Consider the following 141702-nt stretch of genomic DNA (forward strand, 5'->3'; position numbering starts at 1 on the left):
TTATACTTATTGGGTATGTTTTAAATTTTTTGTATTGCTGTCACTTTCTGTCACCTTTCTGACTATTCGTCTGTCATATCATTTCTTTCTTCATATCTCCGATAACTTTATTTAATTCAACATTTTCTACTGTTGTAATCACCACATCTACTTCTGCAACATTCTATTGCTGTAAAAACGCAGGTACCGATGTTTCACATCGATTCCCTGTCGATAATCCATCTATTTCTTCACAACTTCTAAAACGTAATATAGGGATTACGTTTACAACAAATGTATTATATGGTGTTTATTATGTTATTGCTTTTGTAAATTATGTTTATATATTCTTTTATTAGTCGCGTGTTTAACAACAGCGCTTCCTATAGGTTCTTACTTCTCTGAGGTATTATCCTATAGGTACATTCTACTCGTTATGCTCTATCATGCATACAGTAAACATATACACAACAATGCAACATATAAACACAAATACTCAAAGCATATTAATCATTTATACCTAAGGGTGCCTGATGTAGAACGCTAGGTTTCTTAATAACTATTCCAGTGTGTCGACCCTTAACTCTTCTACTGGAGTTGACTCCGCCTCTATGCACGGAGTGGGGGTTAGTCCTAATACCAGAGGATCGACTATAATAGTCTGGATAGAACGCAAGTTCCAAAAAGTAGAGTCGAACAGGATTTCCATCCCACTCGCGGCCAGCCTCGATCTTACGGGCCATCATAGTGAGCGTCTCAAAGTGCTCGAGAACATACTCAGATAGCTCATCAAATTCGAGTCCCAAACCCCTAACGTATCTACGGTTAATCGTCCTATTGTCTTCATTAAGGTCTGGAACTCTTTTGTCCACGCGCAGAAAGTCAGAGGAATACAGTCCCACTGGTAGTATTCCTCTAGAAAAGGAGCGCATTTGCCTCCTAACCTGATTCAAAACCACTTGTGCCTGGCCATTTACTAGCCCTCCATCTTCTCTCAAATTGCGGTACCTCCGCACATTGGACCAGAAATGTTCACTTCGGTACTCCTCAACGTCTGACTCATCTAACAATTCTTCTTCTTCTAAGTCCTCCTCTGGATTCTCCTCACTTTCTTCACTGTATTCTATCTCTGATGAGTGAGTTCTACCTCTAACCCTAGAAGAACTGTCAATTTCTGATACTGACATGAAACCATTCTGATATATCTCAGATGATCTCCCAATATCTATGTGGAATCCATTCTGGTGGATTCCAGATGGTCCGCCTACTTTGTTATGAAATCCATTCGGATATATAGGAGGCACTTCCTCCTGTTTCTCTACAGCATGTAGCTGAGCTCCATTTTGCTCAGACATGCTGAAAAGAAACAATATCTAACGTCACCGACCATCTGAGCCCCTTTTTCCTCGCTTAACTTCAATATAAACTTATAAGGTGCTATAAATATTTAACATTCAATCAATCTGTATGTAATTCGCAAATACGTAATTACTGAATACCCCCTTGCACAAGTAATAAACACTTAGTTACCTTAGCCGCTCACATTTGCAAACATTTAACCATTTTCTATCTCTTAGCATAAGCAACAAATACTTAGTTGCCTTAGTCATCCGTATAAAGAGATACTAGTCACTTGCTAGCTTAATAGTCCTGGTTCGCGCGCGTTATTCCATATACTACTAATGCACAGATCAAATGAATGCAAACAACTAAGGTTTGACTCTCTTGCTGCAGTAGTTCCTAGGTTTACTTACTGACAGAGTTTCACAATTCAGACAGACATCCGAAACAAACTAGCAGTGGTAACTGGACCAACTGCTCTGATACCACAATTGTCACGACCCAAAATATTAAGCCGCAACCGGCGCTAGGGAACGGGAGTGGTAGCTCCGGAACCCGTAGCAAGCCTTAAATCACTATTAATTTTTCGCAAATAATAAACAAATAACATAAAGCAACAGAAGCAAGTATACATAACATGTATACACAAACATTTACACTAACTGTTCTGTTATCCTCGCGGGCTCTAGTTACCGTACCTCGTACGAACTGGCCTCGCGGTATTATATACATCAGTTAGTGTATCCAACATATCACTGGCACCTAGTGCCATGCACCACATATAAAACACGTAGCCTACAAAACATCTAAACTGGACAGCAAGTAATATGTACACTCAATGTGTACTGCTGTCTAGGCTACGACTCTGTCAACGCGGGACCACTACTGCAGCATTCACAGAAGTCAGATACTAAACATATACAACTGACTTCTGGACTTCAAAATTGGCCTCTAGCTAGGTCCACATACTAAGTACCTGAAAACATCAAAGGTGAGGGGTCAGTATTTGGGAAAATACTGAGTGAGGTTGCATTTTACTAACGGTATTAATTTAAAAACATAGCATCGCATCTCAAGAAAACAATAATATAAAACATATAAACATGTATTCGATCCGTGTGAAACTAATATCCTAGCATGCGACACATCTCTCGAATAATCATATATCATTCAACCCAATCGTAAATATCAATTGCGAGTCCAACTCGCTGGTGGCCCAGCCACTCGATACGGGGACTTCCAGGCTACACCGTAGCCGAGTTCACTCTGCGTATCGAAATCATAACCCAATCGTAAATATCATATTCATCAACAGCTCCCAGCTGTGTCAAGTCATTTCTCAATGCAAACATACTAGACTGACTCGATACTGGTGATCACACAGCCTATTGACACCCAATAGGTAGCTAGTTTCTTCGGATCGCATACTAGTTCTCGTATATACATTTGATAGAAACATATAATATTTAATCAAATCATCTAACATGTGATGCGTAAAAACAGTATACATATCAATATAAAATAACTTTATATGTATAATACACGAAAGTAAAGAGCAACTCACAGTGACCGCAATCCAATCACAAATATGGTCGATGAAATGATATGCCCTTGCTATCCCACGTCTACTGACCTCTCTGCTCTGACACGTCTGATAAATAATTAATGTTTAATGATTAGACGTGAATCTCGTATTCCCATACGTATAATACTTTTAAGTTTTAGGGTTTAGTTTCATTTCAATGAAGTTTTAAGGAGTTTTCAAGACAATGTGCATGTGCTGCCTGCACACTGACACTGTTTAGTAAAACGACGATCTCTCCCAATTGAACCGTTGGATCGAGCTGAAATTTGACAGACGCGTTCCTAAGAGGCAAATCTATAAACTGACCGTTGAGATTTTGAATCTGCCAAATTTTAGGTAGTGTGCGAACGCACACAATGAGTGTGCGAACGCACACCCTAAATTTCAAGGAGTGTGCGAACGCACACTCAATGTGTGCGAACGCACACCCTTGACAGCCCCCCGGAAAGTCGTTTTCCGGGGCTTTTCAGCTATCCCGACGTGCTATACATCCAACTATACAAAACCCGCATCTCGGTTTTCATTAAAACGCTATAATAACTTCAAAAACGTCAAATTCAATCCAAACAAAATCCTAACTCAAAACAGCCCTTTACTATCCAAATTTAACATCCAATATGAAAGAATTACCTTATAACGGAGTTTGGGATTGATAGAGGACGGGATTCTGAAGAAATCGCCGCGAAAATCACTCGAATCGGACGTCGAACGGAGAAACGGCGGCGAAACGATCGAGAACGATGATTTTCTTCTGGAGCTTTCCTTTCTCTTCTGATTTCTTCATTCAAATGGAAATCTCATATGTGTATGGTTAAAAGTATGTTTTAATCCCTCTTTTCTTTCTTTGTTACAACTTATCTTTAAAACTTTTCTTTTGTACGATTTAGTCCATAACTAAATCGTTGACTTCTCTTATTATAACTTATACGTATTATTTATATCCAATAAATAATACGAAGCTCGATATCAATACTTTCCCGTCAAAACTTATAAATTTTCATTTTTCGACACAAAGTGGCTAAATTACCACTTTGGTCCCTGTACTCTATTTTGGGCTTTTCTTGCCATTTTTCCTCTTAGAATTGAAATATGATGTTAATTTCTCCGCAATAATCCTTTCCAAAACCGACCTACTAAAACTTATTTATCGGAAAACTTTCCGATTTTGCCACTCTGGCAAATCCAAACTGGACACGTGATCCAATTAGATAATTAAATATTTTGGGGTATTACACAAACATCCCCTGATGGTGCCACTCTGATAAAGAATGGACAAGAGCATCAAATTCCAAGGAACGATAACATGGACCAGGTCGGCCATACAACACCAGAAGAAGCAAGAAAGACCCCCAAAACGAGTAGAAATTGAGGAGAACATGCACAGCTCAGGTGCAGGATACGGCCAGAAGAAAAATATAGAGCAAGAGATAATAGAAAAGAGTACAAACCGAGATGGAAAAATTCAAGAGAAGGGAACCAAAAGGCACAAGTTTCTTAAACATCGGAAATCCGTTGTCAGCAGAAATCCGAGATGAGTCGTTTCCATTGAATTACAAAACATCACAACTTGATGACTATAATGGAACGGTAGACCTCATCACTCACCTAAGTTGTTTTCAAGTGGTCATGATAGTACAAAGCCTATCTGAAGCCGCAGTGTGCAAGCTGTTCCCAACAACTCTGAAGAGTCCAGTTGCCATATGGTACCAAAGCTTAAAAGAAGGATCCATCCGAAGTTTCGACGAGCTATAAAGGGCTTTCCAAACTCACTTTGCTCTGAGCATACAGCACAAAAAGAAATCCAATGACCTCAAGCTTTGCTACCAAAAACCGGGGGAGAGTTTGCAAAGCTTCATTGCCAGATTCAATGCTAAGCAGTCGAGGTGGAAAATTTGAATGATGATACTGTAATAGACGCAATGAAAGACAACACAAAAATGACAGCCTTCTTAGACAACTTGATAACAAACCCAGTACAAACGTACTCTCAACTGATGGACCGAGTATGGAACTACATAAATTTAGATGAAGAGCAACGAAGAAAAGCTGCCCACACAGCTGTACAACCCCCCATACAAAGGCCAATGTTCAGCCAAAATAACAGGTAAGACAAGTTCAGACCAAGAGAACCACGACATCCCATACCTTCTCGGATAGAAGCACACGGACCAGTAAAATAGAAGATCAAGCTTTCATCCCTCTAAACACACTGAGATCACACATCTTGATGTGGATCCAAAACAACAACGAGACAATACGATACCCACCCATGTTGCAATACGAAAGAGACATGAAGAAATACTGCCAATTTCATGGTGGGCATGGGCATGTCACAAACGAATGTGGAAGTTTGAAAAAAGAAATCGATCGATTGGTACATGTGGGTCGTCTAAAAAATTTCATGGCACAAAGCAAAAGTTTTAACCCGAAAGGAAATAACCGGGGTGAGCAAAGTAACAAGAGGGAAGAAGGGCCATCGCCGAAGAGGCAAAACGTGGCAGGTGTAATTAATACAATAGCAGAGGGCATGGCAGAACCCGAGTACAAGCGTGGTCGGCGAAAGACAAAAAATGGTAATGAATATCGCAGAAGCAACATCTCTACCTGAGGTTAGCTTCGGCCCGGCAAATGGCGAAAGCATAGACTTTCCACATTAGGACCCATTAGTCATCTCGGGCCTAATAAAGAATTTCTGGGTAATGAGACAACTGGTGGACGAAGGGAAATCGATTAACCTTATCACAAAAGAGGCATATCTCGGGATAGGGTGCTTAGTACTGAATCTCAAATCGGTCAGAACACCCTTAGTCGGTTTGGGGGGAGCACCGGTAAGAGCAGAAGGCGTGGCTGAACATACAGTCGAGTTGGGGCAAGAGAAGGGGACACCAGATGGTGGTCTAATTGGCGTCACCAAAAAATTCAAATCATTGTTCATGGTAGTAGACATGCCACTCGCCTACAATGTCATCCTCGGTAGACCGATGCTATACAGCACTGGAGCAGTCACTTGCATCAAATACCTAACAATGAAAATCCCCACCGAGAAAGGCGTTGTGACAGTCAAAAGGAGGCAAGATATTGCCAAAATGTGTTATCTAGTGTCTATGAATGGGGTATTAGAAACACAATCCATAGAAACAATGGAAATACTAGACTCGGATGAAGGAAAACTAGAGCCTCGTGGAAAGTTAGAAAATATAGACTTGGCAGGGATAACTCCAAGATCGGTTATGATTGGGGCAGAGTTACCAAAAGCTATAAAGAACGAGATAACCAGCATGCTGGTAAAAAACGAAGTAGAATTCGTTAACACTCCATGAGAGGTAAAGGGAATGGATCCGACAATTATTTCACATAAACTAAACGTACACCCGACCTGCAAACCGGTGAAATAGAAGAAAAGAGCTTTTGTAGTTGATAAACAAATTGCAATCAGAGCCGAGGTCGACAGATTGTTAGTTGCTGGATTCATTAGAAGAGTGTACTACGCGGAATGCTATCAAAATGTTGTGCTCAGAAGAAAGACAAGTGGGAAATAAAGGTTATGCATAGACTTCACAAACTTTAATCGAGCGTGCCTTAATTAAAGACAACTACCCTCTACCAAATATTGATCAGTTAGTCAACTCAACCAGTGGCTACGAAGTCGACTCATTCATAGATGCAGCACAAGGGTACCGCCAAATACCAATGCACAAAGATGACGAAGAAAAAACAAGTTTCATAACCGATGGAGGAATATGTTGCTACAAACAAATGCCTTTCGGCCTGAAGAATGCAGGGGCCACATAACAGCGGTTAATGAATTTCATGTTCAAAGACCAGATCGGCCGAAACATGGAAGTGTACGTTGATGACATCATCGTTAAATTAAAAAAAGGTAGAAGATCATGCAAAAGACCTATAAGAGGTGTTCGAAAAGTTAAAAAAGTACAAGTTCAAGCTAAACCCGGACAAGTGTGCCTTTGGGGTACCGTGTAATATCCCTAATTTTCCAAACGTGGAATTTTTGGAAACGCGATCAGTCGGAAATTACAAGCGATGGGATATCGACCTAGAAATTAATTTTGATTGTTAATTTTGTGTGATTGCTTTATTTATGATGCTAGATTTTAATTATTTAATTTTACGTGTGCATGGTTTCGTAAATTGATTATTTGTGCATGGGTGGCAATTTGGTAATTTTCGGCCATGAGAGGATAAAATCGTTTTAAATTATTAAAACGTTAAAAAGATAAATTATAAATGTATTTATACGAGAGTTGACTTTGTAAGAGATTAAATTAATGCGAAAACGTTTTTCGAGAAAGATTTTGCGGAACCTCGAAAACCGTAAAAATAAATAATAAAAACATATTAATTAAATGCATTAAGAACAAAAAGAACATTCTTAGAGGGACACCTAACTAAACACTTGTCATTTTACATGGAAGAGGTGTCATAATACTAGAGTTAACTTATTGACTAAGGTGAATATAATCAAGTACACTCATTTAATTTTTATCTAAAAATGGAAATTTAGTTTTTGATCTTTCACTTGGATGAAAAAGATCAACTAAGAAACAAAAAGTCCCTTTCTTCCTCCTTTATTCTAGCCGAACCCAACCTAAAGAAACAAACTCCATTTTTGTTAAAATACAAGCTTTAAAGGTAAGATTAAAGGTTGCTTTAAGTGCATTTTTAATAAAATTTTTGATTTGGGGTGTTCTCTTTTGAAACTTTATGTTCGTGCGGGTAATTTCTAAACATAATTAAAAATGTGATTTTCTCACAAAATAAGAGTTTTTAGGATGATCAAATTTATGGGTGTTGATTAATTTTGGGAGTTTTCGGATTTAAAATAAAAATGTGGTTTTATGGTTCAAAACTTACATGCAGTTGTGGATTATGAGTTTAGAGGGTAAGATGAAACTTGGGTAGAAAGTGTTTTTGGAAAATTTAAAATCTTTTATGAAGTTGTGTTTTAAAATTTTTCTAAATTGAATAAATTTTTAGTAGCTAAGTAAAAAACTGAAAATGAGTATTTTTGGGTATCAAAATATGATTTTGAGAAAGATTAAGTATTTTAAATAAATGAATTAAAAGGTAAATTTTTTGGGGTTAAGCAACCGAAACAGTCAAAGAAATAATATCGGGTATACCCACATCAGCCCAAAACTTCAACAACATTCAAAACCCCGAAGTGACTTTCTTGATTAATCCATTAGACCAATGGATGGAGCACATAATAACATACATGGAGAATAGAAGCCTCCCAGAGGATAAGAATACTGTAAGAAAAGTCAAACGCCGAGCACCACACTCCTCATACCGAGATGAGATCTTATACCAAAAGTCATTCTCACACCTATGTTCTAGATGTCTAACACTATAAGAAGGAAAGTATGTATTGGCCGAAATGTATGAAGGCATGTGTGGTGGCCACATCTCTCACCTGGCACTATGCCAAAAAGCAGTGCTACAAGGATACTACTGGCCGACCTTGGCACAAGACGTAGCTGACTTAGTACAAAAGTGTGAAAAATGCAGTGCCATCAAAATGTACATCACCAACCAACTACTGAGCGGAGCCCCATAATCAGCCCATGACCATTCAGCACTTGGGAAATTGACATAGTCGGCCCATTTCCAATGGGTAGCGGGTAGGGAATGTTCTTAATAGTGGCGGTTACCCATTTTTCTAAGTGGATAGAAGCAGAAGCAGATTTATCTATAACAGAAGCCCGAGTACGAAATTTTCTATGTAGAGAAATAATATGTCACTTTGGTATACCAAGAATCATTATAATCGACAATGGAAAGTAGTTTGACAACAAGGTCTTCAGAGAATACTGTATGGAAAAAGGGATTGACCTAAGGTTCACTTCGGTAACTCATCCACAAACCAATGGGATGACCGAGGTCACCAACAGAACCATTATAAATGGGTTGAATAAGCGATTAAATGAAGCAAAAGGCCGATGGGCAGACGAGCTGCATAATGTTCTGTGGTCATACAGAACCACCCCAAAGCCGGCACAAGAAGAACTCCATATAGCTTAACCTACGGATGCGAAGCAATGGTACAAGTAGAGATAGGTATGCCTATTATCCGAGTGCAATACTTTGATGAACAACAAAATGAAGAGAACACAGAGCTCTGTCTCGACCTACTTGAAGAAAAAAGAGAACAAGCCCTGATGCACATTGAGGCGTACAAACAAAAAATGGCCACATATCATAACAAAAGGGTCAAACCCCTAACTTTTGAAGTCGGTGACCTAGTCCTTAGAAGAGCAGACATAACAAAGGGCAATTTCGGAGTATCTAATCTGGGTGCAAACTGGGAAGGCCCTTACTAAGTTAAGAAAATTGGAAAAGGAGGGGCTTATTACTTAACCTACCTATCAGGTCGAGACCTACCGAGGACTTGGAATACCAGGGTCCTCAAAAGGTTTTATCAGTGAAAAATTCAGGTGATCGAGTTTGTTAGGGGTTTTTCACTTGCATTCGAGTCAAAGCCGGTTATAGACGAGAATACAAGTTTTTCCCATATCAATAAAAGAAAAATGAAACAAAACCCGTCATAGCATATGAATCAAAGCAATTGCTTTAACCGATCTAAGCCATAACTTACAGCGAATCAAAACAATTGCTTTAACCGATATAACCAATAGCTTACAGCGAATCAAAGCAATTGCTTTAACCATCTAAGCCATAGCTTATAACGAATCAAAGCAATTGATTTAACCGATCTAAGCCATAGCTTACAATGAATCAAAGTAATTGCTTTAACCGATCTAAGCCATAACTTACAACGAATCAAAGCAATTACTTTAACCGACCTAAGCCATTATCAGAGCAATTGCTTTAACCGACCTAAGCCATCGCTTATCATTAGGGGTGTGCTCGGTTCGGTTCGGTGTGCACACCCCTAAAACCAAATCAAACCACTCTTAAAAACCACAAACCAAATTTCCTTTGTTTGGTTTACGGTTATTTCGGTTCGGTGAACCGAAATTTCGGTTTGTCTCGGTTTGGTTCGGTCGGTGAACCGAACACTGTACTTAAAAAAATAAAAATAAAAACTAATTCTCATAAAAAAAATTAATTTCTTTAACAATTAATCTACAACTGCAAAACAAAAATTACAAGATTCAAATTTGCTTCATTCCATATTATATACAACAAAGATCTAATACATCAAATGAAAAACTCAAAACATATATATCTCTACATATTTATAAAACGAAAAAAGAAGAATAAAAAAAATTAATGGAAAGTTACTCTAAAATCTTCCATCTCTAAAGCTTTTGTCTTTATAAACATATCATTTTGCATGACCCATTTACACAGTCAGATTCAGAAACGAAAATAGGTGCGAGCGGCGACCCTGGTCGGCGGCGGTGAAGTCGAAAATAATTGGTCATTTTCGGTGATAAAATTGGAGAATAAGGTTGTAAGATGAATAAAAAAAGAGATGGTGGGCAGTAAGATGAATAGAATCAAAAGTTTAGAGCTTTGAAAGTTGGGAATGATGAGAAAATGGAGAGGATGAAATGAGAGTAGGAAAAGAGATGAAGAAGTTAGCAGCTCTGAATGGAAAATTAGGGTTTTTTGGTTTAAAAGGTGTATATATAGCATGTGCGTAAATGACCAAAATATCCTTTATCATTAATTCGGTTTTTTCGGTTCGGTTCGGTGACCGAACTCTAAAACCAAACTAAAACCGAAAACCGCAATATTTATAAAGTCTATACCAAACTGAACCATATTAACCATATATTTTTTCGGTTCGGTTTTTTCGGTTCAATTTGGTTCGGTTTTTCGATTTGGGTCGGTTTTTGCTCACCCCTACTTATCATAGCAACTGCCTTAACCGATCTAAGCCATAGTTTACAGCGAATCAAAGCAATTGTTTTCACCGATCTAAGCTATAGCTTACAACGATCGAGGCAACAATTTTCACTAATCAAAACCATGGCTGTAAACTGACCCAAGACGTAGACTGAACAAATCAAAACTATTGTATTAAAATGAGACAAAACTCTGTAAACTAATAAAGAAAACATAGACAAAATCAATAAATATACATACCAAACAAACTGATATATTACTTCAATAAAATTCACATCGTTACAACAAAATTTAGTCAAATAAACCTAGTCTATTACAGCATTACTAACCTCCTCGGCTACTGACATACCGGCCCAGAAGGAGTACCCCCTCTTTCACTTAAACCGGCTTTCTCGTAATGCCGAACATCAAGGGGAAGAGTAGGAGACCTAGCTTCACCAATAACAGTTTCAGTCACAACAACATCTTTAGGCGGGACATTATCATCCTTACGCTCCTTCCGTAGTTCGGCTTCGTAATCCTCAGCACTCTGCTCCTCCGCATAAAATAACACATGAACCCTAAAAATAGAATAAGAAAAATAAAAATCAATTGGATGATAAAAAAATTACGATTTAATCTTAAAAATAGTGGGAAAGTATAATTTGTAAAATAAGTAGTTATTTTCATTAGAATAAAGATAACATTAAATTGAATATTTATAACTTTGAATTTTAGACTAATGTGTAGCTAAAGCATTCATAATCATCACTGTCATATTTTGTAAAACATACTTTGAAAAAATATGACCATAATTAATGAAAAAAAACGTTACCTTAATTAGTGAAAGTCAGCAGTGGTTATAAGATCATATTGTGTGAATCAAAAATCAAAGAAACATAACCTTAATAAAGTTGGCTATGGCTTTGGAAAAATGGATAAACATTGACGAAAATATCAAACTCACCGACTTATAAAAGTCGACACAATGGTTATTGACGGTTAGTTCATGTTCGTCATTTGGTATCTCCATTTTAATGAAAATAGACGAATAAAATAGAAGATCTTTTAGTGGTTGATTTAATAGGAAGATGCAACATCACGACATAAATTATTCAGAACACATCATTTGATTTTGAATAGTTTAATTCAAACAATTAGCTCCAAACAAATTTAGATTTCGAGAGCAACTTTCATTAGAAGTGAATACCCTCATTAAAATAAGTGAGAAGTTCTCCAAAGTATTTTTGTTATTCCCCTCATCACATAAAATATATTTCAAACTTAGTGCATAAAATAATACAATGAGTTTACCGTTTAATAAAAAATTAGCATATAAAGCAATTTTTTTTATTTTTAATAATGAATTTCATATCAAAATCAAAATTATTTACCCACATCTAATTTATATAATTATCAACTCCACTGAAATTTGATGATAAATTCATGCAACAGTTTCAGGTTTCATTAAGGCAAATTAACAAATGCAAAACTGATGATAATTAAGCTTTAATTAAAAAAAAGTGAATTTCTAAAAGAAAAACCTGGAACAGATGTATCATTGTTGTCATTATCACAGAATCGTTCAGTCTAAAAAAGTGTTTTTTTTACTATAAATAACATTAACATTTTATTAGAATATAAATTAAAAATAAAATTATTTTAAACTTTTTTTTTCAAATAAAAAAAATATCAATTTAATTTTTAGGGTAGAGATGAAATATAAAAATTCAAAATGATATAATTGAACTTTTTCATGAGTTATAGTATAAATAAAAAAAATTACTTTAAAATAAAAAATTTCATTTATTAATAGATTAAACCATTATAGATGTATAAGATTGATCTTGGGCTGGCTAAAGAAGGCCCATTAAGGGAACCTCTATTCTCTTTCCCTAACCTATTCCAGTTTTCCTAACCCTAAACACAGCAGCGCCGCTCATCTTCATCTTCCTCTTCATCTGATTTTTGGTCTCCGATTGCTAAAAAAAGGTAAAAAGAAGCACGCCTTTTCCAAATTTTCAGGCGAGCTTAGGCGAGCGCTAAAGCGCATAAAGCGCTCACCTGACTGAAGGCGCCTCGACTGGATGGTCTAGAGGCGCCATCAGCCGCCTAGGCGCACCAGGCGAGCTCCTTTAACTACACTATTGACTATAATTTAGGTCCCTGGCAGTAGCTCACACAGATGAGTAGAGCTACTCAAGTAGACGTGGCACATTTTTTAATTTTTTTCATTTATAGCTTTTGGAATGGAATGTTTGGGATAGTGTAATAATTTAATTGCCGAAAATTCTTGCTAAATTATGCCAATTTTGATGTGATTTTATTTCTTTGAAATGTCATGTTTTAATCGAGGTCTGGCTGTAATTTCCTATCCAAATAGAACTGAATCTTATGTAATGTGTATTTGAAGTTAGAGAATTGAGTCATAGTAATTCAAAAATGTTCAAACAAGAAACTTCTTTAAATAGAAGTGAATTCAGTTCGTGCCTTCTTTGACTCTCAAACAAGTTGATATCTGTTTCATTGATTATTTTTGAAGCTAAATAGTTAATTGTGTTTTCTCCATATTTTTGGATGCAGCTGTAGAAGGTTGATTTGCTAGGTTAGTAGGCCACTAGTTTGATTAGACTATATTACACAATGGAGTTTGATGAGTATGATTACTTGGAGAAAACAGTTGAAAATCCTGAACCCCATAAGTCTAAGGAAACTGCCAATGGGAGTGATGTTGCTATGAAGTCCAGTGATAAAGATGGCAGCCGCAGTTCTAAACATAGGCGTAGCGAGAAAGATGATGGGGATGATGACCATCGTCGCTCAAAGCGCTCAAAATCTAGGGATGAATCTCGTGATCATGATCGGCATAAAGATCGGGAGTCATCTCGTCATCGATCACGATCTAGAGATGGAGAGAGGGATCGGCATCGTAGTAGCCGGGAACATAAAGATAGGGATAGAGGTAGAGGGAGGGAGAAAGATAGAGAGAGAGAGGAGAGAAATGGGAAAGAGCGAGACAGAGAACGGGAACGGAAAGAGCGTGATCGTGAAAGTGAAAGGGACAAGAGAGAGCGTGATCGTGAAAGTGAAAGAGACAAGGAGAGGGAAAGAGAGCAATCTCGCCGTAGCAGAAGCAGATCTGTTCGGCATCAAAGTGCGGATGCAAAGGAAAGAGAGAAAAGCCGGGACAGGGAGTTAAGAGAAAGAGAAAAAGAGGTGGAGCCCAGAGAACGTGACCGTGACAGCAGGTATTTATTTTTTTGGTTATCTTGTATTGTGTACATCTCTATCCTTAAATTCATGCTACACTTTTACAGGTGATATAATGCTCTATAAATGCATTATTGTTAGATTAAAACCAGAATATAGTTTTTTTTCCATTTATTTGTGTATGATCTGATTAGTGATCTGCTCTGCTTATGGTTGCCTATGCGGCTATGCATAATTCTCTTGGATAATTGTTACAACCTGTTAATTTTTCAGGAACTTTTTTAAATGAATGTTTAGCTATAATTTTATTTAGTGCCGAAACTATGGATATTTAAGCCTGCTCCTGTGCATATTCCACTATTGACTATGTAAATCTGGACTTTTATGTGAGTGCTTGAATTCTACATTTCAAGCTTGATTTGTATCATTTTCATAAGTTGTTCAAGTCTCTTCTCAGTCTTCTGAATCTATTATCAGTATTTTCTTTTTACATATTTGAGTCTTCTAATCAGCCTTAGCTGTGCCTAAATCCAACATAACCTACTTTCTTCTGTGCTCTTCTCACCCACTACCTCTCTCTCTGTCTATACATATGCTTATGCATGTGCTGAACTAGGTTTCAATGTAAAGTTTGGGAAGAAGTGGTGGGGGAAGGAAATCATATATACCTGAGTTGAAAAGTTTGTTTAAGTCACTATAAAATGGCGAGAAAGATGAGTTAAAAAAAAGATCTTCAAACTCCTTAATTCTAATGTCAAAAGAGTTTAATTATTTTTATAATTTCAAAAGCATATCATTTGTTATTTTTGTGCTCTTAGATGCCTGATTAATTTGCAGGACAGTGTTCTTATTAATTTTCCTTGAAGTAGAGTTCTTCATTCTTAATTTCGGGATTCAGTGTGTTCAACACATTTTTGCTAGCTTTGATGCTGGATAGGACGTGATTGGTTTCTCTCAATGTAGATAAATTGCATTTTGTTCCAAATATCTGAGTTCTAACTTGATGATGACAAGTTTAAGCTTTTCAATTTTAGACCAATTTCACATTTGTTTGGTGATTTATGAAGAATTTACTTGTACTATCTCGTTGCTTTTGTGTCCAGCTCTTTTGTCTTGTGGCTTTATATTGAATATTTAAAATTGGTTGATGAGTTTTAACCTTTGTCTTTGTCATAAAATTCCCTTTTGTCCTTCTCTTTCCTTGAGTATAATTATCTAACTCGAGGATTAAAAAGATCAGTTATGTGGAAATTTTCACTAGTAGCCTTTAGTTACATACAGTTTCTTCTATCATTGATGTCTTCAAACTTTTGAATATTGAACATTAGATTGTGGGAATCGCAGATGTGCTAGAGCAATCTTCAGATGGTCTTTCTGGCAATTGGGCCAGGCACAGGAACTCAGTTCACGGGTTTAAATGTTCCTTCATAGACTTTATGGGATCATATGCAAGATTGGGATTCAGTATTGAGGTTTTGGCTAGGGTGGTGATGCCTTGCTATGATTTCCATTATCCTCAACCATTGAACTTAGTTGCTTAATCGTATTTATTCTGTTGCAGAAATGCTGGTGAGAGTGATGGGCTTTGCTTAAGAGAAGTTCTTCATCTTCTGATGCATGTGGCATAATCAGTGTTCAGTGGGCTAAGATTGGTGTCTTTCTTTTTATTTTTTTATTTTATTTTCTTTTTACAGGCTAAAATGTTTTGTTGATATTTTCATGATTGCGTCTCTGAGCCATTTAGGATTTAGGGGAATAGCCCAGCCCAGTCCCCCCTCTTCTTTTTGGAGGGCCTCGGGTACTAACTTCTTTTTCAAATTTTACAGAGTCAAGTTCTCCAGCTGTTTTGATGGTCATTCTCAAATAAAGGACTTTCTGGACTTAATTTACAAAAATAGTACTTGTATCAAACAATAAGATCTTCTTTGTGGTGCATTCTTTTTGCGCTCAAATAATTAGATAGCTCCTTTAAGTATCTCCTTAGCTCAACTTATATCCAAATTCAGCTGGCAGATTTTTATTGGTTTTATCTTATTTTTTAATTTCTGCCCTCTTCCCATTCCCGTCATGGGGTTATTTCCCATTTTGGTTAATTACCCACACCATTTCTTACGGTTTTGAGTAGCATGACTGGTGGCATATTGCATTTATATTTATTCCGTGACACTATTGTGATTTGTCTAAAGTATTCATTAAGTATGCAGTTTTGTAAGTAATGTTATGACCCTAAATTTTAATAATAGGTCCTGCTGTTTTTTCATATGCTGTGACTTCCTTCTTGATGAAAAATTTGTGGTTGGTAAAATGCTATTATATAGTGATGACCTTGCATTTGTTTCTTTTATCTTTTGGGGTACTCTACTGTAACTGGAATTATAGTTGTTAACAGGTTTTAAACTATTGCAAATAGGTACTTTGGTATTGCTCTCGATACAACTTGATGATGCTGTTTCGATTTAAGATTATGTTTGTACAGAAGGTACAAATTTATAAATCTATTACTTGAACTTGAATATAAAACTGACTAGGTCTTGTCTCAGTTTTTCATTTCCTCTTAGATCCATCACTGTTCTCAAGGTTGGTTCTTATTATAATTAAATATGAAACCCTTAATTTTTTAGCATATCTAGTCCAATCATTTTAACTTTGTGCAGTTCTCTGCAGGACCTGTTACAAGAATTCGGCGTTTTTACTCATATTGAAGGAAATTTGATGTCATTTTGGGATTTATTTTTGTATTTTGCTTATCATGAAGCATTTCCCCCTTTATGAAAAAAATTTATTGTTCTTTCATCAAAGAGAACCAATCACTTCATGTCTTGAATTAAATTGCCTTGTGAATCCTGGTTCCTGGCATGTTTCTCAGCTGTAGTACTGTTTTCTTGTCGCTTCTGGTCATATTATGATGCAATTTTATTGTTATTATCCTGCAGAAGATATAGGGAGAAAAAGGAAGACGCTGTTGAGCCAGAAGCTGATCCTGAACGGGATCAGAGAACTGTATTCGCCTACCAGGTAAATGCAGGTTCATTAGAAATTGAAGTTGAATAATATAATCATGCCTTTGATATCTAGATACCATATCTTCTGTGACATCGACTCATGAATGGGTTCGCTTTCTGTACAGATATGTTTAAAGGCAGATGAGAGAGATGTCTACGAATTTTTCTCTAGGGCCGGCAAGGTTGGTATCTTTGTATTGTTACCAAATTCTTTTCATTTTTTGGCCTATGTTTTTGGTAATGTACATAATCTGTAGGTACATCTTCCCTGGGGTTTTAAAATTCCAACTGTATAAAATGAGATATAATGGTTTGTAATGTTTGCAAAATGGTGACAGGAGTAATCTAAAACGCAGGTCGAATTTCAAAGTGTTCATGAGAATTACTTTGTCTGGATTATGTGCATGCAAATTGATTTTTCAGTTGGTCTTCTTGATTAGTTTCTTTCATCTACTGGTTTAATGGCCTTATCACCATTTTCCAGGTGCGAGATGTCCGGCTCATAATGGATCGTAATTCAAGACGGTCAAAAGGAGTAGGGTAAGTTAAATTCAAACACTTGCCTGCGCTAAGTTTCTTCTAAATGTTTAATCCGTTATTATTTGCTATATCATGTCTTCTTTTTGTGAAGTTGACTTGATTGATCTTGTTTAATTGCAATGAAATCAATATTTTTGTTAGTATCCTATATATTACGACTCTTTTTCTGAGATTTGAGCTGTTTGATCTTGTTTAAACTCAACGAAACCTAAATTTATGCTGTTTTTGTTTTCTTATTTGTGTAGTTAATGAGTGAATAAAAATTTCTCAGTATTAGTTCTTTTTTTTATAGGCTTTAGGAATAGTGTCAAATTTTATGCTGCTGTATGGGTTGTTTTAAAATAGGACGTCACAAATTGAGTGCTTGAGAGCTTATGAATTGTATAATGGAATTTTGTGATGATCAACTTTTTGACGATCTTTTTTGGGTGGAATTGATTGTCTGAAACTATTGTAAAGACATGCAACCAAGTACCTTTTAGATGTTTATTATCAGAAATTTCCGGGATTAATTAGATTAATGTAAATTTTGCTGTTACATCTATAGGGTTGAGGCATTTTAATCTGAAGAAATCGTGTCCTCAAATTACACCTGCATGCCTTTCTCTCTTTTCCCAACCTCAAGTCTCTTTCTATTGATTTGGATTCCAGGTCATCTCATATGTTTTCGAACGTTCTTTATTTATTATTTTGAGAGAAGTGTTTTGTTCCCGCTTCATTCTTTTTGTAAACTTTTCTTTATTTAATACATATCCATGTCTCTGTTCGCGAGATAAGTAAATAAAAATTGTTTACTTTATTTATCAATTCAATAACTTTCTGTTGCACTAGAGGTGAAAAAGATCTTGGTTGCAAGCTTTTATTCAGTTTAGTCAGTCCTTTAGGAAATTAACAATAAAGGAACTTAAATCAAACTTGAAAAAAAAAACTAAGCTTCAATTGCTGTTATCACTTTCGAAATCAATGAGATGATTATGATCTTTGCCTGCTTGCTGTACTGAGTTAGTTAAGTCTGGTGTTGGTATGTTGATGCATGTGTTGCAGCATGTATATTAATACGTATTGCCTGTGAGAAACTTAGTAGTGGTTTTGATGTTATGAAATTATTGCTTATAGTAATTGTATTTTTTTTCTTTCACACTCTGATATCATTCGTCTTTCAGGTATATAGAGTTTTATGATGTTATGTCAGTGCCTATGGCCATCGCTCTTTCCGGGCAACCTCTTCTTAGCCAACCTGTAATGGTGAAACCCTCGGAAGCCGAAAAAAATCTTGTTCAGTCTACTACCACTGTGAATACCGGGGCTGGTCCGTACTCTGGAGGAGCCAGAAGGTTGTATGTTGGCAATCTGCATTTCAACATAACTGAAGATCAACTTCGTCAGGTAAGATGCTTCTCTCTGTCGATGGATAAAGCATGCATGTTTCTTTGACAACTTGATCTAGACTAGAAAAGAAGGATATGCAGATCTGGAGATAACTCATGATCAATTTGTGGTTGATTTGCTATCTGTTATTTTTAATCATTAAGTGACCGACCTATTGTTAGCTGTTAAATCTCATCTTATAGTTGTGCTGAATTTCAGGTTTTTGAACCATTTGGTATTGTGGAGTTAGTGCAATTGCCTCTTGATGAAACTGGGCACTGCAAAGGCTTCGGGTTTGTTCAGGTGAATTTAATGAAGTATATATTTTGTTTGCATTTGTAGCATTTTAGGGAACTCTAGATAATAAGTTTGATTTGATATCTTGTATTTATAACCCCCCTTTTCTCAACACCATAGAAGAAAATTGCTTTCATTGTCGAACTGTGTGGGTTTTGATTTGTGGTGGAAATATTGTTTAGTAAGAGTTACATGGAAAACATTTTCTAAGAAATTACTTTACATAATTATTAAAGTCGAAAGAAGCACCGAGGCGTGAAGGGGACCTAGCACCCTAGGTGAGAGGGGTAAGTTGAGGTGTGAACCTTTTAAGTAAGGCGCAAGAATTGCAAGATAAAATAAAAAACATCAACAGAAAAATATCAGATAATTATAACTATGATATTATTGTGGATTGTGATTTGTGATTTGTATTAGAGTAGCTAATTATGTCTTAGCAACAAAACATACGACAATACATACACAGAAACTGCAGTCCCATTAAATTAAAACATTAGCAACCAAAGACAAAAACAACAATAACCAAACAGGAGAATGACAGAGGAATAGGCAGTATGCATGCAAGATGAGAAGAAAAAAGGTTAGAAAATCAGAGGAAAAAAATAGAAATAAATCAGCTGTTGGTCTTGTAGAGAAAAATAAAGCCAGACCACTATTGATAAAGAAAGTCACCAACTCACTGATAGTATTTTTGAGTCAACTAAAGGCCAGAAATGGAAGGACTATCCACCAGCAACCCGAAAAAGGCATTTGTTTATTTCTGCCAACACAAGACTCCGCTGACAAGAAAAATTCTCTTGCAAGTTCGGGTTAAAAAATACCTTGTATTTATATATCAGGAAGTTGTGAATGCGTGTTGGCTGTGGTTCTATATCATTTCGCCGAATTTTCTTCTTCTTGAGAAACAGTAATTTTAAGGGAAAAAAAATCACAAAGGCGTGGCGTAAATGCGCCTTGATTGATGATCGTGGTGTATATGCCTTTGTAATATTGCCTCTCTTGGTTTATTAGGCATAAGGACACTTGCACCTTGTGTCTGTGCTACTTTATTTAGTGGACAATTAAAATTTAATTAAGTGGCGCTTGTAGTATTAGAAAATCTTATTTTTCTATCCAGAATGACTCTTAAGAAGAGTGCTTTGAACGGTTAGGCCTGTAAAGGAAAGCTCTCATAAGGCTTATATCTCCTTCTGATGACTGCTAGAGCCCATCTACATATTTTCTATGAACATTGTAGTATTACATGCGGAACTGTATGAATGGCGGTTATCAGTTTATTCATGACCTCACTGGTGGTTACTTTAGATTGATTAGTAAAAGTTAGTTGCTGTCGTAATTTGCTTATATAGTTTTTATGTACAATTGTAATAGAATTTATCAAAGCTAATAGTAATTTTTTCAATTGTAGTTTGCGCGTCTTGAAGATGCTAAGAATGCCTTAAATTTGAACGGCCAAGTGGAGATTGCAGGCCGGCCAATAAAGGTAAACATGCCTCTCTGTGTGTCCACTGTTTAACTAGTGGATTTAATAGAAGTACCTATATTCTTTCTACAAAACATTCTCATACTTTATGTCTCTTGTTCTGTTCTTTTAATTTTTAGGTGTCCACAGTGACAGATCAAGCGGGAATGCTAGAGGGTGGGGCGAATGCTGGTGATTTTGATGATGATGATGGTGGTGGCTTGGTTAGTAACACTTTTCTAATTGTTTCCTGATGTTTAAAGATTGTATTTGATGTTTATACAGAATTATGTTGAGTGGCATGTTGTTTGTGCTACTTCTTAAAGTCTTAAAAGGCTGTGTTGGCTGATGGGCCATAATGAAAAACAGAAATAAGAACTTTAGCAGCATCACCATTAAAAGCATACCCCTGGCTAAAGGCTCAAGAGTCGAGCGCTGGCACATTAATTATTTCATGGCTGTCTGCCTTAATGTTGCATATGTTTCTATATATATCTTGTAGGTTTGGATATAAGATATTTTATAGGGCATTTCTTTAATTTCTAAATCGTTGGAATAGTATATTATAGGTCTCTTATTATATTTAAGTTCTTAGTTAGGAGTTTTAATTAGTTTTGAATTTTCCTAGATATCATTGGTTTATCTTTTCCTAGTTTAGGATTACTTGTTTTAGTAGCATCAGGTTTCTATTTAATTTTTAAAAATCCATTCACAAAATATTCTACTTAATTTCACAAAACCTAAAATGTGACTACTGAAACCCTTTGAGGTGTGATTCTTAGAAGATTTCATTTTCCTTATTTTTCTTTACTATTTAGAAGTGAAATCTCTTATTTTATCATTATTTAACCTATCGAAACCCTCAGCGTTTACTTATATACCCATAGGATAGTTACTCCTAGGCTAGCTGTTCTTCATCAGGCACATGCCTGCATCCTGCTTCAGGACTCTTATTTCCCTTCAGTGCACCTTGAGTTTTTATTAGCAATACTCATTAGTATCGTAATTTGCTTATTTGCTATTATTATTTGCTTATTTGCTATTTTTGCACATCTAATATATTGTATTCGTTATGCATACTTCTGTGACCCAACTGAATCTAATCCAATTTTATTGTATATGTCAGTCTCTTAATGCACGTTCTCGAGCACTTTTGATGCAGAAGTTGGATCGCAGTGGCACCGCCTCAAGGTTCATGTCCAATAATTGTTGCATTTGTTTTTTCATTATTACGTGGCTGTTCTGACTTGTGCCGATTTTGATTGTAGCTTTACTGCTTCATTGGGAACATCTATTGCCAGTACAGGCCATGCAGGATCAGTAGCACCAATCCTTGGTGCTGCATCTGTTTTACCCCCTGTTGCTGCTCCACTTATGCCAGGCGTTGTTCCTGGTCTACCTGGACTTCCAGGTACTGTGCAGCTTGGTGGCGCTATTCCTTCTGTGGAGACAGTTGGTGTTCCAAGTGAATGTTTATTGCTGAAGAATATGTTTGATCCGACTGCAGAGGTTGGTTGACAATAATTTACATTCTTATGGTGTTGTCTTAGTTCTGCAATATTTTTTTTCTTATACCATATAATATCTTGGCAGACGGAACCGGACTTTGATTTGGATATTAAAGAAGATGTTCAAGATGAATGCTCCAAATTCGGGCGTCTGAAGCATATTTTTGTAGACAAGTAAGTTAAACAACTTCTCTCTGAGAAATGTTTGCCAGAAAAAAATGTTCATAATGATTTATGGAGATAGATGTATAATACAAAAGATTAATTGCCCAATAGTTACTCAAATTTTTAGATATGGTTATCCACATATCTTTTTCCTTTCCTAGTCAAATCTTAGATTTATTATTTTGTACGTACAAAAAGAAAATAATAGTGGCGATTTGACTGAATTCATGCAACAGGAATACTGCTGGATTTGTGTATCTGCAATTTGAGGATACACAATCTGCTATGAATGCGCAACGTGCCCTACATGGTCGATGGTTTGCTGGCAAGATGATTACTGCAACATACATGGTAATGTTAACTTTTGTCGGGTTCTTTAAATACATTAGTATTCCCTGCATTTGTTGGACTAAGTCCAGTGGCTTTAATTTTGTTTGGACAAATTCTACTAAAATGTTCAAAAAAATGGTTATCAAATAATATAGTAATTCATATGTTCAAAAAACTTATTTGTTATGAAAATATGATTTTTTGAAGAGAGAAATCTAATAATTTCAGATCTTCTAATATGCTTACCTCAAGCATAATTTCAACTTTTGCACATTAGGCATCTATTATGATTCTCTTTTTTTTTTCCTGAACTAAGGATACTGTTTTATATATTTTTATTTGATCACGTGGTAAAAATGTGTGTATTCAGGTGCCCGAAATGTACGAAGCTCAATTCCCAGAAAGCAGATAGATGCAGAGTTTGAATGTCGAATATGATGCAATTCTGGTTTCATTGAATTGCAGTGGATGTTTTCAATTTTCAATACTCAAGATATATATGAAAAAGTTGTAGCTAAAGCCTCTGTGGTTTTAGCTTGTATTTTTTTTTAAATGTAACTACTTCGCAATGTTAGTATCCCTGCTTGAAATTGTTATAAATTTCGTGTGGTCAACTTCAGAGTAGTGTCTTAATTACTTGATTGAGCTCTGTATTATATTAGTAATTTCTTGCTTTAGATCTCCTTCTATTGTTCCGAGTGTTGAGCAGATTTCTTAACTCCATTTTGAAATTCACGTGTTTGAGCATATTTTATCTCTACTCATACAAAATGCCTCTTTTGTGCCTGCAAAAACAACATATACAAGTTTGTTATTTGGAACGGCCTTCCATTAGAATTTTTTTGCTCATACCTAAATCTTGTTTTCCTCTTTTCTGTTCAATTTACTCTTCATTTCACTCAAAATGGATAAATTGAAATGATGATAATCACAATGTAAAAAGCTTATATTTTAGTAATTTTAATTTATTTTTGTTTCAAAAAATTCATTCGATACATATGGAGCAAACTAAATTTGTAGGGACTTTCACGAAATTGAAGTGCAAGTTAATAATTTTACTTACTAGTTTTGTTTAATTATTTTTGATTCATTTTGGCATATGTCCTTCAGGGACTGCATGTGTCCATTAGAATACACTATAATCCAATTCAGTGAAAATATTCAAAGTTCAGTATAAATTATTTTAGCACAAAACAAATAATTTTTCAAATCCTTTTCTACTTCATTATAAAACGCAATAGACAAAATGCACAAACTTGCCGACTTCTACTAACATTATTAGCCCTTTATTACAAATTTTATAATAAAATTACAATTTCGGATTAGCAAAAAATTATTGATAACCGTATAATTATACAAATCTTGCTTATTGTCCTAACCAAAATATCAAAAAATTTCAAATTTCTCTAAAACCATTTTTTGTTCATATCAGTTTGATCGCATTCCATCTCCATTCATATCCAACCTGAGGCAAAAAGCACACAAACAAAAGATTTAAGTTTAGCTTGGCATAATTCAAGCACAAATTTATTGTGGATGTGAGTAAAAAATTATTACTTATTTACCTATTGTCATCGGTGACTTGTTTTTTGATAGAAGAGAGTTGAGTAACAACATCACCAATATTCAAGCGTTCTTGTGGTGATTTAGAAGAACATAATATTCCAATATCGAGTACTGAAATCAAGCACTCAATAAGTCTATTTTTTCTCATGATGTTCCTGGAATAATGAAAATGACTCAATGGTTCTTCCTCCATTTGAAGAAAAGTGGGATCTGTAATGTCTGTCACTTGCTCAGGCAAAGAACTTCTGACAAAGTCATGGAGGCTTAGTCCCTCTTTAAACGTGTCATCAGTTGGTCTCTTTCCGGTGAACATCTCCAACAAGAGTATACCAAAACTAAATATGTCACCTGATGTAGAAGCAACATTTCCCATGCCATACTCTATAATAATACATCACCAATTGGTTATTTGCATTTGTTTCAATAAGCATAAAATCTAATTCTTGCACTAAATTATCCAACGAAAACTAGAATCACAGGTGTGAAAAGTTTGAGTGGTACTATTCTTTTCTTTCATATTTTATTCGGTAGTATCAAGTAGTATCAAATTAATGTTTTTGACAAACAATAATACCTTGCATTTTATATTCTAATTAGCTTACCGAATAGAATATATTTTTAAAAATATAACATCACATGACCATCTGGCCTGATGCCTTAAATTGCAATAGAATTTTATAATAAAGTGTCACAAATTACCAGTAGATTAGTTTTGATTAGAAAAATTAAGTACTTTGACTTGAAAGAAAAACTATATTTTTGATACTATTTTAACATGGATTGAAGTTTTACTACCAAATTAAAAAATAAAATAAAATTATGGTACCATTCACTCTTTTAACCCGATAATTTGAATTTAGTAAAGACAAAGATAATGGTTTAAAAAAATGAGGGCGTAGTTACCTGGGGGGCAGTAACCAATAGTTCCTACATCTGCAAGAGAGGTGGACTGATTTGGAGTAGAATTAATCATCTCCTTATGAAGGAACTTGACTAACCCAAAGTCACTTACATGTGCGGTCATTTCTTTATCAAGAAGAACATTGCTTGGCTTTAGATCACTATGAACAATCGGCAATATCCCTGCATGACAATGGAGATACTCCAAAGCGGAACTTACATCAATCGCAATATTCAACCTTTGAACAATGGTTAAATTCCTCGGATGATGTGTTGGATGCAGCCAATCGTCTAAGCTCCCGTTATCCATGAACTCATAAACCAAAGCTTTGAAATCGTTGCCGGCATAATCAACACTAGAACAAGCAGTGATTACTTTGACAAGATTTCTATGTCTGACATTCCTTAACACTTCGCATTCAGCTAAGAAACTCTTTGAAGCTCCTCGACGCATAAGATTAAGCACTTTCACTGCAATTACAAGTCCGTCTTGCTCAAGAATTCCTTTATATACAGACCCAAATCCACCCGAACCAATTAAATTATCCAAAGAAAATTCATTCGTCGCTTTAAGGAGATTTTGATAAGAAAGTCTCAATAAATTAGCATTCTCAGAATCGCACGACGATGAATCTTTTCTCCTCTTTCTTGAAAACCACAGAAATAAGCAACCAAGTATTGATGCTAATATTCCTGTAAACGCTGAAACTGTAATTATTACAGTTCGTCGTCGTTTTCTTTTCGGTTTCTGATCAGATTTGCATGAAGGAAGGCGAAATTCACTTATGCCACCACATAATCTCTTGTTTCCGACTATTGATGTTGCACTTGCATTATTAAAAATTCCTTCTATTGGCACCATACCTTCAAAATCATTATGCGAAATATCCAATGCTAATAAACTAAAGTTCACTAAGAAACTTGGAATCTGTCCCGAAACATTGTTGTAGGAAAGATTCAAGAACTGAAGGCCTCTCAATGCGCTTAAAGAAGAAGGAATAGACCCTTGGAAGAAGTTGTGACTGATTGATAATGCCTCTAGACTCATGCAACCACCAAGATCACTAGGAACATGTCCTGATAGCATGTTGTTATCAAGATATAATATTCCCAGTTGTTTCAAGTTTCCTACTTGGTTAGGAAGGGAACCATGCAAACGATTGGTAGATAAATCAATTCCCATTGATAATGAAGAAATTTCAAATATTTGTGGAGGTATGAGACCTGTAAGATTGTTATTGGAAAGATGTAACGCTAGTAACTGTTTGCAATTCCCTAAACTTGAAGGGATATTACCTTGAAGTTGATTGTCATGTAAATAAATTTGAATCAAATTTGTCAAATTTCCTAAAGACGATGGAATATTTCCAGTTAAATCATTACTGAACAAATAAAGTTTTGCTAAATTCTTGAGTTTTCCAACACCAGAAGGGATAGTACCTGAGATATTGTTGTTTGATGCAATGAATAGATTCAAGTTTATAAGGGAGTCTATACCAGTTGGGATATTTCCATGTATTTGATTGTTGTGGATGTAGATACTCTCGAGTTCCCGAGAAAAGTTAGCAATTTGTTTAGGCAGCATCCCTCCAAAATTGTTAACTCCCAACTCTAGTTGTCTTAAACGAGTGGCATTAGTTAGACCATGTAGAAACTTCAAGTCATCATCTTTTCCATTTCCAAAAAGGTTTTGACCAAGCGAAAGCACTGAGAGTTTATTCAACTTTCCAAAAGCAGGTACAACTCCAGTAAGCTTATTAACGGTTACTTGAAAGGATTCCAAATTTGATGCATTAGAAATTGAAGATGGAATGGATCCACTGAATTGGTTTAAAACAATTGAAAAGAATTGGAGATACGGAAGAGACACACCTAAGCTTAACGGAAGAGTCCCCTCTAAATAATTGTTACCCACGTCAAAAGCCTCAATCAAAGAGAGATTAAAGATTGAAGAATGGATGGTTCCTGAAAATTGATTATTGAAAAGAGCTAAAGTGCTCAAATTCTTTAGTTGACCTATGAATTCAGGTATAACTCCATGCAAATTGTTTCCACCCAGGAAGAGATACTCAAGAGATGTTAGATTTGCAATAGACAGAGGGATAGTTCCTGTTAAGTTGTTTTTGCCCAAAGATAAATCTTTCAGCCTCGTCAACAAGGTAAGCTCTCTAGGGATTTCACCTATTAGCTGGTTGCCATTTAAATTCAAGATATTAAGATTAGAACAAGAAGATAAGTTTGAAGGAATTTTGCCGCCAAGTGAGTTATTTGAAAGATACAATACTTGCAGTCTGCGCAAATGGCCAATTTCAGGAGGAATCTCATAGCTGAAGCTGTTATTATAGAGATATAATTTTCTTAGAAAGCTTAAATTGCCAATATGTGGTGATATAGAACCTGAAAGTTTCAGAGAGTGTAGACGTAACACTGCAACTCTTTGGCGATGTTGGCGTCCGCATACGACGCCGTACCATTGGCAAAAATGATGTGAGCTATTCCATGAAGTCATGACACCAAGAGGGTCAGTAATTTTAGCCTTGAATTCGAGCAAAGCTAGTCGATCCGTCTCATTGGTTGCAGCATGAAGTAAGGTAAATATTGAAAAGAGATGAATAGTAATAACAACAAGGCTCCTGCCAAAAATCCCCATTTTATTTGAAAGAGAGAAAATGGGACAAGTTATTTATTTGAGAGGATGGGTTTGTGTTGTTCATCACTGAGTAAGCAGTATTTATAGAGAGTAACAATATAGTAGTAGAAACCAATTTTGATGGAATTTAGACTTGTTTTGGTCGTATTGGTAGACTTGCAGAAATAATTGTAAAGATCATTTAGAAACTTCAACTTTGCACAATGTGCCAACTAAGTCCTTTCTTACCTTTACAATTCAATAGACCCACACCTTATTGTTTTTAGATTAATCTGGTCTTTCCTTGAAACATCTGTTTCAAATTTCAATTGCCATGTAAGAAAAATCAGTTTACTGCTCAATTTACGTCATGTATTTAATTATGTTATTACAATGAGCTCGCAATCTAATATTAACGGAGTACTATATATTTAAACAGATACTAGTTTTTTTTTGGTGTCTTAAGTATACTTAACATTGCTCTTTGAATATTCTAATTATAAAATTTAGTAACTTTTTCTACAATCAAACCCATAACTTGGTCATGACTTGATTTTATAGTTAATGTGGAGTTTGAATATTCTAAGCATCAGATTGTTATGTGGTTGTGCTTCAAGTCATTGCCCCTATTCCACTCTGATATTGATATACTTCATTGAGTACCATTTATAGAAATGAATACCAATTTAGATACTTGAACTTTGCACCTAAGTTGCACGGAAACGGAAATGGAAACGGCGAAACGGATTTTTTCAAAATATAGGAAACGGAAACGTGAGGAAAACGTGTAAATAGTAAAAAATATAGGGGTATATTTATAAATATTAAAAGTTATAAAATTATGTAATATATATATCTATATCTATACTTCTATACTATATATAAAAGCACGGATGGGGGGGGGGGGGACAGGCAAATTTACTGAATAATCCTTTCCAGTTTACTACTAAATAAAGGTTTTATAGTCATTGACTAATTAATTATTTAATTAATCACTATTGTAGTTAAAGTCCTAATTAGAATAGGTAGCTAAATTATCTCCAATTTAATTTATAGTATGTCAAAATAACTAAATTGTCTCCAAATTAGTAGAAATACCTATCTTTTAGTTTGATTGAACTACAAAATTAAAATACTGTATTTGGTCAATATATTATTATTTAAATTTCTATCTTATTATTTGTAAAAATATTATTATTAAAATTAAGTTAATTATTTAATTATGGTTATTATAAAATCAAAAGAAGAATAAATTTAGTATGGAAAAAAATTTAATAACCGAGTATATTATATTTATTTTTACAAAAAGTCTTAATTAATTTAATATTAATTATAAATAAAAAAATTGATATAATTATAATAAATTTACTAATATATTCATTGAGAAGTTACGTTACGAGCCACGTGCATAGCACGTAATGCGAAACTAGTATATATATATATATATATAATTTATTTCCATGTAAATAAATTATTATAACAATTGATAAGATAAATTAGTAGAATATATAACAAATATAACATATCATTAAATTCCATAATAAAAAAGTCTATGATTTGAATATATAACAAATACTCCTATAACATATCAATATTCCATATTTATAAAGTCTATGGATGATTGATTAGATACTTAACCTTTTTTAGGGTTTTCTTTAATTATTTAAGCATTTTTTTTATATAGGAAACGGGTTTGTTTTTAGAAAACGAGTTTCCAACTTTTAGTATTTACAGAAACGAGCCCGAAACATTTCTGAGAGTTTCGGAAACGGAAACGTTTCGGAAACGGAAAAACTCACCCTACATAAAGTTTCCGTGCATCCTCCTGCTAAGTCCCTTTTAACATTTACGATTACAAATAGTGTTATTTTGGTCTCTTTACTTTGCTTTTCATCTGAAAACTAAAAATTGTCATTTGTTCATGTATCAGTAGAGCATTTTGTTGTTGCATTTACTTTAGATAATTGAATTGTTTGGTCGGAGAATGGTTTGGTTAGGCTGAAATCATTCCGTACTCTCACATTCAGCCTCCTTAAGAAAAGTACCTTTGAGATGTTTATTATTAGAAATTTCCTAGATTATGTAAATTTTGCTGTTACAACTTACATCTATAGGTTTGAGGCATTTTAATCGGAAGAAATCGTGTCCTCGGATTGCACATACATGCCTTTCTCTCTTTTTCCGACCTCAAGGCATTTTAATCGATCATCTCGTATGCTTTTGAACGTTCTTTATTTATTATTAGAAAAACCCATTCCAGATCCTTAAACTGTACCGCTTTTGATTATCTGGTCTTTAAATTAATTTTGGTCTTTTACTAGTCCCTAAACTATACGGGTTCGTGACTTCAGGTCCCTAAATGGAAGTCTGTTAAAAGTGTTTATTCACACTCTTTTTTTCTTGAGTAAACCCAAATTACTAATCCACGTAGCTAGGAAGCCACATGGACATAGAACAAATCTGACTGGAAAAGATTGAAAAGATTCGTTTTGTGTAAATAAAATCAAAACATTTTCTTTTTTCAGACACGACATCATTTCACTTCATCTGAAATCAAAAATGTATTTTAAATGTTATGGGTATTTTTTTTCTATTTTCACGTCAGCAAGTTAACGGTCGTTAGTTAAAGTCATAGACAAAAAGACTTTTTTTGTTATGTGTTGTGCTTCAAGTCATTGCCCCTATTCCACTCAGATACTGATAGATTTGTTTTGTCATTATTGGTAGACTTCATTCAGTACCATTTACAGAAATGAATATCAATTTAGATACTTGAACTTTGCACAATAGGCCTGCTAGGTCCCTTTTAACATTTACGATTACAAATAGTGTTATTTACTTTGCTTTTCATCTGAAAACTAAAACTTGTCATTTGTTTCATGCATCAGTAGAGCATTTTGTTCTTGCATTTACTTTGGATAATTGAATTGTTTGGTCGGAGAATGGTTTGGTTAGGGGCGGATGGAAGACAATTGTGGGAAGAGACTTTTTTAATTTGGCCTTATTGGTATTCATTCAGTACTCTCACAAGATACGTATTCGGTTTAAATGAATTTTCACAATTTAAATTTGCAATTACATTCGAAATACAATATTCAATTTATTTTATTTTATATAAAATTAATTTTATGTTTAAAATTTCGAAAAACCCTATACAAAAATTCCTTTTCAGATGATTTTTAAATAGAATTCATTTAGAAATCAAATGAATTTTGCACTAGAATTGATCCAAACAGGCTCTTAATTTCACTCCTCCTTTGGATTTTAAACATTGCATATTTTGAGCCTGATCTAAGTTCTTCAAATCCGGCTTTTGGTAAAGCTTTTATCAAAATATCTGGTAACTGGTCAACATCTCCACAATGAACAATTGAAACCTCCGTTTTCCTGCTTAGCTTCCAAAGCAAAGTCATATTTAGTTTTAAAATACTTTGTTTGGCCATGAAAAACTGGATTTGTTATCGCAATTCCAAACCTTAGCATATGTATAGGATATCCTACTTGGTTATGAGTATTTAATTTATAAAATATATTTATTTTTATTAAATTATTTCATTTAAAAATACTTATTTAAAATTAATTTAAATTAAAAATATTAAAATAATAAGTAATCAATTGTATATATATAAATTTCTTAATTTTAAATCAGAGTTTAAAGAAGAATTAAAAAAAATTAAGAAATATAGAAATTTTGCGCTACCGGAATATACAACTAAAAAATTCACTTGTGTCTGCAAATTGTGGAATTCTATTATCAGAACTCCTGATTTCATCTCAAACCACATTCACACTACTTTCTCATCAAACAATCATCACCATTACATCCTTATGCTTCACTCTAATAGATCTATCTACCCATATTCAGTTTCAAAATTACAGTGCCAATACTCTATGCATTTCGACAACAAAGATTTCGATCAGCTCCTATCTGTCCGACCACTCTTCAACGAAGCCGAAGTCTATACTAATGAAGTGGTCGGCTCGAGTAATGGTCTTGTCTGCCTCTTTTGTGTCTATGAAAACAATAACCAGTTTATAAGTGTTATCAAATACAGCCAGTACATAGACAAGTTGGTTATTTGGAACCCTTTCATTAGAAAATCTTTTATGATACCTGAACGTCCTTGCTGTTCTCCTCCTTTAGGTTCGTCTGATTCAAAATTAATCGGGTTTGGCTTTGATTCAAGATTGAATGATTACAAATTATTAGTGGCTCATTATTTGATTAGCTCTATTAAGGGCGTGGTTCTCTATTCACTCAATTCTAATTCTTGGAAGAAAATCACTAATGCTACTCCCAGCTGTAGATATTACATAGATTTTTTTTATTCCTCAGCTTTTGTCGTCGATGGTAGATTCTACTGGCCAATGCTTAATAAGAATTTGAGGAAGATGTTACTAGTCTTTGACTTAAGAGATGAGATGTTTGGAGAGATATCATTGCCTGCATATTTAGAAAATGACCGCAGTACAAATTTGACAATTAAAACGTTTGGAGAATCATCCATTGCAGTTATTGTTCGAAATGGTTTCTATGAGTATGATATATGGGTGATGAAAGAGTACGAGACTCGCGAATGGATGAAGTTGGCAAGAGTCGGAAAACGCTGGAGAGAATTTTCAAATCTACTTGAGTTTAGAGATAATGGTGAAATGTTGATTTATTTTTTTAAAAGGCAACGTTTAGCCTCGTATTCTTTAAATGGACACATGAAGAATCTATTGGCTTGGCGCGGTGAGAAAGATGGAAGATGGCCTTCTTTTGCTTATAGGTGTGTGGAGAGCCTAGCATTACTTGACAAAGGTAATGATTCATGAGAGATTGCGGTGTACTGTCATCAAGGCGGTTCTCACGGACGATTCTTGTTTTTCAGGCTAGGTGGCTCAGTTTTACTCGACAAATCAGATGGTAGTAACTAGTTATTTACTTTGATATCGCGTGTTCTTATTTATAAATTTATTGCAATAAAAACTCCTGATTTTGTTGAACGCTTTTCTGAGCCATTCTGTGACATTCTACGTAGCATTCTACATTACTTGCAGTAGCCTGCTTGTATATTGAATTTTCTTTACTTTTCTGTTTGGTTTAATGATAAAAACTTCTATAGTTGAGTTTTTTCATAAGTAAAATTGCCAGGTTATTAGTTGGATATTGACTGAGTTATTTTGTAGTAGCTAGTATTTAGATATAAAGGTTTTGTTGTCTATGTGTAATTACTGCAATTTTCGGCAACCAACCTCAATTAACCTCTCTATTATACCTAAAAATTAAATAGGCTTTCTTTGTTCGGCCAGTGCGACGTACCGGTGGATCACAAGGCCGTTTCAAAACCGCTATTACCAATTCAGGGGTACTTTTTTTTTAACTGAATAATGTCATTTAGTCAGTTTTCTAATCAAAGGATTAGCCATCTGCTTATTTTTAATTTTTTTTAAGTCAAACGACTATATATTATATTTCTTTAAATTGACTGTAAAATAATTTTTTTAAGTCAGTCTTCTCCAATTATTTGCAAACTCACAGCATCTGATTCAATCACCATTTGATAACTCCACAAAGAAAGGACAAAATAAATAATTCATAAAAAACACAAAAAATAAAAAAATAATAAAATTAATATAACTCATAAACGATTCCATTTTAAATACCCGGTTATGGATAGTAATTGTAAACTCACAATCAATGCTACTCGAGCTTGTCGAGATAAGGACCGATCCCGCATCCATACGATCCTTACAAACAATCAACGGGTGAAGAGACACAACTGATCCCACTTTTTCACTAATAAAGTTGAAGAGTTTTGTTAGCTAAAACAGCGAATTAACAAAGAAACAGTAGCTCGAGGCGTGAGAATTTTTCACTGGCCTAAAAGTATATTTCGCCGTTAAGCTTATACCCCAGGATACATCGAGTTCTTCAACTTATATGAAGTTGGAACAGAAGTAGCAGTGAACAAAATATTTGATACGATTTTCGTATCCCACTAATCCAGCCATGATCTGATTTGTATTTTAAATTTTAATTAACAAGTAAAATGAATGTAGACATAAAAGAGGTTAAGTTAAATAAAACCGAAAATGTTAGTGGAGGTTCCTTAATCAAAACGTGGTTAATTAAATGAAAACGTTTTAATTAAACTCAGATAATAAAACTTAGTCAAAGTTTGTTCCGGATTTTTAGGCTTCAACCCAAAATAATTTTACATATGCTAAAATAGGCCCTTCTCATATAAGGCTTTTATTATTATTAAATAAATAATAAAACCGGGTTGCAAAAAGTTTAGTCAAGCCCACTTGACTTTCATCCCGAACCCCAACCCACAAGCCTACTCTTAAGAGGGGGGGGGGGGGGGGGGGGGGGGGGGCGCGCGAGCCCATTGCTTCCCCTTCAACACAATTATTAGCCTATAATGCCTTAACCATTATAAACACAAAAGAAAGGCTCTACACTTCCCATGTGGGATTTGTGTAGTTTTGAAATAACACAAAAAGCCAAAATAAGAATAAGACAAGCAAAAACAATTTTTACAACAATCCCCCACTTATTTCAAAACATAAAAATACTAGCTGGATTAGTTTCTTTAATAAATATAAATGCATCAGTTTCGGTGTCTTTTGGACTATGAACCAAAACCTGAATAGAAGAGGTATAACTCACGGTAAGCTTGGTGAAGTTTTAAACTTCTATGAACCAAGAATTCCATTTGTAAGCTATAATTCTCAACCATCACATCATACTTTCCACAAACTGCTACTCAACGCGGTTTTGCGCTATTTAGGCCGTGCGCGTGCCTGGATATTCATGAGTGCTCTAACGACTTAGCCACGAGTCATATAGGAGCGGCCCCACTCCACACTCATATAGGTGATTTCATCAAGTTTATATAGCAACTAAATATAAACTATCCTTAAGGACTATGAAATCATTAAGAGTTACAAACTCAACCTCACAATAGTTGCTTCTAGTACAACACACACCATAGGAATGAACTAAATCAAAATTTAGTACTAGCAGGACTAACACATGACTTGTTATTACCCGTATGAACCAAATTCATGGGATCTCCAATCACAGAGGTCGGGTTACCATCACGGTTAATACTCAAATTGGCACAAGTCCCATTCCCCTCGATGTTTCAAGGATCATTTTCCTTCCCAAAGGTTTAGTCAGAGGATCGGCCAAATTCAGCTCTGACTTCACATAATCAATGGACATAATTCCATCCTTTTGCAATTGCTTTACCACATCATGTCTTAGACGTAAATGTCTATTCTTTCCATTGTAAGCTTTATTCTTAGCAATGGCTATTGCCGCTTGGCAATCACAATGCATAGACACTGAAGGAGTTGGTTTTATTCCCAAAGGAATACTGACTAAGAAGTTTTTCAACCACTCAGCCTCATTGCCAGCTAATTCCAGAGCTATAAACTCGGACTCCATAGTAGATTTGGCAATTAACGTTTGCTTAGATGATCTCCAAGCAATCGCACCTCCTCCAAGTGTAAACACATAACCACTAGTGGATTTTGTCTCATCTGAATCAGAGATCCAGTTAGCATCACTGTACCCTTCTAGTACAGCGGGAAATCCACTGTATAGGATACCATAATTCATGGTTCCTCTCAAATATTTCATTAGTCTGACAATGCCATTCCAATGATCACGGTTGGGATTATGAGTATATCTACTCAATCTGCACACAGCATAAGCTATGTCAGGTCGAGAGAAATTCATTAGATGCATCAGACTCCCAATAACCTGAGCATACTCAGTTTGAGCTACAGGATCTCCTCTATTTTTCATTAATTGAGTGTTAGCATCATAAGGAGTACTCACAGGTGTGACATCAAAATGTCCAAACTTCTTAAGAAGTTTCTCAACATAATGTTCTTGTGATAGTATAATACTATCACCACTCCTTATGATTTTAACACCCAAAATCACATTTGCTTCACCCATATCTTTCATATCAAATTGAGAAGCAAGAAACGACTTTGTCTCATGTATTATACCAAGGCATGTACCAAAGATAAGCATATCATCCACATACAAACAAATGATGACAGACTCACTTTCAATCACTTTAGTATAAACACATTTATCAACATCAGTAGAGGAAAACCCATCACTAATCAAAACTTGGTCAAATTTCTCATGCCATTGTTTAGGAGCTTGTTTCAAACCATATAATGATTTCAATAGTTTACAAACTTTGTTCTTTTGTTTTGAAACAACACAACCCTCGGGTTGAGTCATATAAATTTCTTCTTCTAGTTCACCATTTAAAAATGCAGTTTTAACATCCATTTGATGAATAAAAAGTTTATGAATCGAAGCTAAGGCAATTAAAACTCTAATTGAAGCAATTCTAGTTACAGGGGCAAAAGTGTCAAAATAATCAATATTTGGTTTTTGAGAAAATCCTTTTGCAACCAATCTAGCCTTATATTTTTCAATTGAACCATCAGGATTCATTTTTCTTTTGAAAATCCATTTACAGCCAATGGGTTTTGCGCCAGGAGGCAAATCAACTAAAACCCAAGTATTATTTTGATTAATTGAATCAATTTCAGTTTTAATAGCTTCTTTCCAGAAAACAGACTCAGAAGAAGAAACAGCTTCATTAAAATTCAAAGGTTCGTCATCAACCAAATACGTATAAAAATCATTTCCAAAAGAATTTTCAATTCTTTGTCTTTTGCTCCGTCTCAACTCCTCAGTAGAGTTCACTGTTATATTTTCAGTTTCATTTTCATTAACAGTGGGCATATGAGAAATTGACTCAGTTTTTAGTGGATACACATTCTCAAAAAATTCAGCATTTTTAGTTTCAACAATTGTATTGCAATCAAGTACATCACTTTTCAATACAAGGAACCTATATGCAGCGCTATGTTCAGCATACCCTATAAACATGCAATCAGAGGTCTTAGAACCTATTTTTCTTTTCTTAGGGTCAGGCAACATTACTTTAGCTAAACACCCCCACACTTTTAAATATTTCAGGTTAGGTCTATAACCTTTCCACAGTTCATAAGGTGTTTTTCCAGTTTTCTTATAAGGTATTCTATTCTGTAAATGACATGCAGACAGTATAGCTTCACCCCATAAGTTATCACTAGCAGAGGAACTAACTAATAAAGCATTCATCATTTCTTTTAAGGTTCTGTTTTTCCTTTCTGCTACGCCGTTAGATTCAGGTGAATATGGAGGAGTTATTTCATGTATTATTCCTTCTTTTTCACAATATTCATTAAATGCTATATATTCACCACCTCTATCTGATCTAATTCTTTTAATCTTTCTATTAAGTTGATTTTCTACTTCAGCCTTATAAATTAAGAACATATCAAATGCTTCATCCTTATTTCTTAATAAATAAACTCTGGCATATCTAGAGCAATCATCTATAAATGTCACATAATATTTTTTACCACCTCTAGTCATGGTTTGTTTTAGGTCTCCTAAATCTGTATGAATTAAACTAAGTAATTCAGATTCTCTAACTACAGAATGGCACGTTTTCTTAGTCGATTTAGTTTCAGCACATATTTGACATTTATCTATGTTCGTTTTATTTAGTCCAGTTATTATACCAAGTGTTTGCATTTTCTTAATATAGCTAGCATTCACATGTCCTAATCTAGCATGCCATAAATCAATAGAGTCTATCAAGTAAGCAGAAGTAGATGCATTTTTCATTATTTCAGCAACATTCAATACAAACAGACCCTGATTACAATAACCCCTGCCTACAAAGACATTATTCTTTGTCATTACAATCTGATCTGATTCAAATGACACCTTAACTCCACCCTTACCCATTAGTGCAACAGACAACAAATTAGCCCTAATATTTGGTACATGAAGTACTTCATTCAGAGCCAGTGTCTTTCCTGATGTGAGCTTGAGAAGAACCTTTCCTTTTCCAAGAACAGGAGCTGTTCGGGAATCACCAAGGAACACACATTCTTCTCCATCCCCTACTGGTGTGTAGGAGGTAAAAGCATCTCTGCTTGCACAGATATGCCTGGTAGCACCAGAGTCTACCACCCAGTTTCTCGCATCAGCAACCAAATTCACTTCAGAAATGACAGCAGCAATAATATCATCTCCTTCGACCAAATTCGCATTTGGCTTAGGAGGATTGCCATTTCTGATTCTCTTTCTGCACTGAGATGCAAAGTGACCTGGTTTTCCACACACAAAACAGGTACTCTTTTTCTTGAAAGCAGTGGAGTTAGTTACCTTGGGTTTGTAATCAGTATTAACAATTACAGAGGGTTTCTGATCATACCTCTTGAAGTTCCCTTTGTTTTGTACCAGATTCGCCCTTGCATTCAGCGCCTTGTTTCGGGCAGCCTTGATTTCCTTTCGGTTCGTTTCCTCAATTATTATGTGTGTGATCAGTTCCTGCAATGTCAATTGTTTATGTTTGTGTTTAAGATTCTGTTTGTAGTCATTCCATGATTGAGGCAGTTTCTCAATCAGGATTCCAGCAACAAATTCCTCCGGCAGTGTAATTGATTCGCCCTTAAGATCTTCGAGCAGTTTGTGGTACTCGTTAATCTGAGCGATCATGTCCTTGTCCTCAGCCATCTCCCATTTGTAAAATTTACCAATCACGAACTTCTGTTTTCCAGCATCCTCGGCAGTGTACTTACTGGTCATCGAATCCCATATCTGTTTTGCTTCCTTGTACGCACAATAAACGTCAAAAAGTTCATTAGATAAAGTACTAATTATTGTGTGTCGGCAAACCTTATTGGCATAAAGCCATGTTTCGGATTCCTTGACAGCAGCTGGAAGAGGCTTCGGATCAGTAAGGGCAGAAGCCACACCGTGCATATCAAGAACAGTAAAGATTCGTTCCTGCCAGCGCCTGAAGTTTTCACCATCAAAGACTTGAATCTTTGAGATGTCTGGGAACGGCTTCGCATAAGGAACAGTAGTTAGCATGGACGGCGTAGCAACGCCTGCGGCAACAGCCACAGTAGGTGGAGCATCGTTTTTGCCACCATCAGCACTCTCAGTAGTAGACATAGTTAAATATACTTTTAGATTGTTAGCTAAAACAGCGAATTAACAAAGAAACAGTAGCTCGAGGCGTGAGAATTTTTCACTGGCCTAAAAGTATATTTCGCCGTTAAGCTTATACCCCAGGATACATCGAGTTCTTCAACTTATGAAGTTGGAACAGAAGTAGCAGTGAACAAAATATTTGATACGATTTTCGTATCCCACTAATCCAGCCATGATCTGATTTGTATTTTAAATTTTAATTAACAAGTAAAATGAATGTAGACATAAAAGAGGTTAAGTTAAATAAAACCGAAAATGTTAGTGGAGGTTCCTTAATCAAAACGTGGTTAATTAAATGAAAACGTTTTAATTAAACTCAGATAATAAAACTTAGTCAAAGTTTGTTCCGGATTTTTAGGCTTCAACCCAAAATAATTTTACATATGCTAAAATAGGCCCTTCTCATATAAGGCTTTTATTATTATTAAATAAATAATAAAACCGGGTTGCAAAAAGTTTAGTCAAGCCCACTTGACTTTCATCCCGAACCCCAACCCACAAGCCTACTCCGAAGAGGGGGGGGGGGGGGGGGGGGCGCGAGCCCATTGCTTCCCCTTCAACACAATTATTAGCCTATAATGCCTTAACCATTATAAACACAAAAGAAAGGCTCTACACTTCCCATGTGGGATTTGTGTAGTTTTGAAATAACACAAAAAGCCAAAATAAGAATAAGACAAGCAAAAACAATTTTTACAACAAGTTTATCTTCCCACGCGATCAACGGCACACTAGAAATATTGGTTCAAGAAATTCTCTCTCCTGAGACGAAGGAACCGTCCCAAGGTAAAAGAGTATCAAAGAAGTCCAATAACGTGTGGAATAATTTTACAAATTAAACATTGTCATCTTAATTTGAAAAATTCAGCAATATATATTTCCCACCAAGTAGAGTGAATGAGTTATAATAGATGCCATGATTCAGCAAATAGGAAGCCATATTAAGCATATCTAGTAGCTCATTGACATTAACAATCGATGAGCTAAGGCGTGAAGAAGATGACGACGGAGTGTAAATAACAGGACGTTTATTAACCACTTGGGCATATGATCGAGAATCTCTCAAGGAAGTCATGAAGTCATGTTGTTTAGGTTGAATCCTGGGCTGATTAATAACTACTTTGTTTGAACGTTGCAAGTTATTAGGGGTTTGATATTTCGAAACATAATCCCTAATTCTCTTAGATCCAATGAAGACATCATTCAACCTATAAAGAGAGTCATCCACATCCTGTTCTAGGTCTAGATGGAGGAATCCAAACCGTTTGTTTGATCAATTATTTTTACGTGCAACAGTAATTCCATGAATACGATATTTTCCAAAAGCCCTCTGTAAATCCGAGTAGGACCACTGATCAGGGCCGGCCTTAGATATATGTGTGTGTGTGTGTGTATTATTTTATAAATTAGTATTTTAAAAAATGTTTCAAATTTATAATATATATTTAACATTGATTGAAAAATATTTTTGTAATTTTATGCACACGCGGGCGCGCACACACATAAAAGTATAAGTACTAAAGTTTAAAAATTATAATATGAGATGTTTATTAAAAAATACTAATCATATGTAAATTTGAAAATATATTTATATTTGTACTAAAATATTTCTAAATTTAAATTTAAATATAATTATCATAATATATATTAACATATTAGTCATATGTAAATTTAGTATTATATAATATATTTTTTTATAATTGAGGGAGGAGGAACGTTTGTGAGAGGAATTGAATCCACGATCTTGACAGTTTTGTTTTATAAGGTTTAATATTTTATAGGGTTATATTTGTCCGTTTTAAAAAGTATGATGGTTTTTTTGTACCTCGTACTTATAAATTTAACGGAGTTAAGATTTTGTTAACTGCAGTGGGTTATTTGTACCAAAAAATTGAGTTCAGGTGGTTATATGTACTCTTTTTAGTACAATGGGGTATTTGTACCAACTGAAAAAACTCGATGATTTTTTTGTACCTTCTGCCTTAAAAAAATATAATTTGTAGGAAAAAAAAGGACAGAATTGTAAGTATTTAATTTACTGATATAAATATTAAAAAAATAATTATTCTTAACCAAAAATAATAAATAACAACAAATTAATTCATCAACTACATAATTATTAAAATTTAATAATAACTATCATAAACACATATTTAATTATTAAAGTTTTATTTAATTCATTATTTATCATTGCTAAAATTTATTATAAATAATTTATCATATAAACTAAATTAATTTATATACAAAATAAAAAAATCATTCAAGATAAAGACTACAGTAACATGACAAGTCACCAAATTGTTTACAATCTACTTTTCATTTTGTTCTTTAATCAAAACGACACTGTTTTGATCAAAGAGAACAAAACAAAAGGAACGACTCGTCTTCTCCGGCTTACAACCTAACGGACCCAAATTTATAAACTAAAATCCCTAAACCACGCTGACGGAGGAAGGGCGGACGCCAGCTCCGCCGCCGGACCAATTTGCTTCATAAAAGCAGGTTTGTTAATCTCAATGACAATCTAGAGTTCTTGAAAGGTATTATACTTTTTTTTTCTATTTATATCTTCTGAATTAAGTCGAGGGAGCCAAAATAATATGCTAATGAAAAGAACTGAGATGTCAGAATATTTACCTGAAGAAGTTATATTTCAAATATTGCTCAGATTGCCTGTCAAGTCCCTTTTGAAATTCACCTGTGTCTGCAAATTGTGGAATTCCATCATCAGAACTCCTCATTTCATCTCTAACCAAATTCACACTACTTTCTCATCAAACAAACATCACCGTTTCATTTTTCTGCTTCACTCTTATAAATTTAAGTACGAATTCTCTATGCATTTCGACAATAAAGATTTCGATCAATACCTACCCGTCCAGCCACTCTTCAACCAAGCCGACGCTTGTGATGTGGTTGGCTCCAGTAATGGTCTTGTCTGCCTCTTTTATGTCTACAAAATGAATATCAACTTTAACGGCGGCATATGTAAATTTGTTATTTGGAACCCTTCCATTAGAAAATATTTGCTCCTACCTGAAACTAGTTTTCCCCTTCTAGCCTCAAATTACATTTCGAATCAATCAAAATTATTGGGGTTTGGCTTTGATTCACGATTTAATGATTACAAATTGTTTGTGGCTCAGTATTCTACCTCTACTATAGATGTGGTTCTCTATTCACTCAATTCTAACACTTGGAAGAAAATCGCTAATGTTCCTCCCACCAGCTATAGAAATCACATATGTTGTACATGCCGTTCAACTTTTGTTAATGGTAAATTTTATTGGCATCCTTATGAGACAAGTAAGAAGTTGGTTTTGGTGTTTGATTTAAGAGATGAGATGTTTGGAGAAATAATATTGCCCGCTCAATGTTTGGAAAATCACCGCTGGAATTTTCAAATCAAAGCATTTGGAGAATCATCCGTCGCAATCATTATTCGAAATAATCTTTATGAGAATGATATATGGGTGATGAAAGAGTATGACAGTGGTGAATGGATGAAGTTAGCTAGAGTTGGAAAACGCTGGAGAGGATTTTCAAATGTGCTCGAGTTTAGAGATAATGGTGAAATATTAGCTCATTTTTGTAGAGGGCAACGCTTAGCCTCGTATAATTTAAATGGACGGATAAAGAATCTACTGGCTTTGAGCGAAGAAAAGTATGGAAGGCCTCCTTTTGCTTATAGGCATGTGGAGAGCCTAGCATTACTTGACAAAGGTAATGATATTTCTAACGAGCTATCAATTTCATTTTAGGGTTATGAGTCTCATAAGCAAATTTGGTGTAGCGTGGTCATGGAGTTTCTCATGGACAATTCTTATTTCTGTGGCTATTTGGAGAGGTTAGTTTTACTTGACAAAGCGGATGGTACTAACTAGTTCTTTTAGGTTTTAGTCGATTGATTTTGATTTTGTTTTAGTTTTAAATCGGTTGATTTTCATTTTGTTTTAGGTTTTAATTTCAATTCTTTTTAGCGATCTGGTGCAATCCTTGGGCATATTGTGTTATTGAGTTTGTCTCTCCTGCTGCTGCATTTTCTCATCGTCCTTGCTACAAATTACCACTGCTTACAACTGATGGTTCTGTAAGTACTTGATAATTAATGAACTTTCCTTCATTGATTTTTCCTTTGGTTGCTTGAAGACTTATGACTCGATAGTCAGTTCCTTTTGAGATGAACGAATTGGGAAGTGCAGTTCTAGTGACAATTAATGCTGGTTTAGCATTTGAAATTAATGAATTCTGGTTTACTATGTAGGCCGACCTACTGATTATATTTGGATTTGGGAGTATCTTTGTATTTATGGGACTTGTAAGAGTGTGAAGGAGGTTCCTCCCAATTCTTTAATAAAAATTGTTTGATTCTAGCTTTATAAATATATCCAAAATTATTTGTTATTTTTTTGACCTATGCGGGTCTTGTAGGCATAGCATTGCTCTGTTTTAGAACGTAATATATGGATTGTCTCGGTTTGATTCAAGAATAAGATAGAGCTGTAAGAAATTGACCGTAACAATGTTTAGCATTTTGAGCAAATTGTGCTAGTTGCACTTAGCTTCATTGTATAATTGAGCCATTTGTGTCTGATCTTTGATCATACTTGTATATTGTCACCTTTTCTCTTGTTAATCCTTATCATTTGAAATGATGAATATTTACGTTATTTGTACAATGGAATATAAGTACTCTTTATTTAATTGGTCTTAGACTTTCAAGTTAAACAACTTGTCTCCGAGAAATGTTTGCCAGAGAAAAATGTTCACAATGATTTATGGAGATAGATGTATAATTCAAAAGATTAATTGCAATCTTGCTTTGTATCTTCTCATCAACTCCATTTTAAAAGTTATGGTAATCTATCATTAGAACTCCAAATACAAAATGCTTTCTCATCAAACAAACATCACCATTACATCCCTATTCGTTTGGGCAACAAAAACAACATATATAAGTTTGTCATTTGGAACGGCCTTCCATTAGAAATTTTTTTCTCATACCTATACCTAATTTTCCTCTTCATTTTACGCAAAATGGATAAAATGAAATGATGATAATCACAATGTAAAAAAGCTTATATTTTAGTAATTATAATTCTTTTATTTCATTAAAATGTCAAAAATTCATTCGATTCATACGGAACGAACTAAATTTGTGGGAATTTATACCGAATTGAATTGAAAGTTCATAATTTTACTTTTTAGTTTGGTTTAATTATTTTCGATTCATTTTGGCATATGCCCTTCAGGGACTGCATGTGTCCATTAGAACACACTACAGTTCAGAAAAAATATTTCAAGTTTCAGCATAAAACAACTAATTTTTCAAATCCTTTTCTACTTCATTATAAACACAATAGACAAAATGCACAAACTTGTCGACTTCAACTAACATTATTAGCCCTTTATTACAAATTTTATAATAAGATTACAATTTCGGATTAACAAAAAATTATTGATAACCATACAATTGTACAAATCTTGCTTATTGTCCTAACCAATTATCAAAAAATTCCAAATTTCTCTAAAAACATTTTATGCTTCATATCAATTTGATCGCATTCCATATCCATTCATATTCAACCTGAGGCAAAAAGCACAAAAGAATATTTAAGTTTAGCTTGGTATAATTCAAGGATAAATTTATTGTGAATATGGTCAAAAAATGACATTTTTTATTTACCTATTGTCACCGGTAACTTGTTTTTGATAGAAGAGAGTTGAGTAACAACATCACCAATATTCAAACGTTCTTGTGGTGATTCCGAAGAACATAAGATTCCAATATCGAGTACTGAAATCAAGCACTCAATAAGTCTATTTTTTCTCATGATGTTCCTGGAATAATGAAAATGACTCAACGGTTCTTCCTCCATTTGAAGAAAAGTGGGATCTGTAATGTCTGTCACTTGCTCGGGCAAAGAACTTTTGACAAAGTCATGGAGGCTTAGTCCCTCTTTGAACGCGTCATCAGTTGGTCTCTTTCCGGTGAACATCTCCAATAAGAGTATACCAAAACTAAATATGTCACCCGATGTTGAAGCAACATTTCCCATGCCATACTCTATAATAATACATCACCAATTGGTTATTTGCATTTGTTTCAATAAGCATAAATCTAATTCTTGCACTAAATTATCCAACGAAAACTAGAATCATAGGTGTGAAAAGTTTGGGTGGTACTAAACTTTTCCTTTATATTTTATTCGGTAGTATCAAGTAGTATCAAATTAATGTTTTTGACAAACAATAATACCTTGCATTTTATATTCTAATTAGCGTACCGAATAGAATATATTTTTAAAAATATAACATCACATGACCATCTGGCCTGATGCCTTAAATTGCAATATAGTGTCACAAATTACCAATAGATTAGTTTTGTTTAGAAAAAATAAGTACTTTGACTTGAAAGAAAAACTATATTTTGATACTATTTTTACATGGATTGAAATTTTACTACCAAATTTAAAAATCAGACAAAATTATGGTACCATTCACTCTTTTAACACGATAATTGAATTTAGTAAAGACAAAGATAATGGTTTTAAAAAATGAGAGTAATTACCTGGGGGGCAGTAACCAATAGTTCCTACATCTGCAAGAGAGGTGGACTGATTTGGAGTAGGATGAATAATCTCCTCATGAAAGAACTTGACTAACCCAAAATCACCCACATGTGCAGTCATTTCTTTATCAAGAAGAACATTGCTTGGCTTTAGATCACTATGAACAATCGGCAATATCCCTGCATGACAATGGAGATACTCCAAAGCGGAACTTACATCAATCGCAATATTCAACCTTTGAACAATGTTTAAATTCCTCGGCTGATGTGTTGGATGCAGCCAATCGTCTAAGCTCCCGTTATCCATGAACTCATAAACCAAAGCTTTGAAATCGTTGCCGGCATAATCAACACTAGAACAAGCAGTGATTACTTTGACAAGATTTCTATGTCTAACATTCCTTAACACTTCACATTCAGCTAGGAAACTTTTTGAAGCTCCTCGACGCATAAGATTAAGCACTTTCACTGCAATTACAAGTCCGTCTTGCTCAAGAACTCCTTTATAGACAGACCCAAATCCACCTGAACCAATTAAATTATCCAAAGAAAATTCATTCGTCGCTTTAAGGAGATTTTGATAAGACAGTCTCAATAAATTAGCATTCTCAAAATCGCACGGCGCTGAATCTTTTCTCCTCTTTCTTGAAAACCAAAGAAATAAGCAACCAAGTATTAATGCTAATATTCCTGTAAACCCTGCAACTATAAATATTACAGTTCGTCGTCGTTTTCTTTTCGGTTCTTGATCATATTTGCATGTAGGAAGGCCAAAATCACTTATACCACCACATAATCTCTTGTTTCCGACAATTGATACTGCACTTGAATTCTTGAAAATTCCTTCAATTGGCACCATACCTTCAAAATCATTATGCGAAATATCCAATGCTAATAAACTAAAGTTCACTAAGAAACTTGGAATCTGTCCCGAAACATTGTTGTAGGAAAGGATCAAGAACTGAAGGCCTCTCAATGCGCTTAAAGAAGAAGGGATCGACCCTTGGAAGAAGTTGTGACTGATTGATAATGCCTCTAGACTCACGCAACCAGCAAGATCACTAGGAATGTGACCTGATAACATGTTGTTATGAAGATATAGTTCTCCCAGTTGTTTCAAGTTTCCTACTTGGTTAGGAATGGGACCATTCAAACGATTGGTAGATAGATAAAGTCCTATTGATAATGAAGAAATTTCAAAAATCTGTGGAGGTATGAGACCAGTAAGATTGTTTTGGGAAAGATCTAACAATAGTAACCGTTTGCAATTCCCTAAATTTGGAGGGATATTACCATGAAGTTGATTGTCATATAAGTAAATTTGAATCAAATTTGTCAAATTTCCTAAAGATGATGGAATATTTCCAGTTAAATCATTACTAGACAAAGAAAGTATTGCTAAATTCTTGAGTTTTCCAATGCCAGAAGGGATGGTACCTGAGAGATTGTTGTTTGATGCAACGAATATATTCAAGCTTATAAGGGAGTCTATACCAGTTGGGATATTTCCATGTATTTGATTGTTGTTGATGTAGATACGCTCGAGTTCCCGTGAAAAGTTAGCAATCTGTTTAGGCAGCGCCCCTCCAAAATTGTTAAATCCCAAATCTAGTATTCTTAAACGAGTTGCATTAGTTAGGCCATGTAGAAACTTCAAGTCATCATCTTTTCCATTCCCAAAATGGTTTCGACCAAGCGAAAGTGTTGAGAGTTTATTCAACTTTTGAAAAGAAGGTACAACTCCAGTAAGCTTATTACCGGTTACTTGAAAGGATTCCAAATTTGATGCATTAGAAATTGAAGATGGAATGGATCCACTGAATTGGTTAAAACCAATTGAAAAGAATTGGAGATACGGAAGAGACACACCTAAGCTTACCGGAAGAGTCCCCTCTAAATAATTGTTACCCACGTCAAAAGCCTCAATCAAAGAGAGATTAAAGATTGAAGAATGGATGGTTCCTGAAAATTGATTATTGAAAAGAGCTAAAGTGCTCAAATTCTTTAATTGACCAATGTATTGAGGTACAACTCCATGCAAAATGTTGACACTCAGGTAGAGATACTCAAGAGATGTTAGATTTGCAATAGACAGAGGGATAGTTCCTGTTAAATCATTTTGACCCAATGATAAACGTTGCAGCCTGCTCAAGAAGGTAAGCTCTAAAGGAATTTCACCTATCAAGTGGTTGCCATTTAAATTCAAGAATTTAAGATTAGAACAAGAAGATAAGTTTGAAGGAATTTTGCCGCCAAGTGAGTTATTGTAAAGAAACAATCCTTGCAGTCTGCGCAAATGGCCAATTTCAGGAGGAATCTCATAGCTGAAGCTGTTATTATAGAGATATAATTTTCTTAGAAAGCTTAAATTGCCAATATGTGGTGATATAGAACCTGAAAGTTTCAGAGAGTGTAGACGTAACACTGCAACTCTTTGGCGATGTCTACGCCCACATACGACGCCGTACCATTGGCAAAAATGATGTGAGCTATTCCATGAAGTCATGACACCAAGAGGGTCAGTAATTTTAGCCTTGAATTCGAGCAAAGCTAGTCGATCCGTCTCATTGGTTGCAGCATGAAGTAAGGTAAATATTGAAAAGAGATGAATAGTAATAACAACAAGGCTCCTGCCATAAATCCCCATTTTATTTGAGGCAGTTGGTTTTGAAAGAGAGAAAATGGGACAAGTTATTTATTTGAGAGGATGGGTTTGTGTTGTTCATCACTGAGTAAGCAGTATTTATAGAGAGTAACAATATAGTAGTAGAAACCAATTTTGATGGAATTTAGACTTGTTTTGGTCGTATTGGTAGACTTGCAGAAATAATTGTAAAGATCATTTAGAAACTTCAACTTTGCACAATGTGCCAACTAAGTCCTTTCTGACCTTTACAATTCAATAGACCCACACCTTATTGTTTTTAGATTAATCTGGTCTTTCCTTGAAACATCTGTTTCAAATTTCAATTGCCATGTAAGAAAAATCAGTTTACTGCTCAATTTACGTCATGTATTTAATTATGTTATTACAATGAGCTCGCAATCTAATATTAACGGAGTACTATATATTTAAACAGATACTAGTTTTTTTTTCGTGTCTTAAGTATACTTAACATTGCTCTTTGAATATTCTAATTATAAAATCGAATGACCTTGACTTTGATTAATGAAGTGTATTAACTCAAGCTAAATATTTATTCACAAAAATCAACATTATCCATAACTTAATATCAAACACAAAACTCAACTCTATCATTACCAATTAGTACCTAAGAGTTAAAAAGCATCATAAGAACTTTTAAATTTCCAACCACACTCAAACTTTAAAACAAACCTTTTTTCTCACAAGATTTCTCTCAATACGCTCATGTATTTGGGGTATGAATTCACTCCTCGCTATCATGATATAAATTGAACCATAGGCTTGCAATTCAAACAAAATTCTACCACTTGAAAATAAATGACAACATGAATCAATGGGTCTTTAATTTTGGTTGTAATGGGGCTAAGGTTCAAGGTAGGATTTAAGGCTTAAATGAGGTTAAATGAGTTAAAAATTCAAACAATATTTCTTTATCAATCTCAAAACAATAACAATCACTAATTTTTCTCATGAAGCTCAAAACAAGAATTCAATTGCTAATTTTTTTTCAAACCAATTTTTTTTTCTTTTTCTATGCTCTATATTTTTTTTTCTTTTTAGAAGTTTTTTTTTCTTTTTTTTTCTTTTTGGTTCTTTTCTCTTTTCGCTCATCTTTGAATTTCTTGTCAACTATGCTTAGTGAAATATATGTCTTTTTCTTTCAATTCTTGGTCAAAATTTTAACTCATTGGGCTATCAAAAGAGGGAAATAAAAGAAGGATAAAAGGTGTAAACATGGGTATAATAACAAGAAAAGGCTAGGCTCAAATTTGGTTAATCCTAATGGGAAATTGGTAGTCTTTTTAAGTGGGAAAAAGAAAGGTTATCTAAATGCCCAAATCACACTCATATCATCACCTATTTCATATGGCCTCAAATCGATTTACAATTGCAAGTTCTAGCAAATAAATACCAAGTAACACACTCAAGAGAAAAAAAATATTGATACTTTAGGCTCAAAAATCTCACATTCTTAAGTGTAGTTTGTAAAAAGCATCATGTGGTTAGTCCTTCAAAATTCTCAAGAAACTTAATTAAAACCCAAGCAAAATTAACTTTAATAAGAGTTGAAATTTTGGCTATCTTTAAATCACAAGTAATATAGAATTTTGTGCTTAAATGTTATGCTCAAAAATTAATAAAAATTATTAACACAAAACCAAGCTCATGATTTCAATCAAACACTCTCAACAAACTTAAAGATATCATAATTTCAACTTGACACGGGGATATCTAAACATGCTTCTCAAGTTCCATTCGATTAATTAATGAACTATCCTACTTTTGGACAATAAAAAAAAACTAAGTTCAAAATTTAAAATTTTCTCAAAATTAAATATTCTACTAAAACAGAAAATAAAATTGAAAAACAAAATCTTAATGTCTAATAAATAATACCCCCACACTTAAATATCACATTGTCCTCAATGTATAAATATAAGAAATCAAATACGAGAAAACAAGTATACTTACCTAGTGTGCACCCTAGTTGATGTAACTTCTAAATTTGATAATTTTGATCTTCTTTGTTACATTAGTCGTCATTGATTTCCATCTTTAATGACCTACAAAATAGACATAAAAAATTTTATGATAATAATGTGAAGGGAAAATCTAAAAAGAAAAAAAAACTAAATAAAGGATATGTCTTGGGGTGCCTCCCAAGTAGCGCTTTAGTTAGAGTCCATAGCTAGACTCTTCGCATATATTCATTAAGAATACATTCGAACGTGAGGGAGTGTTCTTGGCAACATCTTTTCCCTCTTTTCTCTTGTCGGTCCCCTTTTAACTTGGTAGTAGAGAGCATATTCCACTTGAATCACCTTAGGATCAATAATAAATTTAAGAATATAAGGTTCTTCTTGTGGATTCTCGGAAAATATGCTCTCTTTCACATTCTCTTTATAAGACAAATTATCCTCATATGCAACATTTATAGTTGGTTGTTCATACTCTAAATCTTTCCTACTCTCACTTGAAGATATAGGATGAACTTCCAAATAACACGATTCCTCCATATATTTTTTAAATTGTTCAATATGTTCACTATGGAGTGGTTGTGTTTTCCCTTCAATTTCAATTTCACCTATAAAACATGAGTTAGAATCACAAGAAAGAGATGATGGGTTAGACTCGATCTCATCATCAATCGATAAGCAATCATCATCTTTTGAAAGTTGTGCAAACACATGTTTTCTAATTAAAGTTATGTGCTCATTGATTCTTGAATTCCAAGTAGCCGGATCGTCTTCTTCTAAGCACGGATGACTAAGATGTTCAAGATTGTTGTTACGAGCCCACTCTAAAGCTTGCCCATATATTGATTTATCCTTTTGATCATCAACCACAACCTGAATATTAGTATCACCAAAACTAGAAAACGAGTTAAAAGAATCATTAACACAATAAGAATAATCGGGTGAAGGTAGTGTTGGTGAATAATATGGACAATATGCCCAATCATGATTTCCTTGACACCATTCACAAACTTGAAATTGATTATATTGCATATTATAATTCATCATATTAGAGTATTGTACATTAAAGCTCTCATATGGATAAGTTGATTCACCAAAATTCATGATGAAAACTTATAAACAACAAAAATAAAAAAAACAGAAAATAAAAGGTGTTCAAAGCAATAATTAATTAAGTTGTATTGATATAAATATCAATTCCCCGGCAACGGCGCCAAAAACTTGATACACAAAATCGCAAGTGTACGATGTCGATAAATCAAGTAATATAATGATAAGTAAAAGTCGAAGCCACGAGGAATTGAATTTAGTACCAAAATAGTTAATTAAGAATTATTTGAACTAACAAAGATGAGGTTTGTGTGATTTTAATTAAACTAATAAAAACAGAAAATAATAATCTAAGGAATAAACAATAACGACAAATAACTCAGAATATTGCTTTCGTATGGATTATCGATGCCTTACAAATCTAACTTATATCAATCAATTTTAATCGTTACATGCAATGGAGGATAGATCGAAGATACTAGCTCAATATTCCTATATTATTGCTAGCCTATTGGTTATAACCCGTTATCCCGAATCACCCTTACTGTCACGGCTTACAGAACGATAGAAGATAAACGGCAATTTATAAACAACGCATTATCGATTAGTTATCCACATAGACCACATAACGCAAACATGGTGGTCGGACTCATGTTTTGTAATTATGCCTTGGTTACCCTTTTCCAATTAAATTGCTTAAGTCCCCTCCTCACAATTTATTCTAAATTCATGCAATTGTTAGCTACTCAATCACAAGCATTACTCTCAATAACGAAGGATTGCATTAACAAAGAAAGATATAAAAATTAGTTTTCAGAATTTAAATCTAGCATCCATACTACTCACAATATTCCAAGTCAAGAAATTTAGCTAGAAATAATTGAATTAACTAAGCAATTAATAATAATGAACATAATTAAAACAATAGATTGAAAATAAAAATACTTGAATAAAAACCTGCAATAATTCGGAACACAAGTCTTCGAATCAAAGTTTTGAAGATTTAAGTCTTGAAATAAAATTAAGGACTAAAAGAAAATTAACCTAAGACAAATTATTTGTAGAATAGAAATAATAAAAAACTCGATATAATACATGATCTTGAGATGTCTTTATATAGTGGAAGAGTCCTTGATGTGTTGCAAGAGTTGTAGTTGAAATCGGATCCAAATCCGCGTTGAAAAAGGATTTTCACGTTTTAAGTTCGCAGGTACATCCGGGCCAGTTCCTCAATAGTGTCTGGAGGCACTTTTGAGGAATTGGCCACAAAGGATTCGCAGATTGTAATCCGGGCCAGTTCCTCAATAGTGTCTGGAGGCACTTTTGAGGAACTAGGCACTTTTTCCAGCTTTTCTCCAATTTGCTCCAAATTGATTCGCGTCACTCCATACGCATAAACCTACAAAATAAACACCTTTCCAAGCATAATATCCTCAAAATATGCAATAATACTATATCAAATACTTGGAAAAATCCTATATAAAATATGCGTATCATCTATGGATGATTGATTAGATACTTAACCTTTTTTAGGGTTTTCTTTAATTATTTAAGCATTTTTTTTATATAGGAAACGGGTTTGTTTTTAGAAAACGAGTTTCCAACTTTTAGTATTTACAGAAACGAGCCCGAAACATTTCTGAGAGTTTCGGAAACGGAAACGTTTCCGAAACGGAAAAACTCACCCTACATAAAGTTTCCGTGCATCCTCCTGCTAAGTCCCTTTTAACATTTACGATTACAAATAGTGTTATTTTGGTCTCTTTACTTTGCTTTTCATCTGAAAACTAAAAATTGTCATTTGTTCATGTATCAGTAGAGCATTTTGTTGTTGCATTTACTTTAGATAATTGAATTGTTTGGTCGGAGAATGGTTTGGTTAGGCTGAAATCATTCCGTACTCTCACATTCAGCCTCCTTAAGAAAAGTACCTTTGAGATGTTTATTATTAGAAATTTCCTAGATTATGTAAATTTTGCTGTTACAACTTACATCTATAGGTTTGAGGCATTTTAATCGGAAGAAATCGTGTCCTCGGATTGCACATACATGCCTTTCTCCCTTTTTCCGACCTCAAGGCATTTTAATCGATCATCTCGTATGCTTTTGAACGTTCTTTATTTATTATTAGAAAAACTCATTCCAAATCCTTAAACTGTACCGCTTTTGATTATCTGATCTTTAAATTAATTTTTATCTTTTACTAGTCCCTAAACTATACGGGTTCGTGACTTCAGGTCCCTAAATGGAAATCTGTTAAAAGTGTTTATTCACACTCTTTTTTTCTTGAGTAAACCCAAATTACTAATACACGTAGCTAGGAAGCCACAGGGACATAGAACAAATCTGACTGGAAAAGATTGAAAAGATTCGTTTTGTGTAAATAAAATCAAAACATTTTCTTTTTTCAGACACGACATCATTTCACTTCATCTGAAATCAAAAATGTATTTTAAATGTTATGGGTATTTTTTTTCTATTTTCACGTCAGCAAGTTAACGGTCGTTAGTTAAAGTCATGGACAAAAAGACTTTTTTTGTTATGTGTTGTGCTTCAAGTCATTGCCCCTATTCCACTCAGATACTGATAGATTTGTTTTGTCATTATTGGTAGACTTCATTCAGTACCATTTACAGAAATGAATACCAATTTAGATACTTGAACTTTGCACAATAGGCCTGCTAGGTCCCTTTTAACATTTACGATTACAAATAGTGTTATTTACTTTGCTTTTCATCTGAAAACTAAAACTTGTCATTTGTTTCATGCATCAGTAGAGCATTTTGTTCTTGCATTTACTTTGGATAATTGAATTGTTTGGTCGGAGAATGGTTTGGTTAGGGGCGGATGGAAGACAATTGTGGGAAGAGACTTTTTTAATTTGGCCTTATTGGTATTCATTCAGTACTTTCACAAGATACGTATTCGGTTTAAATGAATTTTCACAATTTAAATTTGCAATTACATTCGAAATACAATATTCAATTTATTTTATTTTATATAAAATTAATTTTATATTTAAATTTTCGAAAAACCCTATACAAAAATTCCTTTTTAGATGATTTTTAAATAGAATTCATTTAGAAATCAAATGAAATTTGCACTAGAATTGATCCAAACAGGCTCTTAATCTCACTCCTCCTTTGGATTTTAAACATTGCATATTTTGAGCCTGATCTAAGTTCTTCAAATCCGGCTTTTGGTAAAGCTTTTATCAAAATATCTGGTAACTGGTCAACATCTCCACAATGAACAATTGAAACCTCCGTTTTCCTGCTTAGCTTCCAAAGCAAAGTCATATTTAGTTTTAAAATACTTTGTTTGGCCATGAAAAACTGGATTTGTTATCGCAATTCCAAACCTTAGCATATGTATAGGATATCCTACTTGGTTATGAGTATTTAATTTATAAAATATATTTATTTTTATTAAATTATTTCATTTAAAAATACTTATTTAAAATTAATTTAAATTAAAAATATTAAAATAATAAGTAATCAATTGTATATATATAAATTTCTTAATTTTAAATCAGAGTTTAAAGAAGAATTAAAAAAAATTAAGAAATATAGAAATTTTGCGCTACCGGAATATACAACTAAAAAATTCACTTGTGTCTGCAAATTGTGGAATTCTATTATCAGAACTCCTGATTTCATCTCAAACCACATTCACACTACTTTCTCATCAAACCATTACATCCTTATGCTTCACTCTAATAGATCTATCTACCCATATTCAGTTTCAAAATTACAGTGCCAATACTCTATGCATTTCGACAACAAAGATTTCGATCAGCTCCTATCTGTCCGACCACTCTTCAACCAAGCCGAAGTCTATACTAATGAAGTGGTCGGCTCGAGTAATGGTCTTGTCTGCCTCTTTTGTGTCTACGAAAACAATAACCAGTTTAAAAGTGTTATCAAATACAGCCAGTACATAGACAAGTTGGTTATTTGGAACCCTTTCATTAGAAAATCTTTTATGATACCTGAACGTCCTTGCTGTTCTCCTCCTTTAGGTTCGTCTGATTCAAAATTAATCGGGTTTGGCTTTGATTCAAGATTGAATGATTACAAATTATTAGTGGCTCATTATTTGATTAGCTCTATTAAGGGCGTGGTTCTCTATTCACTCAATTCTAATTCTTGGAAGAAAATCACTAATGCTACTCCCAGCTGTAGATATTACATAGATTTTTTTTATTCCTCAGCTTTTGTCGTCGATGGTAGATTCTACTGGCCAATGCTTAATAAGAATTTGAGGAAGATGTTACTAGTCTTTGACTTAAGAGATGAGATGTTTGGAGAGATATCATTGCCTGCATATTTAGAAAATGACCGCAGTACAAATTTGACAATTAAAACGTTTGGAGAATCATCCATTGCAGTTATTGTTCGAAATGGTTTCTATGAGTATGATATATGGGTGATGAAAGAGTACGAGACTCGCGAATGGATGAAGTTGGCAAGAGTCGGAAAACGCTGGAGAGAATTTTCAAATCTACTTGAGTTTAGAGATAATGGTTAAATGTTGATTCATTTTTTTAAAAGGCAACGTTTAGCCTCGTATTCTTTAAATGGACACATGAAGAATCTATTGGCTTGGCGCGGTGAGAAAGATGGAAGATGGCCTTCTTTTGCTTATAGGTGTGTGGAGAGCCTAGCATTACTTGACAAAGGTAATGATTCATGAGAGATTGCGGTGTACTGTCATCAAGGCGGTTCTCACGGACGATTCTTGTTTTTCAGGCTAGGTGGCTCAGTTTTACTCGACAAATCAGATGGTAGTAACTAGTTATTTACTTTGATATCGCGTGTTCTTATTTATAAATTTATTGCAATAAAAACTCCTGATTTTGTTGAACGCTTTTCTGAGCCATTCTGTGACATTCTACGTAGCATTCTACATTACTTGCAGTAGCCTGCTTGTATATTGAATTTTCTTTACTTTTCTGTTTGGTTTAATGATAAAAACTTCTATAGTTGAGTTTTTCCATAAGTAAAATTGCCAGGTTATTAGTTGGATATTGACTGAGTTATTTTGTAGTAGCTAGTATTTAGATATAAAGGTTTTGTTGTCTATGTGTAATTACTGCAATTTTCGGCAACCAACCTCAATTAACCTCTCTATTATACCTAAAAATTAAATAGGCTTCCTTTGTTCGGCCAGTGCGACGTACCGGTGGATCACAAGGCCGTTTCAAAACCGCTATTACCAATTCAGGGGTACTTTTTTTTAACTGAATAATGTCATTTAGTCAGTTTTCTAATCAAAGGATTAGCCATCTGATTATTTTTAATTTTTTTTAAGTCAAACGACTATATATTATATTTCTTTAAATTGACTGTAAAATAATTTTTTTAAGTCAATCTTCTCCAATTATTTGCAAACTCACAGCATCTGATTCAATCACCATTTGATAACTCCACAAAGAAAGGACAAAATAAATAATTCATAAAAAACACAAAAAATAAAAAAATAATAAAATTAATATAACTCATAAACGATTCCATTTTAAATACCCGGTTATGGATAGTAATTGTAAACTCACAATCAATGCTACTCGAGCTTGTCGAGATAAGGACCGATCCCGCATCCATACGATCCTTACAAACAATCAACGGGTGAAGAGACACAACTGATCCCACTTTTTCACTAATAAAGTTGAAGAATTTATCTTCCCACGCGATCAACGGCACACTAGAAATATTGGTTCAAGAAATTCTCTCTCCTGAGACGAAGGAACCGTCCCAAGGTAAAAGAGTATCAAAGAAGTCCAATAACGTGTGGAATAATTTTACAAATTAAACATTGTCATCTTAATTTGAAAAATTCAGCAATATATATTTCCCACCAAGTAGAGTGAATGAGTTATAATAGATGCCATGATTCAGCAAATAGGAAGCCATATTAAGCATATCTAGTAGCTCATTGACATTAACAATCGATGAGCTAAGGCGTGAAGAAGATGACGACGGAGTGTAAATAACAGGACGTTTATTAACCACTTGGGCATATGATCGAGAATCTCTCAAGGAAGTCATGAAGTCATGTTGTTTAGGTTGAATCCTGGGCTGATTAATAACTACTTTGTTTGAACGTTGCAAGTTATTAGGGGTTTGATATTTCGAAACATAATCCCTAATTCTCTTAGATCCAATGAAGACATCATTCAACCTATAAAGAGAGTCATCCACATCCTGTTCTAGGTCTAGATGGAGGAATCCAAACCGTTTGTTTGATCAATTATTTTTACGTGCAACAGTAATTCCATGAATACGATATTTTCCAAAAGCCCTCTGTAAATCCGAGTAGGACCACTGATCAGGGCCGGCCTTAGATATATGTGTGTGTGTGTATTATTTTATAAATTAGTATTTTAAAAAATGTTTCAAATTTATAATTTATATTTAACATTGATTGAAAAATATTTTTGTAATTTTATGCACACGCGGGCGCGCACACGCATAAAAGTATAAGTACTAAAGTTTAAAAATTATAATATGAGATGTTTATTAAATACTAATCATATGTAAATTTGAAAATATATTTATATTTGTACTAAAATATTTCTAAATTTAAATTTAAATATAATTATCATAATATATATTAACATATTAGTCATATGTAAATTTAGTATTATATAATATTTTTTTTATAATTGAGGGAGGAGGAACGTTTGTGAGAGGAATTGAATCCACGATCTTGACAGTTTTGTTTTATAAGGTTTAATATTTTATGGGGTTATATTTGTCCGTTTTAAAAAGTATGATGGTTTTTTTGTACCTCATACTTATAAATTTAACGGAGTTAAGATTTTGTTAACGGCAGTGGGTTATTTGTACCAAAAAATTGAGTTCAGGTGGTTATATGTACTCTTTTTAGTACAATGGAGTATTTGTACCAACTGAAAAAACTCGATGATTTTTTTGTACCTTCTGCCTTAAAAAAATGTAATTTGTAGGAAAAAAAATGGACAGAATTGTAAGTATTTAATTTACTGATATAAATATTAAAAAAATAATTATTCTTAACCAAAAATAATAAATAACAACAAATTAATTCATCAACTACATAATTATTAAAATTTAATAATAACTATCATAAACACATATTTAATTATTAAAGTTTTATTTAATTCATTATTTATCATTGCTAAAATTTATTATAAATAATTTATCATATAAACTAAATTAATTTATATACAAAATAAAAAAATCATTCAAGATAAAGACTACAGTAACATGACAAGTCACCAAATTGTTTACAATCTACTTTTCATTTTGTTCTTTAATCAAAACGACACTGTTTTGATCAAAGAGAACAAAACAAAAGGAACGACTCGTCTTCTCCGGCTTACAACCTAACGGACCCAAATTTATAAACTAAAATCCCTAAACCACGCTGACGGAGGAAGGGCGGACGCCAGCTCCGCCGCCGGACCAATTTGCTTCATAAAAGCAGGTTTGTTAATCTCAATGACAATCTAGAGTTCTTGAAAGGTATTATACTTTTTTTTTCTATTTATATCTTCTGAATTAAGTCGAGGGAGCCAAAATAATATGCTAATGAAAAGAACTGAGATGTCAGAATATTTACCTGAAGAAGTTATATTTCAAATATTGCTCAGATTGCCTGTCAAGTCCCTTTTGAAATTCACCTGTGTCTGCAAATTGTGGAATTCCATCATCAGAACTCCTCATTTCATCTCTAACCAAATTCACACTACTTTCTCATCAAACAAACATCACCGTTTCATTTTTCTGCTTCACTCTTATAAATTTAAGTACGAATTCTCTATGCATTTCGACAATAAAGATTTCGATCAATACCTACCCGTCCAGCCACTCTTCAACCAAGCCGACGCTTGCGACGTGGTTGGCTCCAGTAATGGTCTTGTCTGCCTCTTTTATGTCTACAAAATGAATATCAACTTTAACGGCGGCATATGTAAATTTGTTATTTGGAACCCTTCCATTAGAAAATATTTGCTCCTACCTGAAACTAGTTTTCCCCTTCTAGCCTCAAATTACTTTTCGAATCAATCAAAATTATTGGGGTTTGGCTTTGATTCACGATTTAATGATTACAAATTGTTTGTGGCTCAGTATTCTACCTCTACTATAGATGTGGTTCTCTATTCACTCAATTCCAACACTTGGAAGAAAATCGCTAATGTTCCTCCCACCAGCTATAGAAATCACATATGTTCTACATGCCGTTCAACTTTTGTTAATGGTAAATTTTATTGGCATCCTTATGAGACAAGTAAGAAGTTGGTTTTGGTGTTTGATTTAAGAGATGAGATGTTTGGAGAAATAATATTGCCCACTCAATGTTTGGAAAATCACCGCTGGAATTTTCAAATCAAAGCATTTGGAGAATCATCCGTCGCAATCATTATTCGAAATAATCTTTATGAGAATGATATATGGGTGATGAAAGAGTATGACAGTGGTGAATGGATGAAGTTAGCTAGAGTTGGAAAACGCTGGAGAGGATTTTCAAATGTGCTCGAGTTTAGAGATAATGGTGAAATATTAGCTCATTTTTGTAGAGGGCAACGCTTAGCCTCGTATAATTTAAATGGACGGATAAAGAATCTACTGGCTTTGAGCGAAGAAAAGTATGGAAGGCCTCCTTTTGCTTATAGGCATGTGGAGAGCCTAGCATTATTTGACAAAGGTAATGATATTTCTAACGAGCTATCAATTTCATTTTAGGGTTATGAGTCTCATAAGCAAATTTGGTGTAGCGTGGTCATGGAGTTTCTCATGGACAATTCTTATTTCTGTGGCTATTTGGAGAGGTTAGTTTTACTTGACAAAGCGGATGGTACTAACTAGTTCTTTTAGGTTTTAGTCGATTGATTTTGATTTTGTTTTAGTTTTAAATCGGTTGATTTTCATTTTGTTTTAGGTTTTAATTTCAATTCTTTTTAGCGATCTGGTGCAATCCTTGGGCATATTGTGTTATTGAGTTTGTCTCTCCTGCTGCTGCATTTTCTCATCGTCCTTGCTACAAATTACCACTGCTTACAACTGATGGTTCTGTAAGTACTTGATAATTAATGAACTTTCCTTCATTGATTTTTCCTTTGGTTGCTTGAAGACTTATGACTCGATAGTCAGTTCCTTTTGAGATGAACGAATTGGGAAGTGCAGTTCTAGTGACAATTAATGCTGGTTTAGCATTTGAAATTAATGAATTCTGGTTTACAATGTAGGCCAACCTACTGATTATATTTGGATTTGGGAGTATCTTTGTATTTATGGGACTTGTAAGAGTGTGAAGGAGGTTCCTCCCAATTCCTTAATAAAAATTGTTTGATTCTAGCTTTATAAATATATCCAAAATTGTTTGTTATTTTTTTGACCTGTGCGGGTCTTGTAGGTATAGCATTGTTCTGTTTTAGAACGTAATATGTGGATTGTCTCGGTTTGATTCAAGAATAAGATAGAGCTGTAAGAATTTGACCATAACAATGCACTTAGCTTCATTGTATAATTGAGCCATTTGTGTCTGATCTTTGATCATACTTGTATATTGTCACCTTTTCTCTTGTTAATCCTTATCATTTGAAATGATGAATATTTACGTTATTTGTGCAATGGAATATAAGTACTCTTTATTTAATTGGTCTTAGACTTTCAAGTTAAACAACTTGTCTCCGAGAAATGTTTGCCAGAAAAAAATGTTCACAATGATTTATGGAGATAGATGTATAATTCAAAAGATTAATTGCAATCTTTCTTTGGATCTTCTCATCAACTCCATTTTGAAAGTTATGGTAATCTATCATTAGAACTCCAAATACAAAATGCTTTCTCATCAAACAAACATAACCATTACATCTCTATTCGTTTGGGCAACAAAAACAACATATATAAGTTTGTTATTTGGAACGGCCTTCCATTAGAAATTTTTTTAGTAATTATAATTCTTTTATTTCATTAAAATGTCAAAAATTCATTCAATTCATACGGAACAAACTAAATTTGTGGGAATTTATACCGAATTGAATTGAAAGTTCATAATTTTACTTTTTAGTTTGGTTTAATTATTTTCGATTCATTTTGGCATATGCCCTTCAGGGACTGCATGTGTCCATTAGAATACACTACAGTTCAGAGAAAATATTCCAAGTTTCAGCATAAAACAAATAATTTTCCAAATCCTTTTCTACTTCATTATAAACACAATAGACAAAATGCACAAACTTGTCGACTTCTACTAACATTATCAGCCCTTTTATTACAAATTTTATAATAAGATTACAATTTCGGATTAACAAAAAATTATTGATAACCGTACAATTGTACAAATCTTGCTTATTGTCTTAACCAAATTATCAAAAATTCCCAAATTTCTCTAATAACATTTGATGCTTCATATCAATTTGATTGCATTCCATCTCCATTCATATTCAACCTGAGGCAAAAACCACAAAAGATTTAAGTTTAGCTTGGCATAATTCTAAGGATAAATTTATTGTGAATGTGAGCAAAAAATGACATTATTTATTTACCTATCGTCACTGGTAACTTGTTTTTGATAGAAGAGAGTTGAGTAACAACATCACCAATATTCAAGCGTTCTTGTGGCGATTCAGAAGAACATAAGATTCCAATATCGAGTACTGAAATCAAGCACTCAATAAGTCTATTTTTTCTCATGATGTTCCTGGAATAATGAAAATGACTCAATGGTTCTTCCTCCATTTGAAGAAAAGTGGGATCTGCAATGTCTGTCACTTGCTCAGGCAAAGAACTTTTGACAAATTCATGGAGGCTTAGTCCCTCATCGGTTGGTCTCTTTCCAGTGAACATCTCCAACAAGAGTATACCAAAACTAAATATGTCACCCGATGTTGAAGCAACATTTCCCATGCCATACTCTATAATAATACATCACCAATTGGTTATTTGCATCGGTTTCAAAAAGCTTAAAATCTAATTCTTGCACTAAATTATCAAACGAAAACTAGAATCATAGGTGTGAAAAGTTTGAGTGGTACTAACTTTTCCTATATATTCTATTCGGTACCAACACTTCCATTGGTATCAAGTAGTATCAAATTAATGCTTTTGACAGACAATAATATCTTGCATTTTCTAATCTACTAAGCTTACCGAATTTTTTTTTTTTAAATATAACATCACATGACCATTTGGCTTGATGCCTTAAATTACAATAGAATTTTAGAATATAGTGTCACCAATTACAAGTAGATTAGCTTTGATTAGAAAAATTAAGTACTTTGACTTGAAAGAAAAACTATATTTTTGATACTATTTTAATATGGATTGAAGTTTCACTACCAAATTAAAAAATTAGACAAAATTATGGCACCATTCACTCTTTTAACACGACTAGTTTCGCATTACGTGCTATGCACGTGGCTCGTAACATAACTCGTCAATGGACATATTAGTAAATTTATTATAATTATATCAATTTTTTATTTATAATTAATATTAAATTAGCTAAGAATTTTTGTAAAAGTAAATATAATATTTTCGGTTATTAAATTTTTGTCATACTGAATTTATTCTTCTTTTGATTTTATAATAAACATAGTTAAATAATTAAATTAATTTTATTAATAATATCTTTAAAAATAATAAGATAGAAATTTAAATAATATTATATTGACCAAATACAATATTTTAATTTTGTAATTCAATTAAACTAAAAGATAGGTATTCCTACTAATTTGTAGACAATTTAGTTATTTTTTACATACTAAAAACTGAATTGGAGATAATTTAGCTACCTATTCTAATTAGGACTTTAATTACAATAGTGATTAATTAAATAACTAATTAGTTAATGACTATAAAACCTTTATTTGATAGTAAACTGAAAAGGATTATTCAGTAAATTTGCATGTCCCCCCCCATCCGTGCTTTTATATATAGTACTAGCGTTTCGCCACGTGCTACGCACGTGAGCGACATTTACATGACCCGTTATATTTATTAAATATCAACTAAATTAATTAAATTGTAGCATGTGAGTGATTTTATATAACCTGTTATACATGTTAAATATAATATTTAGTTTTCAATAAATTATCGTGAATATTTATATATATATGTATGTATTAAATATAATTTTTTTTAATTTTTAATTATAGCATGTGAATAATGTTATATGGCCCGTTATATATATATATATATATATATATATATATATATATATATATATATATATATATATATTATATTATATATTTTGACTTTATATTTTTATTTTGATATTTTTTTGAACTATAGGTGGCCGGGCTCCGCTTTCGTCACCAAAAAAAACATTTTTTTTACTAAAAATTTGATTTAAGCCATATGTTTGTAAGATTGCTATGTACAGTTGTGCACATTTGAGCTAATGAACCGGACATGATTAGAGATAAACTTAAATATAAATTGCCTTTTGTTTATTAATAATTATATAACGTGAGCGACATTTGTTTCTTCGAATAAAAAAACTATCCTAATTCAAATATAAAATACTATCATTGCGGTCAATTTTTATTTTAATATTAAAATTAATTTTTTATTAGAATTAAACTTATACGTAATTACTATTATCTTAATAAATTCTATTATCGTAATTTTGCCTGTCCACGTGCTATGCCCGTGAGCGATCACGTGAGTGATATTTATATAACTCGTTATATATTAAATATTAATAAAATATTAAATACAACATTTTAATTATCAATAAATTATTATTAATTAATTTTACCAATATAGAAACATGTAAGATAGATCAAAGAAAAACATCAATTGGTGTTTCTGCGAGGAATGGAAACTATTGCAATAAAATAGCAATTGTTTATTCTTTTGATATATTATTATATGAATCACACCCTTATCTACTATTATATGAATCACACCCTTATCTGCGATAATAGGTTTTATTGTTAAAAAAAATAAAATTTGAAAACTACTTTTTTTCCTTATCTACGAACTTGCAAGCGGCATTTACATGACCCGTTTTTTATTTTAAATATTAATTAAATGTTAAATATAATAATTTTTAACTATACATAAATTATTTTAAGTTTATTTTTTCAAATTTAACTTTTTTTTGAATTACACTTTTAACTAATTTGTATCTCCTATTAATGTTATCGTAATTACACGACCCGTTATACTTATTATAATTTTCTATTTTAATTTAAAATTACAGTATGTAATTGATATTTAGATGACCCGAGATAACAAATATTAACTAAAATTGCTTAGAAGTAGGATTAAAGATAATTATTAAGTTAATAAAAGTTAAACTAAAATAATAAAAAGATATTGCAGTAGATTATTATTAAATGTATACATGACTTTGTAGCTGTTATATAGTTATCCGCCACCTGGTTAACAACCATAATAATGAATTCTATTGAAATACGACTTTTTGCTTAAATAGTGTAAGTAGATAATTAAGCTTTTTTCACATATAACTTTTATTTTTATTCTTTTATTAGAGTTAGATTCCGATTTAACTTCTATTTGTAAATTTATTAACTTTTAATTTATATTATTTTATTAGTATTAGACTTATACTTAACTTTGTAAATTTTTTAATTAGTAAAGACTATTATCGTAATTTTGCATGTCCCATCCTTCTCACATATAAGATAGTTATAGATAGATATAAATAGATAATAGAATTTAATGAAGACAAAGATAACGGTTTTCAAAATTTTAAGAGAGTAATTACCTGGGGGGCAGTAACCAATAGTTCCTACATCTGCAAGAGAGGTGGACTGATTTGGAGTAGGATGAATAATCTCCTCATGAAAGAACTTGACTAACCCAAAATCACCCACATGTGCAGTCATTTCGTTATCAAGAAGAACATTGCTTGGCTTTATATCACAATGAACAATCGGCAATATCCCTGCATGACAATGGAGATACTCCAAAGCGGAACTTACATCAATCGCAATATTCAACCGTTGAACAATGGTTAAATTCCTCGGATGATGTGTTGGATGCAGCCAATCGTCTAAGCTCCCATTATCCATGAACTGATAAACCAAAGCTTTGAAATCGTTGCCGGCATAATCAACACTAGAACAAGCAGTGATTACTTTGACAAGATTTCTATGTCTGACATTCTTTAACACTTCACATTCAGCTAAGAAACTTTTAGAAGCTCCTCGACGCATAAGATTAAGCACTTTCACTGCAATTACAAGTCCGTCTTGCTCAAGAACTCCTTTATAGACAGACCCAAATCCACCTGAACCAATTAAATTATCCAAAGAAAATTCATTCGTCGCTTTAAGGAGATTTTGATAAGACAGTCTCAATAAATTAGCATTCTCAAAATCGCACGGCGCTGAATCTTTTCTCCTCTTTCTTGAAAACCAAAGAAATAAGCAACCAAGTATTAATGCTAATATTCCTATAAACCCTGCAACTATAAATATTACAGTTCGTCGTCGTTTTCTTTTCGGTTCTTGATCATATTTGCATGTAGGAAGGCCAAAATCACTTATACCACCACATAATCTCTTGTTTCCGACAATTGATACTGCACTTGAATTCTTGAAAATTCCTTCAATTGGCACCATACCTTCAAAATCATTATGCGAAATATCCAATGCTAATAAACTAAAGTTCACTAAGAAACTTGGAATCTGTCCCGAAACATTGTTGTAGGAAAGGATCAAGAACTGAAGGCCTCTCAATGCGCTTAAAGAAGAAGGGATCGACCCTTGGAAGAAGTTGTGACTGATTGATAATGCCTCTAGACTCACGCAACCAGCAAGATCACTAGGAATGTGTCCTGATAACATGTTGTTATCAAGATATAGTTCTCCCAGTTGTTTCAAGTTTCCTACTTGGTTAGGAATGGGACCATTCAAACGATTGGTAGATAGATAAAGTCCTATTGATAATGAAGAAATTTCAAAAATCTGTGGAGGTATGAGACCAGTAAGATTGTTTTGGGAAAGAATTAACAATAGCAACTGTTTGCAATTCCCTAAACTTGAAGGGATATTACCTTGAAGTTGATTGTCATTTAAATAAATTTGAATCAAATTTGTCAAATTTCCTAAAGACGATGGAATATTTCCAGTTAAATCATTACTAGACAAAGAAAGTAATGCTAAATTCTTGAGTTTTCCAATGCCAGAAGGGATGGTACCTGAGAGATTGTTGTTTGATGCACTAAATATATTCAAGCTTATAAGGGAGTCTATACCAGTTGGGATATTTCCATGTATTTGATTGTTGTTGATGTAGATACTCTGGAGTTCTCGAGAAAAGTTAGTAATTTGTTTAGGCAGCATCCCTCCAAAATTGTTAATTCCCAAATCTAGTATTGTTAAACGAGTGGCATTAGTTAGGCCATGTAGAAACTTCAAGTCATCATCTTTTTCATTCCCAAAATGGTTTCGACCAAGCGAAAGCACTGAGAGTTTATTCAACTTTTCAAAAGAAGGTATAACTCCAGTAAGCTTATTTTCGGTTACTTGAAAAGTTTCTAAATTTGAAGCATTAGAAATTGAAGATGGAATGGATCCACTGAATTGGTTTTTACTAATTGAAAAGAATTGGAGATATGGAAGAGACACGCCAAAGCTCACCGGAAGAGTTCCTTCTAAATAATTGCTACTCGCGTCAAAAGCCTCAATCAAAGAGAGATTATAGATTGAAGAATGGATGGTGCCTGAAAATTGATTAATGTAAAGAGCTAAAGTGCTCAAATTCTTTAATTGACCGATGAATTCAGGTATAACTCCATGCAAATTGTTTTCACTCAAGAAGAGATACTCAAGAGATGTTAGATTTGCAATAGACGGAGGGATAGTTCCTGTTAAGTTGTTTTTGCCCAAAGATAAATATTTCAGGCTCGTCAACAAGGTAAGCTCTCTAGGGATTTCACCTATCAACTGGTTGCCATATAAATCCAAGATATTAAGATTAGAACAAGAAGATAAGTTTGAAGGAATTTTTCCGCCAAGTGAGTTATTCAAAAGATACAATACTTGCAGTCTGCGCAAATGGCCAATTTCAGGAGGAATCTCATACCTGAAGCTGTTATTGTAGAGATGCAGTTCTCTTAGAAAACTTAAATTGCCAATATGTGGTGATATCGAACCCGAAAGTTGAAGGCTGTATAGATACAACACTGTAACTCTTTGGCGATGTTGGCGTCCGCATACGACGCCGTACCATTGGCAAAAGTGATGTGAGCTATTCCATGAAGTCATGACACCAAGAGGGTCAGTAATTTTAGCCTTGAATTCGAGCAAAGCTAGTCGATCCGTCTCATTGGTTGCAGCATGAAGTAAGGTAAATATTGAAAAGAGATGAATAATAATAACAACAAGGCTCCTGCCAAAAATCCCCATTTTATTTGAAAGAGAGAAAATGGGACAAGTTATTTATTTGAGAGGATGGGTTTGTGTTGTTCATCACTGAGTAAGCAGTATTTATAGAGAGTAACAATATAGTAGTAGAAACCAATTTTGATGGAATTTAGACTTGTTTTGGTCGTATTGGTAGACTTGCAGAAATAATTGTAAAGATCATTTAGAAACTTCAACTTTGCACAATGTGCCAACTAAGTCCTTTCTTACCTTTACAATTCAATAGACCCACACCTTATTGTTTTTAGATTAATCTGGTCTTTCCTTGAAACATCTGTTTCAAATTTCAATTGCCATGTAAGAAAAATCAGTTTACTGCTCAATTTACGTCATGTATTTAATTATGTTATTACAATGAGCTCGCAATCTAATATTAACGGAGTACTATTTAAACAGATACTAGTTTTTTTTCGTGTCTTAAGTATACTTAACATTGCTCTTTGAATATTCTAATTATAAAATTTAGTAACTTTTTCTACAATCAAACCCATAACTTGGTCATGACTTGATTTTATAGTTAGTGTGGAGTTTGAATATTCTAAGCATCAGATTGTTATGTGGTTGTGCTTCAAGTCATTGCCCCTATTCCACTCTGATATTGATATACTTCATTGAGTACCATTTATAGAAATGAATACCAATTTAGATACTTGAACTTTGCACCTAAGTTGCACGGAAACGGAAATGGAAACGGCGAAACGGATTTTTTCAAAATATAGGAAACGGAAACGTGAGGGAAACGTGTAAATAGTAAAAAATATAGGGGTATATTTATAAATATTAAAAGTTATAAAATTATGTAATATATCCGTTTTTCAAAATATAGGAAACGGAAACGTAAGGGAAACGTGTAAATAGTAAAAAATATAGGGGTATATTTATAAAGATTAAAAGTTATAAAATTATGTAATATATATATATATATATATATATATATATATAATTTATTTCCATGTAAATAAATTATTATAACAATTGATAAGATAAATTAGTAGAATATATAACAAATATAACATATTATTAAATTCCATAATAAAAAAGTCTATGATTTGAATATATAACAAATACTCCTATAACATATCAATATTCCATATTTATAAAGTCTATGGATGATTGATCAGATATTTAACCTTTTTTAGGGTTTTCTTTAATTATTTAAGCATTTTTTTTATATAGGAAACGGGTTTGTTTTTAGAAAACGAGTTTCCAACTTTTAGTATTTACAGAAACGAGCCCGAAACATTTCCGAAGAGTTTCTGAGAGTTTCGGAAACGGAAACGTTTCCGAAACGGAAAAACTCACCCTACATAAAGTTTCCGTGCATCCTCCTGCTAAGTCCCTTTTAACATTTACGATTACAAATAGTGTTATTTTGGTCTCTTTACTTTGCTTTTTATCTGAAAACTAAAAATTGTCATTTGTTCATGTATCAGTAGAGCATTTTGTTGTTGCATTTACTTTGGATAATTGAATTGTTTGGTCGGAGAATGGTTTGGTTAGGCTGAATTCATTCCGTACTCTCACATTCAGCCTCCTTAAGAAAAGTACCTTTGAGATGTTTATTATTAGAAATTTCCAAGATTATGTAAATTTTGCTGTTACAACTTAGGCCATGTTTGGTTCATGTAATAGATGCGGAATGGAATAGCTATTCCGTATAGAATGACAATTCTTAACTTTGGTTCATGGAATAGGTATTCCAAAGAATTGCTATTTCATGATTTTGTGGAATAAACACTCCTCTCAAAAATTAAAGAATGGCTATTCCATTCTTTATGGAATAACTATTCTATTCCATGCTATTCAATTCCATGAACCAAACATGGCCTTATACATCTATAGGTTTGAGGCATTTTAATCGGAAGAAATCGTGTCCTCGGATTACACATACATGCCTTTCTCTCTTTTTCCGACCTCAAGGCATTTTAATCGATCATCTCGTATGCTTTTGAACGTTCTTTATTTATTATTAGAAAAATCCATGTCTAGATCCTTAAACTGTACCGCTTTTGATTATCTGGTCTTTAAACTAATTTTTGTCTTTTACTGGTCCCTAAACTATCGGGTTCGTGACTTCAGGTCCCTAAATGGAAGTCTGTTAAAAGTGTTTATTCACGCTCTTTTTTTCTTGAGTAAACCCAAATTACTAATCCACGTAGCTAGGAAGCCACGGGGACACAGAACAAATCTGACTGGAAAAGATTAAAAAGATTCGTTTTGTGTAAATAAAATCAAAACATTTTCTTTTTTCAGACACGACATCATTTCACTTCATCTGAAATCAAAAATGTATTTTAAATGTTATGGGTATTTTTTTTCTATTTTCACGTCAGCAAGTTAACGGTCGTTAGTTAAAGTCATGGACAAAAAGACTTTTTTTGTTATGTGTTGTGCTTCAAGTCATTGCCCCTATTCCACTCAGATACTGATAGATTTGTTTTGTCATTATTGGTAGACTTCATTCAGTACCATTTACAGAAATGAATACCAATTTAGATACTTGAACTTTGCACGATAGGCCTGCTAGGTCCCTTTTAACATTTACGATTACAAATAGTGTTATTTACTTTGCTTTTCATCTGAAAACTAAAACTTGTCATTTGTTTCATGCATCAGTAGAGCATTTTGTTCTTGCATTTACTTTGGATAATTGAATTGTTTGGTCGGAGAATGGTTTGGTTAGGGGCGGATGGAAGACAATTGTGGGAAGAGACTTTTTTAATTTGGCCTTATTGGTATTCATTCAGTACTCTCACAAGATACGTATTCGGTTTAAATGAATTTTCACAATTTAAATTTGCAATTACATTCGAAATACAATATTCAATTTATTTTATTTTATATAAAATTAATTTTATGTTTAAAATTTCGAAAAACCCTATACAAAAATTCCTTTTCAGATGATTTTTAAATAGAATTCATTTAGAAATCAAATGAATTTTGCACTAGAATTGATCTAAACAGGCTCTTAATTTCACTCCTCCTTTGGATTTTAAACATTGCATATTTTGAGCCTGATCTAAGTTCTTCAAAATCCGGCTTTTGGTAAAGCTTTTATCAAAATATCTGGTAACTGGTCAACATCTCCACAATGAACAATTGAAACCACATTCACACTACTTTCTCATCAAACAATCATCACCATTACATCCTTATGCTTCACTCTAATAGATCTATCTACCCATATTCAGTTTCAAAATTACAGTGCCAATACTCTATGCATTTCGACAACAAAGATTTCGATCAGCTCCTATCTGTCCGACCACTCTTCAACCAAGCCGAAGTCTATACTAATGAAGTGGTCGGCTCGAGTAATGGTCTTGTCTGCCTCTTTTGTGTCTACGAAAACAATAACCAGTTTAAAAGTGTTATCAAATACAGCCAGTACATAGACAAGTTGGTTATTTGGAACCCTTTCATTAGAAAATCTTTTATGATACCTGAACGTCCTTGCTGTTCTCCTCCTTTAGGTTCGTCTGATTCAAAATTAATCGGGTTTGGCTTTGATTCAAGATTGAATGATTACAAATTATTAGTGGCTCATTATTTGATTAGCTCTATTAAGGGCGTGGTTCTCTATTCACTCAATTCTAATTCTTGGAAGAAAATCACTAATGCTACTCCCAGCTGTAGATATTACATAGATTTTTTTTATTCCTCAGCTTTTGTCGTCGATGGTAGATTCTACTGGCCAATGCTTAATAAGAATTTGAGGAAGATGTTACTAGTCTTTGACTTAAGAGATGAGATGTTTGGAGAGATATCATTGCCTGCATATTTAGAAAATGACCGCAGTACAAATTTGACAATTAAAACGTTTGGAGAATCATCCATTGCAGTTATTGTTCGAAATGGTTTCTATGAGTATGATATATGGGTGATGAAAGAGTACGAGACTCGCGAATGGATGAAGTTGGCAAGAGTCGGAAAACGCTGGAGAGAATTTTCAAATCTACTTGAGTTTAGAGATAATGGTTAAATGTTGATTTATTTTTTTAAAAGGCAACGTTTAGCCTCGTATTCTTTAAATGGACACATGAAGAATCTATTGGCTTGGCGCGGTGAGAAAGATGGAAGATGGCCTTCTTTTGCTTATAGGTGTGTGGAGAGCCTAGCATTACTTGACAAAGGTAATGATTCATGAGAGATTGCGGTGTACTGTCATCAAGGCGGTTCTCACGGACGATTCTTGTTTTTCAGGCTAGGTGGCTCAGTTTTACTCGACAAATCAGATGGTAGTAACTAGTTATTTACTTTGATATCGCGTGTTCTTATTTATAAATTTATTGCAATAAAAACTCCTGATTTTGTTGAAAGCTTTTCTGAGCCATTCTGTGACATTCTACGTAGCATTCTACACTACTTGCAGTAGCCTGCTTGTATATTGAATTTTCTTTACTTTTCTGTTTGGTTTAATGATAAAAACTTCTATAGTTGAGTTTTTCCATAAGTAAAATTGCCAGGTTATTAGTTGGATATTGACTGAGTTATTTTGTAGTAGCTAGTATTTAGATATAAAGGTTTTGTTGTCTATGTGTAATTACTGCAATTTTCGGCAACCAACCTCAATTAACCTCTCTATTATACCTAAAAATTAAATAGGCTTCCTTTGTTCGGCCAGTGCGACGTACCGGTGGATCACAAGGCCGTTTCAAAACCGCTATTACCAATTCAGGGGTACTTTTTTTTAACTGAATAATGTCATTTAGTCAGTTTTCTAATCAAAGGATTAGCCATCTGATTATTTTTATTTTTTTTTAAGTCAAACGACTATATATTATATTTCTTTAAATTGACTGTAAAATAATTTTTTTAAGTCAAACTTCTCCAATTATTTGCAAACTCACAGCATCTGATTCAATCACCATTTGATAACTCCACAAAGAAAAGAAAGGACAAAATAAATAATTCATAAAAAACACAAAAAACAAAAAAATAATAAAATTAATATAACTCATAAACGATTCCATTTTAAATACCCGGTTATGGATAGTAATTGTAAACTCACAATCAATGCTACTCGAGCTTGTCGAGATAAGGACCGATCCCGCATCCATACGATCCTTACAAACAATCAACGGGTGAAGAGACACAACTGATCCCACTTTTTCACTAATAAAGTTGAAGAATTTATCTTCCCACGCGATCAACGGCACACTAGAAATATTGGTTCAAGAAATTCTCTCTCCTGAGACGAAGGAACCGTCCCAAGGTAAAAGAGTATCAAAGAAGTCCAATAACGTGTGGAATAATTTTACAAATTAAACATTGTCATCTTAATTTGAAAAATTCAGCAATATATATTTCCCACCAAGTAGAGTGAATGAGTTATAATAGATGCCATGATTCAGCAAATAGGAAGCCATATTAAGCATATCTAGTAGCTCATTGACATTAACAATCGATGAGCTAAGGCGTGAAGAAGATGACGACGGAGTGTAAATAACAGGACGTTTATTAACCACTTGGGCATATGATCGAGAATCTCTCAAGGAAGTCATGAAGTCATGTTGTTTAGGTTGAATCCTGGGCTGATTAATAACTACTTTGTTTGAACGTTGCAAGTTATTAGGGGTTTGATATTTCGAAACATAATCCCTAATTCTCTTAGATCCAATGAAGACATCATTCAACCTATAAAGAGAGTCATCCACATCCTGTTCTAGGTCTAGATGGAGGAATCCAAACCGTTTGTTTGATCAATTATTTTTACGTGCAATAGTAATTCCATGAATACGATATTTTCCAAAAGCCCTCTGTAAATCCGAGTAGGACCACTGATCAGGGCCGGCCTTAGATACATGTGTGTGTGTGTGTATTATTTTATAAATTAGTATTTTAAAAAATGTTTCAAATTTATAATTTATATTTAACATTGATTGAAAAATATTTTTGTAATTTTATGCACACGCGGGCGCGCACACACATAAAAGTATAAGTACTAAAGTTTAAAAATTATAATATGAGATGTTTATTAAAAAATACTAATCATATGTAAATTTGAAAATATATTTATATTTGTACTAAAATATTTCTAAATTTAAATATAATTATCATAATATATATTAACATATTAGTCATATGTAAATTTAGTATTATATAATATATTTTTTTATAATTGAGGAAGGAGGAACGTTTGTGAGAGGAATTGAATCCACGATCTTGACAGTTTTGTTTTATAAGGTTTAATATTTTATAGGGTTATATTTGTCCGTTTTAAAAAGTATGATGGTTTTTTTGTACCTCGTACTTATAAATTTAACGGAGTTAAGATTTTGTTAACGGCAGTGGGTTATTTGTACCAAAAAATTGAGTTCAGGTGGTTATATGTACTCTTTTTAGTACAATGGGGTATTTGTACCAACTGAAAAAACTCGATGATTTTTTTGTACCTTCTGCCTTAAAAAAATGTAATTTGTAGGAAAAAAAAGGACAGAATTGTAAGTATTTAATTTACTGATATAAATATTAAAAAAATAATTATTCTTAACCAAAAATAATAAATAACAACAAATTAATTCATCAACTACATAATTATTAAAATTTAATAATAACTATCATAAACACATATTTAATTATTAAAGTTTTATTTAATTCATTATTTATCATTGCTAAAATTTATTATAAATAATTTATCATATAAACTAAATTAATTTATATACAAAATAAAAAAATCATTCAAGATAAAGACTACAGTAACATGACAAGTCACCAAATTGTTTACAATCTACTTTTCATTTTGTTCTTTAATCAAAACGACACTGTTTTGATCAAAGAGAACAAAACAAAAGGAACGACTCGTCTTCTCCGGCTTACAACCTAACGGACCCAAATTTATAAACTAAAATCCCTAAACCACGCTGACGGAGGAAGGGCGGACGCCAGCTCCGCCGCCGGACCAATTTGCTTCATAAAAGCAGGTTTGTTAATCTCAATGACAATCTAGAGTTCTTGAAAGGTATTATACTTTTTTTTTCTATTTATATCTTCTGAATTAAGTCGAGGGAGCCAAAATAATATGCTAATGAAAAGAACTGAGATGTCAGAATATTTACCTGAAGAAGTTATATTTCAAATATTGCTCAGATTGCCTGTCAAGTCCCTTTTGAAATTCACCTGTGTCTGCAAATTGTGGAATTCCATCATCAGAACTCCTCATTTCATCTCTAACCAAATTCACACTACTTTCTCATCAAACAAACATCACCGTTTCATTTTTCTGCTTCACTCTTATAAATCTAATTACGAATTCTCTATGCATTTCGACAATAAAGATTTCGATCAATACCTACCCGTCCAGCCACTCTTCAACCAAGCCGACGCTTGCGACGTGGTTGGCTCCAGTAATGGTCTTGTCTGCCTCTTTTATGTCTACAAAATGAATATCAACTTTAACGGCGGCATATGTAAATTTGTTATTTGGAACCCTTCCATTAGAAAATATTTGCTCCTACCTGAAACTAGTTTTCCCCTTCTAGCCTCAAATTACTTTTCGAATCAATCAAAATTATTGGGGTTTGGCTTTGATTCACGATTTAATGATTACAAATTGTTTGTGGCTCAGTATTCTACCTCTACTATAGATGTGGTTCTCTATTCACTCAATTCCAACACTTGGAAGAAAATCGCTAATGTTCCTCCCACCAGCTATAGAAATCACATATGTTCTACATGCCGTTCAACTTTTGTTAATGGTAAATTTTATTGGCATCCTTATGAGACAAGTAAGAAGTTGGTTTTGGTGTTTGATTTAAGAGATGAGATGTTTGGAGAAATAATATTGCCCACTCAATGTTTGGAAAATCACCGCTGGAATTTTCAAATCAAAGCATTTGGAGAATCATCCGTCGCAATCATTATTCGAAATAATCTTTATGAGAATGATATATGGGTGATGAAAGAGTATGACAGTGGTGAATGGATGAAGTTAGCTAGAGTTGGAAAACGCTGGAGAGGATTTTCAAATGTGCTCGAGTTTAGAGATAATGGTGAAATATTAGCTCATTTTTGTAGAGGGCAACGCTTAGCCTCGTATAATTTAAATGGACGGATAAAGAATCTACTGGCTTTGAGCGAAGAAAAGTATGGAAGGCCTCCTTTTGCTTATAGGCATGTGGAGAGCCTAGCATTATTTGACAAAGGTAATGATATTTCTAACGAGCTATCAATTTCATTTTAGGGTTATGAGTCTCATAAGCAAATTTGGTGTAGCGTGGTCATGGAGTTTCTCATGGACAATTCTTATTTCTGTGGCTATTTGGAGAGGTTAGTTTTACTTGACAAAGCGGATGGTACTAACTAGTTCTTTTAGGTTTTAGTCGATTGATTTTGATTTTGTTTTAGTTTTAAATCGGTTGATTTTCATTTTGTTTTAGGTTTTAATTTCAATTCTTTTTAGCGATCTGGTGCAATCCTTGGGCATATTGTGTTATTGAGTTTGTCTCTCCTGCTGCTGCATTTTCTCATCGTCCTTGCTACAAATTACCACTGCTTACAACTGATGGTTCTGTAAGTACTTGATAATTAATGAACTTTCCTTCATTGATTTTTCCTTTGGTTGCTTGAAGACTTATGACTCGATAGTCAGTTCCTTTTGAGATGAACGAATTGGGAAGTGCAGTTCTAGTGACAATTAATGCTGGTTTAGCATTTGAAATTAATGAATTCTGGTTTACAATGTAGGCCAACCTACTGATTATATTTGGATTTGGGAGTATCTTTGTATTTATGGGACTTGTAAGAGTGTGAAGGAGGTTCCTCCCAATTCCTTAATAAAAATTGTTTGATTCTAGCTTTATAAATATATCCAAAATTGTTTGTTATTTTTTTGACCTGTGCGGGTCTTGTAGGTATAGCATTGTTCTGTTTTAGAACGTAATATGTGGATTGTCTCGGTTTGATTCAAGAATAAGATAGAGCTGTAAGAATTTGACCATAACAATGCACTTAGCTTCATTGTATAATTGAGCCATTTGTGTCTGATCTTTGATCATACTTGTATATTGTCACCTTTTCTCTTGTTAATCCTTATCATTTGAAATGATGAATATTTACGTTATTTGTGCAATGGAATATAAGTACTCTTTATTTAATTGGTCTTAGACTTTCAAGTTAAACAACTTGTCTCCGAGAAATGTTTGCCAGAAAAAAATGTTCACAATGATTTATGGAGATAGATGTATAATTCAAAAGATTAATTGCAATCTTTCTTTGGATCTTCTCATCAACTCCATTTTGAAAGTTATGGTAATCTATCATTAGAACTCCAAATACAAAATGCTTTCTCATCAAACAAACATAACCATTACATCTCTATTCGTTTGGGCAACAAAAACAACATATATAAGTTTGTTATTTGGAACGGCCTTCCATTAGAAATTTTTTTAGTAATTATAATTCTTTTATTTCATTAAAATGTCAAAAATTCATTCAATTCATACGGAACAAACTAAATTTGTGGGAATTTATACCGAATTGAATTGAAAGTTCATAATTTTACTTTTTAGTTTGGTTTAATTATTTTCGATTCATTTTGGCATATGCCCTTCAGGGACTGCATGTGTCCATTAGAATACACTACAGTTCAGAGAAAATATTCCAAGTTTCAGCATAAAACAAATAATTTTCCAAATCCTTTTCTACTTCATTATAAACACAATAGACAAAATGCACAAACTTGTCGACTTCTACTAACATTATCAGCCCTTTTATTACAAATTTTATAATAAGATTACAATTTCGGATTAACAAAAAATTATTGATAACCGTACAATTGTACAAATCTTGCTTATTGTCTTAACCAAATTATCAAAAATTCCCAAATTTCTCTAATAACATTTGATGCTTCATATCAATTTGATTGCATTCCATCTCCATTCATATTCAACCTGAGGCAAAAACCACAAAAGATTTAAGTTTAGCTTGGCATAATTCTAAGGATAAATTTATTGTGAATGTGAGCAAAAAATGACATTATTTATTTACCTATCGTCACTGGTAACTTGTTTTTGATAGAAGAGAGTTGAGTAACAACATCACCAATATTCAAGCGTTCTTGTGGCGATTCAGAAGAACATAAGATTCCAATATCGAGTACTGAAATCAAGCACTCAATAAGTCTATTTTTTCTCATGATGTTCCTGGAATAATGAAAATGACTCAATGGTTCTTCCTCCATTTGAAGAAAAGTGGGATCTGCAATGTCTGTCACTTGCTCAGGCAAAGAACTTTTGACAAATTCATGGAGGCTTAGTCCCTCTTTAAACGTGTCATCGGTTGGTCTCTTTCCGGTGAACATCTCCAATAAAAGTATACCAAAACTAAATATGTCACCCGATGCTGAAGCAACATTTCCCATGCCATACTCTATAATAATACATCACCAATTGATTAATGCATTTGTTTCATAAAGCATAAAATCTAATTCTTGCACTAAATTATCAAACGAAAACTAGAATCATAGGTGTGAAAAGTTTGAGTGGTACTAACTTTTTCTGTCTATTTTATTAGGTACCAACACTTTCATTGGTATCAAGTAGTATCAAATTAATGTTTTTGACAAAATAATACCTTGCATTTTCTAATCTAATAAGCTCACCGAATAAAATATATTTTTAAAAATATACCATCACATGACCATCTGGCCTGATGCCTTAAATTGCAAAGGAATTTTAGAATATAGTGTCACAAATTACCAATAGATTAGTTTTGATTAGAAAAATTAAGTACTTTGACTTGAAAGAAAAACTATATTTTGATACTATTTTTATATGGATTGAAATTTTACTACCAAATTTAAAAATCAGACAAAATTATGGTACCATTCACTCTTTTAACACGATAATTGAATTTAATAAAGACAAAGATAACGGTTTTCAAAATTTTAAGAGAGTAATTACCTGGGGGGCAGTAACCAATAGTTCCTACATCTGCAAGAGAGGTGGACTGATTTGGAGTAGGATGAATAATCTCCTCATGAAAGAACTTGACTAACCCAAAATCACCCACATGTGCAGTCATTTCTTTATCAAGAAGAACATTACTTGGTTTTATATCACAATGAACAATCGGCAATATCCCTGCATGACAATGGAGATACTCCAAAGCGGAACTTACATCAATCGCAATATTCAACCTTTGAACAATGGTTAAATTCCTCGGATGATGTGTTGGATGCAGCCAATCGTCTAAGCTCCCGTTATCCATGAACTCATAAACCAAAGCTTTGAAATCGTTGCCGGCATAATCAACACTAGAACAAGCAGTGATTACTTTGACAAGATTTCTATGTCTGACATTTTTTAACACTTCACATTCAGCTAAGAAACTTTTAGAAGCTCCTCGACGCATAAGATTAAGCACTTTCACTGCAATTACAAGTCCGTCTTGCTCAAGAATTCCTTTATATACAGACCCAAATCCACCCGAACCAATTAAATTATCCAAAGAAAATTCATTCGTCGCTTTAAGGAGATTTTGATAAGACAGTCTCAATAAATTAACATTCTCAGAATCGCTTGAGGATGAATCTTTTCTCCTCTTTCTTGGAAACCACAGAAATAAGCAACCAAGTATTGATGCTAATATTCCTGTAAACGCTGAAACTGTAATTATTACAGTTCGTCGTCGTTTTCTTTTCGGTTTCTGATCAGATTTGCATGAAGGAAGGCGAAATTCACTTATGCCACCACATAATCTCTTGTTTCCGACTATTGATGTTGCACTTGCATTATTAAAAATTCCTTCTATTGGCACCATACCTTCAAAATCATTATGCGAAATATCCAATGCTAATAAACTAAAGTTCACTAAGAAACTTGGAATCTGTCCCGAAACATTGTTGTAGGAAAGATTCAAGAACTGAAGGCCTCTCAATGCGCTTAAAGAAGAAGGAATCGACCCTTGGAAGAAGTTGTGACTGATTGATAATGCCTCTAGACTCACGCAACCACCAAGATCACTAGGAACATGTCCTGATAGCATGTTGTTATCAAGATATAATATTCCCAGTTGTTTCAAGTTTCCTACTTGGTTAGGAAGGGAACCATGCAAACGATTGGTAGATAAATCAATTCCCATTGATAATGAAGAAATTTCAAATATTTGTGGAGGTATGAGACCAGTAAGATTGTTTCTGAAAAGGCTTAATGCTAGTAACTGTTTGCAATTCCCTAAATTTGGAGGGATATTACCATGAAGTTGATTGTCATATAAGTAAATTTGAATCAAATTTGTCAAATTTCCTAAAGACGATGGAATATTTCCAGTTAAATCATTACTAGACAAAGAAAGTATTGCTAAATTCTTGAGTTTTCCAATGCCAGAAGGGATGGTACCTGAGAGATTGTTGTTTGATGCAACGAATATATTCAAGCTTATAAGGGAGTCTATACCAGTTGGGATATTTCCATGTATTTGATTGTTGTTGATGTAGATACTCTCGAGTTCTCGAGAAAAGTTAGTAATTTGTTTAGGCAGCATCCCTCCAAAATTGTTAACTCCCAAATCTAGTTTTCTTAAACGAGTGGCATTAGTTAGGCCATGTAGAAACTTCAAGTCATCATCTTTTCCATTTCCAAAATGGTTGCCAAAAAGAAAAAGCTCTAAAAGTTTATTCAACTTTCCAAAAGAAGGTACAACTCCAGTAAGCTTATTATCACCTACTTCAAATATTTCCATATTTGATGCATTAGAAATTGAAGATGGAATGGATCCACTGAATTGATTTTCATCAATTGAAAAGAATTGGAGATAAGGAAATGACACACCTAAACTCACCGGAAGAGTTCCCTGTAAAGAATTGCCACCCACGTCTATAACTTGAATCAAAGAGAGATTAAAGATTGAAGAATGGAGGGTGCCTGACAATTGATTAAAACCAAGTGCTAATACTCGCAAATTCTTTAGTTGACCTATGAATTCAGGTATAACTCCATGCAAATTGTTTCGGGTCAGGTAGAGAAACTCAAGAGATGTTAGATTTGCAATAGACGGAGGGATAGTTCCTGTTATGTTGTTTTTGCCCAGATACAATTCTTTCAGCCTCGTCAACAAGGTAAGCTCTATAGGAATTTCACCTATCAACTGGTTGCCATATAAATCCAAGATATTAAGATTAGAACAAGAAGATAAGTTTGAAGGAATTTTTCCGCCAAGTGAGTTATTCAAAAGATACAATACTTGCAGTCTGCGCAAATGGCCAATTTGAGGAGGAATCTCATACCTGAAGCTGTTATTGTAGAGATGCAGTTCTCTTAGAAAACTTAAATTGCCAATATGTGGTGATATCGAACCCGAAAGTTGAAGGCTGTATAGATACAACACTGTAACTCTCTGGTGATGTCTGCTCCCGCATACGACACCGTACCATTCACAGAAATGATGTGAGCTATTCCATGAAGTCATGACACCAAGAGGGTCATCAGTAATTTTAGCCTTGAATTCGAGCAAAGCTAGTCCATCTGTCCCATTGGTGGCAGCATGAATTAAGGTAAATATTAGAAAGAGATGAATAATAGTAATAACAATAAGGCTCCTGCGAAAAATTCCCATTTTTTATAGTTAATCTGAGGCAATGGGACAAGTTATTTCAGAGGTTGTTCATCAACGAGTAAGCAGTATTTATAGAGTAATAATATATTAGTACAGTGTAATTATAACAGTTTTATACTGGAATGTAGACATTATGAAAGCCTTGTTTTGGTCGCATTGGTAGACTTCATTCACCAGTACTCTCACCACTTTGCAGAAATAAAGATCATTTAGAAACTTGAATTTCTTATTACTTTCCAACTAAGTCCTTTTTAACCTTTACCATTTAATATTTTTTGTTTAATTTGGTCCTTCTCGGAACCATCTCTTTCAAATTTCAATCGCCACGTAAGAAAAATCAGTTTACCTCTCAAATTACGTCATATATCAAAGTATTTTATTACAATAAACTCGTAATGTACTATTAACGGAGTACTATTTAAACAAATATTTGTTTCTTTTTCACGTTTTAAATATGATTGATAAATGGCCAAATGTCGTAAAAAGGCCAAACCTTTCACAAAAGTCCTGACATTTTAATTTTGTCGATTTTGGCCAAAAACATATTATTTGGTTTCACAAAAGTCCTGACCTTTCAATTTTGTCGATTTTGGCCAAAAATGGATTACTTCGTTTCACAAAAGTCTTGACCTTTCAATATATGTACATGCCACGTAGGCGCCACATAGGCAAATTGAAATCAAATTGAGAGTTGGCCACAATTGAAACCAAATAATCTGTTTTTGGTCAAAATCGACAAAATTGAAATGTCATGATTTTTGTGAAACGTTTGGCTTTTTTTATGATATTTGGCCTTGATAAATATTGGCATGATAGGCCTACTAAGTCCTTTTAAACTTCTACAATTACAAATAGGACAAAATCCATGCATTTCGGTTTCTGTACTTTAGTGGGTTTTTAGTTTTAGACGCTCTATTGTTTTTTTTGGTTTCTTTACTTTGCTTATTTTGTTTTATTTTCCTTTTCATGTTTTAAAATATGATTAACCTCTTTGAATATTTAGTCATGATATTTTCATACTCCTCTCACTACACGTGTTTTTTGAACAACATCTCACACCACATAGGCGTCACATAGGCAAATTGAAATCAAATTGAGAGTTGGCCACAATTGAAACCAAATAATTTGTTTTTGGCCAAAATCGACAAAATTGAAAGTTTAGGACTTTTGTGAAACTTTTATGAAAGGTTTGGCCTTTTTACGACATTTGGCCTTTAAAATATGATTAACCTCTTTGAATATTTATTCATGACATTTTCATACTCCTCTCACTACACGTGTTTTTTGAACAACATCTCACAACACATGTTTTCCAAACAACATCTACACAAAAATAAAGAGCAATTTAGCATCAATTGCGGAAGACTTGTTTTTATTGGTATACATAAAAAGATATCAATTGTAAACGACAGAAATAATGGAAGCAAAATTCACATGCTGGACTTTTAAAATGGTAGGAAACACATTGTAATGAGATACTGAAGTTTTACATTATACTCCTCCTAACACACTTTCAGTTTCGATAAAAGTTGCACTTCAATCTTTAGGTTTTATTGTTTAAACAATTTAATTATTTTTAAAAAAATTAATTAATTATTTAAATGATGAAATCTTATTAATTTAATACTAAACTTGTTGGAATATGCTTAGAATTCTAATTCTAATTTGTATTAATATTCTAATTAGTGAAGTATTTGGTAGAAGGATAATTTTATTATTATTAACTAATTAGGAAGTATAAATCTAATTTGGATAAGTACTCCTAATACCATATAGATTAATTATTCTCTATATATAGCCTACCTTATTCACATTTTAGAGTACACCAAAAACCGAATACACAATGTAGATATAAATGTGAATAAAGGGAAAAAAAAGGGGGGCGGGGGTGTGAGGAATAAAAATTAATTCTAACCCTTTCGGGTTACTTTTTATAGAGAGCTAAACACTTTGTGGATTTTTCTTATAAGAACACATTTACTAGAGATGTTCTCTATTTGGTGATTTTCCACCAATTTTGTACTCCTTTTGATCAGTGGATGGCTCGATTCTCTCGCCTGTGGATGTACGCTTTAATGCAGAACCACGTAAATATCTTGTGTTATTTATTATTATGCTATATTATTGTTTGTATTAAATCCATAATTAAATACCTACCAGATAGTTTCAATTCCGCTGCGGATACCAATCCGGTCACGAACCGGTCAAGACAATTGGTACTAAAAATTCAACAATTAGTATCAATGTTACAACAATTGGTATTAGAGTCAATTTATTTTTCAGATTTAATATGAATTATGATTATTATGGCAAAAATATTATTTGGTGGATTTCACAATTCGAAAGTGAAATTACTTGATACAAAGAAGATGTTTTGGAGATAGAGAAACCACCAATTTTGAAGTGCCGAAAGTCGTTGATTCAGATTGAAGACAGACTTGGGTATTAAAATTTTTTAGAAGATATTTATGATGGAGATGCATATGTCATTTTAAACCAATGTTGTTACAACCGAATTGGACAGGCCGGTCGGACAGGATTAACTGGGAACCGGCCACTTATTCGGTCCGGTTTAACATGAAAGTCAAATATTTTGAAAATCAGTCAAAATCCGGATTGAACCAGTAAAATCCGGTTTTTAGTCAATCGGATAAATCTGGTTTTTAAAAATAAGAGTCAAAAAGGCATTTTTTTTGTCCAGAAAATATTAGTGTGGTCCCTCTATATATGTGTCAAACTCCCATGTGTTCACATTTTCTCTCACTTACACATTACACTATTTTTGTTTCTCTCTCAAGTACAATTACTTTTTGTCTTTTTTATACACAACATTTATTTTCTCTCTCATATAAACAACACTAACTTTAATTATTTAATATATTTTTTAAATATTAATTATTTTATTATTTTCACATAATAAATTTAATAAAATAACTTTTTTCAACTATATTACCATATTTTTTATTTATTAAATTTAACCACTTAATACAATTATTATTTATTAATATTCAAAAATAATTTCTTTTTTAGCATATAATATATTTTATATACGCTTAAATATTGATCAATTATAGTTATATTTTACATATTTAATAACTAATTTTAGGTAAATATGTCTTTAAATTTTTATTTATAAACTTTAATTGTATAGTTTAAATTTGATGATTATTATTTATTAAAATAAAAAATCATTATTTTCTCTCATACGTAGTAATTATATTATATACTCTTAAATATTAATTATTTATAAGTGTATTTTATATATTAAAATTTTAAAAAATAATTTTATTTAAAATTTTAAAGCATATTTTTGTTATTATATTTTATATATTTGATTTAAATAATTTATATTTATTAAATTAAAAAAATTTGATCGAACCCGGTTGAACCGGTTGAACCATGAACCTGCGATGAAGCCGGTTCGATCTCCGGTCTGGTTCTGAAAACATTGCTTTAAACTATAAAGAAGAAAGGTATGAATAAACACACTATTTGAGAATTTTATAGAGTCTTTGTAAAATGAATGATTGGAGTAATCTCTTTATACTCTCATAAAATTTTATTGGTGATTTGAATTTAAAAATTTCTTTTAAGAGTTTGTTGAATGAAGAATTTATTTAGGCATATTTAGATTTTGATAAAATCATGACATTGTGTTTTTTCCTCTCACATGTAAGCACCTCTCTCTTTTTAAAAGCCAGAAAAACCCCCAAACTGACAAAATAAATTTATTTGTTATATAACAAAAATTCCTTTTTTTATTAGTAATACCATGAGATATCTGAAACGGATATCAACAATAAAATAACGTTTTAAAAAATTCAAAAACTAGATATAGGATATAGCAAATTTAGTGATTATGTTTTTCTTTTAAAATCTAACAACTCAAAATCTTAAAATTATATAAATTAATTAATAGAATAACAATTATTAGATAATTAGAAAAAATAAGTGAAATTTGACACGAAAATGTTTTAAAATTTGCAATTTAGGAATAGGTTGTGATTTGACTCTCATTTAAAAGAAAATTTCTACTTAGCTGCACAAAATTATAATTTGACTCCTAAGTTTTCTAAAAAGGACCAAAATCATCTTATAAAACTATAAATTCATTACAAAACTTTGAAAACATTCAATAAAGTCCAATTTTAAATTATTTTTAAAAAATCATTTATTTTGAATCGGACGATTTCCTCGAGCTTCCATTATTGTACATCATCACATTCTTAAAATCTGCATCCAATTGCAGTGCTTACAAAAGATTTTAAAAGATATTTTCAAAAAAGAAAAAGGATAGATAAAGACAAAAAATGCACTAATAAAAAACATAATTTTTAAATATAAAAATTAATCGTACAAAAATATTAATTTTAAAAAGTAAAATACGGCAAATTTACTTAAACCCGTTTGATTTTTTTTTTTCAATAGCACCTTGACGTAGGAAAAAAACAATTGTATCTTTATTTGGATTTTCGTCTTTCGGATCTATTTCAAATTAAAAAAATTGACGGTTTAATTAATTTATTGATGAAAATATTAAAAATAACTAAATGGAAGAGTTTTGTCATGTATCTTTTTATTTGAAAAAAATACAAACAAATCCTTCAACTTAAAAAATGTTTACATAAATTTTAATAATTAAAAAAATGTTTATTTATATTTATTTAAATGATAAGTAATTCTACTCTATTTGATGAATTTTTCTTCTTTCTTTTGTGTGATTATTTTTAAAATATCTGATTTTCAAATTTATTTACATATTTTTCACCTATTTTTTATAATTTCCATCGGTTCCCATTTTACAAACATATTTATAAAAATATCTTACTGTATATAAAACGCTTACATTCATTTTAGGTCATTTGTACACACATAGCCGAACTTTCCTCTGTCTCTCTCTACTTTTTTTCCTCTTAAAATTCTCTTTTTCTTTCTTCTTCTCTTATGTTCGTCTACTTCTCTCAACTTTCTCTTTCGTTTGTCTACTTCTGTCGCACATCGTTTTCTTCCATCTTGTCGCCGCACGTCTTTCGGTGCATTTCGTCGTGTCTCTCGATATCGTGTTTTTCGATGAATTTTTCATCACCGCAATTCTTCCATTGATTTTCTCATCACCGCGTTCTTATAGATTCCTCAATATCGTTTTAGATTTTTTAGGTTTTTTGTCATAATTTAGATTTTTTTAATTATTTTGTCTTTCTGTTGTTCATATATTTGTTTGTTTATTTTGATGCTACTCATTTTGTAAACTACGAATTGATTTATGGTGTATTTGTAGTGTTCTTATGGTGTATTTACTCTATAGTGTTTTTCTGGTGTATATATAGTGTATTTGTGGTGTATCTATATTTTTCTGGTGTTTTTCTAGTGTATTTATGGTGTATTTGCAGGATTAATAAAATGGTGCACTTGCAATATTTTTATGGTATACAGTATAAAAACATTAAAAAAATACTATAGATACACTATATATACACCATAGATATACTATAAAAATATTATAGTTACACTATAAAAACACCATAGTTCTACTAAAAAACACGATAAAAAACAAAGAAAAAACTCCAGAAAAAAATCTAGGGATTATTTTCCAAATACCTGATTTGGGTAAAGTATTTACACCATTTTTGTCCATCTTTTCCTCTTATCCTATGTTACCTAATAAGCTAACTTATATACAAAAAATACCTACTATATAAAGAAGTCTTATCTCATTTTAGGTTAAACTTTTTTCATAGCCACCTTTTCTTTTCTCTCCCTTCTCTCTCTTCTCTCTCTTTTTCTCTCTTCTTTTCTTCTTCTTTTTTATTTGATTTTCAGTTTATCTCCTCCGATTATTTTTTCGTTCGTCTTTTTCGTTCGTCTTTCCGGTCGCGCTTCCGTTCGTCTACTTCCGATGGATTTCTCGTCGTTTCCGGTCGTTTTTCCGTTTGTCTTTTCCGTTCGCGCTAGTCCGTTCGTCTTTTCCGTTCACGCTATGGATTTCTCGACTCGTTTTTAGATTTGTGTAATTTTTTAGATTTTTTGTAATGATCTAAATATTTTGTAAATAAATTATTGTAGATCTGTAATTTTCTGTTTATAAAATTGTTCTATTATTCATATAATTATTTATTTTGTCTTCTCTTATTCATAAATTTTTTCATTGCTACTGATTTTGTAAAGAAAATGTTGATTTATGGTGCATTTGTAATAATTTTATAATATCTTTACGTTTTGATGTATTTTTAGTGTATTAATAGTGTATTTCTGCCGTTTTTTACTATATTTATGGTGCATTTACAGTATTTCTGGTGTATTTGCAGTGTTTATGGTGTATTTACAGTGTTTCATGGTTAAACCACAAAAACACTACAAAATGCCATAAATACACTACTTATACACTATATATACACTAATTTTACACTGTATAAACACCATAAAAACACTACTGTTACACTTTAAAAAATAAAATAAAAAATTCCAGGAAAAAAATCTATAAAAAATAAAAATTAACACTATATATACACTAATCTTACACTATATAAAAAAACTGTCGGTCGGTTCGGTCCGAAAAAACCGAAAACCGAAAAAGGTATTTATGAAATTAAAAAAAAAAGGTATTTTTCGTAAATAAAAAAAGTCAAAACTTGCAATGTAAAGTTGTAAATAAAATGTCAAAACATGTATTTTGAGAAATTACCACAAAAATCTATAGAAAAGAGTATAAATTATTAAAAATTTGATTAAAAACAATATTTTTGAAACTCAAAAAATTGATAAAAAAATACAATTTGTAAATATGTTTAAAAATAATGTAAAATTGAAAATAAAATACAAAAGAAAGAACAGGATATTAAACTCCCTGTGTCACCGAGCTTACCTATTATTGCAAAAAGGATATTAAACTTTATTTTATTACAAAAAGGTCATTAAATTATATCTTTTATTACAAAGGGGTAAACGACGTCGCTTTTGTTGATGTGGTAAGTCAAAATTACAAAAATATACATAATTTCATGACCTTTTTGTAATAGAAGGTAAATTCGGTGACCTTTTTTGTAATTAACGAGAAGTTCAGTATTTTTTCTGTAACAACATAAACCTTTTTGTAATATAAGGTATAATTTGGTGACTTTTTTGTAATAAAAAAAAGTTTAGTGCCTTATTATAATAATATATAAGTTCAGTGACCTACAGAGTCTAATATTAAAAAAAAAAACAAGTTTGAAAACCGTTAGTGAAAATTATCCCTAATCTTTGCTCCAAAACTTTTCTTCCTCTCATCAGAAGACCAAAGAGAAGAAAAATGGTTACAACAGTCTCATTCAGTGGCAGAACCATGGGAGGGTCAGGAGGGTCGGCCGACCCTCCTTGCCGGAGAAAATCGAGGGACCGGTGCTACTCCACCGGCCCTCGTCTTCCTTTCGACCCCCATGCCTGAGGCCACAAGCAGATGAAGATCTGCTGATTTGCAGGCTGCATATTACAGTACGCCGACCACCATCTTTCACGAGTTGCAGATCTGCAACTCGTGATTTTTTTTATGAATTTAAATGGCCGAACAACATGTCGTTCAACCCTTTTTTATTATATTAAAAAAAATAAACAGCAAGTCATTTGGCTCATAGCCAAATGACTTATCGTTTGGGTTTTTAAGTTTGAAACAGAAACAGATTGCTGTTTCTGTTTCTGTTTCAAACGGGGAAGAAAATCCCAATTTCATATGAAATTAGGTTTTAAAACCCTTATTTTGCCCAACTCTTTTCTTTTATTTTCCAAATTCTAGACCCTAAAATTGAATCTAATTCACTAAAATACCATTTAATTCTTAAACTCATCGTTATTTCTACTCAATAATTAAAGGTATTGTAATTTTTTTTATTTTAACTTAGTTTTTTTTATTTTTACAATAATTAATTAAATTTATTTTACTATCTAACAATAATCTTTAATTATATCTTTTTATCTCTTATATATTGGATTAGCAATGTCAAAAAGTGGTGAACTATACAAAAACTCAACAAATAATTATATAATTTTTGTTAATTTTTAATATTAATTGTTAATTTACTTTAGTGTGTTGATGATGCATTATGGATGAATTGATTTTTTTAATTGTTACATAAATGAATTGATTTGGTTGCCATTTATTTTTTAGATTGATAATATTTTTTTTATCATAATTTAATGAATTCATTTGGTGAATTAGATTGATGATGGTTATGATTTGATAAATTAGTTTGGTTGGTTATGATGAATTAAATTGATGATTGTCATAATTTGATAAATTGGTTTGGTTATCATGAATTATCTAATATCGAAAAACCGAAGAGAAAACAATAAATTTTAAAATTTATATAACCAAATTTGTGTTCTGTGATAAAAAAAATTTACAATCTTAGATGTTACAGTTTCTTCTTTTTTATTATAATTTGATGAATTAAATGAATTTTTTATTTTTTTTAAGGTAAATCAAGAAATACAACTTTCACCTCTTGTCTTTTTCAATTTTTAGTGTTTTATTAATTTTTTGTGTTATTTTTTATTATTATTAACTCAATATTTAACACTTTAATTTAATTTATATTTTCATTGAATGTAATGTTTAATTTTTGTGTGAAATTTCGACTCTTTAGAAAAAGTTTCTGGTTTCGCCACTCGTTTCATTACTGCATAACATCCAACACTTGGTCTTCTCAACAAAGCCCTCTCTTCTTAAACCCATTGCTTCACTACCTCGCATCAACATCTCATTCGCTCCTCCGAAACCCAAACCAAAGCAACAAACCCAGTTTGATTTCTCTAACCAAGAAGGTCAGTTTTTTTTTTTGCCAAAGATGGTAATCGACTCTTTGGAGTCTCAATTGTTAGTTTGTTAGTTACCGGGATGTGGTTCGAACCGACAACTTCTTGATGCACTTAGAGGCGCCTTAGACATCCAAGCTAGGCCCACATTGGCAGGTCAGCTCTTCATTCCCTGGATTGTTCGCGAAAATCTCAAGCTCCGGTCCGGCCCACCTGCCCGCTTATTTCACGCTCTCGCTGATGCCAACACCCACAACCCCAAGAAGAAGATTAAGAAGAGTGTTGGTGTATCACACTATTGATTTTACAATGAGATTTTTAGAGAGCAGCCGCATGGGCTCTGTAAGGTTCTTGCAGCTTCTGGAGGTACATTTATTTTAAGAACAAAGGGTCAACGCGCCCCCTGAACTTGTGACACGGGGTCATCTCTAGTCCAATTTATACTTTCTTGAGCAACTAATCCCAAAACTCTTCATTTTTGGGTCAAATAACCCCATAATTTATATTTTTATTTTAAAAAGCAGATTTAGGATAATTTTATCGTAACAATTAGGGAAGAATCTAATTACTTTTTTACATCTCTCACCTCCGATTTGTATTTTACGCATTTTAAAAATACAATTATGGGATTACTTGACCCGCAAATGAAAAGTTTTGGGGTTATTTGCTCAAAAAAGTATAAATTGGGTTAGATGACCCTGTGACACAAGTTTAGGGGGCGCGTTGACCCTTTGTTCTTTATTTTAAATATATTCTCGGTATTAATTTGTTAGTTTAAGGAGCTAATAATGGATTAAGCTATTTAAGCGTGCCTTAAAAGCAAATTAAAGTAAGAGATTTATTGCTTTCGGTTACTTGTTGATCCCGGAAAAGATGTCATTTATGTCGATGGAAATCGCCTCCCTAGAAAGCTGCCCCCGAAGGTGTATTTTGCACTTAATAAGCCAAAAAGGTCAGTAGCTATTACTTTGCCTTTAGCTTATGTATAAGTGAATTAATTGCTTTTGGCTTTGTTTGCTGTTCTGAGTTAATATGATCTTATTAAAATAGGTATATTTGTTCTTTTGTAAGTCTGTGATAAGCCTATTTGATAGCTATTTCAAGAGTTGGGTATACGTTAAGATTGATTGCAACTTTAGATACCCTGTGATAAATTTGTTATATAATTTGGAAAACTGTAAAGTAGGTGTTTGAGAAATTTGCATTTGAGTGTGTATGTTACAACTTTACATTACTTAATGCTATTATCGTTGTATTATTAGTCTAACTCAACAAGTGGTGACAACTGACAAGTAGTTGGCCTGGCATACAGGATAAAATAAATTCTGGACAGCCTAAACCTCTAATTTTTACTGTTTGGCGTTTTGATGTTGCGACAACTGGGTTAATTATCGTGACCAATGACGGTACCAAGTTCACAACGTCAGAACTTTTTTATGCAAGTTTTAGAAATATATTGAACTCATTTGAAGATAATGCTTTTTATTTGCAGGAGATTTTGTTCAAGCACTTGCACTTCCTTCATTTAACTTGTCAAAAGAGTAAGGCTCCCTCGTCTTTCTTATCAATTAATGGTCATTAGGCCCGACTGCCGGAAGAAAAGGATACACACATTTAAAGGTTTTCTCGTAAAGCTGTGCGAGCAGAGGGCTATGATTTACTGGGATTTGGTCCGGGTTTTGAATTACAATGATGTAAGGAGATCCTTATAATGTGTAAATCAAATGTATATATATTGCAACCATGAGGGTGTAGTAAACAAACGGCATTTAATAGCCATCAGTGAAGGAACTATTATCGAAGGTATCCACTGCACTCCAGATTCTGTGGAGCTGCCACCTTCACAGGCAGATATGTTAAGACCTTGTCTTCGCATAGTGGTACTTTTCCTATCTTTCATCTAATGCGATTACTTATTTTCCCTTATTCTAGCAGTCTTCTCTCTCTGCTGAGTCGAGTTCTGTTAAAAGTGCCGAACTGAAGTTTATTTGTTTAAACAATTGTGACAGGTTCATGAAGGGAGAAACCATGAAGTTCGAGAACTTGTGAAGAATGCTGGACTGGAGGTATTAATCTCAGCTAAATTATCTTTCTTAATAAATTTTTATATTTCCACTATCTATAATGTTAATAGTGATGGTGGCTGAATGTTTATGCAGTACTTCTATATGCTTCGGCTTTATCTTATTTTCTTTGAATTTGGTAACTAGGAAGATGTAAAAATGATGTCAATCATCTCTATCTATTCGACCTGAATCCTAAACTGCTATGTTAGTTGCAGGATTGGGAAGCATGTTGAACTAAAACAAAGTGAATTGAAGGCATTGGGTTGGATGAATTGAAAGCATTGCTGCGTTACCGCCATACTATGAGTTCTCACTTGAATCAAATGAAAACGAATTCAAGATTTCAGCCTGAATTTTGCTCATGCTCAATGATTTACAGTTGAAACGCCTCCTGGTTTATATGGTTTGAGGTATGCCACTGCCAGTAATAGTAGGCAAGCTATTAGACCAGAAGTTAATACGAGATGGGAGTTCATCTTTTAAATCTGGAAAATATTTATATTCCTAAGCATGTATATCGACAGACGCTTTGAAATGTAAATGTGTTAGTGAGAATTAGCATGCTCAAATTAACTGATTGAGTTTGGTTAAACCGATTGAATCATAGTGGCAGCATTTAGTTCATCTACTGATTCAGGTTTTAGAACACCCTCCATAACAATAGCAAAATTAGCTCAGTTTGCCATCACCTTTTTCTATTTGGTCATTAATCAGATAGTCATGTGCTCACATCTATCCATTTTGTTTGTATCTATCAAAACATTTATTTATTTATGCAGTTAAAAATCCGAGAGAGCTAAAAACTTATAGTTTTATATTGCAATTTCGATCAATAAGCTTATCACTACAAAAAAAATGGAAATTGTGACGGAATAAATATGTCACTATTTATGATGAAATTGTGACAGAATTTGAAGTTTGTGACGGAAAAAAATAATTTAATTTTCTTTTGTTTAGCTGATTTTTATGACAGAAAAGTGATGGAGTTGTGACAGATATTAGTGACGAATTTAGATTCCGTAACAAATTACTTTTTAGTAACAAAATTGTGACGGATTTGTCCGTCGCTAATATTTGTGATGAAACAGGCCGTCACAAATTAAAAATATGGTTAACCGTCACAATTCTGTCACAAATCAGTGACGGAATTGTGACGGTTCGTTTATTCCGTCAAAAATTAAGTGACAATTATTTCATTTAGGCAAATCTATCTCTTCGTCCCTACTCTTCTCATTCTAACTTTTAAGGTTTCTGTATTATATGGCCTGATCAATAAATCTCAAGTTGAAGGTAAACCCCTACTCTTATCGGTAATCATTCATGGGCTTAACAGTCCCTACTCTTCTCTCTTCCCTTTTAAATCGCATTTTCATTTTGAATTTGTTAATCATTCATGGAGCGTTTCTTGTCTGGTCTACTTCAGCAACGCCGCCATGGAGCGTTTCTCGTTTATTGTTGTCAGGCTATCAAACTTTTAATGTAAGTTCACCTAATTGATTTGATTTTGCCCTAATATTTTCAGTTTAAGTGTTAATTGATTTTTCCCTAACTTTGAATGTTGTATGCGAAATTAGTCTCAATTTAAGTTTACCTAATTGATTTTGCCCTAACTTTCAATGCTGTATGCAAAATTAGTCTCAGTTTAAGTTTACCTAATTGATTTTAGGGAAAAAGGTCACATAAGCCCTTAATGTTTATACCGAGGAACACATTGGCCCCTAAAGTCACGAAAGGTCAGGAAACAGTATTAATGATTCCAAAACGGGCCATGTAGGCCCCTCACACTAACGGGGAGTAAACCACCGTTAATGAATGGCCATGTGGCAGCTGATTTGGCTTTGTGTCTCAGGATTTGGCAAAGAAATACACAGTCAACAAATTTGAATTAAGTCAGATTAGTTAAAGGAGAAAATAAATCAGAAAGCCCTAATTTCATTCTCTCAAACGATACAAAAAAATGAATCCCTAATTTCTAACTCTGAAAAACGATTCGAACCCTAATCTCATCCTCGTTCTTCAGAATCAATCGGGTGTGTCATTGACACACAAAATACCTGCTAGTTAGACGAACTTGTTGCGAAACGAAGGTGCTGTTCATCTTCGTTAGAAGAAGTTAAAAGGTACGTTTTTTTTCTAATGGTTTTTTTTTCATGTTTTATGCTGTGTAGTTATAGGAGTGTAATATTGTATGATTTATTTAGTCTCATTTTGTTTTTGGCAGCATGAGTGATGTGGTGAATGTGAATTTTTATTTTGGGGGAAATTGGGTTGTTGATGATAAGTTGGACTATGTTGGTGGAGACAGTGATACAATGTTTGATTATGATATTGATTTTCTCAATTTGCGTAGTCTTAAAAGGTTCTATGTAGAGCAACTGAAATATGAAAATGTGAGGCATGTCTTTTTTTTTTAAAACCTGGGAAGTCTTTGATGGATGGTCTGTTTCTGATTGAGAATGATATGTCTATTTCAAATATGTTAGACTACATTAGGAGTGTATCATGGGTTAATGAAATCAACTTGTATGTTGATAATGATGATATTGAGGTTAAATATGCCTCTATTGAATTAGAACCACTAGAAAAAGAGAGTGTTGATTTGGACAGTAGTGTTGGGGCAGATAAGGGTGGAGTAATTGCTGGGGTGAGTGAAGTTGGGGTTAATGAGGTAGGTAGTGAGGCTGTGTCTGTGAGGGGTGATGTAAATGAGATAGCTGAGGGTGGGGTAAATGAAGTAGCTGAGGTAGTTGAGGCAGTTGAGGGCAGTAATGAGGAGGATGGTGATGGATTAAACATCACAGACTTGGACAGTGAGGGGGAGGGCATTAATGAAGCTGAGAGTGAAGATAGTGATGAGAGTTATCAGGAGGAAGGAGATGAAGAAGATAGTGATAGGAGTGACAATGAAGGGGTACTAATAGAAAGACAAAATTACAATGGAGAGGATGGGCTTCCTAGCTTCACAATTGGGATGACCTATAAGGATGCTAAAGAAGCCAGAGAAGCCATAGCTGCATATGGAGTTGCAAGAGGGGTTGTAGTGAAGATAAACCCTAATGAACCAGGTAGACTAAGGGCAAAATGTGTGTCTGATCAGGGGTGTCAGTTCTGTGTGTTTATATCCAAAGAGAAAGGGAATCCTGGACTTATTGTGAAGACATTGTTTGCTGAGCACAACTGTTATAGGAAGTTTGAGGTTCCTAGTGCTACTTATGCCTTCGTAGCTAAGCATTTTAGGAGGTTTATTATGGAGCATCCTGAGGCAAATGTGAAGGAACTTAGATCTATGGCTGAAATGCAACTAAGGATTAAGGTGTCTGTGTCAAAATGTAAGAGGGCTAAAAGAATGATCAAGCAGGAAATGGATGGGTCTTATGTGAAGGAGTTTTCTTATCTAGAGGCATATGCAGCTGCACTTTAAAGATCCAACCCTAGTGCTGCAGCAGAAATTCAGATGGATGGGTTGAAACTGAGAGAAGGAAAGAGAATATTCAACAGGATATTCATATGCTTTCCCTCATGTAAAGAAGGTTGGAAAACAGGCTGCAGACCTATAATAGGGATGGATTGATGCTTTCTGAAGGGTGTTTGCAAGGGGATTCTACTGTCAGCCATAGGGAAGGATGCAGATGAGCAGATGTTCCCTATAGCATGGGCAGTGATTGACACAGAGAACAAGGCCAACTGGACTTGGTTCATGAAGATGCTAGCCAGAGAGTTCGACCTTGCTGATGGGGCATCTCTCACTATAATTTCAGATATGCAGAAGGTTAGTATATTCTGTTTTATGTTTTATGTTTCAGTTATATTTAAGTGTAATTATGCAGTGTGTAATTGTGCAGTGTGTATTGTTTGAATTATATGTTGCGTGTCTTAATTTTACAGGGACTTATTAAAGCTGCAAAGAGTGTTTTGCCTAATGCAGAGCATCGTTGGTGTGCAAGGCATATCTGGGCCAACTGGTCAAAGAAGCATGGTGGAGGGGAGTTGAAAAAACAGTTCTGGATGTGTGCTTGGAGCTCCTTTGAGGAAGAATCTATTGACAACCTGAAAGAGATGGGAGAATTGAGCATTACTGCAGCAGAGGATGCAGTTGGGTACCCCCCTCAAAATTGGTGTAGGGCCTATTTTAGCAATAGGTCCAAATCTTACATGGTGGGCAACAACATTTCAGAATGTTTCAATTCTTGGATAAAAGAGGCAAGATACAAGCCTATTATTAGCATGCTAGAGGAGATAAGGCTGCAAGTGATGAAAAGGTTTGCTGAAAAGAAAAATATGAGCAGCAACTGGGTGAATGAGTGGAGTTCTACAATGACAACAAAGAAGCATCAATTGGGTGTAAGGCTGTGTTTAATGGGGACTCAGGCTTTGAGATAGGTGAAGGTGATGATAAACACACTGTGTTTATTGACAGAAGGGTTTGCACATGCAGAGTGTGGGATCTTACTGGCATCCCATGTGCACATGCCATTGCTGCAATGGACCACCGTGGCATAGACCCTATGAGACACATCTCAGGTTACTACCACAGGGCCTCATATGAAGCAAGCTACCAACTGGCCATGCAACCAGTCCCTGGTAAAATGTTCATGAGGTGTGATGAGTATGAGGCCATGGAACCACCACCAGTCATCAAACAGCCAGGAAGACCTAGGAAGAAACGAATCAGGGATGCCAATGAACCCACTCCCACATCAGGGTTAGGGAAATTATCAAAGAGAGGAAAAAAACAGACTTGTGGAATTTGTCATGAATTAGGCCACAACATTACTACTTGCAAGAAAAAGGTTGAATCAAGCCACAATTTTTTGCTGTGTTTATTTTGAACTAAGGTTAAAGCTTGAATTTCATTACTGATGTACTTCTTGTGCAGGGTCAGTCATCTCAAGGTCCACAGGCATCACAACATTCTGGAGTGCAGCAGGCTTCCTATTCAGCTCCTCAGGCTACTTCTCAAGCTTCTCAGGACTCAGTCAGGTTTTATAGGAACAAGGCACACTTGCAAAGGGCTAGTGCTAGTAGGTATAGAACACCAAGGCCCTTAGTTGGAGCAGGCTACTTTTATGATCCTACCACTGGTCAAACTACTATGCATGTAATGTTTTTGGTCCCTATCACTTACGTTGTCTGTCTTTTGTTATACTCATTGCTTGTATGCTATTGTGCAGTCTGGAATGCTTGGAGAGACAGTGGTGCCACCTAGTGGAACCAGTGACACACCTTCAGCCAATGCAAATGCATCAGAAAGTTACAATGCTAGTTAGTGTAGCAATGAAAACAACAGTCCTGACCCTAATATAAGATTTCCCATCCCAAATGAAAGAGGACTGAGAATGGGGAGAACTATAGCAACACCATCCACCAACCCAGATGCAAGGCCTATTATATTCAGAGGAGATGGGCCAGAAATTTTGTACCCAACAGACCTGCCTTTCAAAATAAGAGGGGTGCAATGGAATAGGAGTAAAGCTGTAACTGGAGTCCAGTTAGAGAGGGAAAGGGACCAGAATCTTGGCAGCAAGCAGAGGAAGGACAAAGGACCAACAGTTTAGAGGGATTGAATTTTTTTATTCAGCCTAGCTGATTATGCAAGTTCCTTAGGAACTAAACAGTTGTATTTTGCTCATAGTTCCACAGGAACTTCAGTTATCAGGTTAATGTAAATGCTGTATAGATAGATATGAACAACATTTTGTTGATGGGTGAACATCACAGGATGTAATGAACCCTTTTTTTGTCCAAGTATTGAACCTGATTTGGGCTATGATATATATAAGTTCAGTTATAACTACTATCTATTTACAGATTGCATATTCACAACAGATTGCATATTCAAAACAACAACTAACCATAACCATTACATAACATAGTTGTGCTCAAACATGTTCAAGCCATAACATTACATTTTTTCAGCTTTTCCTAACCAAAACGTAAAACATCAAACTCCATGACAAAACAACAACAAGTATAGCCAATTTCATCCAAAACCTAGCATTATTAACTTCCATCTGTCTCTTCCTCTCTGCTCTTTTCAGTTTCTTCATTTCTTGCCACAACTCATCCACAGCAACACCATCAATATCCTTGTTCTTCTAGGTGTTCTCCATCATCAGGACTTCCAGCTTTTCCCTCAATACATTGATCACGTCTTTAGCTCGATAACTCATGGCATCATCAAACCATTCAAAATATCCACATCCACCCCTCTACATGTATCAGTACAAGAAAAAATTAAAAGCCATCCAAAGAACAGTAACTGACGTTTTTTTGCCAAAAACATGGAATGTTACCTTGTAATCAATGCATCCAAAGAACCTTCTTCCAGGATTTTTCTCTGTCCATGCTGTAAATCTCGGAGCTTTTCGAAATCTTCGACCTCCAATTATGCATCTGCAGTACTTAGTGTCACCTCCATAGTTGAATTCAATGCTACTCCCAAATTCACTTCCGTCTGGCATGGAAGATGATGAATGAGTCATCACTGATCTTCACTTGATTAGGAGCTTCAATTTTTTGAATTTAGGGATAAGAAAGTTAATTGGAGAAATTAGGGTTCATGAAATGAAAATTGGGTATTTTTTAAAGGGGCAAGGTGATTTGGCAAGTCACCAACGGTTACAAAGCCAAATCAGCTGCCACATGGCCATTCACTAACGGTGGTTTACTCCCTGTTAGTGTGAGGGGCCTACATGGCCCGTTTTGGAATCATTAATACTGTTTCCTAATCTTTCGTGACTTTAGGGGCCAATGTGTTCCTCGGTATTAACATTAAGGGCTTATGTGACCCTTTTCCCTTGATTTTACCCTAACTTTCAATGTTGACAGTTTAAGTTTACCTAATTGATTTTGCTACTCTCCATTGTTGATGTGTCATAAAGATTTAATTGTTGTAGTTTAGGATGGTCAAGCTTTTATTGAATCAGCATTTAGTTAATTTTACTACCTTATATTTTCTCACTTTAAGTTTACCTAATTGATTTTTGGGTTAATTACATATAAAATCACCACCTTTACACGAAATTGCAAAAATAACTCGACCTTTAAAACGTGGCAATTCAGGGCACCACCTTTCATTTCTTTTCAAAAATAACACGGGCACATTTTTAGTGGCATTTTTGCTGACGTGGCGTGACACGTGGCACTCTTATCGGGTGTCCAAGTCAGCAAAATTTTATCAAAAAACGTGCCCATGTTATTTTTGAAAAGAAATGAAAGGTGATGCCCTGCATTGACACGTTTTAAAGGTCGTGTTATTTTTGAAAATTCGTGTAAAGGTGGTGATTTTATATGTAATTAACCCTTGATTTTTCCCTAATTTTCAATGTTGTATGTGAAATTTCTCTCAGTTTATATAATTGATTTGATTTTTTCCTAACATTTTAAATTATACTTTTTCATACTTTCAGTGTAAGTTACTTTGTTTTAAAAGATACAAAGATTCCAAAGGTACTGTCGTGTCGTTCACTCATTGAAGCTGTTGCTGTGCTTTTCTCTTGTCGCGTTTATCTTCCCTGCTGCAGCTGCCGTTGATCTTCTTGCCATTGGTGCTTTTCAGAAACAAAGTTTAGTAATGAGCTAATTTTTTTTAATCAAGCTAAAATTTGTTTGCCTTGGTTGTTATTCTGATTGTAGAAACGACGTTATACTTTTTAAGTGTTTGCATTATTGAGGTTGCTTTACCCCTAATACGTTATTACCAATTCCCCCTTCAATATGTTGTCTGAGATTTGTATGATAGTTTTTCTATATATGTGTTTGGGTCTAATGATGTGTCTAATGTTGTTTGGATTTTGATGTGAGTTATATGTCATGTTTTTGGTGGGTTATAGAATGCGAGGAGTGTTGTTAGCATAGTTGGGTAGGTGTTTTGGTAACGTTATTAGTTTGTTAAGCACGTCGTAACATACTTTCCAATGCATAAACAGAGTGAAAGTCTAAGAGAAGCCAAAATCACTAGATCACTACTGCTATTTTCTCATCTTGTTTGTATTTTTATTTCTTTCAAGTGAAAAGATACTATCTGCGAAATATAAGCTCTATGTCTTTCAAGTTAAAACTGATTTGCTCTTTCTAGTCTTTTGATTAATGCACAAAAACAAAATTGATTTAGGGATCTTTCCGTTAGAAGAAAGATAATCCTAAATCAAATCGAAAAATTTCAAAAGAAAAGAAAAAATATCTAACCTCAGAGATTAAAATTAGTTCTTACAAAATAAATTATAATGCTAAGCATCATTCAAATGATTAAAAAATATCTCAGAGATATTAAAAAGAAAGAACACGTAATTTATTATTTAAATTTTTTAAGATGTCTTTCAAAAGACTTTATGCAGTTTTTTGTCTTATTTTTATTCCTCTTTCTCGCAATTCTTGGCGTTATGTGGGTCTGCAAATTGAGGTTCAGTTTCAGCTGTTAATGAATGGTCTTATTTGAATTTTAGGGTATTTTATTTCTATTGTTATGGATTTTTGTTTGATTTTTCATTTGATTTATTTTGTAGTGGGAGGAGACTCTGGACCCGTTTGTTATTCTAGCTTAGCCTACATGTAAGGATGCCCTTGTTGTATGTGAAATTACTCTCAGTTTATGTAATTGATTTGATTTTTTCCTAACATTTTAAATTATACTTTTTCATATGTGAAGTTACTTTTTTAAAAGATATAAAGAAGCTGTCGCTGTGCTTTTCTCTTGTCGCGTTTGTCTTCCCTGCTGCAGCTGCCGTTGATCTTCTTGTCATTGGTGCTTTTCAGAAACAGAGGTTAGTAATGAGCTAATTTTTTTTTTTAATCAAGCTAAAATTTGTTTGCCTTGGTTGTTATTCTGATTGTAGAAACGACGTTATACTTTTCAAGTGTTTGCATTATTGAGGTGGAGATTTAAACTCGGGAAATTGTATGCAACCTATTTGTTGTGTAGCTCAAATTTTTTGGTACCGATAGCTTAACTTTTTTGATTTTGACAAGGGCTTATGAATTTCAGCCCAATGGATTCAATTTGACTGCTAATTCTTACAATTCCATGAATTAGTACCTATACAACGTCTGAAACATTGACTTTCTACATTTTGAAAAATGAACACCTCTCAAATTGATAGTTTTAATTTTAAATATTTTTGTATGTGTTTGTTTGAATTTTTTTAAATTTGTTAGTTGTTAAAATTTGTGCCATTTTTTCCAAAGGAACAGAACAGCTAAGAAATTCTTATTAGGGTCTAAATAAGAACATGAATCGAGAATGAATATATGTTAGATACGAAGGTGGATATCTGCATCCACGGTTTATACAAGGGGTGAAGGAATTTGTTAATTTTGCAAAAATGCATCCCGATTGCATGAATGGTGAGAAGATAAGATGTCCGTGTGATCATAAAAAATGCAGAAACAAGGGTTATCTTGAGGAGGTTATAGTGAAATGTCATCTTGCAAAGTATGGATTCATGAAAAACTATAATTGCTGGTATTGTCATGGAGAAACTTTTGTACCCAATATTATCCAAGCTACTCCCAACATAGATTTAGAACATGAATCCCATGAAACTGAAACAATTAATCATGGTGATTTCTTTCGATCAATGATGCAAGATGTCATTGGTCCTTCTCAAGTTCCTAATGTAGCGGAAGAGGACCCGAATTTGGAAGCCCAGCATTTGTATGACATGTTTCGGGCATCTGAACAAGAGTTGTGGGAAGGAAATCCGGGAGGACATTTTCAATTATCAGCTGTTGCGAGATTGATGAATTTAAAAGCGGAGTTTCATTTTTCAGAAAGGTTATATGATGAATTTTGTAAGTTTTTGGCAGAGATTTAAATCTTTTGTTGGTTACGTATGTGATAATTCAATTGAATTTTTTTTAATTATAAGATGAAGTCGAGAAATCATGGAGTTGCACCCACCAAACAACTTTTTGTTAAAAAAATTGATTATCAAAATGTATAAAATAAAATGATATAACCAAATAACTTTTTAACCCATTAAAATGTTAAAAATCTGCACATTCTGAGCTAATCTTTTTAGAATTTAAGACACAGTACATAAACTTGTCTCACATATCTTTTTTTTTTAGAAGAAACCTGTTTCACTTATCAGTAGCCTTTTATTGCATCGTTTCTAGAGAAATTTTTAGGTAGACCGAGTTTATCACGCGTCATCCGTAATCTAAACCAATCACATTATAACGTCTCACTAAAATAAGATTAACATAAGAATTTCTCCAGTTTCTAACAAGATCCGATTTTCAGATTACCATAATACTATTTAGGCTTATTCCCTTAAAAACCCCTCACCTTTTACCCCCAATTCGTTTGCACCCTCACGTTGCAAAACCATCAAATATACCCAAATTACGACCTTTCACTTTCAATTACACCCTCAAGCATTAAATTGATCTCTTTTCACTTGAAAAAATAGGTTGATTTTTGTTTTAAATAAAATATTAAGTCTTATTTTAAAATATATGCTAAAATTTAAAGTATTGATTTGAACATTTCTCAAATGAAAAGAGGTCAATTTATGCTTGAGGGTGCAATTGAAAGTAAATTGTTTCACTCAAGAAGAGATACTCAAGAGATGTTAGATTTGCAATAGACAGAGGGATAGTTCCTGTTAAGTTGTTTTTGGCCAAATATAATCCTTTCAGCCTCGTCAAGAAGGTAAGCTCTAAAGGAATTTCACCTATCAACTGGTTGCCATTTAAATTCAAGATTTTAAGATTAGAACAAGAAGATAAGTTTGAAGGAATTTTGCCGCCAAATGAGTTATTGTAAAGATACAATCCTTGCAGTCTGCGCAAATGGCCAATTTGAGGAGGAATCTCATAGCTGAAGCTGTTGTTAGCAAGAGACAATATTCTTAGAAAGCTTAAATTGCCTATATGTGGCGATATGGAACCCGAAAGTTTAAGGCTATATAGATATAACCATGTAACTCTCTGGTGATGCCGACGCCCGCATACTACGCCGTACCATTGGCAAAAATGATGTGAGCTATTCCATGAAGTCATGACACCAAGAGGGTCACCAGTAATTTTAGCCTTGAATTCGAGCAAAGCTAGTCGATCTGTCTCGTTGGTAGCAGCATGAATTAAGGTAAATACTGAAAAGAGAAGAATAATAATAACAAGGCTCCTAACAAAAGTCCCCATTTTGTGCAGTTAATTTGAGGCAATTGGACTTGAAAGAGAGAAAATGGGACAAGTTATTTATTTGAGTAAGCATTATTTATAGAACCATTAAATTTCATAGGGACCAATTTTAATAGGGATGTAGACATTATGAAAGACTGGTTTTGATCGTATTGATAGACTTCATTCACCACTTGCACAAATAAAGATCTTTTAGAAACTTCAAATTTTCACGGTAGGCTAACTAAGTCCTTTCTAACTTTTACCATTAAATAAGCCCATAAGTTATTGTTTTTAGTTTAATTTGGTCCTTCCTGGAACATCCATCTCTTTCAAATTTCAATCCCCATGTAAGAAAAATCAGTTCGTCACTCAATTTACGTCGTATGTCAAATTATTTAACTACAATAAACTCGTAACCTAATATTAACCGGCTACTATTTAAACAAATATATTTTTTTCTTTTTCATATCTTAAATATGATTAACATTACTCTTTGAATATTCTAAAATGTATTTTAATTTAATATTTTCTGACAATCAAACCCATAACTTAGGCATGACTTTACAATTGATGGTTCTTGTCATGTCTTAAATACGATTAACGTTTAGAGTTTGAATATTTTTTTTGATAATTAGGAGAAGGGAGAGCGCTTGTGAGAGGAATCAATCCCACGACCTAGCAGATTGTTGCCCAGCACTTATACCATTTCAGTTATAACTCATTGGTTGGTTAGAGTTTGAATATCTTAATAATCAGATCTTTTTTTGCCAACTAATCATCAGATTGTAATGTGGTTGTGGTTCTAGTTATTCCCCCCTGATGAATCACCAAACTAAATCCGAGCTGTAACGACCTGCACACCACAAGCAGACAGAGGTCAGAAAGAACTCCGGTGGGGGTCACCGGACGTTCACTCCGACGCTCAAGTAAGATTTGAGGTAAAGGAAGAAGAAGAAGAGAAAAGAGAGTGCTTAGAGTAGAGAAAAAGAAATTACCTAGGGTTTGTCCTTAAACCCTCTATTTATAGTTAGGGTTTAAGGCCAAACCTGCCTTGCTGGCAGGCTGTGAGCCCAGTGGTCCCAGAAATCAGTTATGCTGACGTGGTAGAATATCCCTGCGGGAGGCACGGGTTGTTAGGCGTGTCAGAGGGAACATTCCTCACGTACCTGTCAGAAGATCTTCTGTGGTCCCAGGATCTGGTACACGAGTGAGCGCTCTTGGGCAGGACCTCGGAGCCCGGATAACTTGGGAGTCAAGTTATCATGGTTCCTGTATCTGAGAGCAGCTCAGAGCTCGGGCCAGATGGTCCAGTCCTTCGGGCTCAAGAGCTCGGAGCTCGGCTTAGGCCTGAGTTTGAACATACTTCAGAGCTCGGGTAGGATTCTTGGTCCGACCTTATCAGGCATGATTGTCTCGGATGATGTTTGAATTCCCCTCGATCCGGTGACCCCCCAAGTCATGCGTTCTATGATTTCAAGAAGGTCGGACATTGTTACCAGGTCGGTGAAATGCTTGACTTAGTGATGTTCGTTCCTGGCGAGGTTGCTTCGCCCCTACTAGATGTGCTACGTTATCACTAGTCCCCCCCCAGTGTGTCATATATTTATGTCCGAGATGGTAGTGTTATCCGAGTTATTAGGTCACGTGATTCTGGGCGTACTTGCTTTGTTTTTGGGTGATCTCTGACACCGAGCCCCTTGTCAGGAAGATGGGTGAGCTGATATGTTTATGTGAAAGGACGTGACTGTCGAGATGTCTTTTCTGACAGCTGTTGTAGCCGTTGTCCTATGTGGCGGTTGCTTGTTGTCTACGCTGGGTCCACGTGTCTAGCAGTTAAGGTGTGAGCGCTTTCCCAGGAGACGTTTTGAGTGGGAAGAGAGAGAAAATTAAAGGCGTGTCCTTTCAATTTCCCTCTCTTTTCAGTTATAAATTTAATTTTTCAAATACTGAGGGACTTTTTACATTCTTTCTAAGTTCTTCGTCTTCATCTTGCTCTCTGAAAAAAAGAAAAAACTTCTGTGATCACTGGCTTTATCGTTTGGAGAGACATTTCTGGTGTTAGCTTGCTGAAGTTTTTTGCTTCTGTTTATACTGTGTTCATCGAGTGGTTTTCTTCGTTCTCAACTGTTCTTTCGAAGGATTTTCATACAAGTAAGCATTTCTGGTTCCTTGTGTTTTATTTTCTGTGTTGTAATTTCTGGCTTAGATGTATGTGTTCTTGGTGATATTCTGTTGCATGATGTTTTTGATTTCGTTTTCCTTGTGAATTTCTCTGAGTTACTGTATCTGGTTCTGGTTTAGATATTTTGGCTGTGTTTGATTTCGTTTTCTTTGTGATTTCCTCTGTTCTGTGCTTTGCGTTTTCTATTTGGGAGAGGAATTTCCAGAAATCTGGAAATTCTTCTGTGTTCTTCGTGTTTGGCATTTTTGATTTTCTAGAGTTTTGGATTAACTCTTTGTGTTTGATTTAGTGTCTGTGAGTAATGACGTTCGTTGCTAGATGCGTTGTTCTTGATTTCCAGAATTTGATTTACTTTTGTGTGTTTTGAATTTTATGTTTTTTGTTTGAGAACTGAGTTTCCAGAATTTCTGGGGATTCATTTCGATGTTCTTCACGTTCTTATGGTTTCACCCCTTAGGAATTTAGTCTTGATCTGTAATTTTGATTTTTCTACGCGTTTGTCTAGTTTTTCCATTTGGAACTCGTCTCATCCGAGCTAGTTTCTGTGTCTTTTAGGTATGTCGGGTGAAACCTTAGATCGTGAAGAGGGGATGGGGTATGACGATCAAGACATGGGCACGGACGAACCATCCCTGGAGTTCGTGGTTATCCGCCCTCTCCGAGGTAATACCCCGGATGTAGAAGAGGCCGGTCCTTCTCGACCTCCTCAACTCGGAAAAGGAAAAAGTAAAGATACCATCCCGGACGCTGGTGAGAAGGCGGGTGATCGCGATATCAAGGCCTCGCGGTGCACCGTGGGTTTCTTGCAAGCTGTACGAGGGGCTTTTGGCATCCCTGCTGAATACGAGCTCTCTCTGGTCCCGGAAGGAAAGAGGCTGAACGATGTTCCCCCGGCCAATACCATCATGCTAACACTGGAGCACTTGCAGTCCGGGATTCGGTTTCCACTGCTCGAGCATTACAAGGAGTTAAGCCGGTACTTCGAGGTGCCCTTGTCGCAGATTCACCCCAATGGGGTTCGACACTACAATTGCTTTTTGAAGCTCTGTGAGAAGACTGGGGTGGTTCCCAGCATGAGGTTATTCTGCTATTTATACCTCATGTCTCTGAAGGACCAGAACCACTTCGCGTACCTGCGGTTCCGGAGTGAAAGAAAAGCTGTTCCCGGGGGGTTGATCTCCGGAGTGATTGATTCACTCCGGGATTTCAAAGAAGATTATTTTCAAGTTTCCCATCCTTCGGCCTTTGATGGGATGGGTACCTCGTGGGTGACCAAATGCTATAAGCCGGAGAAGTGGTTCCACATCCCGGGACCTCTGGAGGATAACGACATCGCGACCCTTCGGGATGATGCCCCCCCAGGGAAAAAGCACAAGCTGATGACTTGTGCCCGAAGCTTGCTTTTGACTATTGGAAGAGTTCAGCGCCCGGTGATGGGGGTTTGTGACTTTCTCTGTAGTCTTGTTTGCTTAGTCTTGTTTTTTTTTTTTTTTTACGTGCCCAGCTTGTCTTGTTGTTTTTTACATTGAATTTTGTTACTTGTGTGAGTACTGACTTCGTTGTGTACATTTTTGTTGCAGTGAACAGCATAGATCTGAGCAAGCTAGCCGGGAAGAAAAGAAAGAGGCCGGCGAGCCGAAATGTAGCCCCGGCTCCTGTTCCGGTTCCCCGAGCTACCGAGGTGCCAAAGTCACCTGCTGCCAAGGCACCTGCTACCACGGGTGTTCCTGAAGAACCCCTGCGGGGTGTTGATGCTATCCCCCTCCGAGTTCGTTTACCGGAGGGGATCGAGGTGCCGGCGGGTGCCGAACCGGTCGGGAATATCCCGTTCGTGAACCTGGACTCCGCCGAGACGGTGGATGGTCCCATCCGGGGCCCGGCTGATCCCCAGGGGGCAACTTCTGCGCCCGCTGGGCAAAGTTCTAGGGCTCCTCCAACTCGGGTGCCTGATCTTCCAGACATCTCGTCGGGGTCGAGCACCACTGCTCCGGGTCCCCAGACCGTCACTCGTGCGAGCTTCGCCGAGTGGGTCAGCAGGCACAACGACGGTCGGCCGGCGACCCTACATGACTTGGTCATTGCGGGCGATGTTGCTCGGGTGACTACCCTCCCTGCTGACCGGGAGCATTACAAGTCCCAAAAACCCGAGAACTTGTGGGCTGTGGTCTCGTCCTTCTGTCTCCAGGTAACTGTCTTTTGAGTTTTTTCCTTTGTATTTGTTCTTTCTTTGTTTTTATTTTAACTTGTATTTTTTGTTTATCGCAGGCCTCGCAGATGGCCTACATGGCCGATCAAAACCAGAGCAAGGTGGAGATCGACCTGACACTAGCCAAGGACCTTCTTCTGACCGAGAAGAAGAGGGCCCGGGAAGCCGAGAGGCGGGCTTCCGAGGCGGAGAAGAAGGCTTCTGAGGGGGCTGCCCTGGTTGCTACGCTGGAGTCTCAACTGAAGAACTCCGAGGATCGCCGAGCTGAGGACCTCGGTGTGCTGGAGAAGCTGCGAGCTGAGGTGACTCAACTCGAGAATGACCGAGTCCTGGCCCGGGACGATTTCACCAAGCAGCTGGCCGACTTGACAACTCGGAACGATCTGGCTTCTAAGGGTCTTCGGGAGACCGTGGCCAACCAGAAGAAGCAGATTGCTGAGATCACCCAGCGGGCTGAGAAGGCGGAGGCCGAGGTGAAGGAAGTCACTGGCCGGGAAGAGAAGATCTATGACGACTTCCGCCGCATCCTCTATGTCAGCGAGGTCCAGGCAGGTGAATATGTCCGAGGTCGATTCGGAGCCGAGCTGGATGTTTCCGACTTCGTTCTGGACATCGAGGAGTTGGGTCGGCGGGCCAAGGAGCTGCCTGAAGATTATGATGTGCCTGCCGACATCGAGGACTACCTTGCTGATGATCAGGGTCCGGGCTCCGACCTCCCTAGATAGTTTTAACTTAGATAGTTTTATCTTGTAAATTTTAAACAATGTTTTATTTTTGTATTTTTGGAATATTGAGCCTCGAGCTCTCTTTTGTAAGTTTGAATATTTTCTTTCGTATACACTTGTTTTTCTTGAATGAACTTTCCTTTTGTATATATACCGTGACCTTTACTTGTCTGAGTGCCTATGTGTTTCTTATCTGAATGTTTGCTGTTAACTTTCTGAATGAAGTTTTTGCTTTTGAGAATTTTGGCTAAGTCCGTGACAACATGTTTTTCATAGCTAACTTAGCTTAGTTTCCGAGCTGGTTCCAGTAGTGTAAATTTTCTAGTTTCTATGTTGTTTTTATGTATGGGCTCTTGACTCAGACTTGGGATAAAAAATGCTAGGGTAGGTTCTTGGTTGTTCATGGATCAAGCTTGAGCAAGTTTGATCTATTGTCTCGGGGTGGATAGCCTGTTGTTTTGGGACTACCCGGGGTTGTCATAGCTCGCAGGTGGCACATAGCCCGTGGGCGGCACATGGACCGTGGGTGGCACATACCCCGTGGATGGCACATAGCCCGCTGGTGGCACATAGCCCGTAGATGGCACATAGCCCGCTGGTGGCACATAGCCCGTAGATGGCACATAGCCCGTAGATGGCACATAGCCCGTAGATGGCACATAGCCCGTTGGTGGCACATAGCCCGTAGATGGCACATAGCCCGCTGGTGGCACATAGCCCGTAGATGGCACATAGCCCGTAGATGGCACATAGCCCGCTGGTGGCACATAGCCCGTGATTTTTTACCGAGTAGAGTGCTCGGGTTTTGGAAAAGACATGAATTCTTTTTAATCTTTTTTATTCATTGAGGGGAAAAACTTATGTTTGAGTTTTACAAAAGACTAACTCAAACATAAGTGAAAAAACCCCTAGGTACCTCGAAAAATGAAAATAAGAGACTACTGATAATATTTCCGAAGAACCTGGGAGTTCCAAGTTCTCGGGAGCACTCTGCCCGACATGTGTGCTATTTTATAAGCTCCTGCTCGTCCGACCTCTGTGACTCGATAGGGGCCTTCCCAGTTGGGTTCGAGCTTTCCCACTCCAGCATTTCCCTTAGCGATGTCTGCCCGTCGTAGGACCAGATCGCCGACTTGGAAACTCAAGGGTTTAACTCTCTTGTTGTGATACTTAGCCATTCTTTGCTTGTATGCTTCGATTCTTAGCGCTGCCTGCTCTCTTCGCTCCTCCAACAGGTCTAGGCACAGTTTCTGCTCTTCCTCGTTCTTAGCCTCATCGAAGAATTGGACCCTTAGAGTTGGCATCCCGATTTCCACTGGTATCATTGCCTCACACCCATATGTCAGAGAAAACGGGGTGTCTCCTGTGCCTGCCCTTGGCGTGGTTCGGTAAGCCCATATGACCTTTGGTAGCTCTTCCAGCCACTGCCTATCGAACTCCCCTAGCCTGGCCTTGGGCCCTTTTAGGATCGTCCGGTTGGTTACCTCGGTCATCCCATTGCTTTGCGGGTGAACTACCGAAGTGAACCGCAGGTCAATGTGCAAGTCGTTGCAAAATTCTTTGAAGGCTCGGCAGTTGAATTGCTTTCCATTATCAGTTACCAACGCTCTGGGTATACCGAAACGGCACACAATTTGCCTCCAGAAGAAATCCCGGATCCGAGCTTCTGTGATGGTGCTCACTGCCTCTACCTCGAGCCACTTTGTGAAGTGATCTACTGCCACTATCAAGAACTTTTTCTGCCCCGTGGTTGGCGTGAAAGGCCCCAGAATGTCAATTCCCCACGTTGCAAATGGCCAAGGACTGGTAATAGGACACTGCTCTGTAGTGGGAGCATGTCGGATGTTCTGATGCCTCTGACAGTTTTCACATTTCTTTACTATCTCCTCTGCTTGCCTGACCATTAGGGGCCAGTAGTAGCCTTGCAACACTGCTTTCTTTGCTAACATGCGAGGAGCTATGTGTGCCCCACAAATACCTTCATGTATTTCTCTCAACACATACTCCCCTTCTTCTGCTGTCAAGCATCTCGACCACGGGTGGGTGAATGACTTTCTGTACAAGACCCCGTCGAGGAACGCGTAATTCGGAGCTTGTCGCAAGATTTTGTAGGCTTTGTCTCTGTTTTCTGGCAGATTTCCATCCATCAGGTAGTGGGCTATGCCTTGCATCCAATTTTCCAAAGGCTGAGTTAGAAAAATGGTTTCATGGTTGTCGATACTGGAATGCTTTTGAACAGAGAAATGGACCCCCGGTAGCTTTTCGTTCACTGTTGCTGCTTTGGCTAGTACATCAGCCTCTTGGTTTTCCAAACGAGGAACTTGCTCTATCACCCATTTTCCTCCGAGCTCCTGAATCTTGTTCAAGAAGAACTTGACTCTATCCACGTATCTCCTCATTTCCGAATCCCAAGCTTCAAAAGTACCCAGGGTTTGACAAACGACTAACTGAGAATCACTCCTTATTGTTACGTGCTCGGCTTTGACCACGTTTACCATTCTCAATCCGATCAACAGAGCCTCATATTCCGCGGCATTGTTGGATGCCGGGAAATCGAATTTTACCGAGCTTCAGAGTGTGATTCCGTGAGGGCCTTTCAAGACTACGCCTGCCCCGGATCCTTCCAGATTCGATGCCCCGTCGACTTCTAAGACCCACCGTAGAAGTTGTTCATCAGGTTCTTCAGGTTGGTCGCTTGCAGTGGTCTCGGCTATGAAATCTGCCAATACTTGTGCTTTCAGAGCCGGTCTTGGTTCATACCGGATTTCATATCCTCCCAGCTGGACCGACCAGCTGACCAGCCGTCCCGACATCTCTGGCCTCTGCAGCGCCTTTCTCAGAGGTTGGTTCGTACGTACTACAATGATGTGAGCCTCGAAATATCTCCTTAGTTTTTCCGCCGCCACCTTCAATGCCAAAGCAAATTTCTCAATTTTTGGGTATCTGACCTCCGGGCCTTTCAAGACCCTGCTGAGATAGTAAACTGGGGTTTGCAGACCCTTATCCTCCTTCACCAGGACTGCCGCTGCTGTCTCGTCATTCACCGAGAGATACAAGTATAAGATTTCCCCAGGCTCAGGTCTACCCAGCACCGGGGGTGTGCTGAGGTAAACCTTCAGCTCTTCAAAAGCTGTGTTACACTCCTCTGTCCACTTGAAATTCTTTGTATTCTTCAGGATTTTGAAAAATGGCAAACATCGTTTGGCCGAGCAACTCATGAATCTGCCCAACGCCGTTACTCTCCCGTTCAACTTTTGTACCTCCTTCACCGAGCTGGGTGCTTTCATGTTCATTACTGCCTCGATTTTCTCCGGGTTGGCCTCAATGCCTTTCTCCGAGATGAGGTGCCCTAGAAATTTCCCAGAGCGGACTGCGAAAACACACTTTTCTGGATTTAGCTTGAGGTTAAAACCCTTCAGCTTTTCAAAAGTTTCTGCCAAATCCTGTGCGTGATCCTCGATCCCCTTAGATTTCACTACTATGTCATCCACATAAACCTCGACATTCTTGCCCAGTTGATCTTTAAAAACATGATTCATGAGTCTTTGATAGGTTGCCCCAGCATTTTTTAAACCAAAAGGCATCTTCTTGTAGCAATAGGTCCCCAGATCCGTTGTGAAAGCTGTTTTTTCTTCGTCATCTTTACTCATCGGGATCTGGTGATATCCCTGAGAAGCATCTAAGAATGCATAGACCGCAAATCCGCACGTCGCGTCCACCAGTTGGTCAATGTTTGGCAGATGAAAACTGTCCTTTGGGCAGGCATTGTTTAGATCAGTGAAATCTATACAAAGCCTCCATCTACCGTTGGACTTCTTGATCAAGACTACATTAGCCAGCCATTCAGGGTAGTCTACTTTCCTGATGAACCCGGCTTTCAAGAGCTTCTCCACTTCATCTCGGATAGCGATCTGTTTCTCCAGGGAGAAAGTTCTTTTCTTTTGCTTGACAGGCTTGCACTTGGCATCCACGTTTAACTTGTGCGAGATTATCTTTGGGTCTACCCCCCCAATATCCTCTGGCTTGTTGGTAAACTCCTCCACGTACTGTTTTATCCGAGCTATGATAGCTTCCCGGTGCTCGTTTGGCCAATCTACCCCCAGCTTTACACACATCTCGGATCCCTCTGTGAGTTCAATTGTTTCCAGGTTTTCTCGGGGTTTCTGAGCTTTCTTCTCTCTGAGGAACAGCTCCGGTGTATCGATGTTCATCGTTTCCACCGTGCTGCCCATAGTGGCCATGTAACATTGCCTAGATAGGGTTTGGTTTCCCCTGATAGTTATAACCTCGTTTTCCACTGGGATTTTCATCATCAAGTAACGAATACTAGTCACTGCACCTGTGCTATACAACATAGGTCTACCAAGAATACCATTATATGCAAGAGGCATGTCAACTATCATGAACAGTGAACGCACCTTCCGTGTCGGTTCCGCCAGGATTCCCTCTGTTCCGTCTTCCTGAGGTGTTTCGATGCCGAGCTCCAAGTCTAGCTCGACCATGCCCTCTGGGGTGACCGGAGCTCCCCCCCAGCCCCAGGAGGGGAATGTTCACAGGTTTAAGATCAGTTTTGGATCCTCCCATTGTCAAAAAGACTGACAGAGTCAACAAGTTAACCGAGCTGCCATCGTCCACCAGCAACCGTTTTACCCATTTCGATCCAATGATGGCTGATACAATCAAAGCGTCTTCATGAGGAAAATCTACTCCTTTCGCATCCTCTGGCCCGAAAACAATGTTAGGCCATGGCGACCCAGTAGATACCGACATGACCATCTTTTGTTTTTTCTTTCTGCGTTTTCGACTGTACTCAGATTCCGAAGTTCCTCCCGAGATTGTGTTAATTACCCCCGTGACTTGTGTTTTCTTTGATGGGGATTGGGCTTCCCTGCTCCCCCCTGGCTCCGACCTGACCGAGTTGACCCTCGTATTTCCTCGGTCTTGGCCCTCCTTGGCCACAACAAAAAGTTGTAATCGCCCTTGGCAGACTAATTTGTCTATCTCGCTTCGCAAACGTCCACATTCCTCCGTTTCGTGGCCATAACCATCATGAAAATCACAGAACTTGGATCGGTCTCCATCTTTAACTAGCCTCGGTGGGTAACGAATCTCTTCGTTGTTGTGCTTGATCCAGGATAGAATTTGTTCCCTCGGAGTATTGAGTGGTACATACTGTCTCGGCACTCCTGCTCGATCCACATATCCTTCCGTTCCTCCTCCAATACTGAAACTTGGCTTAGTACCAGGCCCCGTACTCGGCGGACTGGTTTGAGCATTGAATGGCTTGTTACCCCTGTACCCTGAAGTCTCATTCAGAGGTCGGTACCGATCTTGGCTACGGTTAGATCCCTGAGTATTCTGCGTTTTACTGGGAACCGGGCTAGCCGTCCCGTAAGACTTCCTCTGCCTTTCCTCGTCGAGATTGATATAATTCCAAGCCCTGTCCATCAACTCGGTGTAAGTGTCAACCGGGTTGGTGATCAGGCTGTCTCGGAAGACTTGCATGCTGGTGTTATCTTTCATAGCATCGATGGCGGTATCATCGTTCAAATCTTCTATCATGATCGCCTCGGCATTGAACCGAGCAATGTAAGCTTTTAAACTTTCTCCCTGCTTTTGAAAGCATTTCTTCAAATCACTGGATCTTTTCTTTCGTTCGATGCTCGGGGCAAAATGAGTTTTGAAAGCCATAGCGAGCTCCCTGAAACTAGTAATAGAGCCCTCCTTGAGGTTCTGGTACCACTTTTGCGCTGCATCACTCAACGTTGAGGGGAACACTTTGCACACTGTGGCGTCCGAGACACTTTGAACTCCCATGGCAACCTGAAAGCAACTTAAATGAGTCATCGGGTCGGATTTACCGTTATATCTGTCAATGGGCGGATATTTAAACTTATCTGGAAATGGGTCATCCCATATAGCCTTTGACAAAGGGCTAGCAATGCCACAGGTAGTAAAAGGTCGAGACTCTGCCTTGTGCCCTTTGTGCCTATCTAGCTCGGCCTGGACCAGACGAGTAACCTCGTCATGCAAAGTTTTCTGATGCTGTGACGCTGCACCCGAGCTATGAACACTTTCTGCCCCGTTTCTCCTGACCGGTGGAGCTCCTGCTCTCGCGGTCCGCAGAGGATCTGCCTCCGGGTCAGGGTCTCCCCTCCCCAAACCAGCGTCTCCGCGCTGTGTCCCCGGTGGTAGATTCTCGTCTTGCACCCCCTCCCTTCGAGGAGGAGGAGGATCATTCCGACCTTCGTCTCTCGGAAAAGAGCGATCATGCCGATCTTCATCTCTCGGCAAAGGGCGATCATGCCGACCTTCGTCTCTCGGCAAATTAGTGTCACGATGATCTTCGCCTCTTGGTGCTTGATGCTCTGTGGGACCCCTAGGTCTGGGTCGTGGGTGGTCGCTCCGACCTTCTCCTCTCGGAGGACGACCATCCTGAAACTCAGCAGCTTGGGGTGGAGGGACCGCGGGTGTGGCCGAGGGATTGTAACTTGGGTAATACTGGGACATGACTGCAAAGTGCATATGCTGGGCCTGGTGCAGCTGGCGAGCCATGTATTCTAAATATTCTTGAGCTTGTAAGACCGCCGGAGGTATATCCTGCCCAGAAGTTGTTCCTGTTCCCGTAGCCACCAGTGTAGCGTCTACCGGGAAGTTGAGTTGAGTGGAAGACAAGGTATTGTGGAGGAAACTCTGAGGCACGGTGGTTCCTGGGGTTGATAAGTGGGTGTGACTTGCATCTGAAGCAAAAGGGTTCGCCCTTGGATAGTTTTCCAACCCATATAAAGGCACAAATCCAGCTCCGCTGCCGGAGGCCCGGGATCCTCCCACCTGAGCATTCGCCGGAGGAGTTAAGCCAATGATCACAGAGGTCCGACCACTAGCAGAAACTCCACCAACCAAGTTGGTGTCCGTAGCCGTAGCACCCTGAGGGTCTACCCTGTCCAAAACAGGATCATCAGCCATTGTTTCTTGTCAAGATCTGATCAGCAACGTCAAGAGAACCAGAGTAGAACAGGGGAATACAAAACGATTTCCCACAGACGGCGCCAAGTGATGAATCACCAAACTAAATCCGAGCTGTAACGACCTGCACACCACAAGCAGACAGAGGTCAGAAAGAACTCCGGTGGGGGTCACCGGAAGTTCACTCCGACGCTCAAGTAAGATTTGAGGTAAAGGAAGAAGAAGAAGAGAAAAGAGAGTGATTAGAGTAGAGAAAAAGAAATTACCTAGGGTTTGTCCTTAAACCCTCTATTTATAGTTAGAGTTTAAGGACAAACCTGCCTTGCTGGCAGGCTGTGAGCCCAGTGGTCCCAGAAATCAGTTATGCTGACGTGGTAGAATATCCCTGCGGGAGGCACGGGTTGTTAGGTGTGTTAGAGGGAACATTCCTCACGTACCTGTCAGAAGATCTTCTGTGGTCCCTGGATCTGGTACACGAGTGAGCGCTCTTGGGCAGGACCTCGGAGCCCGGATAACTTGGGAGTCAAGTTATCATGGTTCCTGTATCTGAGAGCAGCTCAGAGCTCGGGCCAGATGGTCCAGTCCTTCGGGCTCAAGAGCTCGGAGCTCGGCTTAGGCCTGAGTTTGAACATACTTCAGAGCTCGGGTAGGATTCTTGGTCCGACCTTATCAGGCATGATTGTCTCGGATGATGTTTGAATTCCCCTCGATCCGGTGACCCCCCAAGTCATGCGTTCTATGATTTCAAGAAGGTCGGACATTGTTACCAGGTCGGTGAAATGCTTGACTTAGTGATGTTCGTTCCTGGCGAGGTTGCTTCGCCCCTACTAGATGTGCTACGTTATCACCCCCTATTCCATTATTCTGAAAGACTTGTTTTGTCATTATTGGTAGACTTCATTCAGTACTGTCACCATTTACAAAAATAAAGACCAATTTAGATACTTGAACTTTGCACAGTAGGCCTATTAAGTAAAAATATAAGTTCGCTTTCCAATTTACGTCACGTAAACGAAATATTCATGATGGCATATGGTAATTATGAATGCTCTGGATAACATAGAGAAATCTGTATAAAGTGATCTATGATAATTTTACTTAACGGAGATTGAAAAGATAAATACTTGAGATATGGAGCAGAGCAAGAAAAATAAAAGTTGGAGAAAAGAAATATGAAAAAAAGGATGAATATAACTTAAGTAGGTAAAAAACTGGATGAACTAAAAACCCTAGCCGCCTTCTCTTCTCTTTTCTCTTTAACAAACCCTAGCCGCCTAGAGTTTTTATTTTATTTTTTCTTCGGCAGCCGTCAATGACTTAATTTTTCTATTGACGGTAGCCACCCCTTATATTTATGTTCTTTTAATTTCATAGAATATAGAAAATAGCTAATTCTTTTTCATTTTTCTGATGGATTGAAATTTATCACGAAGCGCAATTCAATTATCAAGAATCGACGATAGATTGAAGATCTTTCAGTAACAAAATGGATTCGTCTATGAGCTATACTAGTTTTATTTATTTTATATTGTTTGTCTTTTGTATGAATGTTTTACTTTGTACTTTTTTTATAAAAGGTTTGTTGTCCTTTCTCTGTAAAAAGGTTTGTTGTCTCCTTTTTAGAAGGAGTTGTTGTCTCTTTTTTAGAAGGAGTTATATCAAGTGTCAATTAAATCGGATGCTATGAGTTTGCGGATGTTTTGAGAAGTTTAAACGAAGAGTGATTGAAGACTGCACTTAATTCGCGAAACAGTTAGTAATTTATTTTTATTTTCGTAAGTAAGGTCTGCGAATCAGACAGCATGTTGTCAGTTCCATGTCAGGTCACCGGGTTTAGTTTTCAAATTATCCCGAATTTCTTACAAATGTAACTGTTTCATATTCAATTTAATGAGATCCGATGAATTAAAAAAAAAACCTTAAGTAGGTAAAATTGCAAAACACATACTTCAACTTTTGGAATATTACAACTAAACGCCAGTGGAATATCATATACATAATACAATTTTCAAGTCTGCAAACAAATCTTTCACTTTAGCAAATATAAGGCTTTAATAATTAGCTGTTACACATTTAATCCTTCTTATATGTTTTCCCTGAGATGTCGGGGTTAATTATTTTTGCAGAAATCTAACTATAACATTTTTATAAAATGATAATCGAATTTTAAAAAGTAATAAAATGGTCACCCAACTAATTTTTTATAAAATGATGATTTAATTATAAAAATTAATAAAATGATTACCGAATTTGTATTTTTTTATAAAATAGTTATCAATTTTTTTATTTTTTATTTTACAAAATGATTACTAAGGGCATCTCCAAGAAAAGTCACCATTTTTCCCTCACCATTTTTCAATTTGGTGAATTTTCACCAAATTCACTCCAATGGTCATCGCCAAATTCTTCACCAAAAACATACTTTTTTACTTTTTAATATTATAATCATTTTTAATTCTTAATATTTTATACACTTTTTACCAATTACACCCACAAACTTATTTATGCTCATATTCGTCCGAATTCTACATATAGTATTACTATATCGTAAAATCATCTATGTAATATTTTTATATTATTGTCTCGTAAAATTTATTATGTAATATTTTTTTAATTGTCTCGTAAAATTATTAATGTAAGATTTTTATGTTATTGTTTCGTAAAATTATTCCTGTAATATTTTTATATTATTATCTCGTTAAATTATTTAATAAGTAAGTAATTAATTAAATACAACTACAAATTATATGTATCAAAGTGTATATTAACCATGTTATTATATTTAAAAAGTGAAATAGTGAAGGAAAAATTCCTTTTCACCATTTTTGATGAAAGAGAGTGTAAGGGAGTTAACAAAATGTATTTTGGTGACTCCCTTAGAGATAGGGAGTCATTAATTTTCATTTTGATGATTTCCCTAGGAGATGGTCTAACTTGATGTCTAACTAAACATCTTTACATTGTCCATATCACCAAACTGGTGTCTAATATCAGCAAATCGGTAACTGTTTTGTAAAAAAAACTATAATTGGTAACTGCTTTACCACTTTATAATTCAGTAACCGGTTAAAAAAACCATACAATATAATAATCATTTTAAAACTCTTTATAATTTAGTATCCGTTGTGTATAATATAGTTTGGTAACTAAAAAAATATTAAACTCGATATGTTACTTTTAAGTGAAGTAGCATATGTTTAAGAGAAGGAGACACAGGAAATAAGTTAACTGGTTAATCTTTATTTGTGTAATTTATTATTAATGTATCCACAATTCTTTTGTCCTTCATATTAATAAACAACCATCACACATGATTTTAGATCGACCATCTATATAATATCACTCATTATATTACCGGCCACTGCCCACTACCATCAGTTTAATTCAGTTCTGTTATTTCTTAAAAAATTAATTCATTGTGCTTACATTCATTTTACATACAGTTGACATACAGTTTACTTTTAACTTTTACGCTATTTTTCTATAGTAAAATGAATTTTACTAACAGTTTGTTTTTTAATTTATTATAAATTTATTTTAGATATCAAATATTTTTATCAATTAATTCAGTTAGAACAAATTTACTTTAAATTTATAATAAATTTACCAAGTTTCATTCAGTATAAGTTTGGTTAAGTTAGTCTACTTTAAATTTACTTTCAATCTATTTTCGATTCATTTGATTTACAATCAATAAAACATTAGTTAGTTTAATTTTAATAATTTTTATTGATAATTTTGTTTTCAATACCATAAATTTTCGTAGATTATTTTAATTATATAAAACTTATTTTAAGTTTATAATTAGTTTACTAAGACTTCACTTTAGATTTTTTTATTTTAAATTTACATTTAATATACTTTCGATAAAACTTAGTGTTTGCTTTCAGCTTACTATAAATTTATTCTTAATATTATAAAGTTTTAATAATTTATTTTAATAATATTCAATTAATTTTAAATTTATAATTAATTTATTAAAAATTTATGTTTGGATTAGTTTGTGATGGATCCAGATTGAAGATGTGGTGATGATCGATGCAGATGGATCTTTTCCGTTGGGCTTGAGTGGCAAAGAGGTGAACTTTGATTTTTAGGCCCGATTCTGATGCTTAAGTCAGTGGAGTACTATAAGTTATGTAGTAATTAATGCATATGTAAAGGAATGAAACTGTTACCCTTTTATAGGCCTCTCCGCGTGGCCTTTCTCGTTTTGGGGATGTGGGGCTTTTGATTTTTATGATGTTCCATCAGTTTGCTTTAAGTTTATGTTCAATTCACATTGATTTTGATTTAAGTTTAGTTTATTTTAAATTTGTATTTAATTTATATTTAATTTTTTAATTTTTACATTCAGTTTACTTCAAGTAAAATCTTATATAGTTTACTTTCAGTTTGGGCAAAACCTATCATAAAATCCACGTACTTTCCATTTTTTTACTTATGTCGTAACTAAGCATTTTTGTTTCTTTACTTGGTCACTGTATTTTTGAAAACTGTTTTATAAAAGTCCTTCTATTAATAAATATGCGGAAATGTGAAGGACCGACTTGTTTTTGAAAATATAACGTCTAAGTAAAAAATAGAAGCGAAAAATCTTACGTTAAAATAACATAAAATTAAAAAAAATGACGCCTCCTTCTCCAAAATAAACTAACCCTACACCAAACACCTCAAACCACCAAACTCCGGCCACCACTCAACCTTCAGCCCATCATCAGATTCATCGAAGCAACGCTCCCTCAGTTCTGTAATTTACTTTGAAAATTTCCCTAATCATTGGTTCTTTTCGGATTTACAAAGGGCTTTTGAAAAATTTGGTGTTCCTTACACTGCTGAACGTATGCATCAAACTGGGTTTAATACTAGAACCTTGCATTTTCAAGCTTAGTTGCCTCGTATTTTTTGGGTTGAAGCTAACCAAACAACTGTTACTTTACTCAATATTTTATCCACTACTATTTTGCATAATTTTTAGAGAAAATTACACCATTTACCAATAAAAATAAAAATAATTACAAAACTACATGTTGACATTTTTTATTTACAAAAATATTAATAATATTTACAAAAGTACAAAAAAATAAAAAATAATATCAAACATACGGTGTATACTGTGAGTATAATGTCAGTATACTAATAAACTAACATTATATCAACATTATATCAATATTATACCAAAATTATACTAACATTATACATACTGAGATTTTATTAATATTAAATAAAAAAATTACATCAAATCGTATACTAAAAATTAAATCAATAATATACCAAAATTATACTAACGGTATACCAAGAGTGTACACATCAAAATATACTGAAATTTTATTATTACATCAACATTACACCACATCGCATACTAAATATTAACCTAACAGTATACTAAAAGTATACCAACAATATACAAATTCTCTAGTTCATTACCAACTATAATGAAAAATACATATAGAAAAAATATACATGTTATCAACTAGAAAATATATATAAAAATTTATAATCGATATACCGAAAATATACTGAAATTATACCAATAATAAACCAAATATTATTTTTAAATTATTTCATTTATAGTTTTAATTTTCCAAAATTATACCATAATTATACCGATAATATACAAATCGTACTTTTGTAATTAATTTTCATTTTTTAGTACTTGTAATTAATTTTAAATCAGTCCTATTTTTATAAATAAAAAAAGTTTACAGATACTTTTGTAAATATTTTTAAAATTTTAGGTAGTTTTGTCATCGTCCCTAATTTTTATTCTTATATCATTGGGTCAAAATGGATTTACTGTCTTTAGTTTGAGGGAGGGTCATTTAGTCAGAGCAATTTAGGCCATAAAGTATTTTCTGGATTATTTTGAACATTGCCTTGTTTCGTCTTGCTTGCTTGCTTCTCCGTTAATTTATGTTCATCAATGAAAGGCAACTTAGAAATACTCTACCACGCATAACTCTTTCCATTCATGTCCACTTTAAATCAGTAGGGTAAAAACAAGGCTAAATCTATTTTGAGGTCTTTAAACTATATATTTTTGGTTTATTAGGTCCCTTAACTTCTATTTAACTTCTCTGGGTCCTTAACCTTTCATTTTTTGGTTTATCAAGTCCTTCAACTTTTATTTGCCTTTCTCAAGTCCCTAACTGTTTATTTTCTGGTTCATTAATTGAACCCCTAAATGGATCTTTGTTTAAGGATCTAATGAATCAAAAAACAAAAGTTTAAGGAATAGAAAAAGTCAAATAGAAGTTGAGGGACCTGATGAACTAAAAAAAATGAAAGTTTAAGGATTTGAAAAAACCAAATAAAAATTGAGGGACTTGATGAATCAAAAAATTGAAAGTTTAAGGACCTTAAAATGAATTTAGCTTAAAAACAATGATAGGTGAATTCAGATCAGTCATCAATATTCTATATAGTTCATAGGGAGCATGGGAACTTGCACCAGGAAAAAATCTTAGGAGCTGATTGAATGGTTTAAATTGAGTACTCAATTCAAAATTAATGTTCATCCAGGGGCGGATCTAGGAAGAGCGTATGGTGGGCAACTGTCCACCTTATAATTTTGAGTTCCTTTATAAAACGTTGATATAGAATTGAAAATATGATTTTGTCACTTTAAATAATATAGTTTGCCCATCTTAAAATTTATTTGTTGTCAATTTTACTCATCTTATGAAGTTTCAATATAATTTTGACCACCTTATAAAATATTTCTGGGTCCGCCACTGTATTCATCAGACCCTGATCTTCGAGATCAGATGTTAAGGGTGCATAATGATAGGGATAAAACCACTGCCAAGAAACTCCATAATATTTGTGCATTAGCATTGTTTTATATGTATATGTGTTTGGGTGTATATTTGATGTGTTTATATGGTTCTTTATCAGCTAATTCTCATGTGCATATTCCATCTAGTGAGTTGTCATTGCCTCAAGTGCAAGACAATATAGTGAGGGAAAACAGTACAGGCGTGTTCTATTTTAAATGAATGCAAGCAGTTATTTAAATATGATAAGCAATTAAGTTGATTTTAAATTTTGATATTTTATAGGCTCAAGTGGTATAAGTAAGAAAAGGGTTAGAGGAAGAAACAAGAACAAAACTGTTGCAAGCCTGAAACAAGGAGAAAAGATGAAAGTAACATTCTACAACAATCGAACTGTTGCGGAGTATTATAAAGAATTTTCAAGGCATTTGGGTAAAATCATTCGCACGTATCAGTTCTGTCCATTGAATGTGGCTTCATGGAAAGATGTCACTGAAGAACAAAAGAAAGATATGTGGGATATTGCAGTTCTGGTATTGATAACTTACAATAAATCCTTCATTTATTAAAGTATCACATGCCTTTTCTTGCTCTTAATTTTGATATTTGATACAAGACAAATTTGAGGGGGATGAGTTGCTATATTATAAAGATGATGTTCTTGGCCACATGCGAGAGCTATGGAATAAGTGGAGGGGATGGATGCATTTCACCTATGTGAAGGATAAAACTCCTAAGGAAGCAATGAAAATAGTGAAGGATGAATGGTTAATAAAAAAACCATTTTTATACTGAAAAGTTCAAGGTATGTTTTTAACATATAATCAATATGAAAATTCATGTAAATTGAAAAATCTTAACTTGTACATTTATGTTTGTTCAGAAAGCGAGTCAACAAAACTCAAAAAATAGAGACAATTTGACAATGCCTTATCATATTGTAAGCAAGCCAATAAGGGAGATAATATTTCAAATGGTAATGCATTAGTATTTGAACATATTTTATATGTGATTTACCTTTCTTGTTTATATTTATTATATATGATTTATCTTTTTAGGGTGGGAAGATGGAAATCCACCAAATATTGGCACAATTTTTCATGAGACTAAAAAAAAATAGACATGCTTGTTGAACTTAAAACCATTGCGAAATATGTAAGTTAATAATTTAATGTTACAAGTGATTTCAGTATATAGTAATCTTGTAAATATCAAGTAAGATACTTGCAATATTATCTCATTATTTGTTCATTTTCTTCTTATTTAAGATGAATATGTGAGGTAATGCAATCAGATCCCTCTCTTTCAAATGTTGAGATAGTCCTACAATGTTTTTGAAATCAAAGCCACGATCATGTGGTTGGCTACGGTGGTGGAGTAAAGCTCAAACATTTGAAGGGTCCATCAACAAAGAAGGCTAACGTGAAGCTCAACTTCTAGAAAAAATCAATTATTGAAAAGTCGTTTAAGTACATTGGAAGACAGATTTCGGAAGTTCGAAGAAATGTTCGCTGCTAAAAAAAAAAAGTGACCTACCATCAACTTTATCTTATACAACCAATACCCAACAAAGTTAATTATATCTCAAAAATGTGAGTATTATTTTTGTTTATTCCCTTAATTTATCTAATTATTGTTCATTGCTAACTGTGTTTTACATAATTGCTAGAGCTGCCCATAGACAGTCTGATGTGAAATTGTTCTTGCTACTATTTTCTTATATTGTACTTGGTTTTGTTTATGGCTAATCTCATCTAGAGGCCCTTATACTATATCATTTTTGTTCAGAAAGCCCATGTACTACTTTTTTATTTTTCAAGTCCCTCTACTTATATAATTTTTGATTTTCAAGTCCTTTTTTAGTTTTCTCCAGTCCCTTTACTTACAATTTTTTTGTTCTTCCAGTCCTTTAAAAGGACCTGAAAATCGGAATTTTTCCAAGTACAGGGACTTGAAGAACAAAAAAATAGTACAAGAGTTTTTAAATAAAAATGATATAGTACAAGGACCTTTAGATGGGTTTAGCCTTTATTTATTGCATGATGGTACTCCATTTTTTTCTTTGTCTATTGTGATTTTTCAATACAGAATTTACTTCATATGAATGTGTTATTTTTTCTTTGAGAAACTTCATATGGATGGGTTTTATTTCTTCGTGGACCTTTCCGAACATGCAATATGCAGCTTTGCATCTAAATTGGTTGTCATTTAAATTTTCAAACTGGTTTGACAATGCAGAAAAACAAACTAGTTAAAAGAGAAAGGAATTGAAATGGTTGCATTGCAAAATCTAAAACATAGCCTTAATATAAAATTTTAATAGTGATTGGGAGGCGTAACTAGAATTGGATATTACTTGCTGGTTGTAATTTTGATGATTTCATTAATTAGAGATTCTTATTGGCTAAACCCATCTAAAGACCCTTATACTATATCATTTTTGTTCAAAAAGCCCCTGTACTATTTTTTTGTTCTTCAGGTCCCTGTACTTGGCAAAATTCTAATTTTTAGGTCCTTTTGAGGGACTGGAGGAACAAAAAAATTGTAAGTAAAGGGACTGAAAAAAACCAAAAAAGACCTAAAAATCAAAAATTATATAAGTAGAGAGACTTGAAGAACAAAAAAATAGTACAGGGGCTTTTTGCACAAAAATGATATAGTACAAGGGCCTCTAAATGGGTTTAGCCATTCTTATTTGGTTCTTGTTATTTTTTGCAGTTTTTGTTTTCTTGTGCAAGAGAGGCTTCTACTTTAAATGTGTTAATTTTCAGTCTCTGTTACCTGTGGAGAATTCACAATGACCTTATGTTCACCTTTGCTTGGAACACTAACGGCCTTTTACAATCTCAGTTTTAGTAGACTTTATAAGCTTTTGTATATGATCTCTGTTTTAGTAGACAAGTACTGAATTTATTTTAGTAGACTTTTATTATGATCTCTATTTTAGAAGACATTATGATCTTTGTTTTAAGGCTTATCCCTTTAAAAAAAACCCACCTTTTAGCCCCAATTCAATTGCACCTTCACGTTGCAAAACCACCAATTTTACCCAAATTACGACCTTTCGCTTTCAATTGCACTCTCAAATATTAAAATCACCACCTTTTGAACCCTTAAGCATCAAATTAACTTTTTGTCCAATACTTCAAATTTTAATAAATACTCTAAATAGTCCTCATAGTTACAATTAAAACAAAAAAACCATCTTTCTTAAATTTTTAAAAACTAATAATATTTTTTATTATATATAAATCAATTAAATATATTCTCAAATTTAAAACCGTTTATTTTTCTCAAGACGAACCTAAAATACCCCTAATTTTAATATAAAAAAATTAAAAAAATTAACCCAGCCCGATGACCGACCCAACCACCGCCGGAAATTTTTTCGGTCATGTCCCGGTAAATTGATCCTTTGTTCAATTTTTAATTTAGTGTATAAATTAAAATAATTAAAACCCGCTATGAAGAAGTACTATCATTGACATAAATGCCCTAAACAATATGAAGAAGTACTATCATTGACATAAATACCCTTCATTTTTTTTTGTTATGAACCATTTTATCTTATCTAGTGCATTAATTTTAAGAGAGGGAATGATTAAAGATCCGACATGTGATGTTTTAGACAGAAAAATAGTTATATATATGAATTAGGAAAAGGAAAAAGCTATCCGGATAGAATCTATCCGGATAGAGAGACCCATTTTGGTCCTTTTTCAAAATATACAGAGGCTATTTAAGTAATTGTAATTAAAAATAAAATTAAAATAGTTATATATATGAATTAGGAAAATGCTTAAGTTTAGCAATGTTCTTGGACAATGGCCCCAAACCCATTGAGCCAAGTTATACGAAAAACAGCTAAGGAAATCCGACAAATTATCAATATTTATATTTTATGTTAGTTTCGATTCTGAAACAGTGAAATTGATTTTTCTTCAAATTTTTATTATGTAAATTTGTTTTTTGCTAAAAAAATCAAGAATCTATATAAATTTTATGTTAGTTTTGATTGTGTAACAGTGAAATTGATTTTTTTTTATGTTTTTATTATAAATTATCATTTTTTGCTGAACAAATCAAGAATCCAAGATTTTTTTTTTAGCAAAAGAACAAATATATATATAATAAAAACTTGAAGAAAAATCAAGTTCAGTATTACATAATCGAAACTAACATAAAATATAAATAGATTCTTTATTTTTTTAGCAAACAAACAAATTTACATATAATAAAAATTTGAAGAAAAATCAATTTCACTGTTACAGAATCGAAACTAACATAAAATATAAATATTGATACGGGTTTGATGAACTTCCTTTAGCTGTCTTTTGTATCACTTGGCTGGCTCAATGGGTTTGGGGCCATTTTTATACGAGAACGTGTCTAAATTGTGAAAAAATCTTTATTTAATATTGAAAGAAGATCATAATTAAGATAGTATATATATTGATATTTCTACTATTTTAGTTATAAACTTTTAAAAGCCAATACTTAGCTGTTGGATTGTGATTTAATTTGAGGGGTCAAATTTAATGAATCTACACCATTCATTGTAAAATAAATGGTGTAGATAAAAAAAATGCAGTGTTAAATAAATTAATCTGCACCATTTATTTTATAATAAATGGTGTAAATTGTAAATTTAACCTCTTCAAGTTCAAATTAATTTGACAAAATTATAATCTCTAGCGGCCTAGTATGCATAATATCAATATTACATTAAAAAAATCTACACCACTGTGTCAATTTACGCGCCTGCTGCGCGGTTGAAATTAAATAATTTAATAATAAATTTTTATATATTTTAGTTATGAAATATTATTTTAATTTATCTTATAACTTTATTTAATATAGTAGTTGAATTGTTTGATATAAAATGTACTTTTATAATATTTGATCCTATTAAACAAAATTTATTTGCTGATTTAAAAATTCTTACTTTTTATGACCAATATAAAATTAAATTATTCAATTTATTGATATAACTGATCATATAGTTTGATACTATATTTTAAAATTTAAAATTTAAATTTTCACATTTAATAACTTATAAAATTATTAAAAATTAAAAATTTTTAAATCTAAAAAACATAATAAATTAATCATTTTAATAGTTCAAATTTTAAATAATTATATAAAAATATATTATTTTATAATTTATAAATATTAATAATATATCAAACTCTTTAATTTCATAATTTATAAATATTAATAAATACTCTTTAATTTTCGTAATTTTATACTCAATAAAAACTTTGCATAGGTTATGAATATTTTAAATTATATTCTATTATTTATAAACATTAATTATTAACTAAATTTTTTCAAATTTCATAACCACCCAACTTTAAAATTCAATAAATTATAACTTCTTAAAATCATAACTTATAAACATTAATAATATGAAGCTAATAGACTGAAAAGCTATTGAACTTTGATTTTTTTTTCAATAACATTTCGACATTGTAATTTTATCAATTTTGCTTTTTTCGTATTTTAACTTTTAATAGCACCCTAAATATCAAATTGAACTCTTTTCATTTAGATAAAATTCAAAATAAATTCTTCATATTTACCATATATTCTAAATAACATTTAACGATATAAATATAACAAATAAACCCTCTTATCCACAAATTAAAAAACATAAAAAAAAAAGATAATTAAAAATATTTAAAATGTATCCGCTCCATCGCCATCTCGCTCGAACTGCCGCCATCTTCCTCGGACTCGCCACCACCCACTTGTCTGCTCTCCGACCCGCCGTTGTCCTTCATGGGAGGGAGAGCAAGGTATACTCGTCCTCCCATGGAGTACGAAATCTGCTCGTTCTCCTATGAAGAACAGCAGCAGATCCGAAGGCGGACGGGTGGGTGTGGCTAGTCCGAGGAAGACGGCTGCGGTTTGAGCGAGGTGACGATGAGGTTGAATGTGTTTTAATGTTTTAAATTATTATTTTTTATTTGTGGAGAAGATGTTTTTTTTTTGAATTCTTTTTTAAGTTAAAAGACTTGTTTAAATTTGTCCAAATAGAAAAAAGTATAATATGACCCTTAAATTTAGTTGTTTTAAATATTTTCATCCTTATAATAGTAAAATCGTTCAAGGGTGCTATTGAAAGTCAACAATACGAAAAATGTAAAACAGACAAAATAATAAAGTTAGGGTGCTATTGAAAAAAGATCAAAGGTCGGTAGCTTTTTTAACCTATTAGCCATCATATAATTAAATTTTGTTTATTTTATAAATTTAAATATTAATTAATAAAAAAATGTTTAATAAAATAAAAAATCATTTAAAAGTGAAAATCAATAATTGATGTTTGATAAACCAAAAGTTCAATTCAAAGTGAAAACAATAATTGCCACTTGGCACTTCATGGTCAATACACATGTCATGATACTTATAACTCTTAATTTTGAGCTCAAACATTATAATATAAAATAGATATATATATATATATATATATATATATATATAGAGAGAGAGAGAGAGAGATATTTTACAATTGTCTTCATGAGTGATATAACTTTGTACAATTAAATAGCACTTTTTGATTAAATTTATTAATATGAAAAAAATTTTGTGACATATAATAATAATATAATATTATCAAATTTGCTACTTATATTGTGACAAAAATCATATTAAATTAACTAATAAAAAATTTTAATATTGACATTTTCAAATTTTATTACCATAAAACTTTTAAAAATCTATGGTTTAAATTTTAATTAATTAATTTTAAAATAAAATTTTTAAAATGTAAATTATTTCAAATTTATAATCATTGATAGATTTGGGAATGTGAGTAAGAGTTAAGTAGTCCGCCGGTTGAGTCTGTATGTCCCTCGTATGGGGAGAGTTTGGTCACCTCACGAGAGCATTCTCAGGTGGATCATCGAGAGATGATGTTGATCGATTTCTGCAAGAATACGGTTCACAAGTAACAAAGAGATTATTAAGTTCGGGTTATTGATCCCACGAGAAAAGCAACGTTCTAATCATTAGATTTAATCTAACTTACTGTGGATAGCAATTAAAAGGTTTGGTTTGAAGTAAACTAATAAATGATAAAAAAAAATTAACAAGATTAATAATAATTAAACTAAGCAAACACGGTTTGTAATTAATTAATTAAAGCGATTGGGATTATCATTCAATATGGTGTTTCAATCATGATAAAAACTTTATGGGTTGGTTTCATGGTTTAGGCTATTCGAAGGCGCTATGCCAAACTCTCTCGAGTTAAAAAACACAACTAAGCTCAATTACGTTAACTAACTGATATAGCGGAAGTCACAACAAAGAACATGATAATTTAAAAGTTGTTGATTATCAAATAATGCAAACAATTAACTTGTAAAATCTATTGATTCAATAAAACAATACTAGGCAGTAGGCATCAAACGTTCGTTGATTCAAAGAAAACCGAAATTTGAAAAATAGCAAATCACGTCTCAAAACATCAAAAATTGTTGTTAAACAACTCATAAGGTTGTTTAAAGACTAAAACAAAAGAAAAACCCTAAACAGGATGTAAAACGAAAGAAACTAAAGCCTTAAAAGTGGCAAAATCACAAAAATGCAATTTTGAAGGCGCGGATGATGGAATTCGGTCCAAAAGCGACGTAGAGAACTTTCAGATCGCACATTTTCAACTTCGACAAGATTATGAAACTGCCACTACGCCACTTTACGCTCCCTTTTCTCTATGAACCCAAAATATGTCCCCGCAACTACATCACTAACCAATTAGTAACTCAATCTCATGTTATCACTAAATCAATTAATCAGCTTTCTTTCACTTATTAAGCTAATCCTAAGAATAATTAACTATTAAATCATTCTCATCTAATTAATTCTTAGGGTTAATTACATAAAAAAATCACGACCTTTGTAAATAGTTTCATATTAAACACAACTTTTAAAATTTGACATTTAAAGGCATGACCTTTCTTTGTTTTCTAATCTATCACCAAAGTAAAATTTAATGTGTTTTTTCTGATTAAAAATTCCCCATTCTACATACTCTAGGCGAAAGATAATAAAATTTGGTGTCGATTTATAATTTGGATAAACTCTCTCGAGTCAATAATCTAACTAAAGCATTAAATAGGATAATTAACTTCCTTAGTAACTCACCCTAACATATAATTACTAACTAAATTAACTATCCAATTAACACTTATTAAGAAAACCCTATGAGCAACTAATCCCTAACTCATTCTCATGTTATTAGGTTTTAGTTTGTTGTTAATAAGATCAATTAAAAGATAAGCTCCCTAGAGTCATATCTAACCAGCAAAATTAAGGATAAAGTCATGAGTTTAACCCTAGCATCAGGTATAAGACAACAACATGCAAACCCTACCCAACAATCCATCAACAACAACTATTAGACATACATTATTATAACCCCAATTAAAGGAATTTCGTTATAGATTACCTTTAAAGTAAAATCCAAGCAATAATAGAAGATTAAGAACATAATGAAGCTTCAATACACAATAATATTAATACCCAAGTGTAATTAAGCATCCACAACAATCTTGTTCAACACCCAAGTATAGAGGATACATGTAATGAAATAAAAACCTTTCTAAAATAGACAAGATAAAACATCAAAACATGTTTCAAGTATAAACTTCTAAGTCGAAGAATCAAGTTCCAGATGAAGCATATAATCATAAAAACATATAACACTTACGATAATTCTCTTTTAATAGTCGTATGAATAATTTTCATTTTGAGAAAACATTCCTAAGTTCCCATTAGAAGTAACTTTAGGTATTCCTATAACTAAAGAAATAACTTTAAAGTATATAATTAATTGCTAAAACGACGAACAATAATATGCTAATCACTTCACAAAACCGATTAATATCCCTTTTATATCGTTTAAACGTCCACATACTTTTAAACTTCCGTTTAAAACATTTAGTTTTACTTTTAAAACGTCATTTTAAAACATTTTTGGATCGATAGAAACTACGCCAAACTCCTCAACAAAAGCCCCTCGGAAAGTCTGATAAATAAAAAGGCCAAAACTCCATCGACGTCGTTTTGCGGTCGCGCAACACAGGCTGTGTGGTCGCACAGCATCTTCATTATGTGTGCCTGCACAGCATGCTGTGCGCTCGCTCAGCTCGCTATACTCGCACACAGCGGGTTGTGCTCTCACACAGTCCCGGGAGTCGCCCTCCGGGCCTTCCCGACCTAATTACGATGCTCGAAACGCAACAATAACGCTAAATTTGATATCCCACAATATATATACACAATTCAAACACTTAAAACACGTATAATTCGGTCGATCAATTCGATACTTGTTAATAATCGAATATATAATCCAAATTTATCAAAATATACTTCAAATACGGGATTAATACCTTGGTTACTTGTGAAATAGTCGAAGAATCAGAGTTAGAAATAAAAATCAGACGATTCGAATCGGAAACCCTAATTTTCGTCACCTGCGCATGAAGCGGCTCAATTCTAACCTTTGAGAATTGAAGAAATGAGTTCCTGGGTTTGTTTGATTCAAATGAACTTCATATATATATATATATATATACTCTTGGTCAATTTACAAATTGATCTCTATGACCTACGCGTCACTTTAACCCAAATTCTTAATTATTCGTCCATATCCATTACGGAAACGAATTTTAAATTTTGCAAAACTTTATCCAAAAATATAATAAAATATAAAACGAATAAAAATAGTTTTTTTAATTCGCATAAGACTTATATTTTATTCTAGAAAAATCTTTAAAGATTTATAAGGTCTTACTTAGTCCCACTTGATAAAAGTTCTACATCTATAAAATTTTGACGATAGCTTTCTAAAATTATATCGCAAATATTGAGACTGAAAATTTTCACTCGGAAAATATAATTAAATTATTTTACAGAGTGTTACACTTATAATCCTTTACTACTTGAGGCGATATCGTATGTTTGTGGGTTTTCTCCAACATTTGCAATTGACTTGCTCGAGTTGTACACAATTGGAGTAATTTTGACACCTTGGGCATATGAATGAGAGTCCGTATTGGATTCCTTAAACAAACGCACAACAACTGGTTTCTGAGAATTATAAGGAGGACGTTGAATGGCATGATCTTGTTTTTGTGAGTAAATAGTTTTAGGGTAACGAGAAACATAAGCCCTAATTTTAAAATAACCAATGGAAACCTTATTTAATTGATGAAGAATCTCATCAATGTCTTACTTCTGTTCAATTTGAAGGAAAGCAAATCTCCTATTCCTTCTGTTTTTCTTCCTCGCGGGAAATTTTTGAAGTAAATTATTGAACCCTTTTTTTATTGTGCCATGGATAAATCTATGGATGGGCTAGTGGTTGAACGGTGGCCGGAGTTTGGTAGTTGCTTACTTTTTTTAAAATGCATATGTCATAATTTATATACATTTTTTTTCTATAAAACCCTTCAAATTTTATAGTTTGTATTAATTTTTTTGAAGTTTATAACCATAAATTTATTGTGTGTTTAAAAAACTATTAATTAAATCTTACAAATAAGAGTTAAAATAATTTTGAAATAGTTGTACACATGGATGAAATATATATAGACACTTGGAAATAGCTCAAGATTATAATATATAATAACAATATATATATATATATATATATTGTTATATATATATATATATATATATATATATATATATATATATATATATATATATATATATATATATATATATATATATTTAAAGCTCATATAGCTCACATAAACCAAGAGTAATTTATCATGAAGGTATTCAAATATTATTACATTTCCTACACTTTGATGACCGAACTTTAGTTCGTTTCAATTTGATTATCAAACATTAATTAATTTTAAGTTTAACAATCAAAATGGAATAAAATAAAAGTTGGGTGACCAAAATGTAATAAAGCAATAGTATAGGTACTTCTAGAATCAATTACCCATCAAATTTAAGATTTTTTTTGGTACAAAGGTCAATAAGGTTTTCTAAACGGGTATTAACTATGAGATGACACCTTTAAACTTTTCACATTTAAACTAATCCTCACTCGAGTAATGTAGATCCCTTATAGAATACAAACTCTAGCACCAAGTTTTAAAAGGCTGTATACAGTTCGAACCTGCGATCTCACTTAAAATCAGGAGAGCGACTTACCAACTCACATGCACCTTGGGGTTCAAACAGTGGAGGATCCATAAATTTTATATGGTGAGGTCCTTATATATATTTAAAATTAAAATAAAATTATTTTTTAAATATGGTAATTTCTATAATTATCATCAACAATTTTTTATTTTCTTAAATATAAGATCATTAAATTGTTACTCACATATTGAATATATCATGTTTAATTATTTAAATCACTCTTTATTAATCTTATTCATAATTTTATTTTTTTAATAAGAAATGTTCTTATGTCAGGTTAACTAATAAAAAAATTAATAATTTATCAAATTCGGCTATAAACTAATCTTATTTTTCAGAGGAAATTTCCTACGCTACACTATTTCCTATTTCATTTACAACTTTATATTGTTAGTTTTTCCTTACTTTTCCTACCTTTTTTTTTACGAAAAATACTTTTTTTTTATTTTACAAATACCTCTTTTCACTTTTTAATAATTTATTCTTTTTTTTTATAATTTTTTTCCGGTGTTTATTTTATCGTATTTTTAGTGTAACTATGGTGTATTTATAGTGTATCTATTGTGTTTTTTAGTGTAATTATGATGTTTTTATAGTATAACCATAATGTATATATTGTGTATCTATGATGTTTTTGTAGTGTTTGTATGTTGTATGCCATAAAACACTGTAAATACATCATAAACACTGCAAATACACCATAAACACTGCAAATGCACCATAAATACACTACAAAACGGCAGAAATACACCAAAAAACACGGATACACCAAAAAATACCGGAAATATATACACTCTAACGTAAACACACCATAAAAACACTGCAAATACACTATAAATCAATTAGTTTTTATAAAATGAGTAGTATAAAAATAAAAGAACAAATCTTTAAACAAGAAAAAGAAGAAATAATTATATAAATAATAGAAGAATTTTATAAACATAAAAATAATAGATCTACAACAATATCTTTACAAAAAATCTAAATTATCAGAAAAAACTTGAAAAATTATAAAAAAATCTAAAAACCACGTCGAGGAATCCATCGGAAGAAACTTGGCGACGGGAAAATCATTGGAATAATCGCAACCTTGAGAAATCCACCAAAAAAAATACGACGGTAAAAAAATACGACGGAAAATTCACTGGAAGACGTGCGACGACGATCGGAAAAAAAGAAGAGATGAGGAAAAAATTTGATAGGGAGAAAAGTGAAGAGAAATAGAGAAATTTGATAGGGAGAAATAAGTACAGAGAAAGGAATAATTTATGTGGGGAGAAATAAAAAGTGTGATGATTATGAGAATCAAATGATCTAAAATGAAAAAGCTCTCTAATATATAGTATGATATGGTATTTTTCATATTATGTTTTAAATAAGGATATAGAGGAAAATTATAAAAAGATGGGTGAAAGTTGTAAATATGTTTTAAAATGAGGTATTTTGAAAATAATCTCTATTTTTTTATTATAGTGTCTCATAGTGATTCACGAGGAACTATGTATACATGAACCAAATCAGAAATCATTCAATAAAACTCTAATAAAAAATTAAATAAACATACACTTAAATTATAATTGTAATCAACAAATTAAGTAAATTTGTTTAATTTTTAATGTATATATTTATATATATATATATATATATATATATATATATATATATATATATATATAAATATTGATAACTTTAATGATTTTCCACTAATTATTTATAATTTGTTTTTTCAATTTACCGTTGCACTCTAATTTATACGATACTTGATAGAGTCTGCCTTCTGATCCGATGATTAAACCTGCAAAATAGATTAGAAGGTCAATCAAACGGTGATTGTCTGATTAACTTTCCGATGCTAAAATTAATATTGAGCTTTGAGTAGCGTTTTTGCATTATGAAGGATATTAAACTATGTAGGTCACTAAACTTTTCTTAAATTACAGAAAGGTCCCTATAAATAAATGTTTCTTACAAAATGGTCACCAAACTAAATTTTTATTACAAAAGGGTTCGCTCATATAAAACGTACCGTTTTCACGCAAAAACGCAACAGTTTTACTTACGTGGCAAACCAAAATTACAAAAAGGAACACATTATAGTGACCTTTTTGTAATATAAAAGGTATAACCCAATGACTTTTTTTGTAATTCATGAAAAGTTTTGTGTCTTTTTGTAACAACATAAACATTTTTGTAACAAAAGATATAGTTCAGTGACCATTTTATAAGAAAAATTTGTTTAGTGACATTTCTGTAATTCGAGAAAAGTTTAATGATTTATAGAGTTGAATATCCGCATAATGAATGTAATTGTGTTTTTAGACATATCTCAACAATTTTATATAGTAGTTGAGAGAATGCCTATTTAACTTCATATAGGACAATAATTCCTATTTAGTAGTTTTGTGTTTGAATAGAAAAGTGATTCATTATTCAAAAGAAGTCTTATGCAGGAATATTTTCCTCAATAAACTTATCTTTTTAGATAGGAGTTTGTATCCGAATAGGAGAGTCATTTTGTATATTCGGTCTTCTAAATATTATGTGCCGACGTGCTTTAACCGAATCCTCTGGGAGTCGGTCTTTTTGGAGATTCGGGTAAATCTCTTTAATCTTCAAGTTTGGCGAGTGTTGTGGACTCGAATATTGCTGATGTCGTTAGGCTCTCGCCTTTGAACGAGTTCTAGGATTCTCCTAGAAAGGCAAATCATGCATGGCTCGGTTCCATTATACTCATGTTGAAATTCGATTTGCATCGATACTGATGTTGTTTTTCAGTTTAGATGTCCCTAAGATGATTTTAGCTTTTTAAAGAATTTAGATATTGTTTTCCTCAATTAATAAAATATATGTTAAAATAACTAGTGAACAAATGAGCTGGAAATAAATTTGATTATTTGTGGACTAAAGCTGATAAACATTACTCAAGTATTTTATTTGTTAAATTACGTTGGCCTATTACATATAGGTAGTAACATTTTTTAATGGAAAAAGACTGGGGTGACAGTGTGCATGCATCTGCCCCTAAGTTCAAATTTAAATATTCTTAATTCTATTCCTGAAGCATTATAAAATATAAACAACTCATATCATCCTCATATACTACTCATATCAGTTCTCTACAGTAATCTACCAAACCAGTTCAGTTTGTGATCATTATGGCTCATCATGTTCCATCATTTGCCGTTATAGCATTTGTCCCGCGGGATAGCTTAGCGCTAGGACGCTTTGCACATAATTTCGGAGAAGAGCGTCAAGTTCGAATCTCAGAAATAGATGTTTTTGATCGGACCACCAAGATGGAATTTGAGAGATCGGTAACCAATCCCAACTTTTTTCACATCCGTGCTTGTTTTCTCAACAAGTACTGGTCATTTGTCAATCAATCCACAACGGAAGTCATTATCGGCTCCGACCAAAAATGTGAAGATGCATCCCAATCTACATTGTTCGAGCCGCTTTTTGATGAACGGACAGGTACCCATTTCATCAGATCCGTTAGCAGAGGAAGGCTTCTTGTTTTAGGTGAGGACGACGGCCTTGTCAGCATAAGTGATCTAACAGATCCTCCCATCACAAACATCTCACAGGCTACTAGAAGTATTCGTTTCAGATTGATCGAGTGGGATACACTCATAAGACTGCCCAAGTATGTATCATTCAGAGGACATAATAATAAGTTCCTCAAAGCCTGGAGCCAAGGTTCAAATATATACGTCTCAGCCTCATCGGATGAAGGCGATGACCGGGAAACCTCCTTCGAGGTCATTGAGAGAGGAGATGGACATGTCCGGATACAGTCTTTACTTGGATCTGGTGTGTGGTATAACCTTGCGGCTGCGGGTGGTGGGAATTGGATAGTTCATGTCAAAAATGCAACAAGCATTTTAACTTTATTTTGGCCGATCAAAGTTGGTGGTAACGTAATTGCTCTTCGTAGCGCACAAAATAACAGTTTCTGCAGAAGCCTTACGCAGGGGAATTTAGTAGATTGCCTCAGTCCTTCCGGTACCACAATTAATTCACCAGCGCGATTGATAGTGAGCGAACTAGTTACTGGGAGGCGAATGTATGATGTTCGATATCACATGGATAATGCTCGGATATATGGTCAAAGAGCTGTCGTAGCAGGAACCGGCCATGCTACTAACAGGGGACAACAAGAATCTACTCTAACTGTCGAAATTTCTGTTACGGAACATACCTCTTACACTTTTTCAAACAGCAACTCCTTATCAACAGGTTTTTTTTTTTCCCTCTTCTATAACGGAAACCCAATTAACATAACTTTTTATAACTGAAGTGAATTAAAATTAGGGGTTACTAAATTTCGGCTTGGTTTGGTCGAGTACTAAAATTAGGGGTTACTGGATTTTATAACTGCCGAGTACTATCTTTTTCTCTCTTTTACAACGCAACCGAATTATAACTGAACCGAATTAAAATTCCAGTTTGGTTTGGTCAGTTAATCCTAAAATACCCAAATACTGCAACTCCTACATCTACTTCGGTTGAAGAAACATTAGGGGTTACTAAATTTTGTCTTAATTGTAAAGTAGTATTCGAACATTGATTTGTTTCTTTAATGTTGCCAATTTTAAATTGTTGAATATCAGTTGATATTTTAATAAAATCTGACCAAAACACTGATATGGAACCAAAATTCAAGTGTAATATGGCAAATGTGATATGTGCATTTTGTTTATTAAGAGGTTATGTATCCATTTCCAATTCCACATCGGGTTTTCTTTTATCAGATTTCATTAAAATATCTCACGATTTTAGAAAAATGATGTCAATCGTATTACGATTTAAGCTATAGCTCATCGATAAACTAAAGACCTATTGGTCTTAGGTGAGGCGCCTTCAGAGACTTGAGATAACTCATCTTGTTGTTATCAACAGGTGTTAGTACCAGTATTACTGCTGGTTTCGGATACATAGTGACGTTGGAGGTAGGTATCGAAATATCATCTGAGCAAACTGTTTCAGTGGAGGTAGGTAAAGAAGTGTCGAGAACCACCACCTCAACAACTTCATATGCAGTACCTGTCCCGCCAATGAGCACAGTAATAGTTAATTATGTGGCAACAGAAGGAAAATGCGATATTCCTTTCTCATACACCCAGCGAGATCAGGATTCTATTGATGGAAGTTTTCGTTATAGTACTCATGAGGATGGTGTTTATACTGGCGTCAATTATTTCAATTTCCACTATGACCAACCTCGCTTTAGAAGCCTGCAAGAAGAAGAGAATGTCGAATAATTAAGCAGTGGCCACGCAGTTGTTTCTACTATTGTTTATCCAATAAGGACGGTGTTTATACCGTTGTTGTGTTTTTATCTTGGAAGTGTGTTGTTTCTTTCTTATTGCAATTGTTTCATGTTCTGCTTTATTTTTTATTGTTGTTATTAGTGCCACTGTATGATGGCCTCTTTGGCGACTCTGTACGCTATTGTTTTATTTCAACCTTCTATTATTACTGCAACTGAATTTCCTAATTAGTTTTGTTTTTATCTCTACATAAGAAATGAAAATAGTGTTGAATCAACATCGTAATTGATGGAAACCTGAACTGTCGATAGTTTATCATCATCGACAAATGATGTATTAAGAAACCTTGCAACAATTGTGTACATCTTATAAACATATTTACATTTTGCCAAATCACCTAAAGTCGGTTAAACACATTTTTCTCATCTTGGTAGGCATATATATTGGCCAATCATGTTGATGCATTAATGCATTAGGAAAATACGTTTCTGTTCAATTCGATCCTCATCTACCGATACTTTAATATAATCTTGAGCTCCCAAAATAGTTTTAGCACAATTTTCCATGTGGCTTCATGTGCTTCAAACATGTGTATGATTATAGTTACAACTTTTCATTTTCTACAGAACTTTAAACATTTTATTTTACTTTTTAACTTTTCATTTTCCCTCAAAGAAACCTCATCTATTACTTCAAGAAACAGTGCAGCAATTAACACCATTTATTACTTTAAAAATATGTTACAAGAATCTAAAACCACCAAATCTACTCATTTTCCCTAATAAACAATCTTAAATAAAGACACCCCTACAATTTCATCTTCTCTTATATAAAGAGATATCAATCAGTAAGTTTCATTTCAAAAATATATATAACCATTTTCATTTGCATTCAACAGGCTCCAGTTCAAAGAAACGAATTTAGGCTTAAATAATATAATACTTATCTTGTTGGAAATACAGGTCTATTTCTAATCTTTTGTTATCTTATTATTGAAATATGTTTTATGCTTCCATTAGTTTTGATTATTCTTTTATTTGTCAAGTATACTTACACTATATTCCAATTTCCCAAATAGAAAATGATTAAATCAATTATTTCTCTTATTTCAAGTCTTGTAAGTTTGCTTTTGAATTAATCGATAAATTCTCAGGATCGGTTAAAATTATAACTGATATAATGACAGGCGAAGCATCCATCCCTGAATTTGAACAAAAGTTTCATGCTCATTCACTACGACGGATAAAGAACAATTAATATGGTCCAAATTGGTGGATAAAAACATGTCTAGCTAAATTTTAGATATATTTTTGCAATCGTCTACTTCAACATTTCAATATTCTTAAATAACCAACTCTTCTTTTATCTAATAATTTTTTTTATAACAGTTTATTTACTAATTTAACCAATCAAGGTGTAGCTAATAATGATTTATTGATTAATATGCTTTTATGAAAGTTGAAAAATTTTCTATATAAATAATTTGAATACCTTATTTATTGTATGCTCTTTGGGACTTTTTATTATTCTTTTCATTATAAATGTCGATATATTTGTGGTTGTTTGGATGATACATATTAATTCATAAAATATTTGCATTATATATATATATATATATATGTGTGTGTGTGTGTGTGGTTGTTTGGATGATACATATTAATTCATAAAATATTTGCATTATATATATATATATATATGTGTGTGTGTGTGTCTTTCACCTTCAATGGGAAAGTATTATATGTATTTGTAGTATGAAATATTTAATTAGATTGATTACTCTTATGAGAAAATATTTAGTTTATTAGTTTACATATATCTACCTATAAAGGATTAAATTTTAACTTTTATGTGAAATTTAGTATTAGTTATGTGTATAGTTTTTTTTTTTTCAGATAAACTAATTTAAGATATAATCAAATAAAATAACATAAATCAAGTTATGTCTTTTCCATAATATAATAACATGAAATCCAAGAATATTTTTGTAATTTTTTACTTCCAACAATATTTTATTCATAAATAAAATCTTATTTTATTTAACTATTTTAAATTTCTTTTATTATAAGTTACAACCGCGTCAAACTATTACACCAAAAACAAATTATATCTTATATCATATTGAATTATTTCGAGACAGTACATAAAGTTCTATCTCCAAATTAAATTAAACTATTTATACAATATAATATAAATTAATGTTATCCGCGCAACACGCAGGCATCGACCTAGTGTTTTAATAATAAATAATAATTTAAAATTATTAAATAATTTTTTATAAAATAAAAAATATTTAAAAAATAATAATTTTTTATGAATAAATAAGAAATACTTTATTTAAAAAAATTAAAATTATTTTAAAAAAAAAAATTAAAAAATATTTTTTAATTAAAAATAATAAAAATTTATAATAATAAATAATATTATTTTAGAATGGATTAAAACAATCATTCTCATTCCCATTCCTATACTAATTTATTGAATCAAACAAGATTTGAAAACAATTATTCTCATTCCCATTCCGATTCCTAACGTTGAATAAAACGGTCTGGGTTTGTGGGACAATTTTCTTTTGCTCTTTCAAGTCGGACAGTAATCGGTTGTAATGGGTGAACGATAGTGAATGAAGAAAATATAACTAAAATTATTTCTTAATATACATATATTAAATTTTAAAAATAATAAGAGATTGTCAAAAAAAAATTATAAATCACTACAGTCGACCCTCTGATAATTAATATACATGGTGGACTAAAAATTTATTAATTATTAGAATTATTAATTTATTAAATATTTTATAAGACGTAATATTCAAATTGGTTCCCTAAAATTTTATTAATTATTAGAATTATTAATTTATTGAATATTAATTATTAGAGGGTCTACTGTATCTTAAAAAATCTCAAAACTGGGATAATTAATGCTGACTATCACTATAATTTTAAAAAAATTCATTTCAATCACTATTTTTTTTTTCAATCATTAGAATCTAAATTTTTTTCACAGGGAGGTATTCTAGCCTCTTTTTGCAAATATGGTTCTCTTATCTCATCAGAACTTGCCATGCCATTTATTTTTTAACACATCAGCAAGCCATGTCAGTCTGATTTTTTTAACCACATTGTCCCACTCTATAAAGTTGAATAACAGGCAAATTTGCTCCCCAATTCTCTTCATCTTTTAAAAAATGAGAACCCTAATTTTTGAATACAGAAATCCAGATGATGAAAGATTTAATTTCAGCAAGGCTTTCCTTAATTCTTCTTTAATCTTCATAATTCTGCTTCATTTTTTGTTGTAGTCAGTAATTTCATCATCTTTCTTTACCTTCAGACTTCGGACCGTCCAAACTATGCAGCACAAAAAAAATTAATGAATGCGTACTGTAATTAAAAAAATGCATTATATTACGTGTGTATAATTTTTTTATTAGTTTGTAAAATGTCACGTCATTAATTTTTGG

At 33.8% G+C, this 141702-nt stretch overlaps 14 protein-coding genes across 25 annotated transcripts; 10 read left to right on the forward strand and 4 right to left on the reverse strand.

Moving 5' to 3' along the window:
• The first annotated feature begins 12584 nt into the window (after nucleotides 1-12584).
• On the forward strand, nucleotides 12585-23279 carry LOC126653691 (uncharacterized). 2 transcript variants are annotated; one of them, XM_050347624.2, is made up of 14 exons: nucleotides 12585-12712; nucleotides 13304-13968; nucleotides 16864-16945; nucleotides 17058-17114; nucleotides 17417-17472; nucleotides 18636-18858; nucleotides 19060-19143; nucleotides 20546-20620; nucleotides 20740-20823; nucleotides 21726-21790; nucleotides 21868-22108; nucleotides 22193-22281; nucleotides 22509-22623; nucleotides 22973-23279. In XM_050347624.2, the coding sequence occupies exons 2-14, from the start codon at nucleotides 13364-13366 to the stop codon at nucleotides 23012-23014; spliced, it is 1818 nt and encodes a 605-aa protein (XP_050203581.1). In that variant the 5' UTR covers nucleotides 12585-12712; nucleotides 13304-13363; the 3' UTR covers nucleotides 23015-23279. The 2 variants fall into 2 exon arrangements, with proteins under 2 accessions (XP_050203581.1, XP_055962222.1); XM_056106247.1 differs by lacking the exons at nucleotides 12585-12712; nucleotides 13304-13968 and adding an exon at nucleotides 15348-16507 and having other exon boundaries at nucleotides 16595-16945.
• A 587-nt stretch (nucleotides 23280-23866) lies between these two features.
• LOC130014706 (probable LRR receptor-like serine/threonine-protein kinase At3g47570) lies at nucleotides 23867-27776 on the reverse strand. The gene is made up of 3 exons (XM_050347791.2): nucleotides 25072-27776; nucleotides 24168-24549; nucleotides 23867-24067 (listed from the first exon to the last, which is right to left on the reverse strand). Exons 1-3 carry the CDS (start codon nucleotides 27716-27718, stop codon nucleotides 24031-24033), a joined length of 3066 nt encoding a protein of 1021 aa, XP_050203748.2. The 5' UTR covers nucleotides 27719-27776; the 3' UTR covers nucleotides 23867-24030.
• Nucleotides 27777-31525: 3749 nt separating this feature from the next.
• On the forward strand, nucleotides 31526-32515 carry LOC130015676 (F-box/kelch-repeat protein At3g06240-like). Its single transcript, XM_056106310.1, has one exon. The coding sequence runs from the start codon at nucleotides 31526-31528 to the stop codon at nucleotides 32513-32515; it is 990 nt and encodes a 329-aa protein (XP_055962285.1).
• Nucleotides 32516-41110: 8595 nt separating this feature from the next.
• On the forward strand, nucleotides 41111-43450 carry LOC126653842 (F-box/kelch-repeat protein At3g06240-like). 2 transcript variants are annotated; one of them, XR_008791043.1, is made up of 4 exons: nucleotides 41111-42503; nucleotides 42574-42627; nucleotides 42738-42870; nucleotides 43045-43450. XR_008791043.1 is itself a non-coding variant. In XM_050347807.2 (3 exons), the coding sequence occupies exons 1-3, from the start codon at nucleotides 41381-41383 to the stop codon at nucleotides 42758-42760; spliced, it is 1200 nt and encodes a 399-aa protein (XP_050203764.1). In that variant the 5' UTR covers nucleotides 41111-41380; the 3' UTR covers nucleotides 42761-43450. The 2 variants fall into 2 exon arrangements, 1 of the variants encoding a protein (XP_050203764.1); XM_050347807.2 differs by having other exon boundaries at nucleotides 42738-43450.
• A 699-nt stretch (nucleotides 43451-44149) lies between these two features.
• LOC126653838 (probable LRR receptor-like serine/threonine-protein kinase At3g47570) lies at nucleotides 44150-48098 on the reverse strand. Its single transcript, XM_050347799.2, has 3 exons — nucleotides 45352-48098; nucleotides 44467-44847; nucleotides 44150-44367 (listed from the first exon to the last, which is right to left on the reverse strand). Exons 1-3 carry the CDS (start codon nucleotides 47996-47998, stop codon nucleotides 44363-44365), a joined length of 3033 nt encoding a protein of 1010 aa, XP_050203756.2. The 5' UTR covers nucleotides 47999-48098; the 3' UTR covers nucleotides 44150-44362.
• Nucleotides 48099-54729: 6631 nt separating this feature from the next.
• Nucleotides 54730-55554, forward strand: LOC130015677 (F-box/kelch-repeat protein At3g06240-like). Its single transcript, XM_056106311.1, has one exon. The coding sequence runs from the start codon at nucleotides 54730-54732 to the stop codon at nucleotides 55552-55554; it is 825 nt and encodes a 274-aa protein (XP_055962286.1).
• Nucleotides 55555-58323: 2769 nt separating this feature from the next.
• Nucleotides 58324-60565, forward strand: LOC130014633 (F-box/kelch-repeat protein At3g06240-like). 2 transcript variants are annotated; one of them, XM_056106406.1, is made up of 3 exons: nucleotides 58324-59836; nucleotides 59947-60079; nucleotides 60254-60565. In XM_056106406.1, the coding sequence occupies exon 1, from the start codon at nucleotides 58590-58592 to the stop codon at nucleotides 59748-59750; it is 1161 nt and encodes a 386-aa protein (XP_055962381.1). In that variant the 5' UTR covers nucleotides 58324-58589; the 3' UTR covers nucleotides 59751-59836; nucleotides 59947-60079; nucleotides 60254-60565. The 2 variants fall into 2 exon arrangements, with proteins under 2 accessions (XP_055962381.1, XP_055962380.1); XM_056106405.1 differs by having other exon boundaries at nucleotides 59947-60565.
• Nucleotides 60566-61255: 690 nt separating this feature from the next.
• Nucleotides 61256-67476, reverse strand: LOC130014666 (probable LRR receptor-like serine/threonine-protein kinase At3g47570). The gene is made up of 3 exons (XM_050347801.2): nucleotides 64750-67476; nucleotides 61556-61924; nucleotides 61256-61458 (listed from the first exon to the last, which is right to left on the reverse strand). Exons 1-3 carry the CDS (start codon nucleotides 67394-67396, stop codon nucleotides 61454-61456), a joined length of 3021 nt encoding a protein of 1006 aa, XP_050203758.2. The 5' UTR covers nucleotides 67397-67476; the 3' UTR covers nucleotides 61256-61453.
• Nucleotides 67477-70631: 3155 nt separating this feature from the next.
• On the forward strand, nucleotides 70632-71393 carry LOC130015678 (F-box/kelch-repeat protein At3g06240-like). Its single transcript, XM_056106312.1, has one exon. It carries the CDS (start codon nucleotides 70632-70634, stop codon nucleotides 71391-71393), a length of 762 nt encoding a protein of 253 aa, XP_055962287.1.
• Nucleotides 71394-74167: 2774 nt separating this feature from the next.
• Nucleotides 74168-76408, forward strand: LOC126653843 (F-box/kelch-repeat protein At3g06240-like). 2 transcript variants are annotated; one of them, XM_056106404.1, is made up of 3 exons: nucleotides 74168-75679; nucleotides 75790-75922; nucleotides 76097-76408. In XM_056106404.1, exon 1 carries the CDS (start codon nucleotides 74433-74435, stop codon nucleotides 75591-75593), a length of 1161 nt encoding a protein of 386 aa, XP_055962379.1. In that variant the 5' UTR covers nucleotides 74168-74432; the 3' UTR covers nucleotides 75594-75679; nucleotides 75790-75922; nucleotides 76097-76408. The 2 variants fall into 2 exon arrangements, with proteins under 2 accessions (XP_055962379.1, XP_055962378.1); XM_056106403.1 differs by having other exon boundaries at nucleotides 75790-76408.
• Nucleotides 76409-77098: 690 nt separating this feature from the next.
• LOC130015733 (probable LRR receptor-like serine/threonine-protein kinase At3g47570) lies at nucleotides 77099-81013 on the reverse strand. 2 transcript variants are annotated; one of them, XM_056106443.1, is made up of 4 exons: nucleotides 80182-81013; nucleotides 78313-80073; nucleotides 77399-77779; nucleotides 77099-77301 (listed from the first exon to the last, which is right to left on the reverse strand). In XM_056106443.1, exons 1-4 carry the CDS (start codon nucleotides 80963-80965, stop codon nucleotides 77297-77299), a joined length of 2931 nt encoding a protein of 976 aa, XP_055962418.1. In that variant the 5' UTR covers nucleotides 80966-81013; the 3' UTR covers nucleotides 77099-77296. The 2 variants fall into 2 exon arrangements, with proteins under 2 accessions (XP_055962418.1, XP_055962417.1); XM_056106442.1 differs by having other exon boundaries at nucleotides 78313-81013.
• A 9923-nt stretch (nucleotides 81014-90936) lies between these two features.
• Nucleotides 90937-92446, forward strand: LOC126653849 (putative ribosomal large subunit pseudouridine synthase SVR1, chloroplastic). Of its 2 annotated transcripts, XM_056106292.1 has the most exons (4): nucleotides 90937-91158; nucleotides 91245-91632; nucleotides 91762-91818; nucleotides 92034-92446. In XM_056106292.1, exons 2-4 carry the CDS (start codon nucleotides 91477-91479, stop codon nucleotides 92049-92051), a joined length of 231 nt encoding a protein of 76 aa, XP_055962267.1. In that variant the 5' UTR covers nucleotides 90937-91158; nucleotides 91245-91476; the 3' UTR covers nucleotides 92052-92446. The 2 variants fall into 2 exon arrangements, with proteins under 2 accessions (XP_055962267.1, XP_050203788.1); XM_050347831.2 differs by having other exon boundaries at nucleotides 90937-91632.
• Nucleotides 92447-99132: 6686 nt separating this feature from the next.
• LOC126653847 (uncharacterized) lies at nucleotides 99133-101701 on the forward strand. 6 transcript variants are annotated; one of them, XM_050347823.2, is made up of 3 exons: nucleotides 99133-99383; nucleotides 100323-100368; nucleotides 100466-101701. In XM_050347823.2, exon 3 carries the CDS (start codon nucleotides 101139-101141, stop codon nucleotides 101628-101630), a length of 492 nt encoding a protein of 163 aa, XP_050203780.1. In that variant the 5' UTR covers nucleotides 99133-99383; nucleotides 100323-100368; nucleotides 100466-101138; the 3' UTR covers nucleotides 101631-101701. The 6 variants fall into 6 exon arrangements, 5 of the variants coding, with proteins under 5 accessions (XP_050203780.1, XP_050203786.1, XP_050203778.1 ...); XM_050347829.2 differs by having other exon boundaries at nucleotides 100481-101701; XR_008790907.1 differs by lacking the exon at nucleotides 99133-99383 and adding an exon at nucleotides 99395-100219.
• A 34342-nt stretch (nucleotides 101702-136043) lies between these two features.
• Nucleotides 136044-138363, forward strand: LOC126653841 (uncharacterized). The gene is made up of 2 exons (XM_050347805.1): nucleotides 136044-137208; nucleotides 137872-138363. The coding sequence occupies exons 1-2, from the start codon at nucleotides 136125-136127 to the stop codon at nucleotides 138231-138233; spliced, it is 1446 nt and encodes a 481-aa protein (XP_050203762.1). The 5' UTR covers nucleotides 136044-136124; the 3' UTR covers nucleotides 138234-138363.
• The last annotated feature ends 3339 nt before the right edge of the window (nucleotides 138364-141702 follow it).

Source organism: Mercurialis annua, linkage group LG6 (genome assembly GCF_937616625.2).
Source record: "Mercurialis annua linkage group LG6, ddMerAnnu1.2, whole genome shotgun sequence".
NCBI classification, from domain to species: domain Eukaryota; kingdom Viridiplantae; phylum Streptophyta; class Magnoliopsida; order Malpighiales; family Euphorbiaceae; genus Mercurialis; species Mercurialis annua.

Coding starts and splice junctions, on each gene's coding strand:
- LOC126653691 (XM_050347624.2), top strand. CDS start 13,364: ATGGAGTTTGATGAGTATGATTACTTGGAGAAAACAGTTGAAAATCCT. Junction 13,969..16,863: donor GAACGTGACCGTGACAGCAG/GTATTTATTTTT, acceptor ATTATCCTGCAG/AAGATATAGGGAGAAAAAGG. Junction 22,109..22,192: donor TGTTTGATCCGACTGCAGAG/GTTGGTTGACAA, acceptor ATATCTTGGCAG/ACGGAACCGGACTTTGATTT.
- LOC130014706 (XM_050347791.2), bottom strand. CDS start 27,718: ATGGGGATTTTTGGCAGGAGCCTTGTTGTTATTACTATTCATCTCTTT. Junction 24,550..25,071: donor TATTGGTTACTGCCCCCCAG/GTAACTACGCCC, acceptor GTATTATTATAG/AGTATGGCATGGGAAATGTT. Junction 24,068..24,167: donor CAAGTCACCGATGACAATAG/GTAAATAAGTAA, acceptor TTTTTGCCTCAG/GTTGGATATGAATGGAGATG.
- LOC130015676 (XM_056106310.1), top strand. CDS start 31,526: ATGCTTCACTCTAATAGATCTATCTACCCATATTCAGTTTCAAAATTA.
- LOC126653842 (XM_050347807.2), top strand. CDS start 41,381: ATGCTAATGAAAAGAACTGAGATGTCAGAATATTTACCTGAAGAAGTT. Junction 42,504..42,573: donor CCTAGCATTACTTGACAAAG/GTAATGATATTT, acceptor AATTTGGTGTAG/CGTGGTCATGGAGTTTCTCA. Junction 42,628..42,737: donor TTCTGTGGCTATTTGGAGAG/GTTAGTTTTACT, acceptor ATTTTGTTTTAG/GTTTTAATTTCAATTCTTTT.
- LOC126653838 (XM_050347799.2), bottom strand. CDS start 47,998: ATGGGGATTTATGGCAGGAGCCTTGTTGTTATTACTATTCATCTCTTT. Junction 44,848..45,351: donor TATTGGTTACTGCCCCCCAG/GTAATTACTCTC, acceptor GTATTATTATAG/AGTATGGCATGGGAAATGTT.
- LOC130015677 (XM_056106311.1), top strand. CDS start 54,730: ATGCTTCACTCTAATAGATCTATCTACCCATATTCAGTTTCAAAATTA.
- LOC130014633 (XM_056106405.1), top strand. CDS start 58,590: ATGCTAATGAAAAGAACTGAGATGTCAGAATATTTACCTGAAGAAGTT.
- LOC130014666 (XM_050347801.2), bottom strand. CDS start 67,396: ATGGGGATTTTTGGCAGGAGCCTTGTTGTTATTATTATTCATCTCTTT. Junction 61,925..64,749: donor TATTGGTTACTGCCCCCCAG/GTAATTACTCTC, acceptor GTATTATTATAG/AGTATGGCATGGGAAATGTT.
- LOC130015678 (XM_056106312.1), top strand. CDS start 70,632: ATGCATTTCGACAACAAAGATTTCGATCAGCTCCTATCTGTCCGACCA.
- LOC126653843 (XM_056106403.1), top strand. CDS start 74,433: ATGCTAATGAAAAGAACTGAGATGTCAGAATATTTACCTGAAGAAGTT.
- LOC130015733 (XM_056106442.1), bottom strand. CDS start 80,965: ATGGGAATTTTTCGCAGGAGCCTTATTGTTATTACTATTATTCATCTC. Junction 77,780..78,312: donor TATTGGTTACTGCCCCCCAG/GTAATTACTCTC, acceptor GTATTATTATAG/AGTATGGCATGGGAAATGTT.
- LOC126653849 (XM_050347831.2), top strand. CDS start 91,477: ATGTATATATATTGCAACCATGAGGGTGTAGTAAACAAACGGCATTTA. Junction 91,633..91,761: donor GACCTTGTCTTCGCATAGTG/GTACTTTTCCTA, acceptor CAATTGTGACAG/GTTCATGAAGGGAGAAACCA.
- LOC126653847 (XM_050347823.2), top strand. CDS start 101,139: ATGCATCCCGATTGCATGAATGGTGAGAAGATAAGATGTCCGTGTGAT.
- LOC126653841 (XM_050347805.1), top strand. CDS start 136,125: ATGGCTCATCATGTTCCATCATTTGCCGTTATAGCATTTGTCCCGCGG. Junction 137,209..137,871: donor CAGCAACTCCTTATCAACAG/GTTTTTTTTTTT, acceptor TGTTATCAACAG/GTGTTAGTACCAGTATTACT.